The sequence below is a fragment of the Caretta caretta genome, chromosome 24 (assembly GCF_965140235.1).
Source record: "Caretta caretta isolate rCarCar2 chromosome 24, rCarCar1.hap1, whole genome shotgun sequence".
Lineage (NCBI taxonomy): Eukaryota > Metazoa > Chordata > Testudines > Cheloniidae > Caretta > Caretta caretta.
This window is the reverse complement of record NC_134229.1, coordinates 7437086-7558684: the sequence shown is the minus strand read 5'-3', so window position 1 is coordinate 7558684 and position 121599 is coordinate 7437086. Positions and strand designations below refer to the sequence as shown.

General features: G+C 43.4%; 3 protein-coding genes across 6 annotated transcripts; all 3 read right to left on the bottom strand.

Moving 5' to 3' along the window:
- Window positions 1-11832: 11832 nt before the first annotated feature.
- RPRD2 (regulation of nuclear pre-mRNA domain containing 2) lies at window positions 11833-63194 on the bottom strand. Its single transcript, XM_048828702.2, has 11 exons — window positions 61997-63194; window positions 44432-44561; window positions 27517-27617; window positions 25961-26038; window positions 24514-24566; window positions 23445-23571; window positions 21625-21800; window positions 20629-20914; window positions 19953-20213; window positions 19140-19343; window positions 11833-18198 (listed from the first exon to the last, which is right to left on the bottom strand). Exons 1-11 carry the CDS (start codon window positions 62196-62198, stop codon window positions 15476-15478), a joined length of 4341 nt encoding a protein of 1446 aa, XP_048684659.1. The 5' UTR covers window positions 62199-63194; the 3' UTR covers window positions 11833-15475.
- Window positions 63195-66939: 3745 nt separating this feature from the next.
- On the bottom strand, window positions 66940-92818 carry PRPF3 (pre-mRNA processing factor 3). Of its 3 annotated transcripts, none has more exons than XM_048828707.2 (17): window positions 92680-92818; window positions 90462-90590; window positions 88293-88475; window positions 87138-87268; window positions 82878-83024; window positions 81597-81680; window positions 81248-81468; window positions 79858-80164; window positions 78479-78645; window positions 77373-77455; window positions 76233-76376; window positions 75250-75349; window positions 73965-74078; window positions 73101-73219; window positions 72303-72386; window positions 70315-70376; window positions 66940-67223 (listed from the first exon to the last, which is right to left on the bottom strand). In XM_048828707.2, the coding sequence occupies exons 3-17, from the start codon at window positions 88435-88437 to the stop codon at window positions 67077-67079; spliced, it is 2055 nt and encodes a 684-aa protein (XP_048684664.1). In that variant the 5' UTR covers window positions 88438-88475; window positions 90462-90590; window positions 92680-92818; the 3' UTR covers window positions 66940-67076. The 3 variants fall into 3 exon arrangements, with proteins under 3 accessions (XP_048684664.1, XP_048684663.1, XP_048684665.1); XM_048828706.2 differs by having other exon boundaries at window positions 90462-90573; XM_048828708.2 differs by lacking the exons at window positions 88293-88475; window positions 90462-90590; window positions 92680-92818 and adding an exon at window positions 84239-84334 and having other exon boundaries at window positions 87138-87252.
- A 2728-nt stretch (window positions 92819-95546) lies between these two features.
- On the bottom strand, window positions 95547-108145 carry MRPS21 (mitochondrial ribosomal protein S21). 2 transcript variants are annotated; one of them, XM_075122781.1, is made up of 3 exons: window positions 108083-108145; window positions 107020-107223; window positions 95547-95994 (listed from the first exon to the last, which is right to left on the bottom strand). In XM_075122781.1, the coding sequence occupies exons 2-3, from the start codon at window positions 107100-107102 to the stop codon at window positions 95814-95816; spliced, it is 264 nt and encodes an 87-aa protein (XP_074978882.1). In that variant the 5' UTR covers window positions 107103-107223; window positions 108083-108145; the 3' UTR covers window positions 95547-95813. The 2 variants fall into 2 exon arrangements, with proteins under 2 accessions (XP_074978882.1, XP_048684678.1); XM_048828721.2 differs by lacking the exon at window positions 108083-108145 and adding an exon at window positions 107896-108054.
- Window positions 108146-121599: the final 13454 nt, after the last annotated feature.

The window sequence follows — 121599 nt, the reverse complement described above, 5'->3', positions numbered from 1 at the left end:
AACTGGGCACCCAAATCTTTCAGTTTTCTCCAAATTTCTCGTATAAGATTACATATCAAGTAACATCAAAAACTAACCAGGCATCTACATGGCTCTGTGGCATATTCAAGCTGACTGGCAATTTTTCCCACTGAAACTTTTTGCAACCAAAAAATGGCTTTTTGTGTGTGCGTGAAGCTTTCATTTTGTTCAAAGTTCTATGGTTTTTCAAGGGAAAAAATCAAGAGTCAGAACTCTCTTTGATTTTGAAAAATGACTGTTTTGGTTTACTATTAAAAAAGTTCTACCCATAAAATATCATCAACAAAAAACAAGCCCCAAACCACACACACACAAAAAGCCCAAACAACCGCACGCACAATTTTTTTGGTTTGTTTCGTTCAAAAAATGTTTGCGTAAAATATTTACCATTTCCCGAACAGCTCTATGGCATTACTAATAAAAGGATGAGTGAGCTTGAAGAAATTCCAGTAGCCAGTAAAAGCAAGGGGAGTTTTGGGGAGGTTTTAGCAGGGGCAGGTTCTAAGAATGAATAACATCTTCAATTCATTAACACTAGATCACCTGCTAGCCTGATCCTGCCATGAGCAACATATAGGTCTGCCCATTCTGAGCCATGGCGGGATCGGGGCCTACTTTTTATTATGTATAACTTAAAGCCTCTTTTTACTTTTGTGCAAATCTAATCAAGGCTCCAGCTGCCTCTGCCATAAATTACAAAAACAAAATCAAGTTAGACAGCCAGCCAGCAGAACACAAAAACTCTCTTCCCTCTGCAGAACTAACCTTCAGACTCCATTCTGTGCAGCAGTATGTGCAAATAGACACACCTTCCAGCATGGCCTGAAGATCAATGGACTAGGGCTATTTTGGGTCATAGATTAGGAGGTAGCATGTTCCATACCCCCTTAGACAGAACACGCTATTCCTAGCCCCTCCTCTTTTAAAGTATGGCGGATCCCCTGATCGCAGCTGTGGCAACAGGTCATCCGGAGCAGGTACTCTCCCAAGGCCCTGATTCAGCAAAGCACTTAAACATGCTCAAAGTGAAGCAAGAACTTAAGTCCCATTGACTACAGAGTGCTTTCCTGCATTAGGGCCTCCAGGAGAAAGGTCCAAACACCCCTTGGGGGCTATTTAGGTTAAAACCCAACCAGATTAGCAACATTTATTTCTAAAGATGATTTGGTGCGTCAGGCTCAAATTTCTACCTAAACTTTGTCGCACTTCAGTTAAAAGGTTCCAGTTACCAACGGCTAGTTAAGAGTTAATAGGTGTTGTCGACCTGTTACAGATGTGAGCAGTAGGCTTTATGGATGGTTTTAGGTACACCAGCAGAAGGGGCCAGCAATGGTTATAACCAAGCTACTGACCAGTTGGACTCAATAGCAAACTATAACAATTAACTATTTATTAAAATATCAGTAATTGATTAACCTTTTATAAACTATTCAGCAATTATAACATGAGACCAGCTATCCCTGGTCCTTATTTGTCCCTAGGCCTCTGAGCACTTCACAATCCTAACTTACTTCACGCCCGGGAAATGCTATGACCCCATTGTACAGAAGGGGAACTGAGGCCAAGATCTGCAAAGGTATTTAGGCTCCTAATTTCCAGGAGACTAAATACATTTGTGGATCTGGGTCAGAGACTTACAGGTAGGTCTACATAGCAAAAAAAAAAAAAAAAAAAAAAAAAAGTGAGTTCTTAACTCTGGTTAAAGTAGCAGTGAAGATACAGCAACCCTGCTTTTAATTCAGGTTAACCACTCAAGTTAAAGCCCAGAGAGCAGGTGGGATTGAACTCAAATTGCTGTGTCTTCAGTGCTTTTTTAACCCAAGCTGGCTAACCTGAGTTACGGCCACACCTGGCTTTGCAGAGTAGACACACCTAGAGTGACTTGCCCAAGGTCACATGGGAAGTTTGTGATAGACCAAGGAATTGAACCCTAGTCTCCCAAATCCAAAGCTAGTGCCCTAACTACTGGACTATCATTTCTCTCTGAGCAGCTGCACATGAAGGTGTGAATGCTACCTCTGCTTCCCCTCCCTCTTCCCCACTTTGCACCTTCTCGCTACTGCTAATGCAAGAGAGTCTTCTTCCTTGCAGCTCCTCCATCTCACCAACTCTCTATCGCACTTCAAATATCAGCTGAAACCATCTCTACCTCCCTCTCATCTTTGTTACACATATTCGAATGCCAACTTGCTGCACTGGAGGATCCAAAATTGTATTCAACATAAGGGCCCAGGACACCCCAGTGCCCCCGACTCAGCCCAAACATCAGCCACCGTGATGTCAAAGATTAACAAGATCTTCTGGAAGCTCTATCATTCAGACTCTCTGCTTTAGGCAAGTTATGACATGAGCGGTAAAGATTTCATACAAAAGCACAAAGTAGCCTGTACATGGAAAAATATAAACTTTTGGCCAACTTTTACAAGCGGGAAGCTGAAGGAACACAACCCAAAACACCAACGTTTTCTTTTGTGTATGGACTTCCAAGAGAGAGAGATTGCGCTTTTAAGTAGATGACACAGTCTCCATGCAGCTGCAGTAACACTAAAGCATAACCTGGGTTATCCTAGCATCATGGAGAATATTGAACACATTTGGTTAACAAGGGGATTTTGGCATTTCACCAAATGTCAGGGGATGAGACCCTGCTTGTGATAAAAGGGTAGTGGATAAAGGAGGGATGGAGAGCTGAAGTTGTATTTGACCTACAGGACTTTAAACCAACCCTGTGCTGCCTCCCTCCTCCCTTGTCTTGTCACATTTAGGCCCCCAAGCCTGCAACAATCAGATCCACTAAAGCGAATCCCCATGCTCATGTGGGCACACACTAGAGTCAACAGGGCTCTGTATAGGTGCAGAGCTCTGCATTAATGGATGCAATTGCAGGATTAGGGCCTATCAAACCAATCCTACACACATTTATGGGACTACTCACGCAAGTCAATTTACACGCAGGCTTAAAAGCGTTTGCAGGACCAAGACAAGCCTAAAAGGCCAAAAGACTCAAGCAAGAGCCCAACTTTATTCATTCATCCATAGGGCCCTACCAAATTCACAGTCCATTTTGGTCAATTTCATGATCATAGGATAAATTTCATGATTTCAGCTATTTAAATCTGAAATGTCAGGGTGTTGTAATTGTAAGGGTCCTGACCCAAAAAGGAGTTGTGGGTGGGGATGGGGTGGGGGGGGTCTCAAGGTGATTGTAGAGGGGGTTGCCGTACTGCAATCCTTCTGTGCTGCTGCTGGCGGCTGCTCTGCCTTCAGAGCTGGGCAGCTGGAAAGCGGTGGCTGCAGGCCTGGAGTCCATCTCTGAATGCCGAGTTACCACCAGCAGCAGGGCAGAAGGAAGGATGGCACGGCATGGTAATTGACCCTGACTTCTGCACTGCTGCCCACAGAGCTGGGCCTTCAGTCAGCAGCCGCCGTTGTCTGGCCACCCAGCTCTGTGGCCAGCAGCGCAGAAGTAAGGGTGGCCTTACCATACCGTGCCATCCTTACTTCTTCCCTGCTGCTGGCGAGGCTCTGCCTTCAGAGCTGGGCTCCCAGCCTGCAGCCGCTGCTCTCCGGACGCCCAGCTCTGAAGTCAGCACAGCAGTGAGGGTGGCCATACCACAACCCCCCTAAAATAACCTTGTGACCCCCCTGCAACTCCCTTTTGGGTCAGGACCCCCAATTTGAGAAAGGCTGGTCTCCCCCCTATGAAATCTGTATAACATAGGGTAAAAGCACACAAAAGACCAGATTTCACCTGTGGGGGAGGGTGGGAAGACACCAGATTTCACGGTCCAGGACGTATTTTTTCATGGCCATGAATTTGGTAGGGCCCTATTCATCCAGATTTAAACATGCATTCAGAAAGAGGAACAGCTACCCTTTGCTCCAGGCACTCTCTGATACATTTTAAAAATACGATACAAAACAGACTCTTCCCGCCCCCACCCCTCACCTCTTTGACCAATAATTAACATATACTCGTTGGCATCCCACAGCTCCCATTAACCTTGTGCTCACCACCATCCTGTGCTTATAGATTTAGGAGCCCAATTTTACTTCTTTCATTTTTAAAGAATGACACTCCTGACATTAAGAATTTTTTTTTAATTCCTTATTCCATGGAGCGGTTACCTTCTCTCCTGCTGAGTACAGTATAATTTTTGTTCTCAAAAGTGTATTTGGAATTAAGGGCTAAAGCCTTGATAGAGCAAAACGTTTCAGTATGTGTGCACATCCCATTGGTTTCAAGGCATATGCTTAAGTGCTTTAGCAGAACTTAGGCCCTGCTTCAACAATCTGTTACACTGGAGTAAATCCAGCCATGCCATGGCAATTAGTGGAGTGACTCCATTACTCTTGGGAGCAGAATCCAGCTCTAAGTCTGAACCTACATTCTGCAACTGATTTTATTATTTGATATTTCACTGTGAAAGCACCTAAGACGCCATACAAACAACAGAACAAAAGAGGGGGTTTCATTGTTTGGGTCAGTTCACAGTCTTTGATTCACCTGTTTTGATACCATGCAACTTAAAAAAAAAAAATTAATTTAGGCATCTAAACTTCCATTGATTTCGGTGGGATTTAAGTGTTTAGGAACCTAATGTTTTGGAAAAGGACAGACATTGACAGTGTTAGAGACTGAAATTCGAGTACAGAGTGATCACCACAAAAAAGTTGCCCTGGGTGTTAATGGTAGATAAGTCAATGTGCACGTACAGTCAAAAAAGCTAACAAGCTGGTAGGATGTATAAGAAATGGGATGAATAATACAGAGCTATTATAATGTTATATATAAATCACGTGCTCTCATCCACATGCTGTGGCCACCCCATCTCACAAGGATACTGCAGAATTAGAGCGGGTTCAGAGAAGAGTAATGAGTATGACCCAAGGGTATGGAAAAGCTCTCCTATGAAGAGACTGAAAAGACTATGATTGTAACCTTGGAAAGGGAATGAATGAGAAGCAACAGATTAAAAGTATATAAATACTGAATGGTCTAGAGGAGATTGATTGTGTTCCCTGTCTCGTAACACAAGAGCAAGGGGACAGCCAAAGAAATTAAAAAATGAGAAATCCAAAGCTGATAAAAATGTTTTTTTTCAGAAGGTGTAACTGGACTGCAGAATTCGCCTCCACAGGATGTCAATGAGGCCAAGAACTTAAGATTCAAACAGGGACTGGACATTTATACAGCTAGCAAGAACATCCAGAATTATCGATGACAAGAGTTTTTGGAAGGGATATAAAAACTCATGTCTCACTGTTTAAACCAACCTACGTCTTTAGAGATCAGGTTGAGACCTTCATGGGGCAGGGAGAAGGGAGGCAAGAGATTATCCTAGACAGGATACTGGACAAAACAGGCCTCAGGTCTGACCTAGTCTGGCACTTCTTAAGGGAGTGGTATGCTCCCACTATGAATGCCTCTCAGCCCTATCCCAGATGACTCTTCTTGAGGGCAGAGCAGAGTTCAATCTCCATGGCCTATTCTATCCTTAGTGGCTCTGCTAAAACTGCCAATTAAGTGTCAACAATGAAGAGTTGAGGTGTTTTTGGATGGGGGTGGGGAGTGTTTGGCAATGGAGACATTTGCTGGGGACCAGACACACAGCGATTCTGGTCACACAGGCAAACAGCCCACCATCAGATCATGCCGTTTCCCAGTCACTAGTGACTGGAGTTGGTATTACTGTGATTGGATGGTAGCTTGTGTTTCAGCTAGACATCTTAATTCAGTGACTTCCCTTCTCCACACACCCACTTTGTCACCCACAGGAAAATGCAACTTGTTTCTTCTCTCGTACACCAAAGCTTCACAAAGGTGAGTTAGCACTTGGACAGACACTAAGCATTTCTTGCATTTTGTTCACTCACAATTGGCAGAAGTATTTGTTTAAAAAGAAAGAAAAAAACAGTCCCCCCGCAGGAATAACATTTTCTAGATTACCAAATCCCATGTAAAATTCACCTATTGCCTTGACAAGCGAGGCAGATTGTTCCAGTGGCTACGGTATTGCACAGGGACTGAACAGAGGTGTTCATCTCCGGGTTAGTGTGTGATTTTAGGCAAGTCACTTCCCCGCTCTATGCCTGTTTCTCCTCCCATCCTTTGCCTTTCTTATTTAGTTTGTACAGCATCTAGCACACTGAGGCCTTGACCTAGATTAGAGTCTCTATGCATTATGGTAACACCACTACTAAGATACTTCAACTAAAGATACAGCCAGGGTCTATCACTTGATGCACCATGGTTGGTCAATCTGTTCTTCTAATGAGACCAAACCTCAAGAACTATGGGCAGGATCTTTAGAAGCATCCAGCACTGGCCTAACTTTGCTCCCATTGACTTCAATGGGTCAGAGCCAGGTCAGGGGTGGGTGCTTTGAAGAAATCCCACCTTCAGTATTTTCCATTAAAAAACAACTCTCCTTGCTTATTCGTATTAGTGCTTTGGTGCCTGTTACCTGTTAAGTCAACAGCAGAAAGAAGGGAGCTGCCATTTAATTACCATGAGGCTGAAGATATAAATGTGGTGGAAGAGCATGCTCTGGGGCTAGATGAAGACGGGAATGAAAGACAACTATAACTAAAAGCTGTTTTATTCAGCTATGGGTGTTACAAGAGCTACTTATGCTGTAGAGAAACAAGAGGAGTTGCTTATTCTCCTCACTTTGATGGGAATGATAGCAGCCAAACAGAGGCACTATTGTTCCATACGTCAAGCCCTACCGGCGAGATGCTAACTACCCTAAAACTCCAATTAAAAGTAGGAGGGCCTCAACATCTTACAGGATCTTCTAACTTCAGGCCCACAAGCAAAAGGTTGCGAGTTGTTGGTTTATTATAGAAGTTACACATCATCTCTTTAAATCAAGATTGGATGCTTTTCCAAACAATCAGCTGTCGCTCAACCATAAGAGTACTTGGCCTGTGTGACACAGGAGTTCCAACTGGATGATCCTAGTGACCCTAGTTTCTGGCTTACAAAAAAAAAAAAAAACCACCCTATGATTCTATGAAGGGTATGAACCTTTGCAACTCCCCAGCAAGAGACTACGGAGGAGTGATAAGAATTGGCCACCCGCTGCAAGTGCTATTAGCTGCCAGATTGGAGGGCCAGGGTTGTCCCAGTTCTTGCCCAGAGAGCTTAATATATAAAGGTACTTGAACAGCTGATATCAGATAAACTTGGACCAAGAAACAAATCCAGTACAGCAGAGCAGGAAGGGGGAGGAGAGAGGCATCAAAGTGACCACCAGGCCCCATCAATGCTGCAAAATGCAATCATCTTGGGATGTGCTACTCCAGCAGGGTTGATTGAAATAGATTCATTTTGCACCTAGGCCAGTCTTTAAAAATGGGACTTTCGACACTTCTGAAAATTTTACCCAAGGTCTAAAGCTTCTATAATACAAGATGCTGCTCCCCTAGGCAAGCGAATGTTAGCTGTGCAAACTGGAGGGGAAAGAGGAGAAATGAACGATTTAAGGCTAGGCATTTAAGAGAATTAGGTGCCAAACGTTAGTTTCTAATGCAATTTGGGCATCTAACTCCCTTGGGCTCCTTTGCAAATCCCAGCCTTAAACCCATGCTGTCACATTGGAAGCCCTGACACCAAAGTCCTGTCCCTGCTAGCACTTTTAAAATGTCTTAGAAGTTTACCACGGTTGAAGTGGGAAGTGTGATTTTAAGTCAAATAGAAACCTCAGCCAAGCCTGGCCGGTGGGGGGGGGAGGAAGAGGGAGGGATGGCAGCAGCTAGTCAAACCACTGGTCAACATGACTGGCTTGTCAACTAGTAGCACAATGAAAACTAAACCAATTTAGGGCTTTAGTGGGTACAGGCCTTGGTACCCAAATGCAATCAGGTCTGCAAAGGTAAAGACCCTGCTGAATTACAGTTTGCAAATGTTTGAATTATTTACTTTAAGATAAACCCAAATAAGCTAGTAATTCCTGCCAGCCTCTGTGGAGCAGAAACCAAGATTTTCAGGAGAGTCCCTGCCCGTTTGGGGAGCGCAGCCTGGGCTGTTAACAATGGCTGACAGGGGAAAGGAGGGTTGAGGCAAAGAAGTGGCATTCTCCGTACACTGTGGCAGCACAATGGCCGTTTCTCAAGGGGATGGCTTTGCATCAGTGGCTGGGCTTGGCACTGCCAGGTCTGGTTTCTTGGCCTATGGCCTCTGAACTGTAGGAGCAAATTACATGTCGCTGTACAGCAGCCTCTGTCGGCTGATTTCAAAGTGGCTCCATCCGCTTCCAAACTAAGCGCTGCCCAACTCCACCTGAGCCAGGGGCCCCTTTGCTTTGGACATTAGGTTGCTAGAGTTTTGCCATTCAGGAAACTCCTAACCTCCACTAATTCAGCAGGAGGGATACACCACACCTGTGCCATGTTCCATCCCCAAAGCTCAGCTAGCTACACCACTAATTCTCAGCACATTCTTACAAGGGTGAGAGACAGGGCAGTCGCCTCCCTATCACATCATATCTTGGGACATGCCAAGGTCACCTCAAAAGGGCAAGCTCCCTCAATGTATTGCAGCTCAGCAGTCTACGCAGGAAGGGTGGGGGGGGTTTTCAAATCACTTAAACGCTTTTTAATCCCATCTGAACACAGCAAAGATACCAAGTGTCCAGCCCATGGGACAAATGCATTCCCAGCACAGCCTGGGGCTGCCCTTGTCTTCAATATGGTGGCTTAGTACATGGTCTTGACACACAGGAATGAAAGAGAATTGTGCATGACCAGCAATCCCCAGGGGTTGCACTGATGTAAAGCGGGAGGAGGCTGGACGTACCTGCATCACGTTCAGCAAATTAAGAGAGCAGCTCTCAAGCTCCTGCCAAGTTGCTAAAACAGCCCCTAGGCTGGCATATGTTTGGATGCCCTGGCATAGGCTAAGCAGCACCTCACTGCATGAGCAGACTGAAATGCAGCTGAAAATAAAATCTCTATTTTGCAAGTCTGCAGTGGGGAGTGGCCATGTCGGTGGAAAATGGCATTACTTCTGATGCTAACTTGCCAAGCTACGCATAAATAAGCTGAATGGAAGCCTGCAGAAGAAAATCTTTCAGAAGGTTTAAAAATGTAAGCAGTTAGTTGATTAAAATGGAATTAAACAAGGACGGGAGAATTTTGTAGCACTTCTACCCTGGGCTTCGTTATTGCCCGCAACACACAGCAGCCCACACTCAACCGAAATGCAAGGAACACCAACTGCAATTCAAGCAATTTTCAAATACCCTGCCCAGTTTTATCCATGCTGGGAAGTTCTTTTTACCCTGTGCACATTCAGAGTGCTGGGCTGAGCCTAAGGGATCATATCCCCTTGGAAGACTCTGACGCTGCATTAGCTTCTAGAATGTGAGAGCGCTTAATGTGAAAACAATCTGCATCCGACACACTCGACACATGGGCCTCCAGTTATAGATTCTACAGGTCTGCCTGCATCAGTGATAAGTAACAGTACAGAAGAGGAATGCAGCTCTGCTCTGAAAAGTAACTAAGTGGGCATAGTTATGGAACAGGTCTGCCCACCCCCCATATTCAGCACTATGCATAATCTTAGTGACCTCGCAAAGCGCAAACAGCTTTCGGAGCGAGCTGCTGGATTCTTATTTATAAGCTCATGTAGCAACTGCAAGTGAGAAGTTAACAATTCAGGACAAGACTTTTCCACTTGTGCCCCCCCCCCCCCTCGAATTTGGCCATTCATGGTTCTGACGCAGCAGTCCAGCAGAAACCAGCCTGACCTTCAGATCCAAGATGAAGTTTTCAGGGCTGCCCTTTAAAAGCTCCACATCCTTCACTTGAAAATGAGAAAGATCTTTTAAGTCACTGAAGTGCAATATGGAACCCTACCAAAGTCAGTTTGAGGTAGGTCAGAGTAGAGGGAAGATAAATAGAAAATATTTGCATGGCAGGACTCATCTGAAGAGCAGGGAGAGAGATTCAGGAACACCCACTGAGCTAGGGAGGAAACAAAGCCCCTCATGTTAGAGGAGGGTAGCAAGTGACCTGCTCTATATTAGTATATCCATAGGGTGACCTTTTCTGAAAACCTTGGAAAAGACTTTGTGAAATCCTCTCAAGATGAGAAATGGTATCAAAAGCAATGAGATGAAAAGGAGGGAGGGGAAATGGTCACTGGAGACGGACAAGGAGAGTAACTGCCCTTGGTTGGATGCTAAAGGGTGAGTGGATGCAACATCACAATAAAATGACAAATTATACACTCACTAAGGCTGGCGGGTACAGAGTGCTGAGCAGGATCTGACATATTTTTAATCTGACCAAGTTTTGCATGACACCTGAGCTAACGAGAGGAACTTTTACAGTTCAGACACATAGGGGGATTTAAGTTGTTAAGAGTCTACTACTTTAGATATTGAAAAAGCTATAAATAGGCTTACTGAATTCAGCAGTATTCCGCCTCAGTCACAAAAACCTTGAAAGACTTGGAGTTCCACATGCAAGACCGCACTAAATACAATAACCAGCATGTTTCCAAAACTAAGGGTGAGTATTCATTAGATTCACAGACACTGGATTAGAAGGGGCCTCTTGGCTTATTTGTGTATCGATTCCTAGAGGTCCATAACTTCCACGTTTAATAGTGCCTTGCTCTTGAGACGTTTGATAACCTTCCCTGAAGAGTTATTCTACTATCTAAATGATCTTTACAAAATGACATGTGGACATAAGTTCAGATACAAAAATTGTAGCTTGGAAAATAAAATAGGTTTCCTATTCTAGAAACAATTTCAAATAAGAATTCCTTGTTTATGTACGACTTTGAAGCACCTAGGAGCCAAATTACTACTACATTCTACTATTGTACCAGAATGCAGAATTTAGCAGGCTCTTCTTATTGTCCATAGTAAGTGAAATGCAAAAGGTAGCCAATTAGCATAAATGGCAAAAAGTAAATTCAGTTTAAAATTCTTTCCATTTTGATAATCTAGGTTAGGCCAGCTAAAGCAATTTGTTAAAAATTAATGACCATGCACCTCTGAAGTTATTAAAAATGATACTCTTTAAATTGCTTCACATAATTGCATCTTGTGCTATGCAGATACAGACTGAAAGTGAGGTTCTAGCAGTAATCACGGAGACCAGCTTCTCTCAAGGCTGTGTAGCCAGCTATTTCTATCCCCCAGCCAACAAAAAAGGACAGGAAGCCAAGACAACCCTGAAAATCAACATCATCACCCTTCAAAATTACATGACAGAACAGAAGAGTATGTACAGAGGCCAGAAACCAGTAAACTGGTGCAAAGATCTTACTCTTTTGAAAGGAAACCACACCAAGTAAAGTACACTTTATTAATATGCAATACAAAAATAAATGGGGGCAGGGGAAGTGTTGTCTCAGCCCACAAGTATTGGTAGAATATTCCATTTTCTGTATTTTGCTCTGCGAGTTAACAGTAATTTCAGATTTGCCTCCAAACACCGCCTCTATGTAAAATTAAAAGAAACAGAACCATCTTCCAACAGTTTTAAATTTCTTTCAGTCTTCAAAATGGTCACGGAACCTGAGCTGCAGGCAGATTCTTCCTTGTGTGTGTTTGTGTTTTTTTTGTTTTTTGTTTTTAAAGAGTTTAAAAAAAAAAAGGGTTAGGCCACACTAACCCTAAACTTGTAATTCAGTAAAGATGAAACAAAGCCTGGCTGTTGTTCTATACTGCAAAAAACTGATGTTCTCTCTTCAGCCCAATATTGTGGTCATTTTCACGGATCAGGCAATCTTACACCCCCTGTACACTTAAATAGAGGTTCCAGTTAAAAAAGAATATCAAAACATTAGAACTAGTTATTTTATTAAATGTATTAATACACATTTCAAAATGATCTGCAGTTTTATTGTCGCTTCCTCTAATGCACGTTGCTTTCTCCACACGGAACACTTGAGAATATAAATCCAACATATCCAATTAATCTTAACAGGCACACAAAAAAAGCAGCCAGTATTTACAGCAGTTTTGAAACAACAGCACTGCAGCTTATTTTTGAATAATTAATTTCAGGATATGATCATTTATTCTGCACGTTTTTTAAAAAAATTACCATTATTCACATTATCTAAACAGGTTTCTCACACCTGAACAATGTTTTTACAGGTAAAGAGTCTCTAAATGTATTTAGATCACAAAGTCAGCCACAGCCGTAGACCGGCCTCTCTGATATACAACGCACACCATAGCATATCTGGAATTTTTCCAAAGAGGCAGGTATGCATACTGTGTATCTGAGGGGACCGTAGAAATCGAAATGGTGCATATTCGTAAATCTGGTGACAAGAACAGCTGTATTACACTAGCAGAAGTCTAGAACAGGGATACATTTTAAATGTTTATAACCTCTAGTAAAAGTTAATTCTACTGATTGCCGTTAAGCTGTACCAGTGCAATGTTTGGGTTGTCCTCTCTGTTTCTAGAACAGCTGGAGTGCACACTGAAGGCTGTCTGCAATTTGATTTTCTTCTTTATGAAGTTATGTCCTTCATGAGACACACTGTTTCATGCTTTATTTAAAAAATACATGTTTATTTCTTTTTCTTATAAGGTGAAATACAAAAGTTCAAGAACGGTGGGGAGTTTAAATCACAGACACAGGAAAAAACGCCTTCATGTCCAGAAATAAGTTGTGTGGTTTCTACATATGTACATGTGTCTTCAGTTACTGTAGACAGTTTGTTTAAAGTAACAAGCACAGAATAAAATGAAAAACCTCAAACAAAAAACATGGAGCTTTCACCATTAAAATAGTTTTTTTTTTTTTTCCAATAAGTTTTTGTGTCTTTTTTTTTTTTTAATCAGTCATTTTACTTTTCAAGTTACCCAAAAAGCCACCTCCAAGAGCAAGGAAGCTACTCGCCAGGCATGTCAGATGGCATGGAGAGCAGTTCTTAGATGGTGTCACCATCTGATTTTAATAATTCCTTACTTCGAAATCACCACTTTAAGCAAGAGCAGCAGAAACAATTCACATTCTTTTATTCTAGAGGGAATTTTTTTTTCTAGTCAATATTGGTTCCATTCTTACATCAGAACCTCCTGCGTTTTTTCACCCCGTGGGTTTCCTCCAACAAAGCATCCTTAAGCTATGACTTCTCTGAAACTGTCCCTTCAAGCCAGGATAGATATTAAAGCAATGGGATTGTGTAGTTTAGGTTACTGAAAGCTTCATTTAAAATGTTCCAGTAGAGCAAAGAAGTTGGGCTAAGCTATGCATCATTTCCAATATACATCAAAAGCTGTGAAATTTTTTCAGTTTTCGTGTTGGACATTAACATTAGATATTAAAATATATCCATGTCCTACAAGTCCTAAAATTTAAGAGCTGTATGGCTAGACTTTGGGCATACAAGGAAATGAATGCTAAGCTAAGCATTCTTCCATCTTGGGTTGTTTTGTAGGTGAGCACGTTTATTCTCACTAATAAGAAATATGATCAGACATTCTGAGTGCTGGTGTATAGGGAACTGAGTTATATCATCTTACTTCATATCATAGGATAAGCAAATTCTCACATCTTATTACGTAGTTTTCTTGCTTTATATCTTTACTGCCTTGTTTTTTCCTTCTGAACATTTTGCTTAACTTACACGAGCTACCCTCACAGTAGTACTTTGGTGTGTTATCCATTCAATAATCATATTGGAGGTTCACTGAAAGGAGCTGTGGTGTCCAAAGAGAACAGAACTCAGAAGGAACAGAAAAGGAATAAATACTGTTTAAATTTAACCCAAAAGTTTAAACACTCAGTGTTTGCATGGATTACACATGCAGCTACTTTTTCAGGAATTCTGTTTAACTGAAACAGTCCACACAACAAGGTGCACCATTCCATGATGCTGCCTAAATACAGCCCCCCTACAGACCAGCAGCAGCGACGTCTGCTGCTGACTGCAAAATGAAGTGGAACGCACGTTTTTGTTCTAAGATTAGAAAACAGAGAAGGTTTCTACGCATTGGCCCTATAACATCATTCTTTCTGTAAACCCAGACCAATTCAATAAAATACACCCATACAACCTTCCGATTCGCTTACTTGCGTATGCAAATATAATTATACATATTATATATATTAAATAAAACACACAGCCCAAGCACAAACAAATGCTCTGCCATTTTCTCGTTTTGTAGTTATTTTTATAGATATTTTCCCATACCTTTATCAAACACTAGTATGTTGTATTCTACTCACTTAAAAAAAATCAAATAAAGTAATTCCAACTCCACACAAAGTCCTCTATGCACATGGCAGCAGAAGTGAGTTTATGAAAATATGTGGGAAGAGAGTTTAGGTACTGTTTTCACATTGCTGCATGCAGTTTCTCTCTCATCTTACATGGAACTATGTGCTTCAAACAAAGCACACGGAAAGGTGTGATTACAAAAAGTGAAGAATACATGTAAGTCAACGATGCTCCCAGCAAAAAAGTAAATATCGTTTACTAGACCTGCCCTAGCTCTGTGATATAAGACAAGAAAGAAAAAATACGATGCAGCTTGTACATGCGAATGCAGGCGTGTTTCAAATATACATTGTATACATTAAATGTGTGTGTGTGTAAGCAGATTTGAGTTTTACTGCTAGCTACCTCCCTGCATCCACTTATTTCAAATGCATTACTTGATTTATATTCAGCAAAATATAACCCTCTTAGCATGTTGAGGAAGGAAGCCAAGTTAGAGATAGGAAGTGCACATACTTTAGAGACTGTTTTCTGAAACCCAACTTGGGAGAAAAGTTCAAGACCCTCAGTGGCAAAGCTGTCAACTGTGAAAAGCAGAGGCTTTTTCCTTTTGCATTTTGAGAAAGGCAGAAAAAGCAAAGAGAAGGGCTGAAAAACTGACCATGTTAGTTGCCTACCCTCTCCCTATTCCTGTCAGCAAGATGGAAAACAGCAAGCAGCAAGATGTTCCAAGGCTTCATAGCAAGGGACTGACTAAGCAGATATCAGTGAAAAAAGCGACTGATTAACCTAACAAAAGGCACAAGGAAGGGTTAATATTTCTATTGCCACAGGGAAGGCTTTGAAAGCTTGGACCCTTTATCTTCCTTAATCAACAGTAGCAACAGAGTTCCTTCCCCCATCTCTATTTTTTGACATGGGTTCAGAGGACTCATGAAGCAAAACAATTTGGTAATCAGCTAAAAATAACATCCCAACATCGCACATTCAATCATTTTTTACGACTAGAAGTTTTATTTCAACGGCAATACTCTTCGGAAAATTCTTATTTTTTGTTAAAACATTTTGCTAGATTTATGCCAACTGGGTGGCTTAAAAAAATAAACAACCAAAAAAAGTATCAGAACATATTTAATTTAGAAAAATGTTATGGGGCTCTTTAAGGAAAAACAAACGTGAAAGCGCTACTTCCACTGCTCTCTAGAATATCCAAAATACCTTCACTTACAGAGATGCATGTCTGTTTCAGTACCTGGGAGGAAAGAAAGGGCGTTTTGGTGCAAAGAATGGAGGGCCCCTTCCAAAAGGTGGCCGAGGCCTTTTTAAGCTCTGAAATGGTTCTCTGTTTATGAAAGGTTCCCTAGGCCTAAAGTCTGGTCGTGGGTTCCTAATCATCATTCCACTCCGGTTTACATTGTCTCTATGAGATGGGCCAATGGGAGGAACACTATGGGATGGCCCAAGCTGATCTCTCGAAAGGGAAGGTAGGCCTATGTTTTCTCGAACCCGACCAAGGGGTGGACCACTGTGGTCTCGCTGAGGTGGGGCCACATGGTCCCTTGGTCCTGAATGCACATTAAAATGCTCTTTTATAGTTCCTTGATGAATAGTACCATGATCCTTGGAAAACGTGACACCACCATGTTCCACGGTCAGGGGAGGGGCAGGAAATGGAATGCCACTGTGTTCCCCAGAAGGTGGCGGCGGGGTAGGGAATGGAACGCCACCATGTTCCACAGAGTGAGGTGGAGGGGGAGGAGTAGGAAATGGAACCCCGCTATGTTCCACAGAAGGAGGAGGAGGGGCAGCATGAGGCAATGAGAGTGGAGAGGATTTTTCTTTTGAAAAAGGATTAGTGTGATCCACTGATGACATGTGTGGAGGAACTGAGTGATCCCTAGGAAACAGGCTTCCATGATCCTTGGGCGGAGCAGATGGGGGCCCAGCAGGTGTACCAACTTGTTCCCTCTGAAAAGGAGTTCCATGCTCTATGGGAGGAGGTGGTATGTGACGCTCAAAGGCAGTGCTGAAATTATTTGTTCTGAAATTGTTTACACTCTCCTGAAATTGTGGCACGTGTTCTTTGTACTGTGTTTGAAAGCTGGCAATTCCACTGCCAGTACCCATGGTGGGCAGCTCAGTAGCACTTGAGGGCCCATTATCAAAAGCACTACCTGTATTACTTAGCTCAAACCAGCCTACTCTAGTTGCCTCTCGCCCGTGTCCTCTATTTCCTTTCCCAAGAACTCTGATAGATTCTACTGTCTGAATTGGTTCTCCTGACATTCCCCTATTGGATGCATTATGGTAACCCAGAGTTTCTATGGGGGCTCCTTTTTCTTCAGTGCTATCAGGCAAGTCTAAACAAGATGACGACACCCTAGTTTCTATACGATAGTGCTCCTCTTGCTGCTGCTGCTGCTCTCCTGTCGAAGTTCCAGCTTGGCTGAGACTAGACAGGCTAACCCCCTCATGTGAGCTACCTTTAGGAACCTGGCTAAAATGCTTTTCCTCAGAAGGCTTGCGAGATGCATTTTTAAGCATGTTCTTAAACTCAATTGTTGAAGTGGCAGAAATGGAAGAACCTAAAGATTTCTCCACACTGGATGTGGGTGGTCTACCAGCAGGATTTGAAAGAGTGTTTTGAGGAGAAAAGATTGATCTGTGAGGAAGTGAATGGGGAGAGTCTGGATACTGTTTCTGTGCCAGGCCAGAATGTATCACAGATTTTGATAAATTATTATGATTGGAGTCTGGTGTGAAAAACACATCATTCTTACTGGGTGAAGGGGAACCATCGGATCCAGAGTCATTTGCTCGTAGGCTGTAACTTCCATACATTCCAGAAGACGATGACAGCGGATCACAGCTCTCATTCTGATCAAGAATAGACCTCATAGACTGAGGAAAAGACGACTTCACACTAAACTCTTGTGCTCTTTGACCGTAACTAGAGAGAACTTGCTGATACTCTGCAGTGTCGGAAAGCTTACTAGCTTTCAAAATGGATTTTGAAGGCTTCTTCTCCAGGTTCATGATGGCAGATGGTGGCGGCCCAGAATATTCAAAGTCACGATAATCTTCATCTTCTTGAAAAGATGTGTCTGGGTAAAACTTCTCCTGAGGGGAATCCATTAAAGAAGAAGGTATTTCCATATCAGACGACTGCTTGTACATGCTGGCTGGAGAATCCCTGCCAAGACCGAAAGACCTATAGGCAGGCACAGAATTAGACAGTTCTTGGGAATATCCATCATCTCTGCTCTGAGGAGGGGACCTTGTGCTACTGGGAGTAGAAGATCCAGGGCTTATAATCTTTGATAATAAAGACATAGTGTCAACATTGCTTGATGTTGGTTTATCCATCATCTCATCTTGGGTTGGCGTTCCACTTCGTTCATCACGGACTGGCGTTCCGTCCACATTGTCCACAGAGGTGCTAGTAGGACCGCGCTGAAAGTCAGATGAATGGCTTTCTGATGTGATGTTGGACCCTAAACTGCTTAAAATTGGAATATTCAAGTTTAGACCACTGAAACCAGGGTTTCCCTTTAAAAAATTGTGTATCTTCATTTCCAGGCTTGGAGAGGTGGGTTCTGACTCCAGCTTTGTTTTTGAAATCTCAGAGGACTGACTCAATGGGGTTTCTGTTGGTAAAAGGGAAGGACTGGTAGGATGGGTACTGGCAAATCCAAGGGAATTTGTTGGTGGTTTAAAACTAGAACTTGAAAGCCCTGGGCTATGTCCAACAGGAGCCTTGTTAACCGAAGTTGAAGAAACCTCAGCAGTAGAAGAATTTGGAGAATAACCAATATTTTTGGACATAAAAGACTGAGTATTGGAAGGAACATTCCTCCCTTTCACGCAAGAAACAGTTGTATTGGCTGGTGATGCTGAAGTGCTCTGAGTTGCCGTTTCACTTGATTGAGCTGTATTTCCAGCAACGCTTTGAAGTAAGGATGACAAACCTGGAGAAAAAACAAACAAACAAAAAAAACATTTTAATTAGATATTTTAAGAGGCAGAGTAACCTACAACCATTTCAACAGAAAACTCGTGGTAAGCCATAATCATGATTGGTTTTGTAGGCAGAGAAGCTACAAACAAATTTTTGAAACTGACATCTGAGCCAACAGAATGGTTAGACTTTGCCATCTCTACATACTATTGAATACTAATTACTTTGCATTCCCATAGTGCTTTTGATCTCAAATTGTTTTACCAATATAAATTATAACACACATCTAAACCACAATCGGTATTATGTCCATGTTACAGCTAGTTAAGCAGAAATATGGAAGTGATGTTCTTAACCAAGATCATACGAGCAAGTAGCAGAGGGAACCCCCCTCCCAGAATCCTAGAGTCCTCCGCTTCACCGAACCCCATCCCAGAGCTAGGAATAGAATCTAAGTGGCACTCACTCATGGGTCCCCTGCTCTGCTACATTTTTTCCATGCACCATAAGATTTTAGCAAACACATGCAATATAATTACTTGGCTAACTGGAAAGTCAGGGTGAAGTCCAGCAATTAAACATATTAACACTATTTGCTTACTGTGCAACAACAACAAGATTTAGTCATAAAAGTTGCAACTAATAAAGCAAATATAAAATGTCCCAGGACGGTATCCAACACCATCAGATTTTAAAAAGGTTTTTAAAAGATTAAACACACAGGAAAACACTTCCCAAATCTATTGCAAAATTGACTTGCCCATACCAAATACACTACCTTGCAAAATGTAACTTAAATTTGGAAAAAGTGTTACATAATATAAGCTAATTTCCTCACGGATAAACTCGTTTCAGGAGCACAGAGCGGGATGCTTTAGTATTGATGCTGCCATCCAAATACAGATGCTAACTATTTATACTGTGCAAAAGGAGTGAATTTTAAATACTTACCTTGCAATGCTGGTGCAGTCTGGGTCTGAGTTTTGGAGAGAACTGATAAAATGCTTTCAGGAGTTATTTCAACTTTGGAAAGAATATTTGCTAACGGATTTGGAGGACCAGATGGAGTCCCCACAATAGGAGTCTTCAGGCCACTAGTAAGAGTCGTGGGGCTCGTTGGGGTTCCTGGGGAAGGTCTTGATGCAGGACTGACCCCTGGGGTGAAAACATTTGCTGCTCAGAAACACAAAATGCTACTTTCCAAGAGCAATGAAAACAGTCAATAAATACACTGCTCATACATACTGCTTTGTTAAGGTAGTGTTTTCTGGCTAAAAATTTCAACTATTACTAATACCAGTAGAGTTGCAGTAAGGTGCTAGTGTAGGCAAGGCTCCTGAGGCAAACAGCATTTAACATGACACTGTTAGTGTCAGCAGCTGTGGAAACCTTGTCTACAACTAGCATGGCCGCCTTCACTACTGCAGTGTTAAAAACAGTAGGAACCCTAGCACAGACACACCCTAAGATCACTATGGTGCATAGACTTGGGTAGCACCATGTCCTACTTTGAAACGCTACACTACAGATCGCCTTAAACCATTTAAAAGGAAGCATGTTTAAAACTGATTTTGAGAGTGTGTTTAGTTCCAATATGTCACAGCTCTCCTGAAGTACAGACTGAATTACAATTCAATGTTTTAGTTCTAAAATGTTACAGAAGCAAAAAAAGATCTGACCAACAAAGTTATTGCTTGTACAACGCAGAATTCTGTCTCTGCTGAACAGCACCACTCAGTCACAACCTGCAATTTAGACACCCACCTGTATTCTTCATAACAGAAGTTAAGCTGCTAAGAATGGAGCTGATCTTTGCTAGGTCAACGTTGGCAAGGTTTGGCAGACCAAGTGCCGGTGATGGAGGGACAGGCGCTGTGCTCACTGTCTTGGGAGTTGGAGGAGTCTGAGCAGGAGTTGTTACCGCTGGTGTAGCAACAACCACTGTGGAGGATGTTGCTTTTGGGACACTTTCAGTCTTTGCAGGTGCTGAAGAAGGAACAACCTGTTTCTCTTTCCTCTCCTCCACTAATTCAAATATAGAGAAAAAACATGGAATGTTCAATCTGCCTCACAGAATTCTTTTGGCCTAAGAGCTGCAGGCTTCTCAATGTGTTCCAGGTTTAAAAAATACTAATGTAAAGACTCAGAGGAAAAGCAATTGTTCATGCTCTTTACTGAACTGTTAGGGTGTGTAAGGACAGCCTCATGAAGAGAGCTTTTTTTATGCTTGTTTTTTAAGTTAGGAATATCTGGGTCTGAATTCCCTGGTTTTTGCTGGAGGACTGGCATAGTACCAGAGCTGCAGTATTCCCAGAACAAGGAAAGTTTCTCAACATCCTCTTGATTCTAAATGAGGTCTGGAAAAACTGTTTTGCCTAAAAAGTTTTGTGGATAGTATAAAACTATTAGCCCATTTTACTGCTACTTCCACAGAACATACCAATAATTTTAGAGGCATCATCTTCCACATCAGACAGTTCCATGTCCTCCACATCCCGATTATCTGCCACAGGTTCCGGAGATACAGACTTCTCGCTTTCCACTGCTGGAGACTGGATGTCATCCTCTTCCCCCATTCCCTGGAAAGGGGACTCAGAACCAGTTGGAGATGGAGCATCCATACTTGGAGAAGGGACAGGAGACTCTTCTGGATCAGGAAGAGTTGCTTTCAATTGATCTAATTTTTTCTTTAGATTGCTCACTCTATTGGCAAATGTTTTATAAGCCTAACACACAAAAAAAATGATATTTAGCTTAATGTCCTTTGTAAAGAAGGAAAAATAACACACCTTTGAACCATTTCTATAGTATTAATAGCAGCATATTCAACTCCCCAATCATCTCTGCCCCTGCATTAAGTATTTCGCTTTTCAGTATGGCTTGTAGAGCAAAAACCTCAGAAGGGTTATTCACGTGACTACTTTTTCCATTTAGTTAATGCTTTTGTTGGAAGAATCTTTTCAAATCCATAAACTATCACATTTGATACAATGCTTCAAGAAATGAGGAAAACCTTCAGTACCCAAAGGTCACTCTCAGATCTAGATTACCAACAAAGGTGTTCAGCTTCTCGAAGTTAACTTTACACTCAGCATAACAAATGAATCTTTTCTTTTTTCACATGCAGAGAATTTGCAAAACATATGAGAAAAATGGCAGGTCAAATTATGAGCTCCTATCAATCTTAACAGCATCTAATTATCTCATTAGTTGACCTCCATCATCTCTGCTCTCCTTTTAAACGATCTGTGTTATAATCTCACACAATTTCTACTTCATTCATTAGTACACTGAGATTTTATCACTCATTTTTCTAGTAAAGAGTTTAACAAATGCAGATAAACCTCAATTATCAGTTTGAATTCTGCATTATGTCCTCTTATTAGTAATGCTGTACCAATAAGATATTTGCTATTGGGGAAAACTTTGCACTTACATTTGCTACCACCTTGACTTCCTTATATTGTGCTTCATAAAAGATACCAGCATTCTCAAGCACTTCAATTAGTGAGGGGCCATTTTTCACCTGCTTGTCTAAACCATTTACAAATTCTTCTAACTTTGAACTCGCTTCTTCAAATTCTTTGGAGAACTTTTTTCCTCCTGTTTTGTCTGAAAGAGATAATATTAATGACAAATTACATTATGCACATTACCTCCCCTGGAATACACAGAGCTCTTCTCTCACTCACTCACACACACTCACACAGAATAATTAATATTCAGTAAGTTGGTACGTGCACCTCATAGTTTTTAGCAGACAACTAGTGTAATAATTGGTAATGAAGTCATGTAAAGGCAAGGCAACTAGCAGTCTGTATTCTTTGGTTTTCAAGCCAATGATTAGTAATAACATCTAACGTGGATTTAAAAAAAAAAACAAAACAAAACCACATTCTACATGCATGTGGGGCCACTAGAGTTAGCCTTTTGAAATTCTACTCTTCCAATCATCTGGGGTCAGTAGTTTTGATCTGTTTAGAGGGGCAAGAAAACATTATTCAGTTTTCTTTCACCATTACATTGGTAGAACTATGTTTATGGGCTGCTACATTTTTATGACAATTTTGATAGGCTGCAGTAACTGGATACCAGCTACTTTTAAAGCAATTCAATTTTACAATGAAATTTCCTATTCATTTGGGCAATGAAACTAAATTTGTTTACTCCCTTGTAACGTTATTTCCAATCAAGTTTACACAGCTTCCTAAATCTTAAATTATTGTAGCTTTATTCAAGAACTAAGCAGCTAATTATTAAATCTGTAATGTTAAGTTATGGACTACTGAACACATTAAGAAATCCATGCATTCTGAAACACATACTCTGTACTGAGGAAAACCCTGTAACAAACAAATCCTGGCCATCTACAGTTTGTACTTTGTACTTGCTAGCAGCTGTTGTACATATAGGGACAGATTTACAAAGGTATTAGGTGTCTAAAGCTGCAGATGGGCATTTTTGAAAATCTCACTAGGTGCTTATCTGCAACTTTGGACATTTAAATAAATACCTTTGTAAATCTGGCCCATAGCTCTTATCTCCATGCAGGTTATGTACTAAACTGATGAAGTGTTCCATCCCCTTCTCCTAGCCAGACTACAAAGGATGGCAGCCTACTTTGGGTATCTTCAGTTACTCCTTTAGCTCAAGCAGTAGAGATGTGCTTTTGGTGCTCAAGCTCCCAGGTTCAATCTCACAGTTTAAGTTGTTACTACATCTTGAGGACAAGTGCTCTGAAGTTCTGTACTTCAGACTGTTAAGGGCACGATGTGCATTTTTAAGTTATTTGAAAAATAAAAACATTCAATACATGCATTGGACGAACTACATTTTTAATTAAAAACAACTGTAGAAGGATTACAAGATCTACTACACATGAAAACAGGATATTGGGAGACTATGTACATTAGGACGCAGTTGATGTGCTCATGACTGAAAACAGACACATTTCTGTCCTGTGACTTATGAAATACTAAAGTGACAGCTAAAAAATTTGCAGTATCAATACTGCTGTAATGTACTGGATCACTAAAGTAGAATACCGCAGTACTGCATTTTTTAAATAAAAGGAGCTGATACCTCTGAAAATGGGTTAATTGTGCTTTGACATCACTTAGCATTCTACAATCTGAAATTCATTAGAGAATAAGCAGAAATCTAACCTGTGATGTAAAAGAGCCCATGAATTACTAAAACTACGGATACGTTTTTGTTTCCTTTGATAATATGACTGCCAGAATATACAACTTGTACCTTTTAAGCATTTAAGTGTTTCAGTGCTGCATACATCCACCCTCATGGTGGAAAGCTGCTTCTCTTTCAGTTCTATCTGGTCTTCTGAACGCTTATATAACAACAATTCATCAACAAGCGATTGTGGCTGAAAAACAAGAACAGCATCCTCATCACATTCTGCAGAAGAGAAGCCCTAACTTTGCAACGATAACATTATGGACCTGTTTTTAAGTAACAGAAATAAATATTCCATTGAAAAGCTGTCTCTGTATCAAAGCAGATGGTTTTTTACTATTCTGGAATAAACTAACTCAGAGAAACATACGGTTTAAATTCATAACAAATGGAAATGAAATGAACATGGGGGTGATCAGAACTCTATGTCTCGTAAACAGGAGAAAGATTTGCCGGCAGAGGTATGTCAGTTAGGAGTGTGGGGAAAAAAATTACACCGTCAACTGACAGAGCTGTACAAACAAAAGCCTTAGTGCAAATCCAGTTATACTGGCAAAAAATCCATTTGCCAGTGTAGCTAATTCCATTCATGGAACTGTTCTAAGCTATAGCAGCAAAATAACGTTTGCAGTATAAGCTGCATCTCCACTACAGGGGCTGCAAGTATAAATCTACCAGTAAATACTTAAGTGTATAGACAAGGCCCTAGTAAGTGTTCCTATATTTAAACATACATTAAAACAATAGGCAATCATATAATCAAACACATTGGCTACAAAAGTGACAGCAGTTCACTCTTCGCAAGAAGGCAAACTGCTTTCTTGCAGCAGATAACTCTAAATGGTGTGAAAGAATTAACTGCCTTTACTAACTACCTCCAATCCCTAGCTCTATTTCCATGCCGTTTTTAAATAGCACCAGCATACACGATGCTTTACAGAACAGGCTGCAGCTCTGCAGAGTTTGCAGCCTCAGGGCATTGTGGGCACTATACAATAATGAACAAATCAACACTGAGGGCCACAGCTTCAACACAAGCCCCAGTGACTCTTGGCTATAAACAAACTAGTCATGTAACTACAGTCCAAGGACAGAGGTTAATGCAAAAGATGTTTTCACTGGTTAAACTTACTCTGAATTCAGCAACAATCTTCGACTTTAGAGCAACTTTTGGATTTGTGGATGCTGTTGGTACACAAACGTGTAAAGAAATTAAGATATCAATTACAAGGATTAAGTAGAACAAACACTCAATACTGCCTGCAATCAAAATTCAGAAGAGACTGTTCTCTTTCAAAAACCTTTTAAACACACTTCTATGCAAAACATACACAGGATGCCATTTCATTATATTTCCCCCTCCACACAGATGTCACTCAGTGTTCTATCTGCCTTTCAGACACGTTAGAAAGCACAGAGTTATGATTCAGAAGCCAACAAGTTAGACTGTGGAGTTCCTGTATTATATATGCAGTACATAAACAGTTACTGTGAAAGCCTTTTCCAGTTCTATTGTACATAAATGTTCTTGTAATGGTTCATTCACTAATCTTGAGTGCTAGTTTATAATTCTCTGAAGAGTTCCTGAACTCTAGACATAGAAAACTGACCCTCTGAGTTTAGTATTTCCTTGGGATGACAGATCACTTACTCCTTTACTTGAACTAAACAATCTCCCTCCTAAAGATTTCCCTGCCCTTACAATTATGTTCTAATATCTCACTTTGCGATTGAGAATCTGAGGAGAAAAAATATGGAATCACATTTCATGAGCTCTAAATCCATTTGTTACTAAAAAATAGCAAAGAAATGTACAATAAGATGATCAAATAAGAAATGCTAACTCCCTTGTCCACTTTTGTTCTAGAAAATGATTTTCTATACATATTTTGTGGCCGAATTCTTTCTGGTAATCCAAGATTCCAACCCTCCTGCCCTCTTTTATTGTCCTCCTAGTCCCAATAGTCTTAGCATTCACACAGAGTGGCATGTGTCAAGTTTTACATCTAATGTTCCATCATCTTGCTTTCTTGCCAACTCAAGGATTTTCCATATTACAGTTATTGCAAGGTTAGAGACTGATATATTAGAAATGTGGTTCCAGCTAGCAAGCTGTACTCCTGATAGTTTTGAACGATGATTCATTAACTGCACTGCCTCACTGTAAGTATTCCATTTATCCTATAATCTAGTTTGCTGTTGAAGATGTATTCCTGAACTTGAAGGGAATGTCCACCATGTTTCACTGTTGCCAATGTACATGGTTATCATGTCTGTCTTCTCTTCATCTCTGAATATTCTAAAGCCAGTTTCCAAGAAGTTCCACCAGATCTTTTCTCTACTGTTCATAACTTTTGCTCTTTTAAAATTTTATTCACATTTCATTCCTTAAAAAGTGATTTTTTAGCAGCAACTCCTTGGTGTTTTACACATGTCAGTAAGGAACTTCACAAGTCTGGAAGACACAGGCTTGCTCATACTTTAGGCCAGGTACTTTGCCAGTTTTGCACTAGTCTTTCTTCTGTTCCTCAAGAAGGCATTTTTAATATTAGTTCAGGTAGTTCACATTGTTTCCTTACTTTGAGATTTCTTCCACGGCTTATTCGGTTGTTTGTTCAGATTTTCTTTCAGCTGCTTCTGTGTTTTGAAAGTGGTACCTGGAAAACATTTCATTTTTTGCAGTCTGGCATTATGGGATTCCTTTAAAGGTCTCTGGTTTTGGTGTCATATGGTTGCATGGTAAAAGATTAACAGAAATTTGTTTTAAAATCCACAAACCAACTTCCCTAGATGAGCTGTTGAATGCCCAAGACAAACTAAGTTTACTCAGGAATACAGCAACTTCTATGACAGACATTCTATTTTTAAAGCAAGTTTCTGTTCACCTTTAAAAGAACAGAGGATTCAGCAATCACAGAGATTGACACAATTTTCTCTTTAAACTTTTAGACAATGACTTATTTATGTCTGGCCCAAAAAAAGCAAATAGGAAAACACAACACATTTCAGGAGAAATAGTAAGGTATGTTGTTTGGTAGTTTAAATGAGCAATTACTTACCCGATGTCTATATTAAAAAAACATGCATCCAACTGAAAAGTTTCTTGCGAAACAGTGTAATAAGCAATATTTATTAAATCGACTTTAGAAGTGAGCTGAATTTTTTTTTAAATTACGAAAGCTGTATGAGATTCCAAATCATTAACAGAATACATAGATTTCACTTTTATAGATTTGTAATGTTCAACTGAAAGTCTTTTCATTCACCAAGAAGCAAGTACAGTGTTTTGTATTTCTCAAGTAACAATTACTGACCCACAATCACATAAAGCCACATCTAAACCAGCAACAGAAAAGCAGTTTTCACTGTCAATAACGTAATCAGGGAAAACAAAATCATGCACTCATCTCCTTCACACTCAGAAAGGACAGATTTTCCATTATTTAGTTTTAATGTGCATGTTGCTTTCAGTTAATATTTGGAATCTCGGGATTTTTTAAAAATATATTTACATGAGTGTCTGAGGACTTTTTAACTATTCCGTACTCTAGTTAGTGTTTCCATATTTTTTTTCAAATATGGTAGATGTTTTACTGATAACATTCAACCTTATTACTATAATCTACAGAGAGAAAATGGAAGAGATTATTTTTACTATTATTATTCCCAGATGGAATTTTAGTATCAACTGAAGTTTTAGATGTAAAGTCGGAATGTCCCAAAACCTCAAGGTAAAGGTGTAGAGCCAAGGACACAAATTCCATACAGTTAACAACTAGCTTCTGTGTAGGCATGATGCTCAGAACTCCTTTAGGATGAAGAGTCACCTTAAACATAATATACATTTTCTATCAACTAGTACAACTGCAATTTACACTATAGCTAAAAATTAAAGGATTTAGTATTGGCTTTATTTAAATGGAAGGATTGTCCATCAAATAATTATCACAAAGCTCATTCATATTAACCTACTAGCTTTCCTTTTTATTAATTCCTGCAAATGCAGAAAGAGCAATGAATGCATTTAAACAGTGATTAATGAATGTTTTATTTTATTGACTTCAAACTATTTAACTACTACAAGTACATACTAAATTAGCTTTTATGTTAAGAAAGGCAAAAGATAAAGACTTACTTAAAGCTTCTTTTAGTGCCACAATGGTTTCTTCAGGGTATACATTTCTGTCTTCCCAGATTTTAAAGATTCTTTCTATAGATTTAGAAACTGATGGATCCCTGAAAAGAAGGGCATACAATATTAGTGTGTTTTAACACTATAAATTTCCATTATTCTGCAATGGAAAACTATATGCTAGAAGTGTAATCCTAGTGCTAAAGAAAAGCGAATTTCTAAAAGATCTTTGAGATATGTCAGTCTGTCTGTAGGTAAGCCCCAATTCAACAAGATACCTAAGCACACAGGTAACTTTACACAAGAGTAGTCCCATTTAAGTCAAAGGAGCTATTCTTATGCTTAAAATTATGCATGTGCTGAACTTGGGTTAGAGAGGTTAGCACACAGAAAACTAGCAATTCTATCCTGAACACGATAAGGTATTGTCCACATGGGAAAACTGCCTGATATAGCTATTATGGAATAGTTCCCCATGAGGACACACTATTCTGGAATAAAAGTGACTTTTATAGAATAATGAATTACTCTGCTCACAAAATAGAGTAAAAATTCCAGAACAAAATCACTTTTAATCCAAAAATAGTGTCCACGTGGGACTTATTCCAGAATAGTTAAATTACGTCAGAATAGTAATTCTGGAATAGTTATACCAGTCAGTTCCCTCCATGTAGGCACGGTCTGGTACCATTATTCTCTAGAGCAGTGCTACTCAAAGTGGTGGTCCGCGGACCGGTGCTGGTCCGCGAGCCATCAGCTGCCAGTCTGTGGGCACATTGGAAAAAACAATTGCCGGTCCCCCACATCAGATAGCTTGAGAAGCACTGCTCTAGAGAACTTTAGTCTCAGATCACATATCCTCCTTTCTGTGCCCCTAAGAACCAGTCAGTTTTGGAGATTTTGCAGTTCCACCATCAGGAACACTGATGTAGGTGCGTAGACATTTTATCCACAATCTCACAAGATCAATTCTTTCTCAAGCCAATTGTCTTATCTTGGTAACTTGATTAAAGGGTAAATTGATTGGAAAGTGAAGTAACCTACCTACCCACAAATAACTACTCTCAAAGTATACAGATACCACACCTGAGTTAAATTCACACAATTCTCACTATTTAAGTTGTCTCATGGTATCTCTTGTACATGTAGCACGATCAGATCAGTCTGGGCAAAAATAGAGTCAAATGTAAAATTACTTTTTGATTCAATGTATTTTGTAATACACATTGTAAGAAAACCCTACTATGCAAATTGAAACAAACAAAAATAAAAGACAATGTGAAATAGACAATTACAAGATTTTAGGGAGCTTTTAGTGTTTCTTAAAACTGACACCTTCCCATTTCTCATAAATGTAAAGGCCATCTTTTAAGATTCAGGTTCAAATTCTGTCAAAAGCATGCCAGGGGCACCTGTTACTTCAATAAAAGCCCCATTTAAGTATCCAAGGGCTGAAGTGGATACTTAATCCAGATCTTGAAAAATCTACTCCCTCACAGTGAGTGGAAATCTTTCCCAGCTGAGTACCACCAACTTCTGCAGAACAGCACTCTCTCTTTAAGTTTTGTGGCCCTTACAGTTGAAAAGACAACTTTCCAAATGTGAACAAAATATTAACCTAAATCAGCAGACAGACACCTCCAAGGCCTCCCCAAATTGCAAGCAGACTGACATTAACTGTTTCACAGAGGCTTTCCAAAACTCTGTGGGCCACAGTGAAATTGTCAAGTATTGGCTAAATTTCTTTCTGCTGCTGCTTGTGGGAGTTTAGAGAAGCTGCGTAAATATATGTAGGCACTGGACCTGTTAACTAGGGAGAAGGAACTAAAATACAGAGGCTGGTCAGGGACAGATTAACAAAGATTCACACCAACACACTTGCAAAAGCTAGAGGAGTTCTGGGGGGAAGCGGGAGAAGACCACGAAGAAGAAATGCATCTTCTCTTTTCCAGCAGCAAGAGAGCTCGGAGGGGGAGGCGTCAAATTTCAGATACCTTATTAGTCAGAGGTCACAGAAATAATCTAAGCAGTCTCCTCTTTGGAGGGAGAGGGGATTGGCTTGGTTTTCCACCTGGGATGCTGGGGCCCTTCAGTTTAACCATCTGGCTATTGTATTTGGTAAATTTTTCTAGGAGACGGGCATGGATGGTTGAGATCAATGGGATAAATTTTAGTAGTAGTATTTTGAACACCCTGGGGGAGAAAAGGGACAGAAAAAATATAGGGAGGGAGTTAAAGAATAACTACTTCGGCAAAGATATAAAGGGGTGGTGGAGAAAGACAGAACACAGACCCTTTAAATAACTGAAGAAAGGCTACACCAGTATGTATTATAAGATGGAAAGAGTAGAGTGAAGCTCGGAAGGGAACGAAGGGAACGCAAAAACAGGTAGAGTAAATTACATTTTTAGAAATGTACTACATAAACTAATATGTTACAATTAAATACAGCACACAAACACAGCACATAGCTGTTATGTTCCCTTCAATAACAGTAGAGATGGCTTGGAGGCCTAGGTATTTTTCTCTAAGGCTAGTAGGCGAAGTCTTTTGGCTAAAGTACTGAGTAATTTTTTTTAAGCCTTAAACTTAAAAGTTGCCCTCTCAGTGACCAAACTGAGATAGCAGGAAGGTGGTCAATGCTGACAGAATTTGCACTTTGAAGAAAAGCACCTGCGATTATCTTAATTTTATTGAATACCTGACTGAAAATATACAGGAGGCATTTTAATCAGGTTCTGAAAGACAAAAAGAAGAACTTCACTTTTTTCTCAGATTCATGAACAATGATTTCTTTAAATTATGTTCAGCTTTCTAGAGAATTCAGTTTTTAGCAGCGAGAACGCTTCAGACAAAACTTATGAGAGATGGCTTAATATATTGACTCTGCTTCTTCAACAATGACATTGTGACAGATTCCACATTGTTATCAAGAACTATCAGTTGACTCAATGTGATCTGGCTTAACCTGGCCAAGAATCCAATGTTAACATTTAACAAAAATAAAGTCACAGATTTGTCAAGGCCATAAGAAGTTTAGGAGGTCTGGGCCCTCCTCTGTGAGGACAGGAGGGACAAGAATTGGGAGCTTGAAGCCATGTGAAAGGAATAAATTGCTCTCACAAACAATACTGAGATTTATTTTCTGCAAATTCTCTACACCAGAGAGAAAAATAGGAATTAACTTTAAATGTTAATGGCTTCTCAAGATCCATCCTGAAGTTGTGGTGTGGGCTGGGACTAGACAGCACTCTCTAGGGCTATATACAGACAAACTTGAAACAACACACCCAGAAATAAAAATCCCTCCCCACCCGCCACAGTTCCTTGAATCAATACAAAAATGCAGGGATAAACAAAGAGTTCCATAAACAACATGGGGAAAAGAAAAACAAGTAGTAGCACCTAGTCATCAGTCATTAGCCACTACAGGGAGTACTATTCCTTTCAAAGTAGCCTTAATTAAAGATCATGTACACAGGCTTCAATGACAAAACAGTAAGAAACCTCAAGTGGTAGCATACGAACCTAGGGCCTGCTCAGCACCTACGTAAAAGCAATTACCCTAGAGAATTTGAGAGATGAGAATAATAAACTGCCTAATTGGAAATACAAACTAATATCAAAGGAACCTTAGAGGCACTTCGCACCACAGCATCTCTCAAAGCTCATTGTAAGTCAGTTAAATCCTACACTCATTACAGAAGTCAACCCACCTCATATTTTAAGATACTCTGTCAGGCAAAACTCTGGCGAAAGGAGTAGCATGGGACACAGTCTGTTCAACTGATAACTGGTATATCTAACTGAACAGGAGTAAAAGTTAACCTACCGCATCTGATGAAGTGAGCTGTAGCTCACGAAAGCTTATGCTCATATAAACTGGTTAGTCTCTAAGGTGTCACAAGTACTCCTTTTCTTTTTGCGAATACAGACTAACACGGCTGCTATTCTGAAACCTACCGCCCTTGGACATTGTAACTCAGGGTATTGTCTACACTACGAAATTAGGTCGAATTTATAGAAGTCGATTTTTAGGAAGCAATTTTATACAGTCGATTGTGTGTGTCCCACTAAGAGCATTAAGTCGGAGGAGTGCGTCCACAGTACCGTGGCTAGCGTAGACTTTCGCAGCATTGCACTGTGGGTAGCTATCCCACAGTTCCTGCAGTCTCCACTGCCCATTAGAATTCTGGGCTGAGCTGATGGGGCAAAAACATTGTCACGAGTGGTTTTAGGTACATGTCATCAGTCACCTCTCCCTCCATGAAAACAATGACAGACAATCGTTTTGTGCCTTTTTTCCGTGAAGATGCCATACTGCTGTCAGCAGACGGTGCAGTAAGACTGCTAACCGTCGTCATCCACCGCTTCCGCTGCAACTCTGCTCTCCTGCAGACGACATACCACGGCAAGCATGGAGCCCGCTCAGCTCACCACTGCTGTTGTGAACATTGTAAACACCTTGCGCATTATCCTGCAGTACGTGCAGAACCTGCAAAAGCAGACGAGGAGGCGATGACAGTGAGATGACGATAGCGATGAGGACATGGACACAGACTTCTCTCGAAGCACAGGTCCTGGCAATTTGGACATCATGGTGGTAATGGGGAAGCTTCCTGCCATGGAATGCAGATTCTGGGTCCAGGAAACAAGCACAGACTGGTGGGACCGCATAGTGTTGCGGGTCTGGGATGATTCCCGGTGGCTGCGAAACTTCTGCATGCGTAAGGGCACTTTTATGGAACTTTGTGACTTGCTTTCCCCTGCCCTGAAGGGTAAGAATACCAAGATGAGAGCAGCCCTCACAGTTGAGAAGCGAGTGGCAAGGGGTACTTTTCAATGGCACTGCAAGCACTGATGGATCACAAGGGACGTTTCACCGACATCAATGTGGGATAGCCGGGAAGGGTGCATGACGCTCGCATCGTCAGGAACTCTGGTCTGTTTGAACAGCTGCAGGAAGGAACTTACTTCCCAGACCAGAAAATTACCGTTGGAGATGTTGAAATGCCTACAATTATCCTTGGGGATCCAGCCTACCCCTTAATGCCATGGCTCATGAAGCCATACACAGGCACCCTGGACAGTAGTAAGGAACAGTTCAGCTATAGGCCGAGCAAGTGCAGAATGGTGGTAGAATGTGCATTTGGATGTTTAAAAGCATGCTGGTGCAGTTTACCGACTAGGTTAGACCTCTGCAAAACCAATATTCTCATTGCTATTGCTGCTTGCTGTGTGCTCCACAATATCTGAGAGAGTAAGGGGGAGATGTTTATGGCAGGGTGGGAGGTGGAGGCAAATCGCCTGGCGGCCGATTACGCACAGCCAGACACCAGGACAATTAGAAGAGCACAGCTGGGCGCCCTGAGCATCAGAGAAGCTTTGAAAATCAGTTTCATGACTGGCCAGGCTATGGTGTGACAGTTCTGTTTGTTTCTCCTTGATGAAAACCCGCCCCCTTGGTTGACTCTACTTCCCTGTAAGCCAACCGACCTCCCCCCTTCAATCACTGCTTTCAGAGGCAATAAAGTCATTATTGTTTCAAAATCACGCATTCTTTATTAATTTATCACACAAATAGGGGGGAAACTTCCAAGGTAGCCTGGGAGGAGTGGGTGAGGAGGGAAGCACTGGGTGGGGTGGTGGATGAAGGGTGGAGGGAAGGACAAGGCCACACTACAGTTCAAAATTTACTGAATGCCAGCCTTCTGTTGCTTGGGCAATCCTCTGAGGTGGAGTGGCTGGGTGCCTGTAGCCTCTCCCTCCGCGTTCTTGGGCATCTGGGTGAGGAGGATATGGAACTTGGGGAGGAGGGCAGGCAGTTATACAGGGGCTGCAGCGGCAGTCTATGCTCCTGCTGCCTTTCCTGCAGCTCCACCAGACACCTGAGCATGTCAGTTTGCTCCCCCATTAGGCTCAGCATTGCATCCTGCCTCCTCTCAGCATGCTCCTCCCTCCTCTCATCATGTTCATTTAACGCTTTCCTGGACTCTACCATTGTTTGCCTCCACGCATTTTGCTGTGCTCTTTCAGTGCAGGATGACTGCATGAGCTCTGAGAACATGTCATCACGAGTGCATTTTTTTCACCTTCTAATCTGTGCTAGCCACTGGGACAGAGATGATAGGGGGAGCGTAGAAACATTTGCAGCTGCAGGAGGAAAAAAGGGAAAGTAGTATTTAAAAAGATACATTTTAGAGAAGAAAGGGAAGACTATTTCACTCTAAATCAAGTGATTCACATTACATAGCACATGTGCTTCACCCCCCCATATCCCATCCGCATGGCTAGTATCAGGGAAGATCCCTCTCAACGAAACGCAAACAGCTCAGCATGAATGGGCCTCCCCACACTGCATGGCAAAGGCTTTTAGAGTACCTCCAAGAGAGCTTCATGGAGATATCCCTGGAGGGTTTCCGCTCCATCCCCAGACACGTTAACAGACTTTTCCAGTAGCTATGCTGGCCGCAAATAAACCCCAAGTCTTCAGGGCAAATTAATCATGAAACATGCTTACTTTTAAGCCCTGTATTATATTTACAAAGGTACACTCACCAGAGGTGCCTTCTCCGGCTTCATGGTCCGGCAGCCCGCCCTGGGAGGGTATTGGCTCCAGGATGATGAACAGTTCCTGGCTGCCAGGGAGAAGGGATTCTCCGCTTGCCTGCTGTGCGCTATGCTCCTCCTCCTCATCCACAAAATCCTCATCCCTGTTGCGTGAGACTCCCCACTTGCAGGTGTCCACGGACAGTGGTGGAGTAGTGGTAGGGGGCCCCCCTAGAATTGCATGCAGCTCTTCACAGAAGCGGCATATATGGGGCTTTGACCCAGAGTGACCGTTTGCATCCTTTGTTTTTTGGTTGGCTTGCCTCAGCTCCTTAACTTTCACGCGGCACTGCTGTGTGTTCCTGTTGTAGCCTCTGTCCATCATGCCCTTGGAGATTTTGGCAAACAGATTGGCATTTCATCTTTTGGAACGGAGTTCTGCCTGCACGGATTCTTCTCCCCATACAGCGATCAGATCCAGTACCTCCCATTTGGTCCATGCTGGAGCTCTTTTGAGATTCTGTGACTCCATGGTCACCGTGTGCTGATCAGCTTGCCACGCTGGTCAAACAGGAAATGAAATTCAAACGTTCCCGTGGCTTTTCCTGTCTACCTGGCCAGTGCATCTGAGTTGAGAGTGCTGTCCAGAGCAGTCACAATGGAGCACTCTGGGATAGCTCCCGGACGCCAATACCGTCGAATTGTGCCCACGCTACCACAAATTCGACCCAGCAAGGTCGATTTTAGTGCTAAACCCCTCACCAGGGAGGAGTACAGAAATTGATTTTAAGAGCCCTTTAAGTTGACAAAACAGGCTTGGTTGTGTGGACGGGTGCAGGGTTAAATCTACCTAATGCTCCTAAATTCAACCTAAACTCATAGTGTAGACCAGGGCTTAGTGATAGTGGGTAGTTTCTCAGGAAATGAGATGATGCATTTTCAGTATCTTTTGATGGGTATTAAACTGACAGGGAGAAGCTGGTTGGAAACAGACTCAGTTTGAGAAAGATAGTGCCGGTTTACAGTTTAAGAGGTTATGATGGGATTATGCTGGGGGTCTTTGAAGTCTAAAGAAATCTTTGTAGAGCGATATGTTGAATCTCATCACTCAGGAACAAACCATCCCAATGAGTCGAAAGAATAGTAAATATGGCAGGCGACCAGCTTGGCTTAATGGTGAAATCCTAGCGGATCTTAAACATAAAAAAGAAGCTTACAAGAAGTGGAAGGTTGGACATATGACCAGGGAAGAGTATAAAAATATTGCTTGGGCATGTAGGAATGATATCAGGATGGCCAAATCGCACCTGGAGCTGCAGCTAGCCAGAGATGTTAAGAGTAAGAAGAAGGGTTTCTTCAGGTATGTTGGCAACAAGAAGAAAGCCAAGGAAAGAAGCTCCATGTCTAGTTGGCAGCCGGTATCAAGTGGAGTGCCCCAAGGGTCGGTCCTGGGGCCGGTTTTGTTCAATATCTTCATAAATGATCTGGAGGATGGTGTGGATTGCACTCTCAGCAAATTTGCGGATGATACTAAACTGGGAGGAGTGGTAGATACGCTGGAGGGGAGGGACAGGATACAGAAGGACCTGGACAAATTGGAGGATTGGGCCAAAAGAAATCTGATGAGGTTCAGTAAGGATAAGTGCAGGGTCCTGCACTTAGGACGGAAGAACCCAATGCACAGCTACAGACTAGGGACCGAATGGCTAGGCAGCAGTTCTGCGGAAAAGGACCTAGGGGTGACAGTGGACGAGAAGCTGGATATGAGTCAGCAGTGTGCCCTTGTTGCCAAGAAGGCCAATGGCATTTTGGGATGTATAAGTAGGGGCATAGCGAGCAGATCGAGGGACGTGATCGTTCCCCTCTATTCGACATTGGTGAGGCCTCATCTGGAGTACTGTGTCCAGTTTTGGGCCCCACACTACAAGAAGGATGTGGATAAATTGGAGAGAGTCCAGCGAAGGGCAACAAAAATGATTAGGGGTCTGGAACACATGACTTATGAGGAGAGGCTGAGGGAGCTGGGATTGTTTAGCCTGCAGAAGAGAAGAATGAGGGGGGATTTGATAGCTGCTTTCAACTACCTGAAAGGGGGTTCCAAAGAGGATGGCTCTAGACTGTTCTCAATGGTAGCAGATGACAGAACGAGGAGTAATGGTCTCAAGTTGCAGTGGGGGAGGTTTAGATTGGCTATTAGGAAAAACTTTTTCACTAGGAGGGTGGTGAAACACTGGAATGCGTTACCTAGGGAGGTGGTAGAATCTCCTTCCTTAGAGGTTTTTAAGGTCAGGCTTGACAAAGCCCTGGCTGGGATGATTTAACTGGGAGTTGGTCCTGCTTCGAGCAGGGGGTTGGACTGGATGACCTTCTGGGGTCCCTTCCAACCCTGATATTCTATGATTCTATGATTCATCAAACCTAGAAAGGCAAAAAATTGCATTCTTACAAATACAAGAGTTGGAGGAAAGGTCTGCAAGAGTATGTCAACACAGCAAAGAAAAACCTGTGGCTGGCCTGTGCCAGCAAACTCAGGCTACGGCTCCAGCCTGAGCCAGAACTCTACACACCAGTAAAACAGCCCTACAGCTCAAATCAGCTGGCATAGGCCAGCCACAAGTTTTCCTTTGCTGTGTAGACATCCCCAAGGGTACATCTACATTGCAGTAAAAAAGACACAGCATGAAGTCTTAGAGCACACATCAACTGACTCAAGCCCACGGGACACAGCAGTGTAGACGTTCAGGCTCAGGCTGTATCCTGGACTGAGGCTCTCCCCCATTATGGGGTCTGAGAGCCCAGGCTCCAGCCCAAGAATCTACACTGCAATTTTTTGAGCAGCAACCTGAGTCCCACAAGTTTGAGTCAGCTGACTCAGGTCAGCTGCAGGTCTTTTACTGCAGTATAGACATACCCCAAGATAGGTAAATTAAGGAGCAGACAAACCAAGTTACCCTGACATACAGCACTGGGAGAGGATGGAAGTAGTGAAGAGTGAATTCATTTCCCTAATTTAGATACTGCCTTTATAGATGGTTTTATGGGTTCCCCCCCATCTTTTATTAATATCCATATGTGTTCTCCCTCATTTTCTTATGTAATTAAGTGTTCCTGCAAGTTCAATATTTTCCTTAATGTTGATGTATATGAATATTTTTGTTAGTTTCAACTTCCCCTTGTGGCCAGCTACATTCAACTATAAGAGAATGAGTAGCCTAACTATGATCTGTCCCCAAACTCACGCTGCGTTTAACCATTAGCCATCTGATAGTTTCCACTCTACCCGGAAGACACACAACATAGCTTATGGTGCTACTATTTTTATAACCACCCTCTTTAAGAACTACTTTGTTATGTGTAAATTCTGCAACTGACATGTCTGTTACAAGCAGGTCAAAAAGGTGCTACACTTAACTGAGTACAAGATAATTTGAAGGATAAATAGGGTTAAGCTGGCACCATCTGGTGAAGTGCCAATTTTAAATTTATGTTATGCTATCAATAAATACTACCTATATTACTAGAAGTGTTTAATACAGACATTTTATGATGCAGAAGTTAGACAGCATCTATTTTATTGCATTTTCATTTCTCTTTCATTCCTCTTCTGCTATACAACATACGTTAAAGCTGTAAAATTTGACTTTTTGAAGTTAAACACTGCATTATTGAAATATGAAATTAGTTTACTATTTCTGATCATAGGAAACTAACATTCAGAGCCAACAGAGTTGTAGGAACAGCATAAATGAAAGGGACATTAATAAACTATGCCACTGCTACAATGATCAGAACCACCTACAGGACACCTTTCAAGATCCATGGATCCTACACATGCCCCAATAACAACTATGTGGGTGTGACCAGACATTCATTACGCTCTCGAATGAACTCACACAGGAAGACGATAAAAGACAAAAACACTATCACTTTTCACAAAGCAACTACTCTATATCTGATCATCCTCATCCACAAAGGAAACCTGCACACTTCAAAAGATGAGCCTGGGAGCTTAAATTCATTACTCTGTAACAATCTTTTTTCATCCTGACTGTGCGTGTTAATGGGCCTATGGGGTTTTAACAGGCCTCTACTTTGAATTGTCCCTTACAATGTGCTAACTTTTATGTTAAACAATCTGCTCCACCGTGTGTTTTCCTGTGACACTGGGAGTACCTTTCCCAGACCTGAAGAGCTCAGTGTAACTCGAAAGCTTGTCTCTCCCACCAATAGAACCTGGTGCAGTAAAAGATATCACCTCACCCACCGTGTCCCAGTGAAGCTCTGCGTCTATAAAACTTGTGTCCTATTGGAAGGAAACATCATTTCTGACAATTCTATACTGCCACGAAGACAGGTACATCTGTCTGTTGAAAGTTTTACTCATTCAATTGCCTGGAGTGAATAACGTTTTTGACAGATGATTAAAATATAACTAATTATTATCATGGTATAGGTGGGAGAGTAAAGTTTGTGCCTGGGCTGGTAAATACGTACATTTTCATCATAAGAAAGAACCATAAATATTAAAATTACATGCCCAAAAAAACATTGTTTATACAGAATTAAAGTAACCCACTGGTGCCTCATATCCTTCCAAAATGTGGAAAGTTGGTAAACTTAACCCTCTAAAATCCAGAAAATATAAAGTTAAGGTACATACTAATCCTGCAACACAATCTTAACTGCCCCAGAGAGCAGGCAATAACCACTGGGAATGCTTCATTAAGTGATAAAAAGGTTATCCAATTACCAATGGAAGTGATGGATTCTCGATCTCTTGATGTCTTCAGATCAAGACTGGATAGCTTACTGGAAGATGCTTTAATCTATTACAAGCCATTAGGCTCAATACAGGAGTAACTAGATGAAATTCTCCAGCCTGTGTTATGCAGGAGGTCAGATTAGATCACATAATGGTTCCTTTTGGACTTTTTTTATCTATGAATATACAAAAAAACCCGCAGTATGAGGAAGGACTAAGAGAACATGCAATTATTTGTTTTCCACAGATTTGAATTCCAGCATTTATATGCACGCACTCCAGCTGCACCCACTTTATTAGGTGTAGCTGTACTGAACAGTGGGGGTTAGCTGAAGCAGTTTGGCAGAGCTGTGGCTGCAACATGGAGAGTTGCATGTTACCTTGAGAGAATAAGTATGCCTCATTTCTGCACATAATTTTGTAGGCTGTGTCTTTAGCACTGCACAAGAGTGTCTTCTTGCCATGGGATTGTCACCAGTCTGGTGGCAGACATGACAGTGGTCTGCGTGGCTAAATGACGGACAAACGAAGGAGATGTCTCAGAAGGAATCCTTAAGGCAAGGGTGAAGGGGTAGTAACATTTAGTAAGTCTGAAGTGGAATAGGTTCAGCGTTTAAGTGCAGGCCCGATGCAGGGCCTCCTGTTTGCTATGCCTGACCTAACTCAAGATTTGTCTTAGCAAAGAGAAGCTGTAATACTGTCATACAGTGCTCATTTGCTCTGTCTCCAAAGCATTAGGTAGCATCTGTGAGTGCAGAATGTTAGTACTCCTGTTACTGGGATTCTGGGACACTGCTCAGAGATGGCTTGAGTTAAGGTTTGGTCTACACCTATAACTTAGGTCGACCTAGCTACATTGTTCAGGGGTGTGAAAAAAATCACACACACCCAAGACACATAATTAAGATGACTTAAGCTCTGGTATAGACACTGCTAGATTTACAGAAGAATTCTTCCATTGATCTAGCTACCACCTCTTGGGGGGTGGATTAACTAGAATCATGGAAAAACCCCTTCTGTAGCAAGTGTCTCCACTACGGCGCTGCTGCACCAGTGCAGCATCTGTACTGTAGACATACCCTAAATTAGGCTGCATTATAGGGGACGGAGAATACCTTAACTTTATACTTCCTGATTTTCAGAGGTTTAAATTTAGCCAATTTCCACATTCGGGAAGGACATGAGGCACCTTTTATATTTCCTTGGGTTTTGTTTTTTAATAATATCTCTGTTCCCGACCCCCTCCCCATGTACAACAGCCCACCTCTCCCCATCCACTGCCTCTGGCTCCTTGGTAACTATTACTCCATTGACAGAATGCACTGGCTGCCTGTCAGTCCCTTTATTGCCCCTGCATTGTCTCCCGTCTCTGTCTATCCAGCACTGCCTGGTTCTCCCTGCTCAGCCCTTCTCCTCACAGAGAGGCAGGTGTTAGCAGGGGACCCACAGGCCAAGGAGAGGAGATGCAGGAACAGTGTAGTGGCTAGCATGTAGTATGTGGGGACACTTTTTGAAGCGGGGGGAAGACAGAAAGAGATCTGGATGTGGGAATTTGTGAGGGACAAAGATGAAACCTCCCTAGCACAGCTCTGATTCCTTCTTTTTCACACATTCTTTCAAGTACTATTCCAACACACACAACTCCCCCCCGCACACACACACAATCCCTCATTGTTCTGATCTTCCATATTCCTTCCAAATTGTTCTGACTCCCCCCACCACTGCTCCAACATTCCCATCATCACAACTACAAGCTCTGATGACCCCCACACCCTGCTGCTCTGAACCCTCTCCCTCAAACACACAACTTTCAGCTCCCCAGCACCAGCTCCACCATCTTCCTTGTCACTCCATGCCCCTGTGTAAGCATGGAGGAGTTGCAGAAGGTGGTGTGGCTGTGAGGAGTAAGAGTATAATCTAGGGGCAGGAAAACGAAGATGCAGAGTCCTCATGCCAAATCTGGGACAAGGGTATCAAGCACAGGCTCGGCACATCCGTCTGCAGCACAGAAGCAACAGAGACATTGGAAGTGGCCCATTCATCTCAGTGAGTTGTCCTCAGATGACTGGGAACACCCCATGGAGGTGAGAATACAGCTTGAAACAATAGCTCAGAGAAGTGAGAATTATCCCATTCATCTCAGTGGATGTTCTTATCCCCTCTCCCTTGTACATGTAGTATCCAGGCTCTCACACAGGGGGCAGGAAGAGCGCTTAAGAGCTTGCCAAGAGAGGCAGGGCTCTGGATAAATTGACTCTCACATAAGGCAGGGTCCCCCAATCCCAGATCCACACACAGGGAGGCAAGGACCCCCCTCCCCAGATCCCAGCTTACCTTGGGGCAGGGAGATAGGCTCAGACCTCCCCAGGAAGCAGGACCTTCCTGAGATCCTTACTCACGCAAATGGGAGGGCCTACCCTCCCGAGGGCTGGGGGTCCCTGCTGCCCCATCCCCCACTTCTGTTTGAGGCACATCCCTCTCCAGCCCCCTGCCACAGAGAGATAGGGCTTTGAATCTCCCACCAAGATTCAAACCAGCCTGGGGGGCAGGGTAGCTTCAAACGGGATGGGGAAAATGTGGGGCTGACAGTCCCCTGACTTCTGCAGTGACACACCCCCATGTTGCCCCTCTCTCAGCCCCCCCACTCCCATTTATCCTCCTCCCCTTGCCACAGCTCCAAATGTCCCATCTTCATCCCCTAGTTCCCCCCATCCTCTCCTTGCACACACAATCCCCACACCCCTTGCACTGCTCTAACCCCCCCGCAACATTAATCTGACCCCCCCCTTCCATATTCCCTAGTAGCCCATGCTGGAGGGGCTGTGTTTCAGGAACCCCTTGACCAAATGACGCAGCAACTAGCTTTCCTTTGATCTCATGCAGTCCCATTGTTCAGGAAACAAGATCACATCCTCAATGCTTTCTAGAGTCTATCTTCCCTCTATTTAATGCTAATTTCCTTGCCAAATGAGATATCAGGGCACTTTAAAAGATCACTCAAACCAGAATCTTTGGTCTCAAGACAAAATGTGCAAAAAGCTGCCCCTGCAGAATGCAGACAGAGAGCAAAGAATGTGTGTAAGACACACTCTGAAAACTGCCCAGGGTAGAATTCATACTCATGGTATGGGTACAGCTCAGGTTCAGTGACCATAGCATGTCACCCAGTTACTTTTACAACAGACTACCTGGAAACCCTTTTTCTTCAACAGTCCCCTAATCTTGCTAAACATACTCATTTCACTCTTTTAGGCATGTGCTGACCTGGGGTATCTAACTTAACCCTGAATAACTGTTTCAATATTTCTAAGGGATAGTGGGAGCCATGCACAAGCTGATATAAATCCTGAGCAACTGAGATCAGTTTGGAGGAGATTAGAGCCATAGTGTGCACCAAAGGTGTGCACGCACACACAAAAAAAATGTTTGAACGAGATGATTTTGTAAAATGCTATTTTGGGGGGTGGTATCTTGGAAACCCCTTGCTTGAATTACCTCAAAATTACCACTAACACTAACAAACACACTCCTGAGGCAGAACAAATTTAAAGACAATTCAAGTCAGCATATGGCTTTTAGAACATTTAGGATAGTCCGTCTAAGTAGAAAGCTATTGCTCTGCTATAATATTAAAAAAGTGGATTTAAAAAACACATTCCCCAAAGTGAATGCACCACAAATATATCCTCAAAAGCTCTGTCATGTTTTTTAAACCGTAGCATTTGAGTTTGTAACATAACTGAAAGGCACTTTGGAGAAAAGATAGTCTTGTGGTTATGGCACAGAGGTCAATTTCTATTCTTGCCTCTACAACAGACATCTGGTATGATCTTGGCATTCAAGTCACTTAAGCTCACTTTACTTCTTTCCACATGTGTAAAAATGAGGACAGCATTTCTTTGCTTCTTCACAGAGATAGAGTATCATTAAATAAAACACTAATGAAAAGATGCAGTTAAAAGCAAGATGGAAACTCTCCAATAAAAGTTAAAACAACTCCCTGCCGCCTCTCTCTTTCTCTCACACAGCATTCCACACTAAATGGTTGCTTTGTCTCGGAGCAGATAAGCAGCCGGCTGTCAGAAACGGAGCTTTCAAACGGCGTATCTGCATTCCTACAGCGAGTTCAAAACAATGAGAAGAGTGGCCATTTGACTTAAGGGGATTATGGGACGTTTCCGGAGGCTGATCAGAGTGCAGTAATGTAACACCTTGTCCACACTGGCGCCGCAGCACTCCAGCGGAGGGCGCAGCAAACGTTATTCCACTCGCCGAGGTAGAGTATCAGCAGCGCTGTAGCCGTGGAGTCAGAGCGCTCTACGTGCCTTGCCAGTGTGGACAGGGAGTGAGCTAGTGTTCCTGGGGCTCCTTTATTGCGCTGTAACTCACAAGCGTAGCCAAGCCTTTAGTCTTGAGGAAAGAAGACCGGAGGCAGGAGACGGGGGGAGACACACACCACATGATAATAATTGTCAAATATGTTAAGAGCTGTTATGAAGAGGATAGTGATCAATTGTTCCCCATGTCCACTGATGGTAAGACAAGCAGCAATGCACTTCATCTCCAGCAAGGAAGATTTAGAAAAAATCTTTCCAACTGTAAGGATAGTTAAATACTGGAATAGGGAGGTTATGGATAGAGCCCTGCACGGATACAAAATTTGTATCCGCATCCAATCTGCAAAAATGGTCCATGGATATAAAGTGGATAACCACAGACTTGCAGGGTTCTAGTTTTGGAATTGCCCGCGCTGAAGGTTTTTCAGAACAGATTAAGCAAACATCTGTCACTGATGGTCTAGGTATCCATGATCCTGTTTCAACATGAGGGGATAGACTAGACTGACCTCTTGAGGACCCTTCCAGGCCTACATTTCTATGAAAGACTTTTAAACCCTTAAGAACACTAAGTACAGCAGCATATATAAGTTAAGATAAAAAATGTGAAAATTAGGTGAAGAGCAGGATGAAAGCACAGAAATCAAGGAGACAGAAGGCAAAATAAGAGAAAGTGTTGTAATTAATGACTTTAGCAAAACAAATCCTCTCAGTCTTCCTTCACAACATTTTTAGTTTTTTTTCGAAAGCACGGTCTTTGAAACAGAGAAGGGAGCATAAAAAAGTAACCTTGACAGACAAATCAAAGCCCTCAAATTATACCTTATTTACACAGTGCATACAGAATATTAGGTGCTTTACAGATAATTTCTTCATGTTTCACTTCACCATGTTTCCAGTCAGACACTTCATATCATTAAAAAAAGTTTCAGTTTAAGAACTTCCATAAAGCCAAATATACACTCCCTTCTATTCCCATCCCACATCAAGATCCTCAATTGGCATAGCTGTGTTTATGTCCCCTCCAGCAGATGATTTTTTTAATCAATAAAAACAATGTTCTAATGCAAGAGATTCTGTTTTTTGCAAATGTGAATGCACCGATGTGTGCATTAATAATCTTAAAAATTGGGACAATTTATTGAGTAAATAAGAAAACACCTTTGAAATATTTCTAACACTTCTATATAGCTTGATCTGTTAGGGCAATCACAAGTAAATTCACATTTTTCAGCTATTAATCCACAAACAAACAAAACATATCACTTACTTAACTAATGCAGCTGCTTCAGGAAGCACTTCTGCAAATGTATCCCGAAATACAATTGCGTTTTTTCTTTTACAGTTCTGTATGACATCATTGGCCAGGTAAAATAGATTCAATCGATGAGGAAAAGCAGCTAAAGACAAAATAAAAAAAATTCAGTTTTACTGCAAAGCAAAGAGTACCATTAGCATTTCTGATGAACTGCTATAAATGTGTGATGATTTTTTTCAGCAGTATTTCTATTAATGGTGCAACGGTAACAAGACAGGACTAGGAGTTAAAACAGGGGACTGGGAGTCAGGATACCCAAATTCTATGCATCGCTCTGACAAAGATTTGCTGTGTGATTTTGGGAATCACTTCACTGCCTCCATTTCCTCATCTGAAAATTAGGTACAATACTAATTTAGCTCAGGTATGCTGTGAAACTTCATTTTGGGAACTGGTTCAAAATCCTTGCATGAAAGGTGCAACTAAGTGAAAGCATTCTCCCTACAAGTACAAAGTCTCTAGTCTAAAGTTGGCTATATACGGAACCTAAATAAACAGCGAAGGGTCACTGACTTCTTCTAACTTTTGTAATTTTTACTCAGATCATGGGACCATATGACCAAAAGACTACTGATATCAAAGGGTGGTAAAAGGTCAAAATAAATACTATATGGTGATCTTAGATGGAGAAAAGGCCAGTTTGGCCCAGAAAATCTGCATAGTATGCAGCCTTTACAGTTTTTGAAGAAGCACTGTAGTTTGCAGTGTTTTTGGCTGCCCTGTTATGAAAAATATTTTACAGAAATTTCATTAATTAAGAAGCCTGCTATATCTAAAAAATAATCACTCATATAGGGTCTCTTTGGCTGGGCAGCTAGCCTATAGCCACACTGAGTGCAGTGACTGGAACAACAATATTACCAAAGAAAGTAACAAATAATTGACAGATTTTAACCTGAAGAGTAATTGGATTACACTGGCATGTGGGAAGCAGTTACTAAATAGGAGCATTGTCGATTTGGAAAGCTTGTTTATCTGAAAGTTTTGCACCCAAAATAGCTACAAACACCACCTACAATTAGTTAATAGTTAACAAAATTTAGTTTTTCCTCATTTTTCAATTTGCTCACTTTGTGCTTAAGAGTGCTTCGTGTATAATCAGTTTACTTGCTTTCCCTTGTATAGCAGGTTCTCCCTTGAAGAAAAGATCCTTATAACCAACAACAGAAAGCAGTGAAAAGTCAAAAATATTAAAGGGTTTTTTCAGTTTTCAGTATATATTCGAAGAGGGCTTTAACAGATATGGGATTTTAAAATGGAATTTTTGAATTGATTCAAGCTGACACACTACAGTACCAATTATTAGTACAGAGAAGTATAACCTAATCTAATTTTGAGCTTTATACTGCAGCCCATCACCACAGAATGTGAGAACGTACCACATATTTAATGCCAGAGTTATTGCGTGAGATCCACATTTACCATCATCTACCGCCCTAACCCCACTCACTTTTTCAACCTCTTTCTTTTCCAGAGGCTTCCAGAATCTCCCCACCTTCCTTTCCCATTCACTCCCTTTGCAAAAGTCACACAACAAAGCACTTCTCTGGTTGTGGAGGGATGGATATGGCACCCTCTGGAAACTATTTATACTGCACCTTCATTCAACTCAGGGTAGTTACAATGAAGTGAGCTGTAGCTCAAGAAAGCTTATGCTCAAATAAATTTGTTATTCTCTAAGGTGCCACAAGTACAGTACTCCTTTTCTTTTTGTGGATACAGACTAACACAGCTGCTACTCTGAAACCTAGCAAAGACAAGCTCAGCCTTATCAAAGAAGTAAAGTGTACTGCTTCCCTGCTCCTCCTCACAAAGAGCAAGCTGATAAGACCCAAGCAGGCCAGTCCTCTGCTGCTTTCCTTCTGTGTGCCTAGTCCATTTACTACCTCCTCACTTTCCTCCCTCTTCCCCAAAGAATATATACGCATTGCTGCTTGTGCACGAAGCACTTTCCCAGCAACAGAACTGCAGTGATACACAGGCCTCGATCCTGCTGCTCCTCTTGGGCCATGGGAAAAGCATGGTGTTGAGACAGAACAGGTGTAAATCTTCTGCTACTTATGAAAAGTTGATGAAAGGCAAAATGACTGTGCCTTTGCTGTATCTATATAAAGCTCTTTCCCTACAGTCCGGCCAAGCAATACAGTTCCAACTAGGTCTGCCCTAATTTCACTATGCTCCTACCAGCACCACTGAGGGAAGGACCGTTCATCAGAGCAGTAGCACAGGTGCTACCCTCTCCTGCAGGAAAAACAAACATTTTCCAGAGGGAAGTGGCATATACCCCATTAAAAGCCACTGAACTACCACGACAGCAGTCTCAAGAAACCTTTCCTCACATTGTTGATGCTTTTCCCACAAGGTATCATATATATGGTCATATATAACGGCACTCTGTTAACATGCAAACAGAATGTTGTGTTTTTTTAAATTCCACAGTTGTAAACTTCTTTCAGACTATTGTTCTGAGCATGATTTTTCATATAACCATAACTCCACTAAACCCATTTTAGCAAAATTACTGCTACTGCAAACGTGAACTAAATTCAGGAGGCACATTAAAAGAGCTGCATAATGACATTTCTACAATGCATTTCTTTAGCAGAGGCAGAACAGTTCATATAGTGTTCAGTTAAAACATTTCTATCATCATAACGGGGAAAGCTATGAGAAGGAAAAATGTTGCCCATAAAATTTTGTAACTTCAGTTATAAAGCATATGCAAAGAGGCCTATCCTGTATTGTGCTTTAACCAAAGAAGAGCCCTAGATTTCTCACATCAACACTTAGATATTATGGTTATTAGCAATACAGAAAATACTAAGATAAATCTCCTGATACATGAAATGTCTCTTCTGCCCCGCACTCCCCTGGCTGTTGTGTTGTTCCCTGCTGTGTCACTCTTTTTGGGCTATGCAAGAAGTGCTAGATGCAGCTTATTTTATTTTGCTGCACTGCAACTGGCCTGAACAAGTCATGACCCAGTAGCTAAATATTTTAACTTTCAAAAGTAAGAGTGTTAGGAGAAATATATAGATTTTCATTTGATGGCATTGTTCGAGGAGATATAACTCACTGTTTACTGCATTGCTCTCATTCCATACTATGTAAACAGTCAAATAATAACAACAGAAGTTTATGGGAAGCAGCTCAGGACACCTCCTGCTTGAACAGATGACCAAAGAGAGTCCCTTGGAGCCATGTCATCTATTTTCTGATTTTGCTAGCTGTAACAGCAGAACCTCAGAATTACAAATACCTCAGCAATCGAGGCTGTTCGCCACTCTGAAATGTTCGTAATTCTGAACATTGTTGTTTTCAAAAGTTTACAACTGAACATTGACTTAATACAGCTTTGAAACTTTACTATGCAGAAGAAAAATACTGTTTCCCTTTATTTTTTAGTAGACTATGTTTAACACAGTATTGTACTGTATTTGCTTTTTTGTGTGTCTCTGCTGCTGCCTGATTGCGTATTTCCGGTTCCAAATGAGGTGTGTGGTTGACTGATCAGTTCGTAACTCGGATGTTCATAACTCGGAGGTTCTACTGTACCTCTAATCTACCTATGGTGAATTCAGAGGTATTCACTTACAGTGTCTCTTTAACATGTTGGACAACATGATCTAGACCAGGCAACAGGCCTCTATGGATATGACTACTCTGTAATAGAAATACTTGCCACTCGCCCATGTCAGCTGGCTTGGGCTCCGGGACTATAAAATTGTTGTGTAGATGCTCAGGCTGGAGCCTGAGCTCTTGTACGCCATGAGGGGGGAGGGTCCCTGAGACTGAACATCTCCACCTCAATTTTACAACCCCGCAGCCCAAGTCAGCTGACATGAGTCAGCTGTGGCTGTTAAACTGCAGTGTAGATATACCCTATAGAGCCTAGGGCCTTGTCTACATGGGGAAGTTTTATCAGTCAACACTATACTGGCATAACCCCCCCCCCCCCACACACACACACGGACACGTTTATTCAGGCAAAAGTCTGGCCTTTTTCATTTTAAATTACACTCCTTCCCAAACAAGCACCTAAATGAAAATGGCACTCTTGTACTAGAAAAAATTATGCATCCGATGAAGTGAGCTGTAGCTCACGAAAGCTTATGCTCAAATAAATTTGTTACTCTAAGGTGCCACAAGTACTCCTTTTCTTTTTAGAGAGAATATGTTGCAGCCAGTTGAGAAATGCAATCACGCACATGTTGCAAATTTAAACACGCAGTGGCCAAGTTTCTTATATATTTGCTGCCTCTCATTTATTGAAACACCACTGGCCACACCCTATATTTCTCCCAAGGAATGAAGTTAAGGATGCTTAATGCAAACACTTGTGGGATGTCACTGAACCTCTGGAAAAGAGATGTAGTCAAATGAAACAATTACCTCTCTGCTTGCCTGCATGGAAATATCTAGAGAGGGGATCTACCTATTGCTATCAAGGGATATGCTGTGTTTGGTGACAAGATGATGGCGTCAGTGAAGGGAAAATATAGTGAGAAGTCTTATGATTTGTCAAAATGAGCTCCTCCCCCGGTTAAAGACAGTTTGTACAAAGTCAGAAAAAAATTCAATTAATTTCACAAGTCTGTGTCTGATGACTGGCAAGCTGCAGCACATGGCAACATCACAGTTGCTCTACTAGAATCAGAGTGTAAGGTGAGAAGGGACCACCAGATCATCCAGACTTCCTGAATATCACTTGCCACTGACCACCACCCCCACATACCAAGCCAAGACCTAGAATTAGACCAAAACAGAACTGCCCTTAGGAGACTAAGCTATTGTGTGCCACAGGCTGAGAGCAAAAGGGACTGAGGTGAACCAATGCCCGAGGACCCTGCAATGGCAGGAGTTGATTAATAGAGATATAGACAGATGATCTTGAAGAATGATGTGTGCCCCATGATGCACAGGACGAGGAAAAAACCCAAGGTCACTGCCAATCTGAGTTGAGGGAAAATTCCTTTCCAACCTTGGTTTAGAAGAGTAAGTTATAGGTGCGCAAAGTGTTAGCTATAATCTCTAACATCCTATTATGGCATGGGCCCTGACTAACTAGCAGACTATGTCTCTTTCTATGAGCCCCAGTATGATAAACTGGGGTATGTCTGCGTTAAATTATGAACTCAATCATGTGTTGTAACCACCGTTTTTTTCCCAGGGGCAACACTGTATTGCAACCTCCACTTTGGATTAGTGCATCCATTTTGTAGTAGGGGTTTGATATTTAGTTGAATTACTACGTGAGAGAAGCACAGAGCAAACTAGGGTCAACAGCTCTCATCCCTCCACTACTAGCCTGTCCACAAAAACAGTCAAGTCTCTACATAGAAGTCTAGTCTGGGGAAGGGGCTGGAGTTCTTGAGCCTGGGCACATTCCCTAGAGGAGTCAGAAACTATATTTAAGGGCTAATGGTCTGTGAGGACAGACCATCCATGACCTCATGCCAGACGGCCAGGGAAAGGAGAGGGAAGTCAGGAAGGTCTCCCTAGCCCAGCAGTTCTCAAACTGTGGGTCACGACCCCATAGTGGATCGTGACCCCATTTTAATGGAGTTGCCAGGGCTGGTGTTAGACTTGCTGGGGCCGAAACCTGAGCCCCAATAGCCGGGGCTGAAGCCCAAGGGCTTTGGCTTCAGCCCCAGGCGGTGGGTCTCAGGCTTTGGTTTCAGCCTCGGGCAGTGGCCTGAAGCCCTGGGGCTTCAGTTTGATTCAGGCAGGCTCAGGCTCCGCCCCCTCTCCTGGAGTCGTGTAGTAATTTTTGTTGTCAGGAGGAGGTCACAGTGCAATGAAGTCTGAGAACCCCTGAGCTTATGGACACTGAACCCAGAACTCGCAGGAGGGTGAGATGAGACACAAGAGGCCACATTCAGGACTGTGATATTTTCCAAAGATCTGCACCTCTCCAGTGCTGTTTAACACTAAAGTACCTGTGACTAAAAAATTCCTTTGCTAAGCCTGTATTCCTTGCTTGCCTGTCACACAGTTGCTGAAGGGATTAATTTAGAAGATCAGAGCACCCACAGTAACGGGAAACTCTAAAGGATCATATACAAGTAACTGGGGGACCAAGAGGGATGGGGGTCTAAGGAGGCCAGATTGTAGAGTCCCACTGCACAAGAAGGGTGTCAGACATGGGGACTGCACCTGGAAGTGTGCCTGAGAGACCCAGAGCTAGGAACAGTGACCAGTTATCACCCAGAGCCAGAAGGCTTAAAAGCTCATGGCATCCAGCAACTGAGTCGAATCAGAACAGACTGATGTCCATCCACAGAGGAGGAACTGGGTCAGGCTGTGACACACCAACGGCTGAGGAGCTTACGTGACTAGATTTGAATTTTGGAGGACCAAAGGCAGGTGTTTTCCTGAGGGAGGATGGTCTTGGACTCTGGAATTTTTGCCTCTTACCAGTCTACCAAAACTCAGAGCCAGGACTTCTCCTTGAGGAGAGGGAAGGGGTAGTTTTTTCTTTATCATCAGTTCGGGTAGTGACCTATTCCTATTATATTAGCTGTTGTAGGCAGTAGTTGCACCTATGCTTTTAATCCACTCTGTGAATGTGCCCATGCCATACAATGGGCACACTTACAAATCCCAACATAACCACTAATTCTTACAGTGGTCAAGTCTACAATTTCATCTCTATACCTTTTGTCTTCAGAAGCAAAAATTAAAAATAAAGTTATGACAACATGTTTTCAGCACTTAGCCATAAATTATCAAATGAAAAAAAGCTATGGGACGAGTTAGTCAAAGCTAGTTTAACGCTGTTGGCACTACCTGTGGTGAACTTATTTTAAAGGTGTGTGTGTGTCAGATCACTAGTTGCAAAGAATTTGCATCAAGTGCGGGAATGTGTGCAATGATTACTTATTAATGTGTTTTCTGAAGCATTAAGTCACGTCTGCTTCAAGACACTGACCATACATAGTCATTTAGGAAGACATCCACTGGAGAGCTAACTTCAAGACCTGAACATTTTACTAGACTCTAACAGGCCAGTGCCCAGTAAATAAAAAAAATTACACCTCTCAACTCAAGCTGTGTCCAAGAAGTCCCAAAGTAGTGATCTAAGCTGCTATTGCCCACTCAGCTCTAGTCTTTTGTATTAGCTTTGGCTAGCAGATGACAGGGGGAGTGCTATGTTCAGTACACAATCAGGAGAAAGTCTCTTCTTCCCATTCCTGTCATTTTTGGCTGTTGAGGATGAGGGAGAGAAAAGACAAGGGTGGATGTGTGTGTTGGGGGACAAGATGCGTGCGCACAAATGCCGCTTCTTTGCCCTCCCTTTCTCTATCCTGTTCTACATAGTTTTTCTGATGCTTTTCCTCTCCATTTGTGAGCTGTGTCAGTGAAGTGAAATGGATTATAATCTTGTAAATTTCCCTATGCTGCTCCTCTTACAGAAGCCACAGACACTGGCCTTTTGCTTCTGATGCTTCTGCAATCTCTTAGGAGAGGGAAAAGGCTCTTTATTCTTCATTCCCAGCCCCTCCCAAATAGCAGTAGAGGTTCATATAAGACTCTCTTCTACTGCAACACATTGCAAATCCCCAAGTATAAGACCAGAAGCAGCCTTTCTAATGGGATGGTGAGGTTAGATAAATTTATCTTCCTCCTTCTCCAAGAGCAACCCAGCAGCAAAAGAATACAGCCCACCGTCTCTACTACTCCTGCCCACAGGAGGGTCCCAGCAGGAGTAGCAAAGTGAAATTTACAAGGCTCACTTTACAGTTCCCAGAGGGAAGTCTTTTCACTCATTACTGAATAGCAGAAAAGTATGTTTTTCAAGGATTTATGGACAATTATTGTTGCTATTATTTAACGCTGAGATTTCTTGCCATTTTCATTATGCTGTGTTAACTGTGGTTAACAGTTATGAAACAGGACACTCAAGTAGTTTAGGCCCCAAATTTATGTTTAATAGAAAACCCGATATGAAAAAAGTTAAGATTTGTTATTTAATAATAAAAACAATTCTTAGCTCTTTAGTGCTTTTCATCCATATATCTTAACATGTTTTTACAACGATCAGTATCTTTCTTTTCATTTTACAGATGAGGAAACTGAGGCAGAGAGGAAATGACTTGCACAAGGTCATTCAACAGGCCAGTGGCAGATCTGGGAATAGTGTTCCATCCACCAGGCCACTGCCTCCCACAAAAGATATTCTGAATTTAAACCTTCCTCTACAGTGCCGTAAAAAACAGCAGAATTGGGCTTAAAACATGACTGATATCTAAGATGAGTCAATTACAAAAAAAATTTAAAACAAGCAGCCAAAATTGTGAAGAGCAGGTCAAACTTTAAAATTCAGTTGTATTAATCTACTAGACAACTATTCTGCCAAATTAAGAGGGTTTACCATAATGCTATTAAAAATTCTGTACAACTTTGTTAAATCCATCCATTGTCACTGGAAGCATTTTTGTCACAGTTGTATTGTCTACATAGACTGCCAGAAATCTTCCATACAATATCAAAAAGTCAGACCTCAAGAAAATTATAATAATTTAAGGATTTATTTTAAATAATTTGTTTTGGTATTGCCAGGGCCCCTGTCATAAATATAAAGGGAAGGGTAAACACCTTTAAAATCCCTCCTGGCCAGAGGAAAAACCCTTTCACCTGTAAACGGTTAAGAAGCTAGGATAACCTCGCTGGTACCTGACCACAGTGACCAATGAGGAGACAAGATACTTTCAAAGCTGGAGGGGGGGGGGAAACAAAGGGTCTGGGTCTGGCTGTGTGATGCTTTTACAGGGGACAGAACAGGAATGGAGTCTTAGAATTTAGTAAGTAATCTAGCTAGGTATCCGTTAGATTCTGTCTGTTTAAATGGCTGAGAAAATAAGCTGTGCTGTATGGAATGGATATTCCTGGTTTTGTGTCTTTTTGTTACTTAAGGTTTTGCCTAGAGGGATTCTCTATGTTTTGAATCTAATTACCCGGTAAGGTTTTTACCATCCTGATTTTACAGAGGTGATTCTTTTTTACTTTTTCATCTATTAAAATTCTTCTTTTAAGAAACTGAATGCTTTTTTCATTGTTCTTAAGATCCAAGGGTTTGGGCCTGTGGTCAACGATGCAAATTGGTGAGGATTTTTATCAAACCTTCCCCAGAAAAAAGGGGTAAGATTTGGGAGGATTTTGGGGGGAAAGACGTTTCCAAACGAACTCTTTCCTAATAATAAAAATACTGGTGTTAGACGTTTGGTGGTGGCAACGAAAGTCCAAGGGCAAAGGCTAAAATAGTTTGTATCTTAGGGAAGTTTTAACCTAAGCTGGTAAAAGTAAGCTTAGGAGGTTTTTATGCAGGTCCCCACATCTGTACCCTAGCGTTCAGAGTGGGGAAGGAACCTTGACAGCCCCTTTAAATCAAGTTTTAGGCTTCTTTAAATCAACCATCCTATAGATTTCTTCAAGTGGCAAATAAAGTCAGTTAGTTCTAACAGCTAAATTCAATTAATTATGCCACAATCCAGCACTTGAAACCTCACAGCAGTTTTCATGATGTTGAACTTTAACACATGCACCAAGGCAGAAATAAGATTTATTTTTTTCAGTTAGGGTCAATTGGTTCTTCTAACCCTTCCAAATTACAAACTACAAAAAAAGTATGTTCAAATAAATCAGATTTGATAAGGCTATATCTTTAGTTATACACAAGTCTTAATATGCAGCGTTTTAGTGATTAAAAACTACATCAAAATAAGAACACACGCTGCACACTGGTTTTATGAAACAGTCATATGCAAAAAGAGAAGCAAATTTCAATCATACCATTGTGTTATGCAACTGGTAAGCGGGGAATGCATACAGTTAACATACTGGGAGGTACCTGAATAAATTCTTATTATACATCAATGAATGAAGAGACCTTTTATTCGATCATGATGTCTCAACAAATTGTAAAGGAGACATCAGTGCTTCTCATGAAACAGTAAACTGTATTATTGATCTCACACTGCCTATGGCCAAATGTTTTTCAAATTCTTCTTCAATTGCACCTCCTGTACTTTTTTTTTTTTTTTAAAGTGATGTTATATTGCTTGATGGACTAACATGTCTCAAGTTAATAAATGCATGGTTTACTGACCTGAAAAGCAGTTATATTTAAGTTGTGACTAAATACTAAGCACATTGAATAAATTAGATACTCCTGTCAGAAAGTCTTTTATAATATAAAGAAAAGGAGTACTTGTGGCACCTTAGAGACGAACCAATTTATTTGAGCATAAGCTTTCGTGAGCTACAGCTCACTTCATCGGATGCATGAAGTGAGCTGTAGCTCACGAAAGCTTATGCTCAAATAAATTGGTTAGTCTCTAAGGTGCCACAAGTACTCCTTTTCTTTTTGCGAATACAAACTAACACGGCTGCTACTCTGAAACCTTTTATAACATAGATTCACAGTAGTAAGTTTTGGAGAAAAAGTGATTCACAGCATTAAATACCTTATACTTCTATAAAGCAAATATTGTCTGTTTTATTGAAACTTTCGGTTTTCACATAAGCAAGCAGTCATTGTCCTTATGATTTTATTACTAGAACAGAAAACTGGTGAAGAGGTGATTCAATCATGTGCTGACAGATATCTAAATGTCAGCGCTAATTTTGTATTAAAAGAGGAATGGTTCCATTCAAATAGCATCACATCTTTTGTATAAGAATTAGATAGTACCTTATCTGTTAAGAGACTTAAAGTAGAGAAATGTAGAGGGAAAAAAATCTGCCAGGATTTTATAACACATACATACTATATGATATAAACAGAGGAAGAAAACTTTGGAATTAAAGAAAATAATTCAAATATCAAAACAAAAATCAATAAATGTTCCGTTTCAAGCAGTATCCAGAGAATGGTAGAAACCATTAGATGAGAACCTAGCCAAGGATGTAAGACTGATTATATGATGGTGGGTGTAAGTGGGGAGATTTCTTCCTGACCACAGTTTCCAACCTGAAGCATGAAAATCAATGATCTTTTTAAAAGTGCTGCTAATGTCACTACAGATGATATTCTAATTCATAGAAAAATTTCTAATTCTCTTATTCATATATTTAATGAATTTGTAAACCATAAAAAAATACTGTATAAGGCAAGTATCATTTCAGAAATACCACCTATAACACTGATCAATTTAATTTTTGTACAATGCTTCCTTTAACAGTGTCACCCTACTAAGAGATGTAAACACCAGTTCAATATAAATACAAGCAGTAGAGGCCTGCAGTGGGACTGGGATTTGCTGTCTTAATTGCAGGATAACTATTCAACAAAAAAATGCAGGAGCGAATGGGAATTGTGAGGTGGGATTAAAAAATTGTCCCAGACAGGGCTCTAACAAGAAGAACCCCATTTATTCAATCTAACTGGGACTCAGGCCGGCAGCCAGCTCCCCTCCCTCCCCCGCCCCACTCCCACCTGCCAGTGGCCCCTGCCGATTAACTCCTCCCCTTCCCTCCCAGCGCCTCCTGAACACTACAGAACAGCTGTTTTGCAGCATGCAGGAGGCACTAGGGGGGAGGGCGCAGAGGGGGACAGGGCGCACTCAGGGTAGGAAGCGGAAAGAGGTGGGGCGGGGGTGGACCAGGGAGGGGAAGAGGCAGGGAGGGAATGGGGCCTTGGTGGAAGGGGTAGAGTGGAGGTGGGGCCTGGGACTGAGCAGAGGTTGAGCACCCCCCTGGGAAAATTAGAAGCCGCATCTGTGACTCAGGCTAGATCGGATAACCAAAAATTCGGATAACCCAGAGAATGGGAAAGTGCGAGGCTGCAATGCCATCTAGAGGGCACAGGAGAGATCACCCTCTTTCAGACCTGTGTGCGCTGGTTGTTTGGTTAATAAGGAGAACTAGTTAAAGGAGGGTCGGACAACTGGATTCTACTGTACCTTCATTTTAATCTTATAAAAACTCTATTAAGAATTCTGAGACAAAGCCACACTGTTATCTTATTAATTCTACCTTTTGCAAGAGGCTCTCCGAAAATAATAGCTATTAGATATTTTTACAGGCTTTTAGAGTAAAAATACATTTAAGAGCTGCAGAAAATAAAAGCAAATCAAATTTTCTTAATTATTACCAGCTATTATTTGTATTATCATGGACCATTCCTATTCATGGACCAGGACTCCTTTGTGCTAGGTGTTGTAAAAATGGAACAAAAAGACAGTCCATGCCCCAAACTGCTCACAACCTAAGGGCAGGTCTACACTACGGGGTTTAAGTCGACCTAAGTTATGCAATTCCAGCTATGTGAATAACATAGCTGAAGTCGACGTAGCTTAGGTTAACTTACTGTGGTGTCCACACCGCACTGGGTCGACAGGAGAGTTTCTTTAATCTTCTCATTCTGGTGGAGTATCGGAGTTGATGGGAGCGCGCTCTGTGGTCGATTTAGCGGGTCTAGTGAAGACCTGCTAAATCGACCCCCAGTGGATCGATCACCGCATCAATCCTTGGTAAGTGTAGACATACCCTAAGTATGAGGCAACAAACAATAGGTGGATGCAGAGACAGGTAAGAGAGTACGAGGAAACAATTAGACATAAATTGGCTCAGCATGATATGCAGTGGACTCAGTACAACAGCCAGCTAACTATTGTCAAGTTTTTGTAGGGATGATAGAAAAGGAGAGTTTTAAAGTGGAATCTGAAGGAGAATAATTAGTTTTGTGGTGTTTATGGGGAGTTCCTCTCAAGCATGAGGGGCAGCATGGAAGAAAGCATGAAGGTATCTGAAAACGTATCAAGTGGGTGATGGAAGCTGCATCATTAGGGCCTTAGAAATTCATGGACCATTTTGGTCAATTTCATGGTCATAAGATTTAAAAAATAATACATTTCAGTTTCAGATACTTAAATCTGAAGTTTAACGGTATTGTAACCGTTGGGGTCCTGACCCAAAATGGGGTAAGTGCAAGGGGGTGTGTGTCGCAAAGCTATTGTGGGGGTGGTAGTGATACCACCACCCTTACATCTGTGCTGCTGCTTTCAGAGCTCGGTAGCTGGTGGGCAGCTGCTGGCTGGGTGCCCAGCTCTGAAGGCAGTACCACCGCCAACAGCAGCACAGAAGTAAGGGTGGCAGTAACGTAAGAATGGCCACACTGGGTCAGATCAAAGGTCCATTTAGCCTAGTATCCTGTCTTCTGACAGCGACCAGTGCCAGGTGCTTCAAAGGGAATGAACAGAACAGGTAATCATCAATACCATAGCATGCCACCCTCACTTCTATGCTGTTGCTGGTGGTGGTGCTGCCTTCAGAGCTGGGCTCCCAGCCAGCAGCCACTGTTCTCCAGCTGCTCAACTCGGTGAAATCTGGTCTCCCCTACAATAGCCAGTTTTCACAGTCCATGATGTGTTTTTCATGTCCAATTTGGTAGGGCCCTATGCATCCTGGGCTGATGGAAGGCAGGAAATCAATGTCTCGATGGTGCATAAGTAAGAATATGATTTAGTCGCAGAGGTCATGGAAGTCACGGATTCTGTGACTTTACTGCATTTTCATGACTTCTTCGGCTTCAGCTACCAGTGACAGGAGATGTGCGCCCCCCTGCCCTCCTGTGGCTGTGCGCCCCAGCCCCTGTAGTCCGGCTCAGGCTGTCAGTCCCCACACAGTGGGGCTTCAGCTGTCATTCCTTCCCTCCCCCCACACTCCCAGTTATTTTTAGTACAAGTCACAGACAGGTCACAGGCTACCATTAATTTTTGTTTATTGCCTGCAACCTGTCCATGGCTTACTAAAAATAACCATGACAAAATCTTAACCTTAAGCTTAAGAGATAATAGGTAGGGATAGGCCATGAAGCTCCTTCAAAGTGAAAGTAAAAAGCTTGTTTGATGTGATAGAGAAGGGGGAGCCAGAGGAGGGATGTAAAGAGAGGGATGACATAGTCTAAGAAAATGATCTTTGTGACAACATTCTGAACAGATATGAGTGGGGCAAAACTGCATTTGTCGAGGACAGAGAGAAGGATGTTGCAGTAATCAAGATGCAAGAGGACAGCCTGGACAAGAGTTTTAGAAGTGAATGAACAAGAAAGGCCCTATGTGGAAAATTAAATATAGCCTAAATGGGAGGATTTAGAGAGAGATCTGAGTCAAAGATGATGCCCAGGTTAGAGGCCTGAATGACAAGCAGGATGGTGGTGTTGTCCACAGTGAATGGGACTGGAGGTAACAGGGAGGTTTATGGGGGAGGGGATTAAGAGCTCTGTTTTATCCATGTTGAGACGGAGCTGATGGCTAGACATTCACAAGTAGATGTCAGAAAGACCGAGATTTTAGTTTGGATAGAAGACAGGTCTGGAGTAGAGAGGTAGATCTGTGAGTCCTTAGCAGAGAAACGGTAGCTGAATTTTCTTTGCAGGTGAGATTACCCAGAGGTAAGGTATAGAGGAAGAAGGGGCTCAAGGACAGAGATCTGTGGAAACTACACAGAAATGTGCGGGTGATGAATAGGATGATGCAAAGGACACATTGAAGGAGCAATTAGAGAGCAGAACCAGGAGAGGATACGGTCATGGAAGCCATGACAGGACAGGATATAAAGAAGAGCATGATCAATGGTGTCAAAGGCAGATGACAGATTGAGGATGAGGATGGGGTACTGGTTCTGAGCTTTAGAAAAGAAAAGGTCATTAGAGGTTTTGACAAAAGCAGTTTCTTAAGAGTTAATATTTTGATTCTTACATGGTACTATTAAAAAAGATAACTTAACTACTTGTCACACTACCAAAACAAAAGAAAATTATGAACTACTCTATTTTGCTCTGCCCAGCAATCCCAGCCCTAGAAGACTCACTTCTCACTATGATATACATTTGAGTTCACATATCTGAAAATAAAGTTTAATTACAACCTTTGACAATAATAAACTGTTTAACATTTTAGTAAGTCAGACAACTGTACTGTTGAAAATTTCAACAATGAAGTGTTTTTTATGCTGATTAAAAGGCAAAGAAAATAGTTTAATTTTATATTTGAACCCTCATGCTAGCTGAGTTGCAAATGCCCACTCCCACAAAATATCCCCTTTACTTGCAGACTGCTCCAAAACCTTAATTTTCATTGACCTTTGTTGCAAGATACATCTCAGTTTATTCCAAATGACAAGCAAGTCTTGCTTTTGAGACTTTCAGACTGCTAGGAAGAATTGATGTATGATTTTAAAATGCAAAAGTTATGCTAACTGAAGCAGTGTGTAATAGTTACTCGCCATAATCTCTGCATCTAGATAAATACCTGCAATTCAAGCCCTAATAACTGTACCTCACAAGTATCAAAATTCATAACAATTTACAATCTATTCTGCCAATTAATTCACAGCATTCCTCAGCCTGCTCAGATTAGAATAAGTGATGCAAGTGAAGGACATAGCTCCTGAATGAGGAATCAATCCTGTTTTCCTTCTGTAGAGAGCTCTCAAATACAATCAAAGTAAACAGGGAAAAAAGAAAAGGAGTACTTGTGGCACCTTAGAGACTAACCAATTTATTTGAGCATAAGCTTTCGTGAGCTACAGCTCACTTCTAATCAACCCTTAAAATGGAGAATGAACTATTTCAAACATTTTTAAGCATAACATAAAAAGTTATAATGCCACTTTAATGTTACCTCCTTACGCCTGCAAAACTTGCTTTAGCTCATACTGAGACAGTACGAGATTTGAATGTTTTAAGGACATATGAAAGAGCAATTCTAGCAAAGATGATCAAACCATGTTTAGACTAGTGAAAAAGATTAATCTCTCCACTGTCAAGTCCACAATACAACTACGGCCAGTGCTCTCTAGATTTGATTTTAATATCCAATACTCTTTCTCCTACCCACATCTAAAGAGACTTCTATTTTGGGAGTGGGGGAAGAAGCCTGTGGCTAGCCCCCAAAAATGAGAGCTGATGTTCCGGGAGGTTAATTTACATCCTTATTTTTTTCTTGGAATTGTATACTAAAATCTTTCAGATGCAAGTATAAATAAGTACAGACCCGAGACTCTGGAGAGGACTCCTTAGTTACTGGTTAACATTGTAAGGAACATACACAGCAATGATAATGCCATATGATAAAACTGAGAGATTAGAATGGCTTGCCTAGAAGTTACGTGCTCCAAAAATTTCTTCTCTGGATAATTATGCCTCAGAGATCTTTAACTTCAATAAGTTTACTAAAGCAGGAAGAAGACTAGCTATCAATTATTAAATATACGTTTGAAACCTGTGGTACAAGAAGGTAGTTGTTTCCCCTTCATCCTCTCAATACACTCCCTCTCTCCCTACCCCAAACATTCTGTTGCCTCCCACTACAGTTTTTGGACTTTTGTGAAGTTGTGTTAGAACGTCTATTACTGTAATGGTTATACACTCACATCCACTTCAAACTGAACATTTCTGCTTGTGAATCAAATACCAAACATACAAAAATTCTAAGCAACGCAACAGATTTCCCAGACTTGTCCTGAACTATAAACGAAGATCTCAACCAATTTAGAAATTCACAGTAAATCATGGGTTCCCAAATGATCACTACAAATTCATACGCAAGATCTTTTAAATTCTGAAACAGATCTATTTTAAAGAGGTACAATGTTAGAGGCACCATGCATTTCTATTATTTCTTATTAACACCACAAATCATCAATCAATAAATGAAAGAAATGGCATTTTTCAAGCTAAGAAAACCAACGCATTTTGCAAACATCTCTGATTGTACCAGGTATATACAGACCGATAGTTCTGTTTATAGACTCCAAAGTATTTAAAACACAATAAAGGAACCATCTGGGTAGGAGTGGGGGTGGCTTAAATAACTAGGGGAAGCCACTGAGAACCTGATGCATAGTGAGGGAATATAAACAAGATGCAGATTAATGAGTCTGTAGGGTGGGAATCACAGGGTAAGTGACACAGGAACAAAGATATGTCAATAACTGCGGGGGGGGGGGGGGAAAGGAGGAGAGATTCATATCAGGAGATATGTCTGGATTAACAGGGTTTGGAAAATGGGGAGAAGGGACTAGACATGGAAGGCAAGTGAAAGGAAGAAAGGGATTATTTCCCCAGAGTCCCTCACAGCCCCTAATGCCTCCATCCTAACCTCACTCTCCCAATTCAGAGTTCGAATCTTGACCTCCTGCATAACACAGACCAGAGAACTTCCCCAAAATAATTCTCAGAGCATGCTTTTTAGGAAAACACCCAATCTCGATTTAAAAACGGCTAGCAACGGAGAATCCACCATGAGCCTGGCGAACCTGTTTCAATGGTTGGATGGGGGGTCATTACATTTGCTTCCCCCCCCCCCAATGAAAAATTATGGGGTTGTGGTGCCTACTTTCCTAGATGCCCCGCCCCCCACATCTCCCTCCTGGTGCCCTCTTCGTTCATCCAGGGGCAGATAATGAGGCCGCGGTTCCTTTTTCTCAAGAGCCCCCCCAATCTCCACCTCCCGCCATGGTGCCCCCCCCCCGCCCTGGAGTCCTGTTCCCATCCCCCCCCCCCGCACTCACATCTCCTCAGCCACTTCATCCAGTGATACACGATGGTGCTGTGGTGCCTCTTGTTCTCCAGGCACCAGGACGACAGGCCCTGGATGGACTCCATGGTGTTGGTGACCGACTGGAACTTCCTGTCCAGCGATGCCTCCAGGGCCCCCGCCGAGGAGGACGACGACGAGGAGGCCTTGCTGCTGCCTCCGCCGCCGGCCGCCATCTTCCTCCCCTGGTCGCACAAGCAGCAGCGCCGCTACCCTCCGCCGCGGCCGGGAGCGCGTGCACCGTTCAGCCGCCCTCCCCTCCCCCCTCGCCCGGGGGGGGGAGCGTGCCTCCTGTGCGCGCGCCCGGGCAGAGATGGGCTGGGCTGGCCGCGGCACGGGTATGCTATATTTAACCGGGGCCGCTTCCAAAGAAGGATGCACGTAACGATGCACCCCTTTTGCGCCTTTGTGCTAGGGCTTCGCAGTCCGGCTACGGTCGTGCAACGCGGGAATGCGAGCAGGGCACCCGCGCAGCCCCTGCGTGCTGGGGTTTCCCAATCGCCCCAGGGTGCACACCGCAATGAGCCTCTGCCCTGGGCGCTGGGGTCCCTACGCCGCCTCCATGCCGTGACGTTCAGCCCTAGCCTCTAGCCCCCTTCGCCGGCACGCAATCCCCGCGCGCGCGCGAGGGTCTCGGCCCCCACCCCGCAACCGCATGCAATGCAACAGCGAGCAAAGCAAACACGCCCCCCCTCCAGCAAATGGAGCGGCTCTATCCCCGCCCCCTAGAGCGGGCACAACGCACAGAGGTGAAACCCCCTCACGCTGGACTGGGCCCGGCCTGTCCGGGGCCGCAGGCGCGACAGGCCGCTACACGCCTCCTCTCTGTGGCACCCAGGGGTCGCTCTGCCACAGCCCACCGCCCGGCCTCTCTCACGGGCACGCGCCCCCCCCCCCCGTCCCGAGACCCACGGGCCGGGCGCGCACTCGCGCGAAACGGTGGGAGCGTCGCGCGGCCGCCACTGGTCGCGGGAGCGCGCGACTCACGCTCCCTCCGGGGGTACGCGCCGCAACCCCGCCCCCCTCGCTCCCTGCGGGGCTTTTAACGGACCCCTTCCTCTGAAGGGCCCCTCCTGTGCTCGTTGAGCCGCTAACCGGTTAGGCAGCTGCCAGGGGCTGGTTATTCTCCATCCCCAACACAGCTCGGAGCCCGCCCATCGGCCGCCATTTTGTACTAGGTTTCTCAAGTTAGCCTCAGAACCACAGCCACCTAGTACGCATGCGCCAACCCTCTCGGGACGCTGCCAACTACGCACGCGCCGAGCGCCTCCAGGCGCAAGATGTTCACGACGCACGCGCCACACAGTGGTTGCGCACATGCCAAACTTCTCGTCAGCGTCGCGGAGCATACTGGGCATGCGCGAACGTGACCGCGCAAACACCCCATCCCTCTCAATCGATTGTGCGCAAGCCTGAGGAAATCACGTTCCTGCGCATGCGGGCCGCTCTCTCTAAAACAAGCGCCGGGCGTGCGCCGTGAAGCGAGGCACTCTTTCCTATCACTGCGCATGTGCGAAGTGTAGGGGCTAGACCTGAGGCGGGAAGGGAGCACGAACGATTGACCGAGGCCTTCCCCTGCCCCTGGGGAAAGGGTCAACGGTGTCAGTCCAATCAGGGCTTCCCAGCGAGAACGAGGGAGGGAGGCAGCTGCCTGGGGGCTGCAGAATGAAGGGCAGGGCCATACTCCCTCCCAGCATCCTTTGTGCTCCTCCCCCCCCCCCACCTTGACCATGCTCCCAGCATCCTTTGTGCTCCTCCCCCCCACCTTGACCATGCTCCCAGCATCCTTTGTGCTCCTCCCCCCCACCTTGACCATGCTCCCAGCATCCTTTGTGCTCCTCCCCCACACCCACGTGCCTGATGCTGCCAACATTTGTTACACTTCTTTCCCCGCACCTGCCATTAACCACACGCCTGGCATCCTTTGCATTTCCTTACACCATGGCCACAGTCCCAGCATCCGTGGTGCTTTCCTCCCCTCTTCATGTTTTTTCTCTCAGCAGCCTTTACAGATGGCCACAGGCCCTACTGGCCCAAGTTGTGGAAGAACGCTTATGCTCTTTTTGTTTCTCCCTACCACCTTTTTGGCCTGCAAACCTAGCACCCTCCCCTCTTCTGCCCAAGAGAGCAGCATCAAAAACACAACTGGCCCAGCTCATTCAGCACAGGCACCATTTTGCAAAGGCACCCCACATCAATGGTAGAACCTGCACCAGGTGGTTTGTAGAAGAGAGCAACAGGCTGTTTTACTGAGCAGAGCCTGCCACAGAAGAGATTTAAAGAAAAGAGGATAAACGTAGAGAAACAAATTACCACTTTTAAAGGAGTAATTACCTAAACTTGTAAAAAAAATTTTTTTTTAAATCAAGCTCTTACAAGAGATAAACCCTCTCAATTGCTTCATTACAGTACATTTTAAAACAAACCAACAATTAACAGACAATACCGATTTACAACCAAAGTAGCAAAGCCTTACCTGAAGGAGAAAAGTATTCTAATACTGTATTGTCCTCAGCCAAAATAAGAAAAACCAAGCAGCACAAATAGTTAATTAAATATTAAGATTTTGTTATTAAATTAAGATGGCTCAAGAAACAATATCTGGTTTTTAAAAAATGTGAATAAGATTGTCTCTTTACAATGAAGAGGCATCTTTTAAAGCTCTCTGTAACAAGATGTGGTACTTCACACCAGCTTCTGCAGAAGGCAGGCTGATGGAAGAGAAGTGGTTCCTGAGCTTTAGCTCACAGGGGGGAAGATGATTTTCGGGAAGTTACAGGAAGCTGTCTCTTTACCACCAGCCATCCTAGTTCCCATCATACAATATTTTGCTCCTGTGGTAGACACATCATAAGCTCGTGTCTTGGATCCAGTTCCTCATATAATTGAGCAAAACCAGTTTATTCTGAGACTTGTCAGTGCACAATTAAAGAAAATCTAGAATTAGATGTTAATACAATCTTGAGTCTTTCCTACATTCAGGACACAATATACAAAGTCCCTTTCATTGTTTAGAATGAGTTACAGCAGGAAGTAGTGTCAACATCAGAGCATAAATAGTTGAGAGTATAAACAGAAGCACTGTTGTGCCAAAGACAGACAAACATGACTAATCCTACTAGAAACCTGAAGCGCAACTATGCAGGCCATGCTGATTAGCAACAAACGTTTATTATGGCATTTCTACCCCAGCCCCCAGACACTAGGTGAGCTGCTTATTCCTCCCTTGAAGTCCTATTTCTGAGAATGTATTCAAAAGTTTGACTCCAGCTACGGAATGAAGCAATAGGACCAGATTAAAACAGAGATCCTGCATTCACAGAAACACTGTGCTTAATTCTCCATTGTCCTGCACTTTGCACAGTCATTCCCAGCACTATGAAATGAGTGTAAAAGGCTACCACACTGATCTGATAGCATTTGACCTCCACTTTGCACTGATGTAGTTGTCTGCACAAGATGAAAGGACAGGATCAGATCTAGTGTTCCAGCCTTGACAGATATTCTATATTTCCCGTGATGCATCAACCTGTTTAAAAGCTGTTAACCTAATTAGGGATGAATGAAAACAAAATGTGCTTATGGGAACCCTTTCCCACTTCATTAAAAAAAAAGACACTGGACAGCTGCTATTTACTTTTCATCTCTGCAGCAGCTGGGATAAGCATCCAACTGAAATAAATGGGATGACACCAAAACATTTCCATGAATTTAAAAGCAGGTTCAAAGCTTGTCATACAGTGAAGGAAGTTACCTGCATGAAATACAAGACAAGCCAGCTCTGGCTGTAGAAGCTCATGCTAATGTTAATTGAAGAAACCCGCTCACCAACATATTTTCCTTCTAAGGACCAATCTAATAGACAGTAACTGCCTCAGTAAGCACAGTACAATGTCCACTACAGCTCCACGTGCGGATCATATTGACTGCTGCAATTTACAATGCTGCATATAGGGTATTACAAGAATTCCGCTTTTCCCTAAATATTAAAGTTCAAGCTTCACAACTCTGCCTCTTCATTCTTGTCTGCTCTTCTCTCCAAACATCAGCCCTCAACTGCTGCTACTCACACCAGCTTCACAACAAAACAATTTGACCCTTCCTCCACTTTGCTTCTTATGCATGGAATATTCTCCCTGAACTCATCTGTAGGGCCAGTCCATTTTCCTCATCAAGTACTTCTTCAAGATCCGCCAATTAATGATGGCTAGCTGAGCTGGCATCTTTTGTTTATAATTAGAGAACTGCAAGAGTCTATAAAAACATGTATTTGGTTGTATCCCTCTCCCCATAAGCTCTCTTACTTCTCTTAGATTTTACAGTTGAGAGCAAGGACCATCTTCCCTCCATGTTTGTTGCAGAGAGGGCCCTTGATTTTAAGGCTGTCAAACAATCCTTCCAAATATACCCAGGCTATGGTATAAGACTGATGCAAGAGTCAAGTACAGAAGAACATGGTTTGCAGTGAGTAACAGCAGGCTAATTGAAACTCCCATGTAAAGAAACACATCTTTGACTTTCTTTTAAAAAAGTTTATTATGTAAATATAGGATGTGGGCTAAGTCCCCATCTCCTACTCTGCTTTACAAATTCCAATGCTCCATACTGCATCCTCAGACCATTTGGGGCTGCTCCCAGACTGCCTCCCTGCCCACCAAAGGAGCAAGCTTTGATTGTGTGCACCATATAGTTTGTCCAATGTCAGACTTCATCTATGGAACAGCTGACAAAGCAAGGAGGTGTTTGTACCTCCACTTGAGACAGCCGTATGTGAAAGACTAAAGAGACTACTGAAAACAATTTTCTCTGTCCCTCCCACCTCCTCAAAACTAAATTCTCTGGCGGATACCACTTTCCAGTGGTTTTGCACCACAATTTCCAAGAGTTGGGTTTATCTAGAAAACAGTGTAGCTGTGATTGTTGTTTTAAAAATATTTCTTTAATCATATGCAACGTACTGTGGGGATTTGAGGGGAGGAAGGGAGTTCTGTCCAAGTTTTCAGCCAGGTATTGTTCTCAAATTAACAATGGGAACGCTGGGGGCAGCAGCACCCTCAGTCTGTGGATTCCAACACGGACTCGCTCAGAGCCAGGTCCCAGTAGTGCTCAGCTCCGTGTTTTTTAAAATGCTCCCGTGCCATGTTTTCAGTGGGGCACTGCTTAAATTTCATTTCACCAAAGCTGCGATCCTTCGCTGTACCCTGAAATAAGACAGAGAGTAGGAGTTTTCTGATGCGTCTTGCTAACAGGAAAAACAACCAAGCAAATGCAACCACAATTACAAGAGGAATCAAGAATAATCCTCTTTTTCAATTCTAAAGTAATTTCTCAGGTTTCTAAACAAATGTTCAGAGAGGAACTATGATTTGTATAATTAAATTAGTGCTATTTTTATTTGTGCAGAGGTGAAAGGTTGTAGAGAAACATGCTTAAATAATGGCAATTTCCACTGTCATTTAGTTATGTTTTCTTTTAAATGAACTGCCAGGAAAAGACTTTCCTTTGATACAGTCCGCAACAAACTGAAGTGTTTAAGAGCACTTCAGTGGCTTTAATTGAAGTTACATGTTTTATTCCAGTCTGTGTCTATCTTTGTCTGGCATAGCCAGTGTCTTTTATCATGCCATACATGATAATCTCCAAAGACTGTGGAGATGCCAATATTTTTATATAGCATCTCAAAGGATGTGATCATGAAAACTGAAGGGTGCGGGCCCCAACCTCAAGTCACTTGGAACACAAGGGAGCTATATAGCCACAGTACTTCGGGCCAGGACACCTTTTGAAAGCTGCCAACTTGGTTCCTGTCACTAGTTAGCCATAGAAAGCATTGACGGCTTTCTCCTCCACAAGGGCTGAGTATGCTACCTCCCTCCACCAGAGGGAGAGTCTGAAACCCAGCTCTCCTGCATTGCAAAAAGCAGGCAATAAGTTAGTCCTGGAAGCTTCCTTTGAACAGTGATTAGATATTTGAATGGGATCATGCATCCTCTGCATTTCCCAGCATTATACCCTTCCAAATGCAAAAATACTCCAGTGTGGACTAGACAGAGAAAGTCACCACACTGTTTTCTCCATCTGAATGGAGGTTTAAAAAGATAAACCACGAACATTTCATAAAAACATAAGAATGGCCATACTGGGTCAGACCAAAAGTCCATCCAGCCCAGTATCCTGTCTACCAACAATGGCCAATGCCAGGTGCCCTAGAGGAAGTGAACCTAACAGGTACTGATCAAGTGATCTCTCTCCTGCCATCCATCTCCACCCTCTGACAAAGGCTAGGGACACCATTCCTTACTCATCCCGGCTAATAGCCATTAATGGACTTAACCTCCATGAACTTATCCAGTTCTCTTTTAAACCCTGTTATAGTCCTAGCCTTCACAACCTCCTCAGACAAGGAGTTCCACAGGTTGACTGTGCGCTGAGTGAAAAAGAACTTCCTTCTATTTGTTTTTAACCTGCTGCCCATTAATTTCATTTGGTGGCCCCTAGTTCTTATATTATGGGAACAAGTAAATAACTTCTCCTTATTCACTTTCTCTACACCACTCATGATTTTATATACTTCTATCATATCCCTCCTTAGTCTCCTCTTTTCCAAGCTGAAAAGTCCTAACTTCTTTAATCTCTCCTCATATGGGACCTGTTCCAAACCCCTAATCATTTTAGTTGCCCTTTTCTAATGCCAGTATATCTTTTTTGAGATGAGGGGACCACATCTGTACATAGTACTCAAGATGTGGGCATACCATGGATTTATATAAGGGCGATAAGATATTCTCTATCCCTTTTTTAATGATTCCTAACATCCCGTTTGCATTTTTGACTTCCGCTGCACACTGTGTGGACGTCTTCAGAGAACTATCCACGATGACTCCAAGATCTTTTTCCTGATTAGTTGTAGCTAAATTAGCCCCCATCATATTGTATGTATAGTTGGGGTTATTTTTTTCCAACGTGCATTACTTTACATTTATCCACATTAAATTTCATTTGCCATTTTGTTGCCCAATCACTTAGTTTTGTGAGACCTTTCTGAAGTTCTTCACAGTCTGCTTTGGTCTTGACTATCTTGAGCAGTTTAGTATCATCTGCAAACTTTGCCACCTCACTGTTTACCTGTTTCTCCAGATCATTTATGAATAAGCTGGACAGGATGGTCCTAGGATTGACCCTTGGGGAATACCACTAGTTACCCCTCTCCATTCTGAAAATTTACCATTTACTCCTACCCTTTGTTCCCTGTCTTTTAACCAGTTCTCAATCCATGAAAGGATCTTCCCTCTTATCCCATGACAACTTAATTTACTTAAGAGCCTTTGGTGAGGGACCTTGTCAAAGGCTTTCTGGAAACCTAAGTACACTATGTCCACTGGATCCCTCTTGTTCACATGTTTGTTGACCCCCTTAAAGAACTCTAATAGATTAGTAAAACACGATCTCCCTTTACAGAAACCACGTTGACTTTTGCGCAACAATTTATGTTCTTCTATGTGTCTTACAATTTTATTCTTTACTACAGTTTCAACTAATTTGCCTGGCACTGACATTAGACTTATCAGTCTGTAATTGCCAGCATCACCTCTAGAGCCCTTCTTAAATATTGGCGTTACGTTAGCTATCTTCCAGTCATTGGGTACAGTAGCTGATTTAAAGACAGGTTACAAACCATAGTTAATAGTTCCGCAATTTCACATTTGAGTTCTTTCAGAACTCTTGGGTGAATGCCATCTGGTCCTGGTGACTTTTTACTGTTAAGTTTCTCAATTAATTCCAAAACCTCCTCTAGTGATGCTTCAATCTGTGACAATTCCTCAGATTTGTCACCTACAAAAGATAGCTCAAGTTTGGGAATCTCCCTAATATCCTCAGCTGTGAGGACTGAAGCAAAGAATTCATTTAGTTTCTCCGCTATGACTTTATCGTCTTTAAGTGCTCCTTTTGTATCTCGATCATCCATGGGCCCCACTGGTTGTTTAGCAGGCTTTCTGCTTCTGATATACTTAAACATTTTGTTATTACCTTTTGAGTTTTTGGCTAGCTGTTCTTCATATTGAAACCCATGGCCAAGCTACTTCAATCAAAACAAAAATCAAGTGCCATCAAGTTGGTAGTGAAATGCTTTATGCATAGCGATTTGCAAACAGAAGTGTGCAGCAAGTAACAAGGCTTTATAGCTTGCACGCATGTTTTAATATCAGCAGTAATGAAAAGCCAAGTGACCCAGAAATTAAGCACTAGAGCCTAAGGCCCAAAATGCTCCTTTAAATCAAGATCCTAACTTACCTCCCAAACCAGAGAGCATTTGTTTGTCTTTTTAACAGACTCCTCATCAGATTCATCATCATCTTGAGAAAAAAAAAGTAGATTTTAGACCTACAGCCAATAAGGAATTCCAGGCAGTCACTAAGAAAGCACCAGCATTAAAAATACAAGTCTTCCCCACCCCAAATCTCTAAACCAGGGTCCCCAACGCAGCGCCAGCAGGCGCAATGGTGCCCACTGGGGCAGTTGTGTGCACCCGCAGGACACCGCGCCACCAAAGTGGCGCTGCCAAGCGCAGCCGCCGGAGAACCGCCCGCCAAAATGCCACCGAGAAGCATTACCGTTTCTGAGCGGCATTTCGGCGGCAACGCTTCTTTCCGCTGCCGCTTCTCGGCGGCATTTCGGCAGCAGGGTGTCTGGCGCCTGCCAGTCTTCAGGGAATAGGAATGTGCTATTCCCACAGAAAGGTTGGGGACCACTGCTCTAAGCAGTGGCAGTCCTGACCATGCTTCTATTCTCATTCCACTCAAATAACTTCTCCCACCTAAATCCAAACTACATTTCTGCATTTAGACTAAGACTTTTACATTTCCCTCATTTTGGGCATGCACACAAATGTTTGCTGATTTCCCTTCACCTTTCTCTAATTGTGTTTAGGGGGGAGTCCTCCATAGCTATTAGTAGTTATGTTATACCTGACTTCATAATCTGACATTTTAAGCACAAAATCGAATTCAAATACCGTGGAAGATCTAACTTACTTGCACAGAAGGTTCAGCAGTGAGTACATCCCTCTATCACATTTTTATTCCCATTTCAGGCTCCATCATGTGCCTAGAGCAGTGATACTCAGATCTCTGGTTCAGGAGCCAAATTAGCAACCAACATTACCTAAGAGAGCCACAGTAGTAGCTGACTAGAGTACTATGTACTCATATTTAAACAGTATGACAGGGAAATAAGTTTTTATATATATAAATTATTCCCAGAGCAAATATAATAACTTAGTGCAAGTTGATAACTTAATTGATAACTTAACTGGTTAATAACACAGTAAAAGCATCCTGATTGGTTAATAATTAAATCACTGTTTTAATATCATGTGCTGCAAAGAGCCGCAGGACACATATTAAAGAGCCACTTGTGGCTCCTGAACTTCAGTCTGAGTATCACTGGCCCAGAGCAACAGTTACAGCCACTGACTGGTCTCTCACATTACACAATTACGAAATATCTATTACAGTAGTACTCCGGGGTCATCCAGTCAGGATCAGCTCCCCATATTGGGCTGAGCACGCATAAAGCACATATGAAGGCACAGGGCTTGCCCTGGAGAACTGACCCATTTAAGAAAACTGTTGGCCGATGGCATTACACAGACACCACATTTATAGCGAAGTTGTTCCCAGCACTATGTGTGTATCAGTATTATCCAGGGTTATGTGATTTGGGCTCTGGGCTCCCACTTCCTGTCTCAGGGATACATACCTGTACTGGGTTCTAGAGGACCACCCAGAGTGCCTCACAGAATTATAACATACACCTCAGAGTGCCTCACAGAATTATGGCATACGCCTCCCTGGGAGTATTCACCTCCCCAGTCTGCCAGGACTGGATGTCATTCAGCAGTACACACACTATCCCATACTGGAGTCTGTTTTTTTCAAACCTCGAGTCTTGCAAACGCAAAGCCAGCTCAAGCTTTATTGTGCATTAGAAAACATACAGCTGAATATGAGAGGCAGTCTGGAAAACTGGTGTAAACAATAGCAAGAAGCATAAGCCATCACTGAAGTTCTTGGCTTTTTATCATCTAAATCACAGTCCCAGTATTGGTTTGCTTTAGTAGCATTACAGAGATCTTCAAATTTACAACTCAAACGATCAGATCTATTATGTTCTGCAGAAGGATTTGCATAGTAATGGCTTCTCTTCCAGGTTGCAACAAAATGACCCTATTGCCATTTCCTAGTCACATTTCATACAGATCCATGTGGGTCTATGCTTACCATCTCCCTTTGTGTTTGATGTCTGCTCGTCCCACTTGATTCGATGGAGCATAAGACGTTTGAATTTCTTCTGTGCTTTTGGGCCTGGAGAGAGAGAGAGGATGATAGTAATTTTCACTCAGTTCTTGCTCACTGACAACTTCAATTTAAGAGTCCTAAGAGTCACATTCTGCCTCCAAAAAGCAGTGAAAGCTAATGACACCTGAAACCATGGAGGAAAAACCAAACACTCAAACACACACACAGTTCCAGCTAAAAGCCATGGGCAAAGAGAATACTGTAGATCAATGACAAAGGAGTACAGTCTCTAACCTAAGCACAGGGCTTGGAGACAGGAACTCTCAGTGGCCTTTGGCAAGTCACTTCACCTCTGTGCCATCTGTTTCCCTTGCTGTAAAATGGGGATAGTATCTCACAAAACGTGCTGAGAGAATGTTTGTAAAGCACCATGAAAGTTGGAAGCATTGTAGCAGACTCACCCAGGGCTGGCAGAGTCTTTCCTGAGAAGCTGCCACTGTCAAAGCATTGTGACTTCAAATCTAGCAGATTTAATAATGCTTAAACATATAAGCTACAGTTTAGAGGATTATTTAAAATACTTAAGTAGCTAACATACTTGACTACACAAGGGCTGGTGCGGAGTAAATCTAAGAAGAATACTAAGTAGAGCAGCTTAATATCTTCCTTTACTTCCATAATTCCCAGTAATTGGCAATTTAAATATTTGGGTATCTTGGTTAGAAACAAACTTTTGAACGTCTAATGTTCTAACCAGAAAGTGCACCCCCCGAGCCTTACCTCCTTCTACTACCACCACATTGACGTCTTTGTGTAAAACCACCACTCCTGTTAAGTACAGCTGCCCAGCATTTGCTTCAATTTTGAATTTTTTTGCTGGGTTGCCCAGATTTCTGACTCTGAGGATAGAAAAGCAAAGGTTTATCTATTCGAAAAAGGAACTACAGAACTACGAACAATGGACAACAGAGAAAGAGGGTTCCTTCACTCTCCTCCAATTCCATCCAGTACTTACTCTCACTTCAATCTCTCCAGTACTGTCGGGGTATAAGAAAAACCCTATGTTCAACAGGGTTTTATTCAGTGTGGAGCAGGGACTGTATCTACCTTTTTACAGCTCCTAACACAATACATTATTACATATATTACATTATAATAGAAGCTTTCATCTGACTTTTGAATGGTGTTTTCAGATGTCAGGACTCCTGGGTCCTATTGCCAGCTTTGCTTGTGACACTGGACATTCAATATCCCAGTGTCTCAGGTTCAGTGTCATTAGGTTTAAAATTCATAAAGTGCTTTGTGATCCTTGGATGGAAAGCACTACAGAAGCACTGAAGTATTAAAGAGACTTTCTACATTCACCCTGAATGCTCATGCAGGATGAGTGAAGAATGGAGTTATCTTTCCATTTATTTACTTTTGAGAAAGTGTTTCTCTCTCTACCATAAAATAATTTGAACAGCCTTCAGTGTTTCTAATGGAGTTCAGGGAGCCAGAGGACATAGCCTTGCATTAAAGGAACACTCCATATTAGCACACATTTATAGACAGGTGTTTGTCATCTGTATTTATAAAAAGTCACATGGGAAAAACATCTGTTGAGTCAAAGCACCTCTAAGGTCTGTGGGAGAAGGCACTCACCTGTACACAGATATATGCACTCCCTGTGAAATATCTTCTTTAAGTTTTTTAACCTTCTTTGCTTTTCTCTGTTCCGCTGTTAGTTTTCGTGCAGCATTTGCCTCTTCATGAGCTCTGGGTGGGAGGAAAGAGACAACAGGTAAGCAGAAATGCAGCTTGTTGGATGTCTGTTCAGAAAACTGGAAGGGGAGTGAGCCTTGTAGACCCAAAGTTAGGAACATTGAACCAGACTCTGCCCAGACCTGGCTGGCTTAGAAGCACGTGAGTGGGTCTAACCCGCTAGATCACAAGAGACTGGTTTCCACCCAGAGGGAAACTGGACCAGGTTGTAACAAGTATGAACAGTGGTACTGCAAGCTTCCTGCAACATCACCCTCCAATTTGCCTTCAATGCCTCTAGTGATGAGGGATCAATCCATTTAGACCTTAGCCTCTGCTGAAAGAGAGCAATTAATGCCAGCTGTAATGGTGGAAATTTGTGGTGTGAACTGGATCAGCACCCACCAACTAATTTTAAATAGGTCACTAAAGCATCATCAGATGGTACAAACTTTCCGTCAGTACTGCTAGAGGATGCACCTGATCTAGTGGTGATGATGCATAAGGCCCTGTATCATTACCACTGCCTGAAAAAATCCAGCCATCTGGTTATTTGTAGTTTGAGACTACACATATGAACTTTTAATTCAGGTACTTTGCTTTAGATTAATTTCTTGAAGAGCCTACTCAGTTCATCTTTATTACAGTGAAACCTTTGCATTTCCCAGATGACTTCCCTTGAGGATGAATGTGTACACACACCACCTAACACTACTGTGGTAATGCTGCTGTCTGGAACAGTCAACTGCTCAGTATTAAACCTGAAAGTGCTCAGTGTAAGTGACTGAATGTAGTGAGCTCAGGAGGACCATGTCTCAAAGTCATTACTACACAAGCAGTTGTTGGAGGGTCTGTGAAGCGAGTCAGGGTCTCAGTCCAGTTCCCAGCAGATAGCTGTAAAGCCACCACTGCAATTGGGCCTCTTGCTGACAGCTTCAGGACAAGGGTCCAAGAACGGATGGGTCATGAACACTCAACTCTTCTAGCTCTCAGAGGAGAGCCTTTCAAGACAAAGCTGAAATAGGCTGTAGGGTCATCATCTGAGTAAAATTTGTAATTCTTTCTTCCTTTGCTGCATCTGTTCTGTGCTTCAGTAGAGGACTTTAGTCTCTAGGGCTGTCAGCACCCCACCACCACCAAATCTACTTTAAAATAAAGCTTTCTTGTTTTAGGACATGCAACCTACTTCTGTCTCTTTGCCATCTGTGCTCTAACGTGAGCTTCCACTTTTGTCGGGTCCTGAACAGCTTCTGTCCCCAGTACTCGCATCAGGTTAGAAATTCTTACTGCAAGGGAAATAGAGAGAGGAACATTGTAAAGGGACCTATCAAGTACCAACTTGTCGTAATTTGTGTCAAAACTCAAAAGGCATCTGTTACTTCCTATAAGTATAGGAGTGGAAATGCAGCAAGAGCTTAAAAATGAGAAGATCTTCAGCATAGATGTTTTACTTTAAATAAAACCGAGTGCAAAGATTGTAAGAGTGAAACAACATTGGGGAAACCATCTGAAAGAAAGGTACAAGTTAATTTCTAGGTGAGACCAGATCTCCTCTCTAAGGCTTGCTTCAAAAGGCTCCCCAACATTATTTAAAAACAGCCTTCCGTAGCATCTTTTGTCAGGCTCAGAATGCTTTACAGAATTACTAGCTATGAACAGACATCACTTGCCTCTGAAATGGAGGTATTTCCAGGTGCAGTGTGGCAACTGCCTGACAAGACACAGCAACAATGCATGAAATTTAGTAAAGGTGGTTCCTCCGTATGAACATTCCATGTAGTGTGTTCATTCATTGTGCCTCATTCTGCCTCTGTGCAACCCTAATGAAGTCAGTAGGGCTGGATGGGGTGCAAGTCACCCCAGAATGCTGCCCTATGCACATGGGGCTTGAAGCAGGAATTACTGAGTGAAATTCTATGGCCTGTGTTATGCCGGTCACACCAGATGATCATAACAGCCCTTTCTGGACTTAATTCTATTAATATAGATGCACGAATGTAAATTCATGAACAGAGTAGATCTATAGGATTTCTCATACACAGCTCCTTTGTCTGCTGCAATTTACCAAAACAGTGGTTTTACCTAGCCAATGTGTCACCATTTGGAGGCAGTGCCTGTTTTAATGCAGCATTTTACGTACAGCCTGTTCTCCACAAGGTAGTCACCCACCTTTCGGTTCAGGAGGCGGCATTAGGCCCAGCCTGACTTTCTCCTGCAGTTCCTTCTGTGCTTCTCTCCGCGTCTGGCGTCGTAACTTCTTCTGCTCTTTTTTAGTCAGATAAACGCCCAGAGTCACTGGTGTGTCACTGTCCACTAGGAAGGCAAATCAAAGAACAGTCACTTTACATTTACCAGTTCCCCAAGGGCAGGACCAAATACTGTTTACAATCATTACTGGGGAAAGGGAAGGGAAATAGCTGCAGTCTAGGAGTTATAACCAATTCCTGATGCTTAAGGCTAAGGCAGCCAAACACCACCATTTTTGTCCTCCAGTCTGCTTGTAACCTACAAAACCCCTCTTTCTGAGCATGTACGTATGCCTCTCAGCTATCCCATATTAGATCATGGTTTCTTTCTGCTACTATCTGTGATCCTTGAGTTACTCCAGATTGTTTATATCAATGCTGAACCAGAAAACAGAGGTTACAATGCTGTTTATGTTAAACAGATTAACCACTAATCCTCTAAACCTTTCTTTACTATCCTACGTCCTTTGTCTGGGTCTGCGTTACCATGTGGATCACAGGAGGAATTTGGGGTACGTCGACACTGCAACTAAACACCTGTGGCTGGTCGGCATCAGATGAGTTGGGCTCACGGGGCTCGGGCTGTTTAATTGTGGCACACACGTTCAGGCATGGGCCCAGCCTACACCCCAAACGTCTATACAGCAATTAGACAGCCCTGCAGCCCAAGCCTGACTCAGCTGACAAAAGTGTTTAGTTGCTGTGTAGACACCCATAATGTCCAAGTAGCAGTAGCCATCCCCTCTACTACCTGGGAATCTACCAGTTTCCAATGTCTAGTTGGTTACTATGCTTTTCAATGTGATCTCCTCCACTCTTTTTTAGACTCACCTTCCTAGTCTTAGCTGTCTTGCTACCCTAGCAGAGCTCTACATTCTATCTTAGCATGATTTCTTTCATGAGGAGAAATGAAGTCAGTGGTATTACAAACGGGGAGGGTCTTAGTCTGGTTCAGAGCTCATGCTGCCAGTGGTTTGGAGCACTTGACGGGTCTTGCTACAAAACCACCTATGTTAATCAAGACTACAAAGAGGCCTTGAACTAGACTGCTACATGATAGTACCTGGTGGGCTTAGCTGTGCTGGGTGTTCCACAAGGTTTGTGATCCCAAAGTAGTCGTCTCTTTTAGAGTAGACTCCAGCTGTACTAAAGAGGAGAGAATTTGTGTATCACTATCAAGTCATCTTAGAGCTTGGTTCCCGCACTTTCTTCAATGTTCCACAAGCCACAGCATTTGGCGAACAAAGCAATTTGCGCCCCCCCCCCCCCCCCCCAAACCTCCACAGTGCTAACTATTAAACTTACGCAAGTTGCTGACAGGTACTCTAAAGCCAAGCGTTCAGGGGAAGCAGGGAGATACACAGGTCCTACATAAGTATTAAAGTCCCTCCCATTGCCCCGAATATTCTAAATATCGATCTTACATTTAGACATTAGAGGCAGAACTTTCAAAAATTCTTAACTGACAGTCAATGGGCTTGTGCTCCAAAGTCATTTAGCTGCTTTTGAAAATTCCACAATGGCTTTTAGCCAAAAATTGCTCTAACAAACTGAAAAGGAGTACTTGTGGCACCTTAGAGACTAACCAATTTATTTGAGCATGAGCTTTCGTGAGCTACAGCTCACCAATTTATTTGAGCATGAGCTTTCGTGAGCTACAGCTCACTTCATCCGATGAAGTGAGCTGTAGCTCACGAAAGTTCATGCTCAAATAAATTGGTTAGTCTCTAAGGTGCCACAAGTACTCCTTTTCTTTTTGCGAATACAGACTAACACGGCTGTTACTCTGAAATCTAACAAACTGCAGTATCAATTGCACACAGGAATTGTTTCCTCAGTCACTGGAATAAACCAGCTCTGGAATGGAATACAGCAGCTGTTTGGCACCACACCGCACACTGGAGCGGGGAGCGAACACAAAATACAACTGAACCTCCCACGGGGTATTCAGGGGGGCAGAATGCAGTTCCCCAAGCGGATGCACTTGCTTCTGTAAAAGATGCAGCAAAGGCTTAGGGCCTGATTTTCAGAAGCGCTAGGCACTTCAGCTACCAGCAGTTCCTAACAAATTTCAATGGAACCAGGGGTTGGGTCAGCAATTCTCAAAAGCCAGGCCATTAGTTTCTTCTCTACAATAAAATTATCAAAGCCAAGCAGGTAATAGCTTACAGGTCAAAGCCATTAGGGATGATATACGAATCCCACCACTCTATCTCAGGGATCTCCCCTTCTTTCAGCTCCTTCTTGGGAGTAATAAGAGCTAGTTTGGTAGAGGTGTGGATCCCAGTCTTTCTGGCAGCTTGAGAGATCTCGGCCTGCAACTTTTCTAGTTGAGCCTGAGGACAAGAGGAGAGAGATGGGACAAGCAGGTCACTTACATGGGCACACACAGAAATAGTGCAGCCTTTAAAAAGCAAAGCACACGGGGTATATTATTTTACAAGCTGATCAGAGCACGTCACAGAGGAAGCAGAGAATGGAGCCTGGGACTAGTGGGTGGTTTTGTAGAGGTTTGTGGGTGTTACACCTGCCCCATGCAAGGATTACTGCACAACCCTAACAAACGATTGTTCTCCTAGTTGATACTTTAAAACTGGGCTGGGAAACGTACTGGGAAATGTCTTAGCAATAATACTACCTAGCTCTTATATAGCACTTTTCATCTGTAGATCTCAAAGGGCTTCACTATTTCTTTGGGGAATCTCCTCCATGGTGTAACAGACCTCAGTATCAGAAAGGGTCTTCCCAATATCCAGCCTAAATCAGCTCTTCCTTCCAAGAGTCCTCGTTATACCTCACAACTGCAGTAAATAGTTACTGCTACGTAAACCTATGTCAGGGATCAGCAACCTTTGGCATGCGGCCTGCCAGGGTAAGCTCCCTGGAGGGCCGGGCCGGTTTGTTTACCTGCCGCGTCCACAGGTTCGGCCGATCGTGGCTCCCACTGGCTGCGGTTCACCGTTCCAGGCCAATGGGGCTGCAGGAAGTGGCGCAGGCTGAGGGATGTGCTTCCCGCAGCCCCCATTGACCTGTGGCGGCGAACCGCGGCTAGTGAGAGCTGTAATCGCCTGAACCTGCGGTTGCGGCAGGTAAACAAACCGGCCCGGCCGGCCTTGGGGCTTACCCTGGCGGGCCATATGCCAAAGGTTGCCGATCCCTGATCTATATTTTTGCGCATGGTTAAAATTTAGGCAAGTTCTCTCCCTTTAAGTTCTTCCAGCCCCCAAATCATTTGCTTCTATTGAAAGTAGGTCAGAAAGTGTATTTTTCCCATAGAAAATTTCAGCTTTTCATAAGAGAACTAAGTTCTTTGTGTTGTCAACAAAAAGATAAAAATGTATGCAGAAAGACACTTTCCACAAAAACTGAAAACCAATTTTCCATTGAAAAACAGTTTTGATGGAAAATTTTCAACCACGTGTAGTGGAATTCTTTCTTGTCTTGAAGCCTCCATTGTTCTCGAATGGGACACAAGAGTTCGGTTCCCATGCCACTCTCTGCTTCTAGTGCTCTTCATTAAGACCAGCACTCAGGAATCTAGACAATACCTTTGTTCGTAACCTCTGTGCAATTTTTTCAAATTTGCCTTTGTCATGGAACTTAAAGGTGCGTTTCTGACGTTGGGATGAGGCTATGGAGACCCGAGGGTCAAAGTAAGTGTTGGATTCCATGTCTTCAGAAGGTTTCTCTTTGAGCTGCTGTTTAAACTGCTCCCTCTTCACAGCCCTGATGTTCGCTTTTAGGGTTGGCATACGGTGAGTCAGTTCAATCTCTTTACCAGTTGCATCAACAGTTCGGCCTTGTTCGTCCAGGATCAATGGGGTAGGCTTTGTCTGGTCCTTTAGCTCTACTTTCCTGATGCAAGAAACATTTTGTTAAAATGCAGTCATGTAGCATTAAACTCAGAGGAAATATAGAGGGTACTGTGACCACCACCAAATAGGTCTTGGTGGTTTTCTCTAAGCCTTTTTAGTCAATATCATAGATAGGAAACAGATGTGAAGCTACTTTAGTGCAACAGTAATCAAAAAGTAGATGCCAGTATTATGATCCACAGAGCCTAGAGCAACTTCGACTATTATAAGTTTTAACGAAGCATCAGCACCAAGGTTTCCACATTCTGATCACTCAGAACATCAATAATCTAAATGCTTCCCTCTTCTTGATACTTCGGGGAACAGAGGTGAGTTTCACACCATGAATGATATGGGTGTGCTTACACTAGGGGCCCAATTTGCATTTACATCAAGATCTCCTTACACTTCTTTGGCAGCGTAAAGGGGCCCTAAAGTGGGTGTAAATGTTATACAATGAAAATGTTGTGTTGCCAGAATGGCATAGTGTCAGCCCTGAGGCATTGCACCCGGTAAGATTTCCCACTGTTGCTATCATTTGTTTAGCTACATTGATGCAAGCACCACTACAGTTAAGGTGATGGAGAGTGATCTTGCATTCTAACCATTGTGCAATCTAGACTGAGCAGGTCCAGATCAATTGGCGGTTAGATAACCAGGGGCTTATCTACCCTATCTTCCCACCGCTACAACTACTGATGCTGAACCCACACTGGCAGTGGTGAAAAATTTTAGAAAACCCTTTATGTAGACAAGGCCACAAGGACTTGATGTAGTTTAGACTACTCTTAGTTGACCCTGAAATGACTGAACATTCAAAGGACAACTACAATGTTACAGTAGGAGGTGGACAACAGCAGACAGACAACATCCAGAAGGGCAATGCCTGTCAAGCATCACTCTCTGGTGCTTCTATCATTGACACAGAGCCGCCAATTATCCAGTTTATGAATCCAAGTCAATACACATAAATTTTGGTGGAAAGGCAATGATGAAGGCTGACAGTATGCACGCCTAGCATTTGTCTTGTTCCCATAGGAAGTTACCAGGGTTACAGTGTACTTGGCAAGTTGATTGTACTCACGGAGGTGCAATTCCCATTGCATGCAGGTTGGCCAACCCCACCATGTTGGCATTGCCAATGAGCCCAGGTTTCAAGGCCAGCTGAGCCTGGATTCGGGCTTGCAGCTCAGCAGCTTTCCTGGCTTTCTCAATAGCATCATTCATAAACGTGGCTGCCTGTGAAGGCTGGATGGTATTGCCGATGGGGAGACGTTCTGGCTGGGATGAAGAGGGAGTTTTTGGCTGTGGAGAGAAATACACTGTTAGATACGTGTCAGAACAATCACACAAGTCACTGTTTGAGGAGAAAGACAATGCATCCATTTGAATCCTGTGGCAAAGGATCTCCCCTTTTGCTTTCCAGGCTGTACCTGGGGTGCAGGAGGACTGATGAAACTCAGTTGCTTTTTCCTCTCCTCAATCTGACGTGTTGCTGCCTCCATCATCTGTTTGATCTGCAGAAATAAAAGTTGGAAAGTTAGGTTTCTTCCTCCTCTTCGTAAGAAGGGCTAAAGCACTCTTCAGAGGCTCTTCACATAGCGGCAAATGAGTGCAAACCCAGCTACCAACCGGGACAATTCTAACCAACAACCTCTAATTTAGCAGCAGCAACCCTGGGTAGTCAGTGCCCACTGCCATGACCTGTTCCTTCCTATTCAGCTCACCCTACAGAAAAGGAGCCTTGTTTCCTTGTTTCATTTGTGAAGAGGGTCTTCCCCTCTCTTTCTCACTGTTCTCTTGGCTGAATTCAAGTGTGACCAAGTGCTTTGCATGTTCCAAAAAAAGTGAAAGGACCTGCAAAATGATTTCCTGACCTGTTCTTAATCAATTCAGTCTGCTCACTGGCACCGCAAACTGTAAGAACTGAATTTCCCTTTCCTGGTGGAAATCACTGTTTCAAGATGATATACAGGAGACTCTCATTAATTCTAGAACACCTCCTCCACTAAATTCAGTGACATTAATCCTTTAAGATTAAGCCATTTACTGGTAAATTACTTCATGTGTCTGAACTGTTTAGTCAGTTTAATTTAGACTAAGAGCTTTAGTCCAAGCACGTTTTCTGAATCTGCCAAACTCCATGTACATTTATGGTACTGTGTAACTAAAAAAAATAATGAAATGTGCCAGATCATACAGATGGCATTCAGCTAATGAACTGTTTATACTACATAACTGCAAGTGAACACATTTCAGTGCATATCTGAACACTGCATATCAAATGTATTTTCTCCACTTATTCGCAGTATAGTTTAGTTGTATTCATTAACATTTCACAGTATTTTTGCAAATGTAGATTCTGTGTGAGTAGCAAGTTTTAGCAACACAAGGCATCAACATTGCACTCTCTCTGCCACTCAGTTTTCCAGAAATGACGAAGAGGACCATTAGGCTTGTGAATTAGGAACTTCTATTGAAATTGGCCAATAGTAGCAGCAAACTCTGAAAAGGACACAGTGGAAAGCACTTGCTATTAGTTTTCAAAAGAAGGACGCTAGACCCTGACATTCAAATTTCTAATCATGATATGAAGTATAAGATAAGAAAAGTTTCAGCTATTCCCTCACACTGAAACTAAATATTAAGATGTTAAGATCCAAGATCTCAGTTTCTTGGGAAGTGGCAGAGGAGAGCAGCCTGAGAAGACAAACCTGTAGCTTGGTCAGCATTCCAGGACTCTCTGAAGGTGGTCCTGGGATAACCTCCGGCTCCTCCTCTACCTCCTCAAAACGTGGAATACGCCGCTTCTTAACACCAGAAGACTCCTTGGAGATCTCAGTCTCATCACCAAACACATCCTAACAGAACGGGAACAAGACGAGATAGCTTATGATCAATGATATAACAAAGCTACTTGAGGCTACTGATGAAGACAAGCAACCAGCACTTGAGTCCAGCAATTTAGAATTCGGAAAACATTTTGGTCAAGCAGTCACAGCAAGGGGCTTGAATCCAGAACTCCTACGTTGGATTCTCAGCCCTGCCATTTACCCACTGTGGGATCAGGCACAAATTCAATCTGTCTCTCATTTTCTCACCTGTACAATGGTAAGTGAGATCCATCTAAATGGGTGGTGGTGATATGGAGGTTAACTAATGTTTGCAAAGCACCCAGATCCTTGTGTGAAAGGCACTACCATCCTTTTGCATGGGGTAAAGAGTTCCTAGGTCCATCATTCTTCCCAGTAAGCCTGTGTGTTCTCTCACACACCTATCCACGGACAAAGGTCTGATCTACACACAAACTGAACTGATTTAACTAAATTGGTTTCTAAATCTCAAACTGATTTAAGAGTCACTACAAAAAGTAATTTTCCCTCTACTCATACTCGCACCTTGTCAACTATTTGAAATGGGCAACCCTGATTGCACTGGCCTTGTTAGCACTACAAAAGTAATTTTCCCTCCCTTGGTATTCACCCCTTCTTGTCAACTGTTGAGAACAGGCCACTTCCACCTTAATTGAATTGGCTCCTTAGCACTGACCCGCCACTTGGTAAGGCAACTCCCATCTTTTCATGTGCTAGGATATATATTCTGCTTACTATCAGAGGGGTAGCCGTGTTAGTCTGGATCTGTAAAAGCAGCGAAGAGTCCTGTAGCACCTTATAGACTAACAGGTATATTGGAGCATAAGCTTTCGTGGGTGAATACCCACTTCTTCAGATGCTCCAATACGTCTGTTAGTCTATAAGGTGCCAGAGGACTCTGCCGATTCTGCTTACTGTATTTTTCACTCCATGCATCTATGAAGTGGGTTTTAGCCCACGAAATCTTATGCGCAACTAAATGAGTTAGTCTCTAAGGTGCCACAAGGACTCCTCATTGTTTTTGCTTATACAGACTAACACAGCTACCACTCTGAAACCTGATTTAAGAGAGTGTCTACAAGGAGATTGCACTGATTTAGTTAAATACGTGCCATTTGTGTGAGTAAACAAGCCCTTAATCTACCATACAACAGGCATACTGCATTATAAGTGAATGTTATTTGAAAAGAAGATATACACACCGGTTGTAAGCGTTAGTTGAAATCCCCTCTTCACTATTATGGTTCATATTCTACAAGGACACTTCCTCAGCCAGACACAGGTACTTCTTGGAATACCTACAAGTTCAAGAGAAAGGACTTGCCCATAGTATAAAGTGTGTAGACCATTACGTTTTAGTTCCTGAAACTTCCCAAGCAGTGATCTACCCCATGAAATGGTAGAAGGGAGAGAGGAGAAAGAGAGGGCCAGACAGAATGCTGAAAGACAGCTAACATGGGTAGTATCTAATGTTTTTATCATCCCTGTGTCCACCACTACAATTCTAATTCTGTGAGCATATGTAAAAGCAGAGCTAATATTTTCAAGGGAAAAGCCAGAAAGGAAAAGTTACCCTAGTTATACCACCTTGGGCTGCAATCCAGCAGATCTCCTGCTAAGCAGGGTCGGGGAGATCAGTGTCTGGATGTGACACTTCTAAGGAAGTTAACTTCAGGAAGAGCAGCTGGTGATTCAGTAGATGACACTTTTCCTTAAAAAGAAAAGGAGTACTTGTGGCACCTTAGAGACTAACATTTATTTGAGCATAAGCTTTCGTGAGCTACAGCTTACTTCATCGGATGCATTCAGTGGAATGACTTTTCCTTGAGTCAGTGGCCCACCACAGTGTGTTTGGGCATGCTCTGCTATTGGGAGGGCTGAATTTCAGATTAGATACAAAACTGAGGGCTTGGAACACTTTTGGTCATTCAAGATCCCAGAGCACTTTTCACTAGAGATGGGGCAATAGCCCCAGTGACCAGTCCAAATCCCAGCTTGGGTATCTAACCTACCTCCGTAAGATTCCCCATAGAGTTTCAACAGAGCGTAACGGTCTTCCCTTCCTGTCCTATAACGTTGTACGGTGTTGCCATTTGATGCTAAGTAGCTTCCACATCATGCGAGAATGGGCATTCCGGGTGACTAAAGCACTGTCTTATAAATGATTTGTAACTGTGAAAAGCTTTGGGATCCATTTGCATCAGAAGTGCTACAGAAGTATAAAATAATCATCACTTGTAAAGTGCAGACTGCAATCCATCTGCCAAAGAATTTATCTGCAGAACCATCTGCTTTAAAATGACATGTCAAGTGGCTGCATGGCATAGTTCAGATATTCCAGTTTCTTCTGTCTCCCCAATATACCAGAGGTAAGAGACTTGAGATCTGGCTGGGACAAAATATGATGGCTTACTGCCTTTCAATCTGAGGACAGTTTGGTGGCTTATGTGAAATGAGTTAGTCAATTTCAGTCTAACTCCTAATTAAATGTGCCCACAGCACAAAGATGACACCACATTACACTAGCTGGCTCCCTTCTTGATAGTCTCCGTAGAGGTGCCAATGACTGAGAGCACATTGACACTTAAGGCACTGCATCGCTTTAATGAAAACGCTCTACACCGACAGGAGAGTGCTCTCCTGTCGGCATAGTTAAGCCACCTCCCTGAGAGGAGATAGCTATGTTGGTGGGAGAAGCTCTCCTTCCGACATAGCACTGTCCACCAGGGGGTTAGGTTGGCATAACTACGTTGCTTGGGGTGTGGATTTTTCACACCCCAGAACAACAATTATATCAATATAGGTCTGTAGTGTAGACCAGACCTGAGCTATGGAAGATTGAACTTTGCCCCTCTCTCCTTTGGGAGGGGTGGGGCTCACTCCAGATCAGACTAAGGCACATTGGCAGGGATGATTGCACTGCTGCCACCTAGGCTGTACCTATTCTGGGGATAAAGACCTCTTCTTTGTGCCTGACTGTTTAATCAGTGAATGTAACTGGAACCTGGAAGAGGAAAGGTAAGTAGACCCTTCTCTAGCACATTTTAAAGCCTCAGCCAGGCAGAGGAGAAAAGTAACAGTTTCAGACAGAAAATATTGAGAAGGGTAGGTAGTCCCTCTCCTCCTACAAAGCACTTTCCCACAGACACCTGGAAAGGCACAGCTGAGAGCCCTGTAAGGGAATATACTAGGTAACTGACGAATCAGGAACTGATACAATGCAAAACTTCAAAAAGAGAAATATAAAATGCCATAAAATAGGAACCTCAGGAAAAAAGTGAAAGGAAACTTACTTTAAGACCAGGGAACAGCTTGTCGAGTAGCCATTTTTAAACTCTGTATGCAAATGATGACAAAAATTGTAATTCCAGGGTCAAAAGCAAAATCTTCAAGATAGTGAGAAGTAAAAGACAGCTGCGGAAGCATGAGACTTTCCACCATCCCAGTCAAATGTTAGATGGGAAAACCACCAGAACACTAGAAAATCCTTGCTGTATTTCAGGACCTTGAACTTTGGTGGGGAAAAGAGGTTGCCAGAAGGTGCATATTGTGGGTTCCAGATGAGCTTCAGTGCATGAACAGAAAGTGAAAATCCACAAGGTAACCCACCAACATTCATTCACTGACAATTGTGAAATCATCAGTTTAGATTTTACGATGACACGTCTGAGCAAGGAAGAGCAATGGAAAGTTACTACAAGCTGTGCCCGACTAACCCAGACTCCTAACCTCTAGTTAATGAAGACTCAACAGTATGGCAAAAATTCAAGTGGGGGATAAAGGAGTATGAAAAACAGCACAGAGCCACAAATCCTGCTATTTAAGCTGTTCTGTTTCATTAAACCACTAGGGGATTGTTAAAGAAACCAGATGCTCAGGCTTCCAAGCCAGGAAAAGTATTTTGGTCCCTCATGGCACCTCAGAAGAGAGTAAAAAGAACTGAAATGTAAAGGCTCACACACTTCATTGTAGAGAAGGGTCTTTTCTCTTGAACTTTAAGCATTATAAGATGTGCCTTTCTGGAAGAGGAGAATGTGGTAAAGTAACAGCACTACATTCATGGCCTTTATCGAACAATATAACAATCAGTCCTTAGCTTACCTTCAATTCTCTCTTTCGGTTCCGGTCACTGTTGGATTTTGAGTGCCTGGAGCTTCGTCCCTCCTCTACAGCTTCAAAGAGCTTGTCGACAAACCGCAGAGTGGAATCATCAAGAAAGGGCTTCAGATGGTCTGGCAAGGAAGAGAAATTTATGTGACTAGACAATGAGCATTTTTGGAGACAGGAATACGTGGATAAAAATTATAGTTCAGCCTGTAAATTCACAGGCTGCCATTCCTCCTGAAATCTAGAATACATGACCTATGGGTTTTGAGATTCCATGCAAGTCTCTTTTTAAGGTAGTCTCTAACACTGACTACAGCAAATGTCTTCAGTTTCTTTAACAATGGAGCCTTTCAGCTGCATTTCCTGTCTTGTCAGTTTCTGTAACACCCTTTAAGTGTTTTGGAAGCATCTTAAGACAATGCCATCTTCTGCCATGAGGAAAAGGGGAGTACAAGAAAATCTGTCCAAAGTAAGCTTCTATTACTACGTACAGCCTGTGAAGTAAGTCTGAAAATATTAAGTACATAAAAATTGGCTCTGAGCTAAGAATTAGCAAGGACATTCTCAGCTCAAAAGGGATTTCACACATCCATGAAAAGGGGGTCCATCTAATGGAAACACTGTCACAACCTTAATTAGTGATGAAGAAACAATTTGCCACATACAGTTCAGCACCACTAGTCACGTGAAGAAGTGCCCAAGAATAAGGAAGATAAATTCAAATCTGACTTAAAGACCATTCCAAATGCAGTGCAGATCTTCCAGTTTCATTTGAAAAGCTCACAGCTACTCACAGGAACAAATACTCTCATTTATTTAAGATACAAATTCGAAAGCCTCACTTGGTTGCCTTCTAGACCAAGACAAAGTGCCTATATTGTTAGTATCATTTTCCTGAGTGATGCTTCTATTCCTTTCCCAGCTTTGCTACTGTTTAGCTCGAAGGCATGGTACGATACAGTTTATATGAAATAGTTCGCAGAAAAATGGATTGTATCGCTAAACAGAAATCCTGAGAGATTCAACAGGTTGTCACTTTTAGCACCTATTTCATACACCTCCCTCTCTTTTTGTCAAGGATCTTTACTACTCCAAAATACACAGCAATGGATGTGTTGTGAGTGTCATAATGAAAAGCCGAGGACATACCGGCTGCTTTCTTTTTGTCCATTCCCTTCCCAACACAGTTCAATGCTGCAGTGACCACAGTGGGTTCTGAAAAACCCAGGACCCGCTTCACTGTCTTCTCGATCCATGGCTTCAGCTCATCCAATTCCCGTTTAGAGAGTGACATCTTCACTGGTAGGCTGACTTCAATTATTTGAATTTTACCTATAAGAAAAACAAAGAGTGGAAAAAGCATCTCTTAGAAGAGAGACTGGAGCAGCCAAATCACCATTATATTGATGGCCATTATATTTTTATTTTTTTAGTGTGAATTTAGAGCTGGAAGGTACAAAGCATTTTTTTTAATGTATTTCTTCCTAGAGACCCAACCAATGTTGGGATGCCAATGTTCTAAGTGCTGTATAAGACAAGAAATAGTCCCTGCCCTCAAGACCTTACAATCTAACTAGACAAGACAAAGGAAGTATTAGATCCTTATTAGAGATAATCTCTGTGTGTTAGTTCCCTAAGCGACTTTCTCAAAGTTACACAGGAAATCGATGGCAGAGCCAGGAACGGAATCGAGATCTCCTGACTCCTAGTCCAGTACCACGATAACAAGGCCAACCTTGCTCTTGTGATAGGTTTCAGAGTAACAGCCGTGTTAGTCTGTATTCGCAAAAAGAAAAGGAGTACTTGTGGCACCTTAGAGACTAACCAATTTATTTGAGCATAAGCTTTCGTGAGCTACAGCTCACCAATTTATTTGAGCATGAGCTTTCGTGAGCTACAGCTCACTTCATCCGATGAAGTGAGCTGTAGCTCACGAAAGTTCATGCTCAAATAAATTGGTTAGTCTCTAAGGTGCCACAAGTACTCCTTTTCTTCCTCTTGTTGACACTCTTGGAGACTATGCAGTGTTGGGCCGTGGATGGGCCCAGGATACTAGAGAGACAAGGTGAGAGAGGAACTGTCGTATTTATCCACAGGGCAGGTAACAGGTACCAGCAACACAGTTTCCAACTCCTACAGACTTACAGCCTCATAAATGCCCCCAGGACAGAGGGGGGAGTTCTGTCTTTGTGGCCCATTCAATCTTTGGCTTGTGCTAATAAGGGAGCCAATTAGTGACAATCAGGGTGGTAGATTTGTGATGTGAACCCTTGTCCATTAGTCACTAGACTGAGACCTATCCAAACTTATTTCACATACACCACTCGCACTCAATACATTAGAATGGTTTTTACAATATTTTGAGAGGGGAACAAGTCCATTTTCAGCAACGAAAATTCTAATATACACTAGTTAGTGCTTAGTACCTTCACTTGAAGATCTCAAATCATGTTACAGACATTAAGCCTCACAACATCTACACAAGGTAAGCACGTGCAGCCTTCTAAACTAGAGGAAATTAAGGGTGACTTGGCTAAGCTCACACAAAAAGGGACATCTTCCAGGTCTCCTGACTCACAACCTCACTATAGATTCAGACTTTAAGGCCAGAAGGGACCATCATGATCAACTAGTGTGACCTCATGCACATTGCAGGCAGCAGAACTTCACCCACCCACTCCTGCAAAAAGCCCCACAACCTCTGGCTGAGTTACTTAAGTCCTCAACTCTTGATTTAAAGACTTCAAGTTAGAGAAAATCCTCCATATACTCTAGCTCTAGCATTCTATAGCTACATTTCAGTTATAGCTGCTTGTTGAGTAAGGCACATTTCGGATGATGACTGTTAAATGTTAACATTTGATACTCATGATCATTAGTTCAGCTAGGTTAAGAGCCATTATTACATTTCACAAAAAACATGTTGCCATATTAGTATCCTCATTTATATATTGTAAAAACAGGCTAATATGGCTATAAGAATGATTATGCCTTGGTAGATTTTACCTTCATTTATGTAATTCAATAAGACCTAATAGAATACTCAACCTCAGGCAGGTTAGCATGATATTTCAGTATCTGAAGAGCGAATAGTATACATGAGCATTCTCATTATGTACTACCTACAGAATGAGAACACTATCTTTCAGCCATGTAAGTATTCTATATACAGTTAAACCTTGCATATAAGGCCAAATGTGTGCATTAAAATGTCTAAGAAAGTTGCCAGCCAAAATATAATAGACGATTTCTACCAGGTGGTCCAATAGTGAAACTGCACAACACATGTATCTCTCATTAAGGTTTACACACACTAACCTTCTTCACTATGTTATTCCTCAGTAAATGGGTAATCTGGAATTGATGTTCTCACAAAGCTGTTGTCAAGCAACTGTGGCTCCTTCAGATAAGCGACATATTTAGCTTCATTCTGTAAAACACGTATGCCTAAAATTAAGTAAAAGTTCTAATTATAATTAGTTTCCAAAGCTACAGTGATATGTACAATGCCTCCTTTCAATAGAAACCCTCTTGCTCACAGCATTGCCCCAACAAGACAACTACTTTAAAGGTCTGAGCACTGCCTACGTTAAGGCTAGAAATCTAGATGCCTTGAATCAGACAAATTTAGCTGTAACAGGATAAGAGTTCGCATACATCCGTGGAAAATTTTACCAAATTCTGCAAATGAAAATTGTGTACACAGGAAGATTGGGTTGTCCCCCACCTCCTTCCCAATTACTTCTTTCTGAGAAGCAACCTAGCACAAATGTACCATGTTTATGGGCAGACAATTCTAATCTTATTATAAAACTCATTTGCTCTAGCAAAGATTAAAACCCTCATGGATACCTTTTTTTGTTGCTGCTGCTGTTCCCTTTTATTTGTTTTAATAAAAATGTTTATTTATCCAGAATGGAAATAAATGTGCCAATTCCCTCCCCACCATTACGTGTGTATCTTTGAATGATCAGCAAAGGAGGCAGTGTAGTCTAGTGGTTAGAGGCAAAATGGGAGGCAGGAGTCCTGAGTATTATGCATGGTTAACAGTGTGTTGTGTGAACAAGAACTTCCTTATATTTTACATCTGCTGCCTCTCAGTTTTACTGGATGATCCCTTGATCTTGTGTACTCAAAGTACTATTATCCCCCTAAAAAGTCACTGGTGTTACATGAAGTATCCAGAAGACCCAAGTTTAGAAACAAACCTAATACACACCATTAAAGAGAATGCTTTTTGCTTATGATGCATAGAGAACAGGAGACATAAAGGGAAAAAATTCCTCTTGACAAAACCATCACTGTGGCAGATTAATGGTATTGCCCCTCCAAGTCAAACTCTTTAAAAGGAAAAAAAAAGTCACTCCATGTCTCACTTCTAGGTGAGATGTTAGAGAAAAATAACTGCGCTTAAATAGCACATTCTCTCCAAAGCACCGCACTGATTTTTTTGTCACCATACTCCTGTGAGACAAGTAATACTAATTTTCTAAATGACACAGAAGAGTTCAGTGACTTGTCTCAAGTCAAACAGTAAATCAGTAGCAAAGCTGAGATCAGAACCTAGGAGCCCACCACACAGTTGCCTGCCCTAGTACCCAACTCACACACTTCTTGTGCGAAAAAGGTGCAAACACTAAAAAATAGGAGTATGCAACAGAAATAAAGAGTGCAAATCTATGAGTGCTCCCTGAACTGGGCCAAAATGATAAAGGCAGCATTTCTAGAGGAGTTTGAGATTGTTAGTTTTGAGGTAGATGCACAAAAATCAAGTCTGCTCAGAGACTCTGGAGATTCCCAGAATCATTCACTGAGATGTTTTAACTTAAAACGTTGGGCTAATAACTCACTTGTGCTTTATCAGTTTCATTCAGAACCACAGAGCGAAAAGGGTACATGGTGATGAGACACGGGTACCAGTGATAGGTCCAAGACAGCACACACAGCTGAGTACCACACACCCGGGGCACCAGAGCGTGTGTTGCTCACCCTCCTGATCAAGGGAGTCCTTTAGGGCAGGGAAGATGTCTGGGGTATAACAGATAGTAGAAAAGAAGAGGAAGTGCACAGATTGATGAGGAAGGTCCCTGTCAAAGCCTCAGAAGTATGAGGGGCCGGCTGTGGGCTCCCCCCCTTCCCCAGGGCATGGGGATAGCCGGCCAGTAAATGGGGGTCCCTATCACAGCCTCACTGAGGCTGCCTCAGGAGTATGAGGAACAGGCTAAGGGCTTCCGCATTCCCCAGAGCCTGGGGGGGGGGCAGCTGGGGGGCTCCCCCCTTCCCCAAGGCCGCGGGGGGCGGCAGGCCAGTAAATGGGGGCCCCTATCACCGCCTGAGGCGTATGAGGGGCAGACTAAGGGCTCCCCCCTTCCCCAGGGCCTAGGGGGGCTGGCTGGGGGGAGCTCCCCTCCCTTGGTCAGCGCCTCGCGCGCACACATGAGGCCTACGCCGGCCTAGCTCAGGCCTCGAGCCCCGGATCCCGCGCCCCCAGCCCAGGCTCCGCGGCCTGCCCATCCCCGGCTCCCGCGCGCCTCACCTCAGCGCCGCCCGGCCCGGCCCGGCCCGGCTCCAGCCCGAAACTTCCGCTCCCCGCCGCGGCGGCCTAGAGAAGACTCGCTGCGACTGACGGAGACGGAACGTTAGGGCGGAAGCGGAAACGGCCCGCGTGAAGCCGCGTCGCGGGGGGCGGGGAAATTAGGCACCAGCACGTGACGCAGGAGCCTGGCGCCTCAATGGGGGGGTGGTCACGTGACGGAGGAGCGGCACCCTGAGACCTTTTCACGTGACGGAGAAGAGGCCATCGCGTCTGGGTCGGGTCACGTCACGTGACCGGGGGGGGGGAGAGAGAGAGAAAAGCCCAGCACCTCCCCGTTCCACGCGAGGAGCTGCTGCAGGGCGAGTGGAAAGGGAGATTTGGGGCCTGGGACAAGTGATCCAGGGCGGCTGGGGTCCTGGCCCCACCACCTACAGAGGGCAGGGACTCTAGAGGGCCTGGGGTCATGGCCCCGCCACCCACAGGGGCCAATTTCAGGAGCTGGAGGGCAGGGGATCCAGAGGGGCTGGGGTCATGGCCCCGCCACCCACAGGGGCCAATTTCAGGAGCTGGAGGGCAGGGGATCCAGAGGGGCTGGGGTCATGGCCCCGCCACCCACAGGGGCCTATTTCAGGAGCTGGAGGGCAGGGGATCCAGAGGGCTCAGGTGCTGGTACCCAGCTTTTGCAAGGGCTAAGGGGAATAGCAAAGTGGGGTTGGGGTGAGTTCTTGGTCCCCAGCTTCCCCGAGGCCCAGGAGGAGCATAGGAGAGAGGACCAACGGCTTGGCAGAAGCCTGCCCTCATAGCACCCATGATAAATGGCAATGGTAAAATCATGCCAACGTGTGTCATGCTGTCAAATTACCTTCTTGTTCCTCCCATGGTCTTGGCCATGCCGCTCTGCAAGCAGCAGCAGCTGAGTATATCATTGCACCATGCCAGAAAGCCAATACAATGCACTGTACAGCTGACACCTGCAGTTACCACATTGCAACACTATGGCAGAGTTTCATTATGGTGGCTCATGAGGTCACCCAGGCATGTCATGGCTTGATGCCATCACATCTGGGTGAACTCCATTCATATAATTTTTAGAACCATTCATCTGCCTAAATCTAGCATTTAATGGAGAGTATGGTGCTAAGGAAAAAAACATGAGACAGGCAGCCAATCCTTGTTCTACCAAGACCTCGCATGCAGTGATGCTTGTTGTAATTCACTGTAGAACTTGAGCTGACCCCAGCATGAGTAATGCAAGCATGTCAACAGGGAATTGCTTCACAAAGAAGATAGCCAGCTTTTGAACTATCATCATAAATTTCCTATCTCAGCCCAGCTGGTCTTTGGAGGTTTCCCATCCCAGTACTAATCCTGTGACATACACCCTAATTTGTGAGAACAGAGTTTTGAAACAGAATAGCTGCAGGTATCCCTAATATCATAATCAGAGGCATCCAGTAACCAGTCTGCTGCACAATGCAATATCAGTGGCAGGATATTACAAGATCCACTTCCAAGTATACCCAATTATAAGGCAAATAGCTTCAGGAGATAAATGCTTCCACCTTATTTGTTCCCCAATCATTTATTAGTAGGAGCATCTCCTCATGCTCTAAGTGCTGAAGGACTTCTCTTTTCTGTCCACTTGGTTACTTGAGTCTGTGGAAATAATCAACCCTCTAACATTATTATACCAGCAAAAGTTTATAGTGTACACCCATCCAAACTCATCCCCTTTTATAAAGGTTCTCACACTGCTCTCCACAAAGGACTTGCTAGTCACAAGGGATTGACTTCTCATTTCTAGTTGTCTAGATATTAAAAGATATCTAAAAATACACTAAATACTTTCCATACTGAAAGAGGTTGAGGACCTCTTAGATGGGATCTTAGAAACAAACCTTTTGTTTTTTTCCCCCCCCAAGTGCTAAATTTTATTTTATTTTTCCATTGGGGGCAGCCAGTATTATGTAGTCCAACTATACAAATCACTTTTGTGGACTCTGGCACACAACAAAGGGTATTACAAGACACTACATGTGTGTAAGATTGTCAGAAAAAGTATAATTATGTGAAAAACAGGATTGATCATATTCAGGAAAGCATTTACAGAAGCAGGGAAAGGAGGGTCTGAAAATTATATCTGCAAGCTTAACTTTGACATTTCCTGACATGATTGCTTAAGAGGAACCTTAAAAAAACTGGAGAAAATTAAATGGATACTCCATTAAAAAAAAATAAGTTAAAACACTACAGAAGCAGCTGTACTCTCCCAGGACTCTGAGGACTTGTTTTATTTTATACTCTTATTTTGTCAGAGTAAAGAAGCCCGGAAGTGGGTGGAATATGTTTACATTCATTTTAAGGCCCCTTTTCACTACCAGAGTTGAATAATGGGACCACAGTATAAATGAGGATAAGGCTCTGAACCTCTACTGTCTTAAAAATAATCTGCAAATGATGTATACGAATTCCATAATCCACACCCTTTACTGCCAACCAACGGAGAGTAAAATAAAGGGAGGGAGAATGAAAATACTTGCAGCAGCATCTTTATTCTGGAATAAATCAGACCTAACTCAGGTTTTTCCCTGTTTTCACAAGCACTGCCAAGTAGGAGATTATAATTAGAGCCCGGCACGGATACAAAATTTGAATCCCCATCCACCCGGGATCTGCAAAAATGGTCCACGGATATCTGCATTCACGGATGCGGATCTCTGCAGATATCGGCAGATTTGCAGGGCTCTAATTATAATGAGCAGCAAGCACTATTTAAAGGAATTGTTCATAAAAGGGAAAGCCAATTCTAAACTCTGAATTAATATAGTTTCCTTATGTTTGTGTCACCCAAGAACAGCAGGACAACATGCTAAAATGGTCACTTTATTAACAGATAGAAAGACAACATGGCAACTGCTCAGAAACAGAGATTCTATGGTATGATGTCCTTCAGTCCTGCCCTGGTGAAGAAGGGAGATCAGTCTCCATGACCCATTCAGTCATTGGTCTCTTGGCTGAAACTAGCCATGAGGCGATCAGATCTGACAGCAGTATGTTTTGGTTTTTTTGTTTTTTTGTTTTTTTTAAAACAGAAGTCACTGGGCTGTTTCCCCAGCTATTGTAATTCTTTGGACCTAACAGCCTAGCCAGGGGTCCTGTCGATTCTTCCTCATTAGAAATGCAATCTTCCTGGCCATCTCTGTGTTATAAATCCGCCGGCACATCTCGTAGGTCTCCCGCTGCCTCTTGCGGCATGGTTTCTCATAGTACCGGCGCCGCTTGGCATCCTCAATGATCCCATCCACTGTTAGAATTCTGAGGAAATTAATGAAGTGTCATATTTTGCATTTCCCGAGGGCCTTACAGTTGAGCATAATAAAGAGCTTTACATACATTCGTTAAGTCTAAAGCACAGTGAAGTCAGTTGTCCACACAGTAAATCAGAGGAATAGAATCTAGAAGTCCTATCTCTCAGCCCCCTGCTCTCACCATCAATCCACACTCCCTCCCAGTCAATGGCACCAACAGGTGACTTCAGCACAATTGGCATAATTTATTAAGCAGCAAAAATAATGAACCCTCCCAACTGCCTCCCATGACAAATGCTATCCCGTTTTGCAGATTCAAATTTGTCCACAAAACTGTTTATTTCTAGAAATTAACATCAGAAATGTCAAATAAAAAAAGGGGGTGATTTCAGCTAGAGAAATGGGCCCCACACAATTTTCAAATCTTCTGTATTAATCAGTATTTCCTGGGCTTCATTTTGGGGTCTGTGTCGTACATTGTGCCTATGAGCACATTGAGAACTGTAAGGAGGAAAATAAAATCCCTCTGATGAAGTGAGCTGTAGCTCACGAGAGCTCATGCTCAAATAAATTGGTTAGTCTCTAAGGTGCCACAAGTACTCCTTTTCTTTTTGCGAATACAGACTAACACGGCTGTTCCTCTGAAACCTTTAAAACTTTGTTATTAAACTATCTGGTAGCTGTAATAAAAAATCATGGAATAATGGGACTGTGGCAGCTACCTCCACTGTTAGATTTTATAGTCTCTCTCCTCTTTAGGCTGCAGGCTCATACATGTGCTATTCAGCAGAGGGCAGTAGTGCAGAGAGATTAGAGAAGGCCACATATAGTCTGAACCAGACATTGCTGCAGGCAATAGGAAGACTCCCATTGACTTCAAGGGGCTTTGGATCAGGCCTCCCCAGGGCATCCCCACAGAGATGAGGAACCTTTTATCCACAACATGACACATTCTGTAAGAGAACAGACTCTGCTACACAAAAGGCCTTCTCAATAAGGCTGGCTTACATACATTTCACTGAACGCAACACGTCTGTTTCAGCTGCATTCCTGTGCTAAGTTATTCACGGAAATGGTCTCAACAGCATTACTGCTGGCAAGCTATCCATTATAAGCAGGCAGGACGGTGTCCTTCCCCATTCTGTAACTGAGCAGGTGAGCCTTACCCTACAGTAGTTTTCCTTGCGATGTCAACTCTCGGTCCCCTTCTCTCACAATAGGACTCCTACCAGAGTTCAGGTAGTGGCTCTCAACCATTTCCCATGCATTTTAACAGAATAAGAGTTAAGAACTTGTAGCTAAAAGGTTCCTGACTGCCAGAAGTGAGACACAGACAAATTGCTAAGGAGGAGTACAAAAGAATAGCACAAGCATGTAGGAACAAAATCAGGCCAGGTCTACACTACAAACTTCTATCGGTTTCAGTAATGTTGCGCAGGGATGTGAAAAATTCACACCCCTGAACAACATAGTTATAACCACCTAACCCCCTGTGTAGAGCGCAGAAGAGCTTCTCCCACTGACGCAGCAACTGCCTCTCAGGGCATAGTAGCTATATCCGGCCTAATGGCTTCTTCACTAAAGCACTACAGCAGCACAGCTGCATCAGTGAAGACAAGCCCTCAGAAAGGCTAAGGCACAAAATGAGTTACCCCTAGCAAGGAACACAAAAAGCAATAAGAGGGTCTTTAAATACATCAGTAGCAAGAGAAAGATGAAGGAAAGCGTAGGTTCTCTATGTAGCAGGGAAGAAGAGCTAATAACTGATGACATCAAGAAACCTGAGGTATTTAATGCCTATTTTGCGTCGCTAAAAAGGTGAATGGTGACTGGATACTCAACATAATATTAACAATAAGGGGGAAAGAAAGCAAGTCAAAACAGGAAAGATCACATTAAAGAATATTTAGATAAGTTAGAAGTATTAAAGTCAGCAGGACCTAACGAAATTCATCCTAGGGTACCTAAGAAACTAGGTGAAGCAATGAAGTGAGCTGTAGCTCACGAAAGCTTATGCTCAAATAAATTTGTTAGTCTCTAAGGTGCCACATGTCCTCCTTTTAATCTTGGAACTGTTTGCAATTGTCTCTGAGAACACATGGGGGAGGGGTGAAGTCCCAGAAGACTACAGAACGGGAAACATAGTGTCTTTAAAAAGGGGAACAAAGAAGACCTGGGGAATTATAGACCAATCAGCCAGACTTCGATACCTGGAAAGATACTGGATCAAATTATTAAACAACCAATCTGTGGGCACCTGAAGGATAGCAACGTTATAAGGAATAGCCAGCATGAATTTGCCAAGCACAAATCATGTCAAACCTTCTTAATTTCCTTCTTTGTCAGGGTTACTGGCCTAGTAGCTATGGGAGAAGCAGATGATGTGATATATCTTGATTTTAGTAAGGCTTTTGATAGTCCCACATGACATTCTCATAAGCAAACTAAGGACATGTGGTAGATGAAATTACTATAAGGTGGGTGCACAATAGGTTGAAAGACCACACTCAAAGAATACTTAATGGTTCGCTGTCAAACTGGGAAGGCATATCCAGTGTGGTACCACGAAGGTCAATCCTGGGGCAGGAACTATTCAATATTTTCATTAATGACTTAGATAATGAAGTACAGTGTATGCTTGTAAAATTTGCAGATGACACCAAGCTGGGAGGGGTTGCAGGCACTTTGGAGAACAGGATTAGAATTCAAAAAGACCTTGACAATTTGGAGAATTGGTCTGAATTCAACAAGATGAAATTCAATAAAGACAAGTGCAAAGTACTTCATTTAGGAAGGAAAAATCAAATGCACAGCTAGAAAATGGGGAATAATTGGCTGGGTGGTAAAGTAGTGCTTAGTGAATCACATACTGAATGAGAGTCAACAATGTGATGAAGTCGCAAAAAAGGCTAATATCATTAACAGGAGTGTCATATGTAAGACATGGGAGGTACTTGTCCTGCTCCACTCGGCACTGGTGAGGCCTCAGCTGGAGTCCTGTGTCTAGTTCTGGGTGCCAGACTTTAGGAAAGATGTGGCAAATTGGAGAGAGTCCAGAGGAGAGCAACAAAAATGATAAAAGGTTTAGAAAACCTGATCTACGAGGAAAGGTTAAAAAAAGGGGACATGTTTAGTCTTGAGAAAAGACAAATGACGAGGACCTGATGATCATCTTCAAATATGCTAAGACCTGTTATAAAGAGGACCGTGATCAGTTGTTCTCCATGCCCACTGAAGGTGGGACAACAAGTAATAGGCTTAATCTACAGCAAAGGATATTGAGGTTAGATACTCAGAAAACCTTTTTAAGTATAAGAATAGTTAAGCTCTGGAATAGGCTTCCAAAGGAGGTTGTGGAATCCCATCATTGGAGGTTTTTAAGAACAGGTTGGACAAACCTGTCAGGGATGGTCTAGATTTACCAGGTTCTGTCTCAGCACAGGGGGCTGGACTTGATGACTTCTCAAGGTCCCTTCCAGCCCTTTGTTTCCATGAAATACCCTACCAACAAGAGGAAAGCGTTATTTCATGCATTCTCCCCTTGCCTGCTAGTCAGAGGAAAACTCCTAACCACAGATTGCACTTGAAGGACTATAGTGGGTTTTCTGATATGCCATGTCAGACTACAGGCACATTTAACAGCCTCAGATGAGGAGCAGGGTGATTTAGTGGTTGCCGAAAGGGCTTGATGCCAATGCTGAGTTACTGACTTCATTGAATAACCTTTAACAAGACCCTTGGATCTCAGCCAGTCCAGCTGCTAAACTGTGTAAATACAGCTGCTGCATAAGAATTCAATTCACATAAAATTGCCTGAGATCCATTTTGCCTGTGGCTTAGGACACTAACAATAACTGGAGCATAGGAGTGTATCTCCTCCTTCAGGCACTAGAGGAATTTACCTGTCACAGCTGTCAGTCAAAGACAGGCTTAGATCTTGTCACATCAGATTCTGCAGCTTTTCCAAAGTAAGATCAGAAATAGCTGCTTCCTCTGCTTTATCCTGCACACATTGGACATTGAGAGGAATTTTACAGAGAAGGGAAACAGAAGCAGAGAGATCAGGGAAGTGACTTGCCCCAGGTCACAGAATGAATCGGGCAGAGCCAAGATCATAATCCAGACCTTCTAGCTCCCATACCTGTGCAAAACCATCCTTCCTCCGCTGGCAGAGCAATCACAGAACAACAGAAGAAAGAAAAGGACCTACTAAGCCACTCAGTCCATCTCTACACTGAGGTCCAACCACTTGTGGTTTGTGACGTCCAGTTTTACAATATGCTGAGCAAGGAGGCTTCTACCACTTCCCAAAGGAGATGAATCCATAGCCTAATATATCACACTACTGGGAAGTTTTCCTTGACATTCAGCCAGGCATTTCCCTTTTTTAATTTCAAACCATTACCTCTAGTTATTCCACCCTACTTAACTCCTCTCCTTCCTGGGTTGTTACATCTTTCAACTTACACATCATTCCCCTTTTAGCCAAATTACACCTACACTACAAAAGCGAAACTTTTTTTCTTGCTTGTGTGGACAGAAAAAGACATGTATAGGAACCATGTTTTAGCCTAAGTATCTTAAAGAGCTGAAACATGGTTTCCCAACATGTATATAACAACATGTTCTCATCTATGCGGACAAGAATAAATCCTGTTCTAACACTTAGACATGGCTATTTTTAAAGCAGAGACAGGGCCTTAATCTTTCCTCTGAAATTGATCCCTCCACCTGCCTGATCATTTTTTGTTGCTCTTTATTCTTTCTTAAAGAAAATCAGAATGCACAATAGGGGGATTTCACCACTATGTGGAGAAAACTGCTGTTTAGCTGTCCTTTCACATAAAGTACTTGATGTGTCTACTTGTGAATTTCTTATCAGCAAAGAACAGGTTAAGGGCTAATTCAGACAGAGCTTATATAGATTTAGCAACATGCTGTAGTGATGCTTGACCTGGCCAGTAATACAGCCCTGATCAAACCTGTTACAGATTTTAAAGGAATACTGTCAATTACAGTAGTTTAGGCCAGCAATTTCTTATAAAGAAAAGGTTTTACAAACCTGATTATTAACAATGGAGTTTTAATTATATTATTAAAAAAACAACAACCAATGAAAACTGGTTTTTGTTGAGATTTAAAAATTTCCTTTCGGTGCTGGGAACTCAAACACTGCAGCATCTCTGACAGGGCATGTGAATCAGAAAATGAAACTAACCAGAAAAACGCGAAATTGATTGGTTAGTTTTCATTGCCCAAACAAAATGAAGTGCCAAATAAAAAAAACCCATCAGTAAATAAATGACAGATACGTTAGATTTTAAAACAACATTACTCTTGAGGTAATAGTGTAAAGTACTGCTGGCATCACAAAGAAATTTGCTTTTTAAAAAAATATTTTTTTAATCTGACAGTTTCCCTTTAACAAAGTTCACATTTGAATAGAAGCCTTTTTAGAGCATAAGCATTCACATGGCAATGCACGCAGCCTGTATGTCAGCAGATAACGAGTGTAAGATAAATAGTCTTCAATGGACTGGAAAACCCACCCACAAGCATCCAGCATCCAATAAGATACAGCTCAGTTGTTTCTAGTTCCCCTCCTTGTCCCAAAAGGGCAGCCAATCTGAAGGCAGCAAGTTTTCCTGCATCAAGCACTTGTTATGTCACATCGCGCGCTTAGCGAGTCCCACGGGCAAGAGCTGAGAGAGACACATGTTCAGCTCACCAGCTGCACAGGCATTTTAAAACCGTGTTGCCCTTGGTACGGTTCTGAACAAACACCTATGGTGGAACTGCCGTCCAATCTATATTTAAACCAACAACTATGATCCGCAAATCTGCTGGGCGCAGAAACAAGAGAAGAAATACAAAGCCACACATTCTGTAGTCTGCTGTTAAAAAGGGATGCAGTCAAGGATCTGAGGGCCAGAAGCTGACCTGCAAATACGTTTGTTAAATGAGCTAATCAGTGCTGAATGGTTCCGACTGCAGCTGGGAATTAGGTCCCCTCTAGCCACGATCAGCCAGCTCCAACCCAGTTACGACCTGGCATGCACTGTGCTGCAATAGCATAGCAATCAAAGAAGCCGGTGCAGCATGGAGCCAGCCTCGAGGACACCATGTATACACGGGTTTGAAGTACAGGGCATAGCTTTGCAAAGCTTGTTACGTAAAGGGATCCTTTGGATACAGAAGTAAGTGACTTTGCAGAGCCATACCGTATTCCAAAACACCACTTCCTTGATTCTAGTGTAATCCAGCTCCGCACTTCAGCAAAGTTCTCAGTTTCACATCACCTTGGAGTGGTAGCTAGATAGAACATCAGGACTATGGGGGAACATAAGAATGGCCATACTGGGTCAGACCAAAAGTCCATCTAGCCCAGTATCCTGTCTGCCGACAGTGGCCAGTGCCAGGTGCCCCAGAGGAAGTGAACCTAACGGGTAATGATCAAGTGATCTCTCTCCTGCCATCCATCTCCACCCTCTGACAAACAGAGGCTAGGGACACCATTCCTTACCCATACTGGCTAACAGCCATTAATGGACTTAACCTCCATGAATTTATCCAGTTCTCTTTAAAAGAGACTTTACAGGCTTTAATATTTAGGAACATAACCCTATAATTAATAACCTTTTACATTTTTACAGCACTTTTCAAATCCAAAAGCACATCACAAACTACATGTGTATAGCACCACTGAAAGGCAGCCAGCTCTGGGGTGAATGGGGCTGACCAACAGATATATGGCACACTACAGAACAGGGCATAGCAAGGGAGAATAAAGGTTATACTGTGCCTTTGAAATAAAAGCAGCTGTTTTTTCTAAATTTCTTTATGATGATGAAGCCCCAGGTAAATGAAGTATTTGCCTTACACAGCAGAAAAGAGGTTTTATGCTGAACAAAACCCCAGGTCCAAAGTCCAATCTTTTCCAAAGACAGTCTCATTATTGGACAGGGGGGAAACACCACAAACAGAGGACCCTAACACCACGCAAACACACACATAACAATGTGCAAGAAATCACAATTTTAGTTGTCACTCCTGCCCTTAAAACGCTAGCCTAGGAGATCAAAGTACTTAACAGAAGCTGAAGCCTGTTGCCAGTGTTTGAATCAATGTCACAATGAGATTGAGAGCTAACAAAGAAAACATATTGCCCTTCTGGATTTTTAGTACTGAAGCCAGCAGAGGTCAGTATGATCACAAGACTGAAGAATTTCAGAGTAGCAGCCGTGTTAGTCTGTATCTGCAAAAAGAAAAGGAGTACTCGTGGCACCTTAGAGACTAACAAATTTATCTGAGCATAAGCTACAGCTCACTTCATCGGATGCATGCAGTGGAAAATACAGTGGAGAGATTTTATATACACAGAGAACATGAAACAATGGGTGTTACCATACACACTGTAAGGAGAGTGATCAGGTAAGGTGAACTATTACCAGCAGGAGAGGAAAAAAAAACACCTTTTGTAGTGATAATCAAGGTGGGCCATTCCCAGCAGTTGACAAGACCGTGTGAGGAACAGTGGGGTGGGGGGAGATGATAAATATGGGGAAATAGTTTTACTTCGTGTAATGACACATCCACACCCAGTCTTTATTCAAGCCTAATGTAATGGTGTCCAGTTTGCAAATTAATTCCAATTCAGCAGTCTCTCATTGGAGTCTGTTTCTGAAGTTTTTTTGTTGAAGAATTGCAACTTTTAGGTCTGTAATCAAGTGACCAGAGAGATTGAAATGTTCTCCAACTGGTTTTTGAATAACACGTTCTTCTCTCCTGTGAATGAAGATACAAACCCACATGCTAGTAAAGCAAATAAAATCCCAAAGCAAGGCGATGTTGAAATATATGTGCTGGGCTTATGGGACATCAGTGATCTAGGCTTTTTCTACACTACACAGCTTTTAGCAATACAGCCATGTTGCTAAAAGTCGGGCAGTGTAAACGCTGTTTGTCAGCACTTTTGTGGATAAAATACTTCCACCCCCTACAAGCGGGATTCGCGTTGTGAACAGGAGAGTGCTCCTGCCGACAACGAGCCATTTACACTGTCACTTGCTGTGGCAAAACTTTTGTCTTTCGGAGGGGGGGGGGGGGTTTAAGCACCTGTGTATGACAAAAGTTTTGTCGTTCAATTGGCAGTGTAGACAAAGCCTTAGACAAGCTTCGCTATATTTGTGGCTCACTAACTCAACTGCAGTAGAAGATACAATGCCCATACTCCCAAGAGCCCATGTCCCATTATTCTAGAGCAGTCTATATATCCATATGCCTGCAATGAGGGACCCGCAAATACACAAACATGGACTCAGTGGAATCCCCAGAGGCAGAGTGGTGCAGCGGTTAGTGCAGATCACTGGGCATCAGATCTTCATAATACTCTCAGCTCTGCCACTGACTCTCTGACACACCACGAGCAAGTCACTTCACCCCTTGCCCCCACCTGTTTCCCCATCTGTAAAATGGGGATACACCACTCATCTCATGGGACAAGGGAAAGAACTGTAGGGCTTAGTTAATGTTAGTGCCTCAGATGCAAGGTGCTAGAGAAAGACAAAGTATTATTATTCTACAGCATGTTACATTTGCAGACACTGGTTAATCTACAGAAGGGATGTACAGTATTTACATTTTGCAGATGGAGAAACATACATCTTGACTCACAAGCAGTGAGAAAGTCCTTGTCAAAGCCAGAAATCAATCACAGAACCCTGGCTCCTATGTTCAGGCCCATTATTTATTGAGCTCTGACAATATACTTGGCAATGCACAAATACAGAAAAATTCCCTAGCAGCTTACACTGTAAATCACATACACCAGGCTATGCCTCCTCCGATGGATGGAGATCTACATACCCATACTATAGAGCACTGCCCAATGAATTCACATTAACCTGGAAAAATCAAATGATGACCAGAGAAGAATAAGGGAAAGGCAGTGAAAAAGACATTAAATTCTAAACATGGTCCAGCCATGAGGCTTGACAATTTATCTTGAAATGAAAAAGCCTGGCATAAATTAATATTTCTTTCCCCAAGACAGAGTTCCCCACCGAACTAAGACCTCATCCAGATCTGTTGAGCATTATCCTTAATGCTTTCCACTGTTCCAAACAAAGGCATGCTAGCACATGTATGCTAGACCTCATGGCAAGACAAATGTCCCTTCACAGTATTATTCGGAAGAAGAAAGCAAGTGTCACAGGCCAATATAAAGACATTGCCCAATGATCAAATGAGATAAAAGACTTCAGCATTTTAGTTTGTTGTTTCTGAGGAACAAGTAAAGGGTTAATAACACAGCAAGAAGTTTACTATCCCTACACAGTGGACACTTTCGTTTCTACCACAGACACTGCAAGCTGAAAGTCTTGTCTTGAATTCAGTCAGTGGCAGTTTGGGGTGCACAAGGAATGCAGGACCAAGCTGTAAGCCATCACGCAAGTTGTATCATTTTAATTTGCATGACAGCAATTTCCTCAAGAATTAAAGTTCAGCTGAATTTCCACACTCCATTTCTCTCTGTTCTAAACTAAGCCTCCCACCTCTGTGCAATCCTTCACAGACATGAACTACAATAACATTTTATCCTTCTCTGATGCTTTCCATCTTAGGATCTCAAAGCTTCCCAACACATCTGCAAGGTGGTATTATCCTCATTTTCCGGGTGGGAAGCTGAGGTGCAGAGAGAAGTGATTTTATCCAGGGCAGACAGAACAGGTTTATCCAGATGATATATCAGCAGCAGGTTGGGAAAATGAAGCCATGTTTCTAGTCCACAAAATCATCCTTCTTTCATACGATATGGAAAAGGCTTAGTGGGCCATCTAGTACAATGTTTCTCAATCTTTTTGATATCAGGGACCAGCTTGCTGCCTTCCTAAACTGTGTCAGGGAGATCTCAGGGACTTGTCGTTAAAAAACACTGATCTAGTACACCCCAGTGCCAATGCAGGATTACTCCCTCCAGCCCAGTTTTTAGTGGATTGTCCCTCCTGAAATCCTATAGAATGTCACAGTCCAAAATCTTGATATTAGCAAATACTTCCTAGTATTCAGCCCATGTTTTCCTTAAATTGTCACCCCAATTTTCTAGTTATAACCCTTTTGTGCTGCTCTAAACTAGTTCTTCCACTCATTGGCATCTACACCTTTTAAATACATGCACATTTATTTTGTGACACCCCCCCCCATGATCAATGTGAAATATTCATCCTTTCACAGGCTTACTGGCTTTAATCTATGCTAAATGTTACCTTTTCCCCTTGAAATGTAATGTAATACAGATTTAAATTTAGTGATTTTAATTAATACAGTATTGGGACTCTCATTTTCATGTGACAAAATGAAAATGTTAAGTGAAGCTGAGAGACTGTGGTTGCCTTGTGCATTTCACATACCTGATGAACCCAGGTTTACTGAACTCCATTTCACTGACTCTCCAGGATTAATGAGTTCTTCCCTTTGCTTGGGAGGTCTGCCATGCCCAGAGCCAGCCAGCTTGTTTCAGAGGCTGCTCTCACAGCACAATAAAGACTAGACAGAACAGCCTAACTGGATCATAGCCCTGTAAAGCTACTTCACTGCAGTTTAAAGTCAGGGGACAGAAAATGCACACTTACCAGCACTTGTTAAAGGCCCCTTGTGATTTTTCTGTGTTCTCAAGCCTCATCATCCAATTTGGTCACAGTCATTCAACTGACAGAAGCAAGAATAAAATCCAGACTCCTGACCCCCCCCCTCCCAGGCCACTGCTCTAACCACTAGACCACATACGATTAAAACTATTACTACCTGTTAGAAATCTCCCTTCCCCTAGCAGGAGTCGAGCATATGATTTGCTCAAGTGTTTCTTTGCTCTAACAGTATGCAAAGAAATATAAATCACACTTACCTGAATGGACATAACCAATCACAGACAAACCAAACAATATTTGCCACAAACAAATACAGAGGACTCACTTTGCTCATCAGTAAAATGCAGCTACTTCTGGAGTGGAGTCTGACAGCTGTTAACATTTACCTGCTTAGTGTCCTGTAAGCAGCATCCACATTCCCATTCTGGACCATCACCGTTCTGGCAATAAATTTCAGGTGATGTGACATTTTGGGTGTAGCTGTTCCTGAAGAAGCTTAAATCACAGAGCTAGAGACCTCTATACTGTGTTTTTGGCTGCTACACAGATAACCTGCTCTTCGGGGAGGCCACTGAAGTGAAGTCTGAGATCTACAGGGAAAAGAAGCCACAAAACTTAAGCATAAGTAACAGATTTCTAAACAGACATTTCTTGTTCCTTTCCAATTGATGTGTATGGTGCCGAGCAATCGATTTGTTTCTATCCTAAGGTCCTTTCCTTTAGTAAATTTTAACCAGATCGCTTTTGACCCTATTAACAGCAAATTGTCACACACCAGCAGAATTCTTGAAAATACTACTAGATGTGCCCAGATTTCCTCTGGTCAGGCCTTGCTTGTCCTGTCCCACGCTGATCACATTTTAAATTACTATTCCTTTGAAGACAAGCTTTAAAAAATAACAATTGTAAAGTATGTAGGGGATTTTGGGGAGGGGGGAGGGGCTACTTTGAGCATTTGCTCTCCAACGACAAGTTTGTGAAAACGTTTGCCAAAATCTCACATGTATGAAGTACTGTTAATTAATCGCACAAGGTGCATCTCAGCAACACCCTCTCATTAAGGGATCCTGCCACCCCCAATGGCGGGGGGGGGAGGTGCCGTCCCACACCCCTCCTCGGACTGGGGGGGCGGGTGCCATGCCCCCACCCCCTCATAGCTGGGAAGGGGAACCGTCCCCCCACCCCTCCTCTGCAGCCCCTCCCCGGGCTGGGGGGTGCCGTCCCCCATCCCCCTCCGGGGCGGGGGTCCCCCTTCGCCCCACCCGTTCGCTGGGGACCGGCCGATCCCAGCCTGCCCAGGAGAGTCCCGGCCACGACCACGGACGCGGCCGCCTCGGCGCCGGGCCCAGCTTCCACGCGAGCCCGGGGATCCCGAGCGGCCTCCGGCCGCAGCACCCGAACCGCGCCCCGGTCGCCGCCCGCACGGGGGGCCCCGCCCCCGGGAGACACTCACCCCCCCCCCGAGCGCCCCGCGCGCTGGCCAGCCACAGACACCGGAACCGGAACCGGAACGTAGCACCGCCCCCCCCGCCTGGGAAACCATGGCAACCAAGCCCGCCCACTGTGGTGCCGGGGGAAGTGTCGGGAGGACCGGGCAGGGGGATGTTGGGGTGCAGGGCAGGGGGGAGGTGTTGGGGTGCAGGGCAGGGGGATATTGGGGTTCAGGGCAGGGAGAGATGTTGGGGCTCAGGGCAGGGGGATATTGGGGTGGAGGGCAGGGGGAGGTGTTGGGGTTCAGGGCAGAGGGATGTTGGGGCGCAGGGCAGGGGGAGGTTTTGCGGCTCAGGGCAGGGGGATGTTGGGATGGAGGGCAGGGAGAGGTTTTGGGGCGCAGGGCAGGGGGAGGTTTTGCGGCTCAGGGCAGGGCGAGGTGTTGGGGTTCAGGGCAGAGGGATGTTGGGATGGAGGGCAGGGAGAGGTTTTGGGGCTCAGGGCAGGGGGAGGTGTTGGGGTGCAGGGCAGGGCGAGGTGTTGGGAGGACAGGGCAGGGGGAGGTTTTGGGGTTCAGGGCAGGGGGATGTTGGGATGGAGGGCAGGGAGAGGTTTTGGGGCGCAGGGCAGGGGGAGGTTTTGCGGCTCAGGGCAGGGCGAGGTGTTGGGGTTCAGGGCAGGGGGATGTTGGGATGGAGGGCAGGGAGAGGTTTTGGGGCTCAGGGCAGGGGGAGGTGTTGGGGTGCAGGGCAGGGCGAGGTGTTGGGAGGACAGGGCAGGGGGAGGTTTTGGGGTTCAGGGCAGGGGGATGTTGGGATGGAGGGCAGGGAGAGGTTTTGGGGCTCAGGGCAGGGGGAGGTGTTGGGGTGCAGGGCAGGGCGAGGTGTTGGGAGGACAGGGTAGGGGGCAGTGTTGGGGTTCAGGGCAGGGGGATGTTGGGGTGCAGGGCAGGGGGAGGTGTTGGGGCACAGTGCAGGGGAATGTGTTGGGGGGACAGGGCAGAGGGAGGCAGTTCCCATATTTTCAGAGCAGACCTCTCCTCCATTTATTCTCCCAGGAAACCTTGTGGATTTCATGGGTGTGTAGGATCAGGTTTGGGGTGGGATCTTGGGAAAACTCATTGTGTTGCGCATGAGCAATGTTTCACGGAGATTTAAGAGAAAGCCCAAAATGTGTTGGTTTAAATCAAACCCTTATTATGAGAAAGTCAGGCAACCAGCTATGTTTCAGTGCCAAGGTTATAATGCCATAAATAAAATAAATTAGCTAGAAGTGTCACAGAGATGGATACAGGACAAAAAGAGAAATAGATAGATTAGATGATGTGACATGGGGATGAGTGTGCTAGGCAGAGACAAACAGAGAGGTAGGTGATTAATAGATTATATTCTGAATTGTTCCTTCACTGTCCGACATTGCTTAGGGCAATGGTTCTCAACCAGGGGTACATGTACCCTGCAGCTATGCAGAGGTCTCCCAAGGGGTACATCAGCTCATTGAGATATTTGCCTAGTTTTACAACAGGCTACATAAAAAGCACTACCGAAGTCAGTACAAACGAAAATTTCATACAGATAAAATGAGAAAGTAAGCAATTTTTCAGTAATAGTGAGCTGTAACACTTTTCTATTTTTATAACTGATTTTGTAAGCAAGTAGTTTTTAAGTGTGATGAAACTTGGGGTACACAAGACAAATCAGACTCCTGAAAGGGGTACAGTAGTCTGGAAAGGTTGAGAACCACTAGCTTAGGGCACAATGTTCCACCATCCCTGTCTATCCTGCTGTTTTACAGAATGGCTACTTTATTGTTTTTCTATAACTTAATTTTTGTTATGAGGCTAGATCCATTGTTCAGCTCCACAACCTGGAAGACCAGTGTACTACTTTTCATCTGGTCAATACCCTTTGACTTGTCTGACTTGGGTGGCTCTACAAGGAGTTAAAACTCCCACTGGCATAGCTCTCAGGGTCACTGGAACATACAACCCTTTGCACTATGTCAAGGAGCAGTCCCTAGGGAAGGATAAATTAGAGTTCAAGAAAATGGAACAAAGCTTATTTATAAGGAACAAGCTCTTTCCTACCAGATGTTTAATTTGTAGTACAAAATCAAACAGTACAGTACTCTAATGTACGATCCTTTGCTGATATAGAAGTGTGTTTAGTAATAAGGGATAAAGGACATTTGGCACTGAATGAATGCATGCTTTGGAACACAGGAGAGGTGTTCACACTATTAGGAAGTGTTTGTGGTTAGGAAAGGGGACTGGAACCAGGATTTCTGAGTTCTGTAACAGTTCATGGCAACTGCACCTGTATTCCCCTCTGTGATCCAGCAAAGGCACCCGCTCCAGGCTCCTCAGCTGTCATCTCTCTTGGGTAAAGACCCACATCTCTCTCCCTTCTGACCAGGGTTTTCCCAGGCTGTATAGTTCCTTTTCTATGCTGTAAATTCCCCAGCAAGTGAGACTGCCTAAGCAGGCCTACTATGCTTTCTCCTTGGGAGCTATAAACAGTGCAGCTGCCCACAGGTATAAGCTGTTACCGCACAGCCCTTTTTAAGCAAGCGCATTTATTCTTTAAGGTGAAAGCATTACAGAGAAAACATATTAGAACAATAAAGTAACCTACGCATGCTAAGAAGCTTACCAGAGATCACCCCCTACTCCAGTAGGGGCTGTGGCTAGTGATCAGTTCTTCAAACCCCACCAAAGGGTTACAAGTTCATAACAGCTGTTAGCATAGAACAAGCATGCCCACGAATGGTTCGTTCTTTCCTTTTTTTTTCAGTTAGGGCCTTTGAGCTTGTCGTTTTATAACAGCTGATCATTGGACAAAGGTCCCCTCCTCCAGGCAGAGCTTCAAAAGGCTGATTTCTTGCATAGGCAGAGAAGGTACATGTGCATACACCACCCCCTAAAGATTTCCTGGGAAACCCTCTTACCTTTGTTTGCCCCAAAAGTTCATACTTGTCTGGCATATTATTTCAAATCTTCCTTTAAAACTCATAATATTGCTCAGGGTTTAGAGTGGTCACATCTCCCCCCTACAGAAGTTACAATCCACAATATGACATAAACTTTGCATGGTCACATTATCTGCCACTGTCTGTTCATCAAACTCATGCCACCAAACCATTACTTATGAGATGTCGAGCAGGGAGCAAGCTAACCAGTGTTTTATAAACTGGGGGAGGGCTAGCAGAAGCACTAGGCCATCACTGAGGCTAATGTTTGTCATATATACTCTCTGGGCTCCTCTGTCAGTTCATGCTGAGTTTGGTCAATATCACATTAACATATTTGGAAAGTCATTGTTCTATGGAGCTGCACTGGAGCAAAATGTCCTTCCTAAGGGACAAGTGTCAAAATTGACAGGGACCTGCAGAAAAACGAGTGTTGGCTATATGTTCTAGATAGACTCCACCACCCCCACAGGAACTGGACTCCTCTGTTTATCCATGGAACAAGTACAGCATGCTGGGCAAGTTACCCATATACTATCTCACCAGTGGGTGTCACCTACACCCTGGAAGTCCCATTGCTAATGGAGAGAAAGGAGTTCACTCCTTGGTCTTATTGAGCATATTCTGCAAGAGCTATTCCAGTCAATTTCCCGGTGTAGACAAGCCCTTACATGTTTTCAGCGTAACCACAATAAAGGGTGTCACTGTTTCTCTCCCACACCTGCCCCCAATCAGCATGGTTTTCACAGACTTCAACCTGCCTCCCTAGCCTCATCAAATGCCTGGGAGAAAATATGAGCTTTGTAGCATGCCAAGGAGGTTAACAAGGCCACGATCTGATGGACTGAGGCAAAGAGAGAGTTGCCTTCGCAGAAATTACTCTGCCAGTAGCCCCTTTCCAGTTTAAACCAAGGAGAATTCAACTCAGGCGCCACCACCAATCACAACAGCAATTGGATCACACAAGGAGAGAGGCAGCCCGTCATGTAATGAAGTCCTAAATCATTTGGGGCTCTGTTCTCCAATCCCACCTCATTACAAGTGTTGGGTGAACCTCAGGAAGGTTCCTAGTTTGGGTTGGTTCAGATCAACACCCTGTTCTCTGGCTGATCCAAAACCTTGTGTCGGCAAAATCGGGCTGGAAATCTCATGATGTCAAGCTCACTCATGAGATTTCTGGAATCAGAAGGGACCAGGGATACCATGAAAACAGACTTTCTTGCCCATATGCTGGTGCTTCAGTGTTTCATCATGGCCCAGCTCACACTAGGCTTCAGCAATGAGCAATAATAAGGTATGGATTAATCACACATTTCAGGACCTTCCAATAGTATTCATTCAAAAAGCAAGGCCTTCAATGGGCTTTAGATCAGACTCTATTTGAAGGCCCCAATATTCCCAGCTGCTCCACGCAGAGAAATCACTGAGACCATGTGGAGCCCCATGGTTGTGCACGAATGCAGGAGTTTGCCAGCACGGAGTGGCTTCCAGGATCAGGGCCTTAGCTATTAAAACTTAAGTGAACTTTAAACATGCATCTGTTCATTGCTGAGTGGGTGAGAAAGGGAAAAGAGCAGGCTGGGGAGGGCAAAGTTTTTTGTCATGGCTCCTGCTGGCTCTCAGATTCATGCTGAGTCTGATCAATATCACATTAATGCTATGGCGGTTTTTCAATTACAAACCCATTGTTATGGGAGTTTACAAGTGGGGTGTATAAATTCAATAACATTTGACACAGAAGTTCTCTCAGGGGTGAATATTACCAGGGGTGATTGTTTTTAAACATTATCTGAAGAGGGATGATGGTGGGAATCAGCACGTGATCTGAGATCAGGAGTGGAAGCCAGGATTCTGGAGCTCTAATCTTGGCTCTACCATTGACTTGCTCTGTGACCTAGGCCAAGTCACTTTACTTCCCTCTGTCTCAGTTTCCCCCCAGTGTGTAAGACGGAGAAGGTAACATTTCCCAGTCTGGCAGTAGAGGTAGTTAGGATTAAATTTGGTCATGCTTGCAAAGTACTCCAGAAAGGCAGCATACTACATATTATTATTACCAGGTCAACAATCTATGGACTAAGATGGGTTTGCACAACACACACATTAGAAGGGCTTCCTATGAGGCATTCCACTCTATTGGGTTAAAATCCACATTTAAAAAAACGCCTCCATCCAGATTTGCTCAGCAGACTGGAAGAGCTTAGTAGGGGGCTTTTGAGTGAAAAATCGGTGCTTTACAACCTTCCATAAATGGTCTTTTGGGTTTGGGGCTTTTTAAAAAACTCCCATTAAAAGGACAGAGTCTCATTTCTCTGTCATCACTTACCTTTAAATTCTAGCTACGAAAGCGATCTTGAGGGGCTCCTCCATTTCTTCCTTCTCCATCTTGTCTCATAGTAGCTCAGTTCACAAGCCAAAAGATATTTTTCTAGTTGGCCAGGCAGCTCTTCGAATTGAACCTGGGGGGGTCTGAATTGGTAGCCGGGCGTCTTTCTGTCTCTCACCTCATCAGCAGTAATAAAGATCCTTCAGTTGGAACTTAGCTGAGGAGACGCCAGGCAGAATGGATTCCAGCTCGCTTGCCAGGAGCTGTGGCGGCTGTCGCAGAGCCACCGGGGTGAAGCGCTTTTTCAGGCCGGTCCTGGTGGCGGAAGTGACTCAGAAACTCACAGGGAACAGTTGGGGAGTCGGAGGGGCCAGTTTTACAACATTACTTGTCAGAGAAGACCCACATTTTTATGAGGGTGGGTGTGAATTTGAGGTGACGGCTGCACAGCCCTGGAGACCCAGATCCTCTGTGTATCAGCAGAACAAGGTGAGACTCCCACTGTGAGCTGATCAGCGTGTCTCAATCCTGACCAGAAGGCCAAAGAGAGCTGTATCCATAGCCCACTGATGCCTTGACCACTCTGCTGAGATGATCAGTGAGGGGCCAGTTCCCACCAATGTCATGGAGCCTTGCCCACATGCAGGGCTGGATTTAGGGGCAGGCGACTGCCTGGGGTGCCGGGCTTTGGGGGGCTCTGGGCACAGTTTTTGTTGTTAGCGACAAAAGGGAAAATAAAATGTTGGCAGTAACATGTTTCCGGTATTGATGGTAGTACATTTCAGTTCTTCTTAACATTAAAAAGTTTCTAAAAGCTTAGTGGAAATGAATTTTTTTTTTTTTTGCTTATATATGGGGGCACAAATAAATACACATTTACAGATCCTCGTGTGCAAATGTATCATCTTATATGACAGGACTAAATCATGCATGCAAAGTCATGAAATGGGCTACAAATGCAATAAAAAATAAGGTATTCAAAAGTTTAACAAATGGGGGGGGGGGGGGGGAAGCGCCATTTGGCCTTGCCCGCATGTGCCGCCCACCCTAAGAACCTGTGCTCACTCTCACGCACACACGCTCATCCCATGGCCACATACACATACCAACCGCACTTGCTTGTTTGCAAGCACGTTCCCTCTCACTGTGATCCTAGACGCTGGTGGAGGTCATCTGTAGGATTTGAAGTCCCCCATGAGGCTAATTGGACCAGACAGCTGTAAACATTTGGTGGTCTCCGCTCCAGGGTACTAGTGGGACTCTGACCCTGTCATCTCTGCATCCCACTTAGCCCAGGGCGCCCTGACAGGGCCGCTAAGCCATGCAGTAGTATTCCTTAAGAGCAGCGAGCTTGATGTTCCTTGAAGGGTAGCATCCCCCTGCTGGGTCTCCATGGAAACAGCCATTCAGTCTAATTCCTGCCTCCTCTTTTCCCTTGCTCCACTGAGCATTCGCCTCCAATAATTCACATCAGCAGCCCCCAAGCCCAGCGGGGGGATTGGGAAAAGAGCCCCACACAGCCTAGCCAGTGCATAAATCATTTCTCGACAAGGAAAACTACTCTGTTTTCCACTTCGGACTTTAAAAGCCTTTTTTAAAAAGCACCAGGCCAAGAGGGCTGTCAGTTTCAATTCCTCTTCCCACAAGCTTACCTGCCGATGGGCTTAATTTAACCCTTTGGGGACTGGGGCCATACAGACATGTCCCTCTTAAGAAGTCTGTCATCAAGGAATTGCTTGCCTTTTCAGGGGGAATGTTTTCTTGTGCAGCTTGCTCAGGGGGTGCTGAGCACTTGCAACTCTCATTGATTTCACTGAGACGTGGGGATGCTTGGTCCAGGATCAGATCAATGGCATCTTCTTCATTTCTGGAGGAGCGGTAGCTCAGCAAAGGCAGCCCTGGCTCCATCACACGCCTCCTGTCCCTACTACAGCCCCCAGGTGCTTCGTGGAGGTTGGTGGCCTCGGAGACTGGTGAGGCCACACTGACACGAGGGTGTGTACAGACTTGGCATCCGGCACTAGGAAAGTGTCATGCCCTCTCAAGGCTCCAGGCAGGGTGCTTTGTCTAGCCAGCCTCCAGTGAGCTCCCTAATGCTGTGGGCAAATTCAGTCCGCTGACAGTGTCCTACCAGCCCACCCTGTCCCCCTGATCTTCACTTTTAGAACAGCACCTGGGCATCTCAAGACAGGCTTAATCACAAGCCAAGGGAAGGAGAAAAAGCCTGAGAGTAGGGAGCAAGTGGCCTTCTATACAATCACATGTAGGTCTTGGTATGACCAGCTGCTCCATGCCAACAAGTCTCTGAGGCCATGTGCAGCCCCCTGGCTCTGCATGAGCACCGGGATTTGCCAGCACAGAGCAGCTTGCAGGAGTGGATGTGTATTATTTAAGAACTCTTTGTCCAACACTCGAACTCAGGCCCCGAACCTTGGAAACATCCAGGTCACTCGTGATTTAAAAACTACTTTGCCCCACCCTTTGGCGCTGCCCAGTTCCAACAGGGAATCACGAGTGGCACAAATCATATAGGCAAGAGCTTCCTTGGACAATTACTGGCTCTGAACCAAGCAGTTTGGATCGTTCATATCATCAGCCAAATGTCTGGGCGTTAATCTAAACCTTCGTTCACCCATCATTGCCCAAGACAAAAGGGCCAAATTCCACCATGACTTACCCCCCACTCCCATGACCAAAATCAAGGTGAAGATCTCATCTTGATTTCGGTCACGGGAGTGGGGGATGGGGGGTAAGTCATGGTGGAATTTGGCCAGGCTGTGCAACTCACTCAACAAGTCAGGTATCACCTGATGTAGAGCGGACAAGCCACAGGACAGAACCACAGCAGGACCACCGTGGTAGGGGCCAGCAAAGGTCTTGGAGTCCTTTGAACAGAAGAAATTCTGGGCCTTTGACAGCTGCTTATTGCTTGGGACCCTTCACAGCTGTTTCAAGGCGAATGAACTGGCCTGAGGTGAGAAGGCTGAGGCGCATATGGGGTCGTCTTGCCTAAAACCGCAGCTTGTATGGAGAATAAAATCCTGCCTAATAGCAGAGAGCTCATGACACATGCTGGGGGGAGGAGGGGGAGGGGTGGTGGCGGCACAGACATGGCCATGCCAGTGATTGGCATTGGACATGACCAGATCTGATTCCAAGGTCACACTTCAAATGAATTGTTTTTTTTGGGGGGTTGGACTGGATGACCTCCTGAGGTCCCTTCCAACCCTGATATTCTATAATTCTTCCTTCCACCCCCCCTGCGCTGATGAGAGGCTGATGAGAAGAGGAAAGGGATTGCAACATTCTGTCACTGAGGGGAGCCGGGGGACTGACTGGCCTTTCCCTCCAGTTGCCGAGTTTAAAACTAGCTTTAGTTGAAAGGCGTTACTGTCTGATTGCTGGCCGGAGGCTTGGCTGGAACTAGTTGATGGACAGGGGTCAGTGTCAGAGAAACCATCACGACACTTGGCACTGATTGGCCAGCTCAGCAAAAAGCCCACAGGCTGAGTTGGCTCCGAGACTGACCTAGCTACACATTTTGAATGTGCCCAACCCCACAGAGTCATGATGGCACCTCTTTCCTACCTCCCATCGCTGTCCTTCCCGGACACGGTTGCAGCACGTTGGCACAGGAAGCTTGCCATGCAAACCTTAGTCATTCTGTAGCTGAAAAGTGGATTTCAGTCTTCAGGGTTCTTGAGGCCTTTAGTACAGAGGTCGCATAGATGGGTACCTTTCATTGGCACTTAGTTTATAATACATACAGTGCCAAAGAAACGGAGCCAACTCTTGAGCGGGGGCCAGCAACTAAGACAGAGCATGGCCAGGTGGGAAATTTGGGCCAAGGGCTCCAAGACAAACCCCCTACACTGATGAAAAGAGGGAGGCTTGGAAGTGAATGCAGAGCAGACAGGATGGTGATGTCTTAAGGTCTCATCCAAAAGACCCACAAAGAGTAAACTGCATGGCACTCTTCTGATCTATTTGGGAAGGGCAGAATGGACCCCGCTGGGATTTGAATGGTTCTGGGGTCTTATATTTCAGCTCAGAGGTTTGGAACACTCAGCTTTCCCTCTCTGTTTCTGGCATTGCTGCTGTTTTGAAGGTGCTGCAAACCCCAAATGTCAGTTTCCCCTTGTTCTTTACACTCCCCCGTGACATAAAACAGCAGCTGCCTGATAAATAATGCCAAGCCCTGGCTAAACTTCTGAGCTTGGCTTCTCTGGAGGTAATAAAGAAGCCGGAGCTTTGATCTGTGCTCTGGCTAGCTATACGCTTAGCTCTGCAAGTCGGGGCACACGCCAAGGCCCAGCCATTGACAGGGTGTCTAAAGCACAACCTCTCAGCTGAATCCGGTTCTTCCACATTGCACAAAGCATGCCGCCGTGCAAGGAACCAGTTGTGCAGCGGTGGCACGGATGCGTCAGAGCAGATCCTTTCCCAGCTGCAAGGACGCCACGTAAAACCACGTGCCTGCCTAGGTTTAATACCCAAGCACAAATAATGGAAGGAGATTGCAGAGGAGACCAACAGCTGATCCTGCTGGAGCCCTCACCTTCACCTCTTTATGCTTCTGAGGCAGCTGGCCAAACAAGGATGGGGGCAAAGTCTCCTCTGGGCAGCTTGCGCCCTCTCCCCCAAAGCAGCGTTGCTAATACCCTCCTTCCCGGGAGTGACAGCTGAGCACTGAGGCTGCAGTGAGGCTCCCTTCCCAGGGGCGCTGCTACCTCTGCAGATCGGGTGCAGAGACAACCCCCAAGTGTTACAGGGGAGCTTGTGAGATTTGTGGGTTCGTCCATGTTTTGTGGGAGTGGCTTGTTTTCCCTTCTCTCATTATCACGTTTAAATGATCAGCTCCTCTTTGGGGCAAGGCTTCTCTGTTGTTTCTATAGTGCCAAGCTCAGTGGGGTCCTGGGCCATGACTGGGGCACCTAGGTGCTACCGTAATACCCCTAATAGCACTGAAACATGCAGCACCTTGCACAATGGCTGCCTGCTTTAGGACTGGGGTGACCAGCCACAACTGCAGGGCAAAGGCTGAATGGTGCCTGTTTATCCAGAAGGCTCATTCGCAGAGCTGGCTGAAGTTTCATTCCAAATGCTTTTTTGCCCCCCAGCGTCGTTGTGGGAATGGACGCTTCCATCATCCATGGGGGGTTTTGTACTGGGCTTTTTTTGGAAAACTGACAGTAGAAAAAAAAATTGGGTTGGGATTGAATAAAAACTTTCCAACTTGTTATTAGCGAGAATAACCGCCTGCTTCACATGGACAGGTTACTTTCTTCTTAGGTGGCTTCTCCATTCCTGGAGGTTTGCAACCATGGTAGCCCATTCTGCAGGATCCTCTGCTCATCTCTTGGTGGATGAATAGGCCTTTAGGTCCACCCAGGATACCACATCAGCTGTCCAATGCCGTTTTCTGCCTCCTGTTCTTCTGCCATCAGCTTTTCCTTCCAGTGCCCAATAACATGCATCGTCCACTCACCCTCTTAAAATGGGCCCCGTCATGCACATTGAATCTTTCTTTTCCATAAAATCTCCGACTACTGGTTACTGAGTTCCAATCCACCCCAATAGTTTTTCGCTGGACAGTTTATTCCAAAAAGATGTAAAGGGAAATTTTATCAAGGCTTAGTTGAGATTTTCAGACCCTAGTCCTGTATTGGCAACATACATCAGAAGGCAGCCAACTGATCAGCACATAGAATATGAGGGTTGGAAGGGACCTCAGGAGGTCATCTAGTCCAACCCCTGGCTCAAAGCAGGACCAATCCCCAGTTTTTGCCCCAGATCCCTAAATGGCCCCCTCAAGGATTGAACTCACAAGCCTGGGTTTAGCAGGCCAATGCTCAAACCGCTGAGCTACCCCTCCCCTCACAGACCATTGCTTAAATAAGAATGGTAGGCATTTCACAGTGTATTAAAGCCAACTTTAAAAGGTTTAATCTTTAACTATCTTAAAAAAACAACGACAAAAAACAAGAAGCACATTGTCATGCTGTGTAGCACGTGAGAAATTCACATTGCACCATGTTCTTCAAGCACAGTGCAGGTAGCTTTGAGCCTTCACATCGCCTCTTAAAATCAGACAGCTTTAAGGGCTACATGCAGCCTGCAGTATATTCTGCCTAGTCTGGACAGGTGTTTTGGGTTAGCAAGCACAGATGCCTTTCAAAACACAAGGTGGCTTTTTGCCTTGACAATAGAAGGAGCCTTCTGGAGCCCAAGACCCAAGTAATCAGGAACACTGGTTAGCAAATACACCTCTACCCACATATAACGCGACCCAATATAACACGAATTTGGATAGAACCCAGGAAAGCAGCGCTCTGGGGGGCGAGGCAGCGTGCGCTGGTGGATCAGTGCGTCTGGCTCAGACACGCTGCTCTCAGCGGTGTGTTAAGGGTGCCAGGCCAGGGCCGAGGGGTTGAATAAGGGGCAGAGGGTCTCGGGGGGGCGGTCAGGGGACAGGGTGGGTTGGATGGTTCAGAGGTTCTGGGGCGGTCAGGGGAAGGGGGTATTGGATAGAGCGTGGGAGTCCCAGGGGGCCTGTTAGGGGGCGAGGGTGTGGATAGGGGTCGGGGCAGCCAGGGGACAGGGAGCAGGGGGGTTGGGGGTGATTAGGGATGGGGGGGCGTCTCTGGAGGGGGCAGTCAGGGGACAAGGAGCAAGGGGGCTTAAATGGGGGTAGGGTCTTGGGGGGGTCTCTGGAGAGGGTAGTCGGGGGTTCTGAGGTGTCAGTCAGGGGGCGGGAAGTGACTATTAATAATGGAAATGCTCGAGGCCAAAGCAAGTTCAATATAACACGTTTCAGAGTAACAGCCGTGTTAGTCTGTATTCGCAAAAAGGAGTACTTGTGGCACCTTAGAGACTAACCAATTTATTGAGCATAAGCTTTCGTGAGCTCCAGTTCACTTCATCGGATGCATGCAGTGGAAAATACAGTGGGGAGATTTTATATACACAGAGAACATGAAACAATGGGTGTTACCATACACACTAACAAGAGTGATCAGGTAAGGTGAGCTATTACCAGCAGAAGAAAAGAAAAAAACCCTTTTGTGGTGATAATCAAGGTGGGCCATTTCCAGCAGTTGACAAGAATGTGTGAGGAACAGTAGGGGGGGAAATAAACATGGGGAAATAGTTTATGCCTAGGTAGTGGCCCATTAATTGCATCCTTCTCACTTTAACATGCTTCCAACAGACTGTCTGTAGAATCTACAGGTTTCAGAGTAACAGCCGTGTTAGTCTGTATTCGCAAAAAGAAAAGGAGTACTTGTGGCACCTTAGAGACTAACCAATTTATTGAGCATAAGCTTTCGTGAGCTCCAGTTCACTTCATCGGATGCATGCAGTGGAAAATACAGTGGGGAGATTTTATATACACAGAGAACATGAAACAATGGGTGTTACCATACACACTAACAAGAGTGATCAGGTAAGGTGAGCTATTACCAGCAGAAGAAAAGAAAAAAACCCTTTTGTGGTGATAATCAAGGTGGGCCATTTCCAGCAGTTGACAAGAATGTGTGAGGAACAGTAGGGGGGGAAATAAACATGGGGAAATAGTTTATGCCTAGGTAGTGGCCCATTAATTGCATCCTTCTCACTTTAACATGCTTCCAACAGACTGTCTGTAGAATCTACAGGTTTCAGAGTAACAGCCGTGTTAGTCTGTATTCGCAAAAAGAAAAGGAGTACTTGTGGCACCTTAGAGACTAACCAATTTATTTGAGCATGAGCTTTCGTGAGCTACAGCTCACTTCATCGGATGCATACCGTGGAAACTGCAGCAGACTTTATATATACACAGAGAATATGAAACAATACCTCCTCCCACCCCACTGTCCTGCTGGTAATAGCTTATCTAGATATCTAGATATTGTCTAGATATTGTCAACTGCTGGAAATGGCCCACCTTGATTATCACCACAAAAGGGTTTTTTTCTTTTCTTCTCTCCTGCTGGTAATAGCTCACCTTACCTGATCACTCTTGTTAGTGTGTATGGTAACACCCATTGTTTCATGTTCTCTGTGTATATAAAATCTCCCCACTGTATTTTCCACTGCATGCATCCGATGAAGTGAACTGGAGCTCACGAAAGCTTATGCTCAAATAAATTGGTTAGTCTCTAAGGTGCCACAAGTACTCCAATATAACACGGTTTCACCTATAAAGCGCTAAGATTTTTTGGCTCCCGAGGACCGCGTTATATCGGGGCAGAGGTGTAATTGAGAA

Excerpts from the sequence above, each read along its gene's own strand:
- RPRD2 (XM_048828702.2), bottom strand. The coding sequence starts at position 62,198 with ATGGCGGCCGGCGGCGGAGGCAGCAGCAAGGCCTCCTCGTCGTCGTCC. Across the intron at positions 27,618-44,431 it reads GAAGCAGCTGCATTAGTTAA|GGATCCATCAGTTTCTAAAT; the intron begins GTAAGTGATATG and ends CCTTCTTTTCAG. Across the intron at positions 18,199-19,139 it reads GACTGCACCAGCATTGCAAG|GTTTGTCATCCTTACTTCAA; the intron begins GTAAGTATTTAA and ends TTTTTTCTCCAG.
- PRPF3 (XM_048828707.2), bottom strand. The coding sequence starts at position 88,437 with ATGTCACTCTCTAAACGGGAATTGGATGAGCTGAAGCCATGGATCGAG. Across the intron at positions 77,456-78,478 it reads ATCCCTAATGGCTTTGACCT|TACAGCTGGAGTCTACTCTA; the intron begins GTAAGCTATTAC and ends TCTCCTCTTTAG. Across the intron at positions 67,224-70,314 it reads AATGCTCTCTGGTTTGGGAG|GGTACAGCGAAGGATCGCAG; the intron begins GTAAGTTAGGAT and ends GTCTTATTTCAG.
- MRPS21 (XM_075122781.1), bottom strand. The coding sequence starts at position 107,102 with ATGTCACATCACCTGAAATTTATTGCCAGAACGGTGATGGTCCAGAAT. Across the intron at positions 95,995-107,019 it reads GCTTACAGGACACTAAGCAG|AATTCTAACAGTGGATGGGA; the intron begins GTAAATGTTAAC and ends TAATTTCCTCAG.